Below are 144,179 nucleotides of genomic sequence, written 5' to 3' on the forward strand. Positions count from 1 at the left end.
ACAAAAGCAGTTTAAGCAATATTTTATCGATCATACAGATTTAACTACATATAGAGAGTCACAAGAGGGCGAGAATAACATTTTTAAAAGTAATGTGCTATGGCAATGCAGAGGGAACGTAATCTAAGTGGTAAGTAAAAGCAGAAACTACAGGCAGCTTGTATCGTGTAAGCAGGTTTCCTGGCTAAGTTGGTGGCTAAGCATGTACTGTTTAAGCTTCGTTTTAAAAGTATGAATACTTTGCAGGTTCCTCATTGGCGGTGGCACGTTATTCCAACATTTTGAGGCAGTATAGCGATAGCTGCCCCGGAAAGCTGCCGAAGCGTGGCGTGGCGTCAACAATTGAATCCCACATTTACGGCGGTCGCGGAGCGTGATGCAAGATAACTTGTTACAAAGATATGCAGGGGTTTTATACTTCAGAACTCCGAAGAGCAAACAAGCCAAATGAAGTTTACGACGGTGCTGCATTTTGAGGATCTTATGACTATTAAGAAACGGAGTGACGTGGGCTCTCAAAGGAATATCAAAACAGAAGCGAGCACAGGCATTTTGAACACGTTGTATGAGTCTTTTTGTTTTAGCAAGTAGCCTAGGCCCAGTTACAACATCCATATAATTAAGTTTTGATAGTACAAGTGACTCGATCAGTTGAATGCGCAAGGTTTCGCTTAGGTATGGCCGAATTTTATATAGCACCTTAAGCTTATAGAAGCAACTTCTTACAGCCTCTGCGGTATGCTTTTCATATCGAAGTCCACAATCCATTAAAAGGCCCAGATTTCGCGCTTCATACACCCTCTCAATTGGTTCATTCATTAACATAACATCTACTGAAGTACTGACACCAGCCAGTTGGTGCTTGCTGCCAAAGACAAGGTACTTTGTTTTATTTGGGTTAAGCAGTAGGCAATTTTCTGTAGCCCAGGTTGCTATACTCGTGAGGTCTTGATTGAGTTTCTCTATAGCAGTGTTAACTTCCGATGGCTTACATGATATGTAGACCTGTATGTCGTCTGCATATATGTGGTATTTGCAATGCTTAATGTGAGACACAATATCAGCAGAATAAAGTATAAAAAGGAGCGGGCCAAGTACCGATCCTTGAGGGACTCCTCTAGTAAGCTCTGCTTTTTCTGAAAAAAGGGAGGAACCATCACCAAGGCGCACTTTAACTATCTGTGACCGATTGCTGAGGTAACTTTGGAACCACTTTATAGTTTTCTGGTCAAAACCATAGTAGGTTAACTTAGATAATAGCAGATTTATATTTAAGCAATCGAAAGCCCTCGAGAAATCAAGGAGCACTAAAAGAGTGCACATGCCTTTATCCTGAGCATCCAAAATGTTGTCAGAAACATCAAGTAAAGCGGTTGTAGTGCTACGTCTTTTACGTATTTTATATTAATATTATTTTTAATGAACATATTAAATATATTAAAAACGGGTCACTCACGTATTTTAAGTCGAAAAACGCTCTACATGTTTCACTCCGTACCGAGGAGTGTCATCAGGAGCTTGCGTTTACGGTGACGGACCGGCGCAGACTGCGGGCCGCAGCTCTCCGCGCCCGATGACTCGGCGCAGGCGCCGGTGGCGGCAAGGGGGGCGAGAAACTACCCTCATTTATGGCATTATTGTCAAATGATGGGTTGCACACAACACTTACTACGTCATTCGCTAATGGTACGGAGTGAAACATGTAGAGCGTTTTTTTTTCGACTTAAAATACGTGAGTGACCCGTTTTTAATATATTTAATATGTCTGTGTCTCACGGAAGTTTTGTTAATATTTTTAATGAATATTATTTTTGTTTTAACTAACCTAATAACCTATCTAAAGGATAACCTTACGAAAATCCTAAATAGTAAAAGGTTTCAGTATTAGGACTAATGATAATATGACAAATAATACATTATGACTTAAAAGTTTATGTCAAACCAAGGAACCCACCTTTTCAAGCTTAAATGCTGAACCGATTTAGATAAATTTGTTATACAGATATTTGGAGGCCCACCAAAGGGCATAGGATAGTTTTTATCAAAAGGAGTGTACAGGTTTTTAAAGGGTCGGCAACGCGCATGTAACACCTCTGGAGTTGCACCATGCTTACCACCAAGCGCGCTGTATGCTTGTGTGAGGAAATCGCGAATAAAAGTTAATTTCAAGGAAATAAATACATGGCTTAAGTGACTGGCCCATAACCTGTTGTATTGTACTATTTTTTAGGGTTCCGTACCCAAAAGGTAAAACGGGACCCTATTACTAAGACTTCGCTGTCCGTCCGTCCGTCCGTCCGTCCGTCCGTCCGTCTGTCTGTCACCAGGCTGTATCTCACGAACCGTGATAGCTAGACAGTTGAAATTTTCACAGATGATGTATTTCTGTTGCCGCTATATCAACAAATACTAAAAACAGAATAAAATAAAGATTTAAATGGGGCTCACATACAACAAACGTGATTTTTGACCGCAGTTAAGCAACGTCGGGCGTGGTCAGTACTTGGATGGGTGACCGTTTTTTTTTGCATTTTTTTGCGTTTTTTTTTTCATTATGGTACGGAACCCTTCGTGCGCGAGTCCGACTCGCACTTGCCCGGTTTTTATGTAAAAAGAATACATTCATCAGTGACTTGTATATGCCTTAGTAGATAATGTAATACGCAATAATTATGAGAATTAGAAAATAAAGTTCACACGCAGGCCAAGTCAAAGGAATCTTATTATCTTTTGGCACGAATAACAACACATACAGTCAGCAGCAGAAGTTGCTAAGCGGGCGAGGTGTTCAAAATAACCTTGACACGTTCTTATTCACTCAACAATAAAGTCGCGTCAAGATCATTTTGAACACCTAGCCCGCTGAGCAACTTCTGCTGCTGACTGTACCTGGACATTGGTTTCTGACAGTTTCACATTATGATATATAGGTAATTGACATTTAGAAGTTTCGTGTCTTAAATATACATATATGTATGTGTATTATCAATACAAAGTTCGAAATTAAATTTTAAATTACCTAGTATGTATTCTAATAACTTTTAGCAACAACGGGATATAGTTCACAAACAGTTTAATATGACATAATTTTATGATCTTCATCTACAGAACCAAACATAACCAAATGATGCTTTATTATAGCAATTGCACGAAATTAATTATTTAAAAAAACACTAAAATCACTTAAGGGGCCCACTGATTAACAGTCCGCCGGACGGTATCGGCCTGTCAGTTGTTCGGAACTGTCAAAATTTTGTTCTTACTGACAGGCCGATACCGTCCGGCGGACTGTTAATCAGTGGGCCCCTAAGTATTCCCATAACATTTTAAGGTTTCCCTCGATTTGTCCCGATCCCATCATCAGATCCTGCGGGCTCAGCACGGTTCCATTTTTATCGACTATCACTATGCGCGTCCCTTTCGCACTTACATACTTGTTAGAACGTGACAGGCATGGTGACAAGGGATAAAAACGCGACCGTGCTAAGCCGCCTGATCACTCTAAGAACCGAAAATATACATAAAAATACTTGAATTCCGTCAGATTGAGACCTCCCGTCCCTAAAATGTTGAAAGTACGTTAACGTTACGTTACGTACGAACGTTAACTATAGTTCGTTTTTTTTAGCATTAGAAAAACTTGAAAGAAGGTAAGCGATTTTGGCATGTCTTTTAATTGAAAAACGCTGTTTAAAAATCAGTAACTATTAAGTACTTATGAAAGCAGAAGAATATAAATGATCGTATTAGATTCATAATTGTTACATATTTGCCGTAACTTATTTTTAAAATGTGTTTTTCAATTAAAAGACACATCAAGATTGTTTTACCTTATTTCTAATGCTAAAAAAACGAACTATAGATACGAGTACAAAACATTAATCTAGATTTCCCACTTGTAGGCAGATTAGACTTGTTTACTTGGCGAGCGCACTACCGTGCTTCCGCGGCTTCCTACTTTATCATTTAATCCATGATTATATTGATTATTTATGTACGTCACGAATGATTATTGCCAAATTAATTAATCCAATGTAATTAATTAATTGCCAAGATGAAATCGTGGGGAGTGTTAGTGTTTTTGGTGGCTGTTGCCGGAATACAGGTACCTATTATAATAAAATTGCCAATAATTATTAGAAAACAATTAAATTACTTGTGATTTTTTCCAATTATTTCTCAAATTTTGATAATTAAGGCTAGGTTTTTTTTCTATTTTTCTGCTGTACAAATATGAGTAGGTAGTTTTTTCACATAGGGGCTATTCATAAATTACGTCATTTAAAATTAGGGGGGGGGGGGGTCTGGACATCGGATGATGGTAGCATAACGTGGGAGGAAACGGGGTCATTCGAAGTATGATTTTTGGATGATTTTAGGGGGGGGGGGGTCAAAAATCGTCAAAAATAGATGACGTAATTTATGAACAGCCCCATAGGCTAATTCACATTTTTTTTTAAATATATTTATAGGTAAATGTTCGCTATCTCTTTGATAGCCAACAGATATTTTTGAAGTGAAAACTTCTTTAGCGGCGCTGTGCACTTTTTGTGACGGGGAAAAAATGTTAAACTCGCGACAGGTCACGTGACCGACAGATTCAACAGATTGAAAATTCGTAAGACGGACACGTGACCTGATCGAAAAAATTGTTACAATGTCATTGATTAACTTCTGCCGGCACTCCCGGAGTTCAACCCATTGTTTTTTATTTATTGAAAATAACATCGCTATATGCAAACGAAAAATAACTGGTTTAAAATATGTTTAAAACTTAAACGATACCTACATGCTCGCGTCAAAAAGGCAGCCGCCATTCGTGTGACTGTGACGTCATTAATTTAGGCCCCTTGTTGACGGGCTAAAATCATTGCAAATGATGAATGATGATGATAGAAGGGCTCATTTAGAACGATGTGAGAACTCGCATGCGAGTTTCATTAGATTGCGGGTTTTGATCGGTCGGTTGAATTGGTCGTAACCAACAGTCCGCAATGTAACTAAAATCGCATGCGAGTTCGCGCACTGGGTAAATCAGCCCTAACCCCTTTTAAGGAATATATCGAATTACCCTGTAGGTACTTAGTTGTGTAGCTACCAAGGGGTAAAAACAAATTATTTTCTCAAGAAGAAATTTATGATACGACGTACATATTGGGCATTAGCAAGTCGAGCATTGGGAAGTAACCTAATATGTACTACATATTAGGTTACTTCCCAATGCTCGACTTGCTAATGCCCAATAATTGACACCCAGCTGAGAATAAAGTAAAAAGTAAAAACTGGGACAGTGGCGAATATTCGGACATCTACGAGTACCTTTTATATTAGAGAGTAGGTAGATTTAGATAATTGATATTTATTGTAAATCCCATTTATTTCTAGTTATAGTATATACCTCGTTTTTTTAGCATTAGAAAAATGGTAAACAATTATGACGACACTTTGACGACATGTTTTTACTGAAAAACGCTTTAAAAAATAGTATCTATTAGTTATGAAACCAAAATATTGTAAATGAATATAGGTATTATGGTATATAATTGTTACATATTGCTGTGACTTATTTTTCAAAAGTGTTTTTCAATAAAAAGACCCATCAAGATTGTTTATCTTTTTTCTAATGCTAAAAAACGAATTACCTACAAAATCTAGCCTGTCAACGATTGATTTCAACCGGATTATCGTCACCGATAAGCTGGATTACATATGAATAATATCAGTAGTTATCTTGTCAATTAGGAAATAATACTGATAAGATTTGACGTTTTAGGTATTCGCCGAGGACCTCGCGTTCCCTGAGAATGCAAGAAGTAAGTAGATGAAATCCGCTTAACATTGGGGCCTTACTGATCCGTTGCAAAAGACTGAGTACAGTGGAGAAGGTTGGAGGAGGCCTATGCCAAAAGGCACACCGAACTGCGGGACATTTTTTGTTTTTGTTTACAAAACAAAAGAATAATATCAATTCAATAACCGTATGGATCGGAAATAAATGGCTATTTAGAATAGAAGTAACACAAATGTCCCAATGTTGGACACCTTTTATATTTCTATAGGATTTAATGATTCCCGCTATATAGTTCCTATGATTGAAATGCTTCCCAGTATTCGCAGGTCCCAAAATCTAAAAATATGAGAACAATTGAACGTATAGATAAGTACACATTTCGCTCGCACTTATTGGTGCGCGTGAGACGCACAGCGAGTCGTGTCAAAGTCGTATCTTAACAAGATCAAAACCTTAACCAATTGTTTAGTCAGAATTGGCTTCCATTTTGTAGTTACCTATCATCAAAGAGAATTTAAACTAAATAATGTAGTCAGTACATTTACTGCCATCATTCGACACAAATAAGTAACACTTTTAGAACGCCATTTGACTCTGATCCTTATTTTTTCACTGATATATATGTGTTAAATTTGTAAAATGTCAAAAAGTATCGCCATCTAGTCGAGGATAAGAAAAGGTATGGTGCCATCTTTTCGAGCAATTTCGAGTGATGGCGCCGTACCTTTGGCCTACTCTCTAAAGCAAAGTACAGTCGGCAATACCAACATTGTATTTACATTTTTTAGGTTCCTCCACTGCCCGTATTGTGTCCGGCTGGGAGGCCGCAGAGGGCCAGATCCCATGGCAGCTGTCCCTGCGAATGGTGGACCCGACTGGGGCTGTGTCTTCATGCGGAGGCTCAGTCATCCACCCTGAATGGGGTCTGACTGCCGCTCACTGCACTGCTACGTACGTATTATATATACCAAATATAAATAATATATGTACACTTCAAACTCTCGCGTTTTGTACACATATTTAATTACACAAACGGGTCTACCGCGATATAATTTCATTGTGTTTCCCTTAAATTCCGACGTTTCCGCTGAGTTGCACCAGCTGTGGTCACGGAAAGACTGACGTCCCAGCAAATGTCATCGATGCCGTCACCACATCTGTGGTCATGCCGTGACCACAGCTGGTGCAAGTGGTGCAACTCAGCTGAAACGTCGGAATTTAAGGTAAAAAGGAGCTGGCGAAACGTAGTGTGTTGGACCGGCAATCCTAAAATATAAGTTCAAATCTCACGCTGGCAGAGTTGATCACATTTCCTTATTTCATTGTGATACCTACACATCTGTATATACAAGTTACAAATAGAAGTCATCCATAACTCACAGTTCCCATATCTTCCAGCCGCGTAACCATGGTGCTCCGCTGCGGCGCAGTCAGCCTTTGGCGTCCGGAACTCATCTTTGAGACCTATGAGTACTTCAACCATCCTCTGTATATTGACGCCCTGCAGTCTGTCGTGCAGCCTCATGATATATCTCTTTTAAAGTTCCAACGTACCATCACCTTCTCTGGTAAGTTGTTGACTCTTCAATCATCATACCTCTTGTAAGCAACACCGAGTACTTCGATTATCCGTTGTACACCGACGGAACTGAAATTCCGACGTACCATCATGTTTGCATGCATTACGCAACCCTGCAGTGTCAGGGAGCCGACCGCGGAACCGCCGAAACTTAACACCCATCGGCCAATACTCCTCCTAGCTAGATGTTCAGTCGGAACGCTCACCACAAACGAATTAAAATTCGCATTGTGTTGAGATTCCAACTTCGCGACCCTCAGGATGAATCCTGTCTTCGCTGTCACATACTTTACTATGTCATTGACCTTCGATAAGGTAATTAGAGTAGAGACACAATCTTTTCAACCATGCACTCGCTGTACACAACTTTCAACATACCACCTTCTCTGTTAAGGGCCCCTCTGATTAACAGTCCGCCGGACGGTATCGGCCTGTCAGTTAGAACAAAATTTTGACAGTTCCGAACAACTGACAGGCCGATACCGTCCGGCGGACTGTTAATCAGTGGGCCCCTTTATGTATCCGATCTCTGTTAAGACATGTCTGTGATCGATGCGGCAAGAAATGCCGATGGGCTATTGGATTATACAGCCTTCGCAGAATACCTCCTTAGACGCTGCAATTGTCATCTGCATAAATACCCTGGCCAATGATGGTAAATTATGTAGTTTGGCAGACACTATGTGGTTTAAATACAATATTATTATATTCTAGAGGTAATTATGTGTTGCTTTTTCAGACCGTGTGCAGCCCATCCGTGTGCAGAACTCTCTCGATAGGAACCGCAACTACGATGGCGTAAGGCTTATCGCTTCTGGTTGGGGACGCACTTGGACCAACGGTAAGACACTGGGCGCTGTATGGTTGGCTATATCCACGTGATATAACCGTCACTATTTAACACTGCGCGATTGAAAGTGACACTGTCTTGATCACGTTGACGAGCAGACAACAACAACCATCATATCCGTAGGATGGTCTGAGGGGCCCACTGATTAACAGTCCGCCGGACGGTATCGGCCTGTCAGTTAGAACAAAATTTTGACAGTTCCGAACAACTGACAGGCCGATACCGTCCGGCGGACTGTTAATCAGTGGGCCCTTTGAGATGTACATTTTATCAAAGAGAATAGAGTGTATAGAGGCGGATTGTCAAAGTAAATTATGTAGCCACTGTAAATTTACCACCATCTTTCGACAGAAGATTAAAATTGTTAGAACGCCATTTGACTTTGATCCTTATTCTTTCACTGATATGTGTTAACTTGTTAAATATTAATATTAACGCCATCTACTCGACTGTAGGCCAAAGGTACGGTCATACGGTGCAATTAATCTTTTCGAGCGTTAGCGCCATAACCTTCAGCCTACTCTCGAGTAGATGGCGTTAATATTAATATTTAACAAATCAACACATATCAGTGAAAGAATAATGATCAAAGTCAAATGGTGTTCTAACAGTTTTAATCTTCTGTGGAAAGATGGTAGTAAATGTACTGTAGCTACATAATTTACCATGACAGTAACTCTCTATTTCAAATCCTCTTTGGTAGGATGGTCTAAGAGATGTACATTTTTAACCGACGAAAAAAACGGAGGAGGTTCTCAAGTCGACGCGTATACTGCAACAATCGTTCATTCATCCCCAAAAACTTTTGTAGATATATCTTTAATTTTACATGACCGTAAACGAACACGCACAAGTATCTATAAGTGGCCATATTCCGTTACTAAATTAATAAGGGGATGATGTGTAAATGACCATTGGTTGTTTTGTATGTTCTATCTTATAGTGGACTTGTGGGCTGAACCCCTTCTAACGTATATCTATCCGGTCTATCCTATAGACATCGCAAAGTTAAGTTAAGTAAATTTTTTGCGCTGTACCTTACAGGCGGGATAAATTTTTTTGTGGTTTACTTACACTCAGAAAATAATAAAAACGTGATACATATGTACTTATTTATTTTACTGTCCACGGAAAAGACCTTTTTCCAAAATGTATTTGACCATCCGCAGGAGCTACTCCCGAGAACCTGCAGTGGGTGTACCTGGCCGGAGACTCGAACCAACGCTGCTCCTCTGCCTTCGGCGGCAGCTCCATCATCGTCGACTCCACCATCTGCGCCAGTTCCTACAATGTCACCAGCCAGTCTACTTGTCAGGTAAACAATGTCATCATTCGCTTGCCCTTGTCCCATTCACTTGGGGTCGGCGCAGCATGTCTTTCTTTTCCATACCTCTCTCTCGTCATCTCATCGATCTATTCTGTTCGTTTCCTATCATCTCTCACACAGTCCATCCACCTTTTCCTGGGTTTTCCTTTCCTTGTACCTAGGGAGGTACAAGGTTAGTAAAAAAACTAAGTAAATAAGCGAGTACCTATAATTTCTTTCTAGTAATATACCTACATAATTACGAGTATGTACATTTTCGTACCTACTAAATAACAGTTTTAGGACTTTAAAAGTTAAGTACAGTCAGTGTTGTTATGGTTGATTTCAATATGCTTCGCGAAGGATTAAGAATTTTTAATCCATCATTGTAGTGCGAGCGAGAGGGAAAATGTGGTAGAAGGGATCGGCATACTGAGCTCGCACGGCCTGCCGTAGCGCGTAAAATACCTAAACTCGCTCAATGCCGAAATGTAGGTAATAGCGCTCTTAACCTTATATATCTCTACACCCAAGTGAAGCTTTCTTTAGAAAGAAAGTTAAGCTTTAGGTGGAGGGCCACCTCCACATTCATTCGTAGGTAATATTTCTCGTCACATGACTTTCATCCCTCCGCATCACATGCCCGTACCACGCTAGGCGATTTGCCCTTACTTTTTCTGTTATTGGTGTAACTTTCAGGCTATCCATTCTCGTCACGCCACACATCTATCTTAATATTCTCATCTCCGCTTAAACGTCTTTGTCGTGTAAACAATGTAAGTACCTGACCTAAAAAATATAAAGATAGACTTGCCTTGATGACCAACAATTATGCAACAGGAAGATACAATATAATAAGTCTGTACCGACAGCCGTGGCTCGCTCCGCGATTTCGTCGCTTTGCTACAGGTAGCTAGAAGTACATCCGTTCCACACCAATTTTGGGGAAAACCATAAGCCGCGCGTGGCGCTGTCGCCACCTAGCGGCCATATCGGTGCTGATCGTAACAGACGCGTTTTGTAGAGAGTGAGTCTTCTGTACCTAGTACTATTATTTATTCTGTGGTATCGATAATAAATTGTACTTATTAACTACAGGGTGATAGTGGCGGCCCTCTCGTCGATTTGGAAGAGGACGGCAAATACACGCTGGTCGGCGTCACGTCCTTCGTGTCAGCTCTAGGATGCCATGCTGGCATGCCTGCCGGTAAATACTTATTTTACCCGATAAGGCTCGATCGTGCTGCCGGCAATCTGCAGCACGATCGAGCTCGAGTGTGTAAACTATAAACATACTGCCTACCACTCGCTTCGCTTTCGAGTTTCGGCAATGGCAGACGTCTTCGGCTAGTTTGGTGAAAGGGTCTATTACATTTCTTACGGCTCGATTCGGGAAATGAATTAGAGATTAACTAGATACGATATAGTAAAGATATGTGACGTTCCACGGCAAAAGGTACCTTATGGCGGCTGGCGCCGCGATTCGGGAAATGAATTAGAGACTCCCTAGATATGAAATAGTAAAGATATTATCTTCCCGAATCGCGCCGTTAAGGTTGACTCACGCTAGACCGGGCCGTGAGCGGGCCGGAGCTTCCGGCGCGTCGTTTTCTATGGAAAGCACCACGTGATCACCGATCACCCGTCATAGAAAATGACATGTCGGACGCCCCGGTTCGGGCACGGCCCGGTCTAGCGTGAGTCATCCTTTAGGGCCACTGGCGCGTTCCAGGGTCCAACAGCTAACTATTAACTCGGAGTAAACAGTACAGTTTACCGTAGGGGTATTTTCTTAGTAATTGGTTTGGTTTTTGCAGGTAAGTATATTTTAGTTTGTATTTTAGGGTTCCGTACCCAAAGGGTAAAACGGGACCCTATTACTAAGACTCCGCTGTCCGTCCGTCCGTCCGTCCGTCTGTCTGTCACCAGGCTGTATCTCACGAACCGTGATAGCTAGACAGTTGAAATTTTCACAGATGATGTATTTCTGTTGCCGCTATAACAACAAATACTAAAAACAGAATAAAATAAAGATTTAAGTGGGGCTCCCATACAACAAACGTGATTTTTGACCGAAGTTAAGCAACGTCGGGCGGGGTCAGTATGTGGATGGGTGACCGTTTTTTTTTTGCCGTTTTTTGCATTATGGTACGGAACCCTTCGTGCGCGAGTCCGATTCGCACTTGCCCGGTTTTTTTTTCTAGGTTTAACGTTAGTAGTAATATTTGCCGTGTGGTGTCGGGCGAGAATAGCACCACCCCCTTTCTTCCCGTGGGTGTCGTAAGAGGCGACTAAGGGATTGAGACGCTGACAGCTAGGCTTAAAAAAAGAAGGAAAACTAATATTAAACCCGGATCTGGAGTCACCGTTTAGGCGCAAGCCAGGCACCTGCGGCCATACCGACACCACACGTACTGACTCGTCATTCCTGTGGAATATGTCGGGGAGGAGAGAGAGGGTGGTACGGGTCTGTCCCAGGCGCAGCAGCATCCGCGGAGAGGGCACTTCGCCCACCTGCCGTGCAGGGGGGAAACAACACGGGGAGTGGCAGTTACCGGTTATAAGTCCGCACGAATAGGCGTCGCATGTGCGGGCGCCAGGGGCCACTCCCGACAGTAGGAGGATCCATCGAAGATCCACTGATCAGTTACCGCCTGCTTTAAGTTGAGCAATCCTCGACCAATAAGGTACTGATCCGCCTCAGCGTTAACTTGTCTTGTCTGGGTGAACGGGACACAAGCTTTACAGCTGGACGTTGACGCTGTAATACCAACCACCTGCTCAGAATGCAAATAAAACTTTTAAAAGCGACAATAGTTCTTTCTACATGCGCTACGCGACATGGAATGTCCGAACAATGAGGACAGGTTTTCCGAACACCTGATGCGAAAACCTTGATTGTGCTCAAGATCTGCGCAAAACTTACAATATTGACGTGGAACTCAACAGGTTAAACATCGATATTGCAGCTTTACAGGAGACCAGGATTGAGGATGAGGGTTCTTTGCGCGAAGCTAATTACACTTTTTACTGGAAGGGCAAGAGTTCTTCGGAAACACGGGAGCATGGGGTAGGATTTGCGGTCCGTAACCATCTTCTTGGTGCAATAGAGACACCTGTAGGTGTATCTGAGCGCATCATGGTCTTGCGTCTTAATACTAAAAGCGGCTACGTCACTTTGATCTCCGCTTACGCACTGACGCTTAACTCCAAGCCCGAGGCCAAGGACCAATTCTATGACCAGCTCGATGAAGTAGTTCGCGGGGTGCGTCCATCCGATAGGCTTCATATTTTGGGCGACTTTAACGCTAGGGTTGGCCAGCTTAAAACTGACTGGCCCGATTGCCTAGGTGCGCATGGTGTCGGTAAGCTAAACGACAACGGACAACGATTGTTGGAGTTCTGCTCAAAATATCAACTGTGCGTCACCAATACATTTTTCAAAGGAAAATTGATGCGAAAAGTCTCTTGGATGCATCCCCGCTCAAAACACTGACATCAGTTAGACCTTGCCCTTACCAGAAGGAGGGACCTGCGGGAAACGCTCCATACACGGACGTTCCACAGCGCCGATTGTGACACTGACCATAGTCTTGTTTCCACCAAAGTTCGATTAATCCCAAAAAGGATTCATTCTTCCAAGCCTCTTGGTCGAAAGAAAATCAATCTTTTTAAGACCCGGGACTTGGAGGCATTGGAGTTGTTTGGGGCTATAGTCCGCGACGAAATATCGGCATGGGACGGTTCCCTATCAGCGCAAGTCGAGTGGGAAAAAGTAAAGTCCCTTCTCACAGACACCGCAGGAAAAGTTTTTGGGTACCAGAAAACAAAGTCTCACGACTGGTTACTTCAAAACGAGGAGCACTTACTGCCCCTTATAGACTTAAAACGGCAGGCTTTCCTAAACTTCCGCCTAAATCCTTGCGATGCTGCACGTGAAGAGCTCAAAAAGGCGAAAGCCTCACTCCAGCGTAGCTCTCGCTTCTACGCAAACGCATACTGGACAGTACTCTGTCAAGGAATTCAGGCATGCGCAGACGCAGGAAACATGGGCGGTGTTTACGAAGGCATTAAGCGAGCTCTTGGATCTATTATAAAAAAGACGGCCCCTGTAAAGGAAGCTGACGGCTCTGTCATTACAAACAGCAGTCGCCAGATGGCAAGATGGATGGAATATTACACCGGGCTCTATTCCTGTCCAGTTGACATTCAACCAGAAACTATGGGACTACTCCCGATCCTGGATACTTGGCACGAGTTGGACTCCACACCTACCGGAGAGGAACTATACCTGGCCGTGAAACAGCTTAAAAACGGTAAAAGTCCGGGCAAAGACGAAGTGTACACCGAAATCGTCAAGCTTAAGTGCATCCTTCCTGTCCTTCACAACAACCTGACCAAATTTTGGGAACAGGGCTGCGCGCCTCAAGACATGCGTGATGCTAATATCATCACTCTTTACAAAGGAAAAGGCGACCGCGGTCATTGCAATAATTACCGTGGAATATCTCTCCTTAGCATCGTCGGCAAAGCTTTTGCTAGGGCCACCTTGGCTAAACTACAAAAGCTAGCTGACCGCGTATATGGGTCAAACAGATCACTGTGTTATGTCTTTCCTGTAGACATACACAAGAGTTAAGGGCTATAAAGGTTAATTTTCTTATTTAACCCTTATCCACGTGAAAAGGTCCTCCTTTTATTTAGAGAACTATGATAAAATCATTGCTTACATGCCCACAAGCTGTTAACTATTGCCCACAGGAGAGAAAAATGTACTGTTCGCGATAACACACTAGTTTTCTCTCCTGTGTTTGACCCATATCCAGAGGCACAATGCGGCTTTCGGGCCCAACGGTCAACTGTCGATATGATATTTTCACTTGGACAGTTACAGGAAAAGTGTAGGGAGCAAAAGAGTCGACCTAAACAAGGCCTTTGACACTGTGAGCAGAGAGGGGCTATACTCGGTTCTTGTCAGTATTGGTTGCCCTCCAAAGCTCCTGAAGATAGTACAATCATTCCACGAGGGTATGGAAGCCACAATCCTCCACAATGGCGAAACATCTGCTCCCTTCGACGTACGCCGAGGCGTTCGACAAGGTTGTGTATTGGCACCTACGCTCTTTGGAATATTCTTTTCTGTACTCTTGAAGGTTGCTTTTGGAGACGACCTACAGGGCATATACCTGTACACAAGATCCGACGGTCAGATGTATAACTTAAGGAGGCTTAAGTCCAAACGCCATAGAGAGGACTTATTTGTAGACAGCCTTCTCTTTGCTGACGATGCCGCATTCGTCGCTCACAGTCAGCCTCAGTTGCAGACAATCATGGACCAATTTTCAAGAGCCTGCAACCTCTTTTCCATGTCCATCAACGCCAAGAAAACCGTCATACTAGCGCAAGGATGTTCAGTCCAGCCAAGGATCATACTTAACGGCGCACCTCTCGAGGTGGTCAGCAAGTTTTGTTACCTTGGCTGGCTTGTGTCGAGCAATCTCTCGCTTGACGCGGAGATCGACTCCCTCATCGGCAGAGCAGCCAGTACGTTCGGGAGGCTCCGTGCAAGGGCTTGGGACAACAAACATCTCACGGTAAAAACGAAAATGCTTATTTACCAAGCATGTGTCCTAAGTACACTTCTGTACGGAGCGGAATCCTGGACTACTTACGCAAAACAAGAACGCCGGCTGAACACCTTCCACATGCGCTGTTTGCGGAGCATACTTGGCATCACATGGAAGGATCGCGTGACAAACGAGTCTGTTCTAAACGATGCACAGCTCCCTAGTATCACAGCCATACTAAAGAGGAGACGACTGAGGTGGCTTGGGCATGTGTATCGAATGGAACGGACTCGTTTACCACGTCAAATCCTACTAGCTAGGAGAGATTGCAAATGCAAAAAGACCGGTCGGGCGACCAATGCTGCGCTACAAAGATTGTGTCAAGCGTAATATGGTTGCCTTTAATATCCCATGCAACCAATGGCAGAAACTGGCCGAAGATCGACCCATGTGGCGACGTGTTGTTCACGTTGGCCAATCTAAGCACGACGATGCCTGGTTTACCTCTTTAAAAGAAAAACGCTTGAGGCGCCACGAGCAGGCCTCTAACCCCCGCCCACCTGGGGGAGCATACACCTGCCGCGTGTGTGGACGAGGGATCCTCTCCCGCATAGGGCTATACAGCCACGAACGCAAGTGTCTTTACCGGGATGCTGCTTAAAACATCTGACACAGATGAAAAGACCTATTATTAATATTTAGGTACATTATGTATACATTTAATTAATAAAATAAAAGTTTAACCCTGTATAAACAATTAACTCCGAGTTAGTTGGCTAACCATGAAAAGCGCAAGTGGCTCTTACTATATTACTACTGTAATTCCAAAATTTAAACACCATTTAATGGCAAAAAAACTTTATTTTTCCAGGTTTCATTCGTCCCGGACACTACCACGATTGGATTACCGACGTGACCGGTATCAACTTCGACTGGGTCCCAGAACCGCCCACCGACTCCAGCGAGTCCAAATCCAGCGAGTCTAGTGAAAGCGAAGAAAAATCTAAGTCTGCTGAGTCCTCTGAGGAAACCTCTGAGGCCGAATCTAACGAAACTCCTGAGGCCGAATCGAATGAAACCCCTGACGCTGAATCTAACGAAACTCCTGAGGTTGAATCAAATGAAACCTCTGAGGCCGAATCGAATGAAACCCCTGAGGCCGAATCGGATGAAACCCCTGAGGCCGAATCTAACGAAACACCTGAGGCGGAATCAAATGAAACACCTGAGGCTGAATCTAACGAAACCCCTGAGGCGGAATCGAATGAAACCCCTGAGGCCGAATCAAATGAAACTCCCGAGGCCGAATCAAATGAAACACCTGAGGCTGAATCTAACGAAACCCCTGAGGCTGAATCGAATGAAACCCCTGAGGCCGAATCAAATGAAACATCTGAGGCTGAATCTGGCGAAACCCCTGAGGCCGAATCAAATGAAACACCTGAGGCCGAATCAAATGAAACACCTGAGGCTGAATCTAACGAAACCCCTGAGGCGGAATCAAATGAAACCCCTGAGGCCGAATCAAATGAGACTCCCGAGGCCGAATCAAATGAAACACCTGAGGCTGAATCTAACGAAACCCCTGAGGCCGAATCGAATGAGACCCCTGAGGCCGAATCAAATGAAACCCCTGAGGCCGAATCGGATGAAACACCTGAGGCTGAATCTAACGAAACCCCTGAGGCGGAATCGAATGAAACCCCTGAGGCCGAATCTGAGGAGACTAGCGAGGAGGAACAGTCTCGCCTTTTCTGGTCAGTCTTCCGCGGTGCCTCGTTGAGTGCCTTTGGCAAATATTAAATTAAAGAAGATAAGTAGAATTTAATAAAATAAAAGTTATTTTGAAATAAATCTTGTGTATTTTAGTTCTATATTTAATTCCCTTAAAATCATATACACCGTGTTTTTTTTTATTTCCGTTAATTTCAAGGGTGCATTTCTGAGCTTAAATCAAGTAACTTTCTCAAAGACACCGATATTCTAATTAACTCCATTTCGGAGATAATCAATAATTTATTTTTTTCCTATAAGGCCTCTACAAGCGTGTACACTTGCCTTAGGGCCGGTTTACATATTGATTAGTGTTTAGAATGAGTTCATAGATTTGCTACTAAACTTAAGTACAATCTTGGTCGATCGATGTTCGAAATGACATTGATATGTCACAGATTTCAATTGTTTGGTTGAGTTAAATGTAATGTCCGTGTTACAACAACGCTACATGCTACATTTAATTACTTTTTAAACTTAAATATTTTTTTTTAAAAGCAAAAAAAATATATTTTTTTTGAAAATTAACTATGCCATTTAGTTCTCTTAAACGTACTTAACCATACCCCGAAATTAACGGAATTCAATAAAAACACGGTGTACAGGGTGTTTGGTACATCGTTTGCCAAATTAAAACGGCAGATAGGTTGAGTCATTTACTATCTACTCATGCCTAGAAAAAAAAATTGGCCGTGGTTTTTTTTACAACTGCGCAAGTAAAAATTTTAAATTTACGAAAAACTGGCATAGAGCTGAAAAAAAAAACGTGCGCGAAATTAAAAATTTCTTGGCCTGGGAAGATAGCAAATGACTCAACCTATCTGCCGTTTTATTTTGGCAAACGATGTACCAAACACCCTGTATAAAGAGTTCGTATGTACAGTCACCTGCAATATGTTACACTGACGCAATCTTATTCGTAGAGCCACAACAGCGTGTGTCATGTAGGTTTAAATATAATTTCAACTCAGTACCTCCACGCGTTCCCGAGATAAAGGGTCTTGACAGACAGACGGATGGACGAACGGGTCGGACGGACAACAAAGTAATCCTACAAGGGTTCCGTTTTTTCCTTTTGAGGTACGGAACCCTAAAAAGTGGCGGATAATTTCGAAAAGGGACTCTTATCCCTTTTACAATTGAATATTAGAGATTACCCATTTTCCAAAATTACCCGAACACACTTAAATATGTATGTATGTACATAGAGGGTTAATTCGTTTATTTATTCAGATATAAATCTCTAAGATTGATGTTATTATCAGCAGACATCGTATCTAAATTTTATAGCATTGTTGGTGCAGCGGAGTGGTGTTAACGGAATTGGTAGGTACAGATAATTCCAACTGCTGCACCGAAAATGCTATTAAAATTTACGACGTCTGGTTATTATATTTAAAAAAAGCCAACATGTACTTTTTATTATATATCATCATGTTTTTACAATTTATAACGTAGTTTTTTAATCATTCATTAACCGGCGATAAGCTAATATTAGTTATTGATAGGAAGTAGTGATGTACCGACTATTGATTTGGCCGACTAGCCGACTAATCGGCGCTCGGATGACCGATTAGTCGGCCAGATCATTAGTTTCGTCTAGTCTAAGTGAGGTTCGGTTCAGATGCACTTTAAAAACAATCGTTGTATCCCTTATCCCTTAAAAATAAAGTATTAAGGCTATATTTCATAGGACAACCGAATCGGACATAAGAGAGCGACGACACGGTCAATAACTCGAACAAAAGGTTCCGTAAGTGCCCTAAATAGAAATTTGGTTAAAACAGGTGAAAAGCTTGTGGTAAATATTTGTTGTTTATTTCTTTTTGCCCTGTTTTTCTGTCACTTATAAAGTGCCGACTAATCGGCCATTTTTGCCGACTAGTCGCGGACTAATCGCCGACTACAAATGAGGCCGGATAGTCGGCTTTCCCGACTAGTCGGCGACTATATAGTCGGTAAGGTCACTGTGGGTAAGTCCGTCTACAAGGCAAGTCCGTCAACACGTTATAACTTTTGAATTTGAAGGCGTATGCGACTTTGGAGTCCAGTCGATTAACCAGTTTTTCGCGCTAGTTCCGTCTCTGTAAAACAGATGGCGCTGTGACAACCAAGTTCACAGCAATCCGCCTCAATAAGTCATTTCGTGTTTTGAACTCGAAGTCATAGTGCGACAGCCGTTCGAAAAAAATTTGTTAAAAATAGTTTTTGAAAAGATTGTGCATCAGAAAGTAACTACGTAGGTAGCATAAGAACCAGCTGTCTTTATTCTATTTTAAAAATATCAGAAATTAGCTTAGTTTTGTAATTACACGTTCCACAATTTATCATATTAAAATTTGACTAAGTTGGAAAGTCCGTCTATTATGTTCAAGGCAAGTCCGTCATATGCCGGAGTTTCGTTAAATCAGAGATCACGATTTGATAAGGTATCAAAAAATCCTCCAGACTTTGCGCATGATGTTACTTTATTAAATTTTGATCTCAGTATATTAAAATAAATGATTAAAATTCATTTTAAAATTACTATTGATCTTTTATTTCGGAAATCAAAAAATAATTATGTTTAATTATTTGCAAAAAAGGTTTAAGGTTTTGGTAGTATATGCCGGACTTGCCTTTGTTTTAGAAAAATGGTGTTTATTTCGAATCTGAACCGTATATTAACAAGTTTAAAATACACTTTTCATTGTCTTGATCCGTTCTTTTTAGGAATTTGACTACGAACATATACGCACCCATATATTGGCTGATATCATAACTAGACGGACTTCCCTTAAACTGCACGGGAAGTCCGTCTACTCGCCGAATTTTAAAAAATGCCATTTTGTTTTTGCTTAATTTGTGCTTGAAATGATCTGTCACTAAGGCTAAACTATTAATTATTAAATTCTTCATCGTATGCGTGCCTATGTTACAAGCAGTAACATAGGTGAATAATTAACGGAACTAGATCACTCCAAATTCAAAAAAAAATAAAGTATGCCGGACTTCGCCACATTGACCTTACATCCCTAATAGGAAGCATGAATGGATTATAGGATAAAAGATAGGTAATTAAAAAAACCCCAAAACTTATTTAAATATGGACTAACAAGAACTGATCGTTGTTAGATCTTAATAGTATTGAAATAAGAATCACCAATTATCAAATTAATACGGGTAAGTAATAGAACGTATACAAACCTATAATATATTGCTCAGAATATATAAATTCAATTAGTATAATTTTGAATGGCATAACGTGCAATAAGTATAACGTGCGATACGTATAACAATGAATTCTATCATTTTATAATGTATAATGAACTTTACATATATTATCGTTTATGATAAGTATAAAAAGGTATAACGTTGAAATAATATAATATACAAAACAAATACCACGCAATAAACCTAACCTTTTATTTTTCTGGGGGGTAACAGTTTTAACCTAACCTAATACTTTTCTGGTAGCAGTTTCTTTCTCTGAGGGGTCATAGTTCTAACCTAACCTAACCTACTTTTCTGGTAGCAGTTTTTTCTGGGGGTGGTCACAGTTCTAACCTAACCTAACCTATTTTTATGGTAGTAGTTTCTTTTTCTGTGGGGTAACAGTTCTAACCTAACCTAACCTATTTTTATGGTAGTAGGTAGTTTCTTTTTCTGTGGGGTCACAGTTCTAACCTAACCTACTTTTCTGACAGTAATTAGTTTCGATGACCTATGAAATACTGAGCTATCCAAATAATTTTACTGGTGTTTTGTTCAGATACTTATATGAGATGTTATTCATTATTTTAATGTATATGCATAATGAATGTTATATTAAATGTAATTAGTTTATTTGTATGTTATACCAAACAGCGGTATATATATTGTATGTTATATTATTTTTATGTTATACTTACGAGGGGCGTTCAATAAAAAGTGAGAATGAGTATCTTATATACAACTTTTATTAAATGTTATTTTATTTTTCGACATAGTCACCTTTTAGCATAATACACTTAGTATATCTTTTTTCTAAACTTAAAATTCCATTTCTAAAAAAGTTTTCATCTTGAGTACTTAAAAAATCTTGTACTGCAGCGACTACCGCGTCGTCGTCTTCAAATTTCTTGCCTCTTAGGTATTCCTTCAATCTCGGAAATAGGTAGAAATCACTAGGGGCGAGGTCTGGTGAATACGGAGGATGCTTAAGGATATCGAACCCAGCATCACGTGTTGCAGCCATTGCCACGGCGGACTTGTGTGCCGGTGCATTGTCCTGATGGAACAACACAATTTTCGAGAGTTTACCCATGGTCTAATAAAACATGGTCTTCTATTCCCAGAGTGACACGGGCCTACGTCACAATAACATTGCCACTTTATTTCAACATAACATGTTACATGGGTACATTATACCTATGGTTAATAAGTTAAAATATTTCTTTATAAGTTTATAATTTTCATTTATATGTATTTTATCTTAAATTTTACAATAACACGTCATTTTTAATTATTCGTTAGCAATATCTTCCGATTCACGAAAGAAATTTCAGACGTTCGGGTAATTCTGTTTACATTACTGGCAACACAGGATAGCGTTGTCACATTTGACAATTCGGATCTAGATAACTTCATGCCCTGACCGTCATCCTTGTCGAACGCGTATTAATTGTTATTTCCTTCTCGCTCAGTGTCAGCAGTCGCAGTGTTTTCCAAACTTTTCACGTCGTAAGCTTGGTAATTAATGTGTAACTGTGAATTAGTTTTTCAAACGTTTGTCATGTATAGATAAATAAAGTTTAATTTAATACATTAGATTTGTTTTATTTTACTATGTTTCTACATGAATAACTTAAAATGAATGCCGTTAAAATAATTTTCACCGTTGGTTAAAATTCTCCCACATTTCAAAGTTTGAGAACCTGTAAACAGCATGATGACGTAGGCCCGTGTCAGTTAGGTCATACGCGAATCTCGGAATAGAGTACCAGGCGGAGTATATTATTATACCATGAGTTTACCTCGCCGTTTTTCACGGATCTCATTGCGCAATGTTGCTATTTGTTTGGCATATAAAGTGCCCGTAATAGTGGCTCCATGCTCGAGATACTCAATCATTACGACCCCTTTACCATCCCAAAAAACAGAGCCCATGACCTTACCGGCAGATGGGCCCACCTTGAATTTCTTCGGAGTTGGAGATGAGGGCCTTTTCCATGTCATAGACTGCAGTTTCGTTTCAGGGTCGTAATGATGGAGCCATGTTTCGTCCATTGTTATAAATCGTGCCAAAAAAAGTTCCCGGTCTTGCTGTATCAGGTCCAAAGCTTCTTGACAAATCTCGACTCTAGTTTGTTTTTGCGTGTCAGTAAGCATTCTGGGTAGGTACCCAACGCGCTGATACCTTTTTCATACCCGAGCGTTCATGTAAAATATTATGCACGCAAATATTATTTTCTCCATTTTCGCTAACGTACTTAATAGCACCGCAAAGAAATCGCCGTATTTTTTCTTTTAAACAAAAAACAGTTAGTTTTTTTTTCATGGCAATCAGCTAGGTAGATTAGCTATATATCCTAATTTATCTTTTAAGCTATGATAAGTGACGAAGAGTATTATTTGATAGGGAAGTACTAAGTAAATAGGTAAGTATTATCGCAATCGACAAAATGAAGTCTTGGGAAGCTATTGTGTTCCTGGTGGTTGCCACAGGACAGGTGAGTGGGGGTCGTCCATTACGTGAGGTGTTCAGCACGATTATGATGGTCGTTCTTGTCTACGTCTTCTCCTTCGCGTTATCCCGGCATTTTGCCACGGCTCAATGGAAGTCTGGGGTCCGCTTGACAACTAATCCCATGTTTTGACGTAGGCACTAGTTTTTACGAAAGCGACTGCCATCTGACCTTCCAACCCAGAGGGGAAACTAGGCCTTAATGGGATTAGTCCGGTTTCCTCACGATGTTTTCCTTCACCGAAAAGCAACTGGTAAATATCAAATGATATTTCGTACATAAGTTCCGTAAAACTCACTGGTACGAGCCGGGGTTTGAACCCGCGACCTCGGGATTGAAAGCCGCACGCTTTTACCGCTAGACCACAAGCGTTTTTTTCTTCGTTCTTGTCTACGTGACAGCGTGATAAAACGGTATCCGTCACTTTCTATCAAGCGGCGTTAAAAAGTGACAGTTATTTTATCACGTGGATAAAGCCATCCATAATGCCTGCAGGGGTTCAAGACGCATATTTATTGCGATTCAGCGAAATGCTGCCAGCATTCTCGGCACTATGCCACAAGAAACAACTTTATAGAGTTTCTTTTTAGGGTTCCGTACTAAAAAGGTACAAAAGCAACCCTTATGGTGCGACTCTGTCCGTCCGTCCGTATGTCTGTCACATCGCTAAATATCTCGAGAACTAGGTACTGAAGCTAAGTATCTATTTGAAATTTGGAATGGTTATTAAAATTTATTTTTGCCTAAGCTAACAACGATAATTAGATATTGCTGTTTTGTAGGTATTCGCCGACCTGCCTGCGTTCCCTGAAAATGCACGTCGTAAGTACCTACACAGTATGGCCAGTATTTTCAGTTTTTTTTATTAGCCCGTTGTAGTGTCCCACTGCTAGGCAAAGGCCCCTTGATTTCCTCAACTCCCGTTGTTGTGCTTTTTCCGGTCAGTTACTGATGAAGGCGTCTAAGTCGTCCGCCATCTCCGTCTGGGCCTGCCGCCTGCCACGTCCGCGCTTATTATTTAATATACTTATACGCGCTTATACTTGAAAATTAAATATTTTCCAGAACCCGGTGCCCGTATCGTGTCCGGCTGGGAGGCACGGGAAGGCCAGATCCCGTGGCAACTGTCCCTGCGGATGGTGAACTCCATCGGCACCGTGAGCGCCTGCGGGGGCTCCATCATACACCCAGAGTGGGGCTTCACCGCCGCTCACTGCACCGCTAAGTAATAATTTACGGGTCTGCTCTCTCAAGTTTAAGTTTTAAGTTTATCATAATTCCTGTCTTATATATTTTGGATCGTCTGCATAAAGTATATGGATGTGACTGAAAGGTAGTTAAATCTTATTCTTTAATTCTTCCACAGCCGCGTAACCATGGTGATAAGAGCTGGAGCAGTCAGTCTATGGCGTCCCGAGCTGATCTTCGAGACGTACGAATATTACAATCACCCTCTGTACATTGAGGCCTTGCAAGGCACCGTGCAACCACATGACATAGCTATATTGAAGTTCCAACGTAGTATCACCTTCTCTGGTAAGTATCGTGCCATCTTTGTCTAACTGAAACAATTTGAGACGTACGAATACTACGACCACCCGCTATACATTGACGCCTTGCAAGGCACTGTGCATACATACATAGCCACCAGTGATATATATGTAAAGCTACCAATTTTTATCAAAATAAGACAAAAAAATGGCCATTGATTCAATCAAATTATCGTTTTTCAGATCGCGTGCAACCCATCCGAGTGCAGCGCTCAGCGGAGAAAGACCGGAACTATGACGGAGTCAGGCTCAAAGCATCCGGCTGGGGTCGCACGTGGACTGACGGTAATACCATGGTATAGACGTGTGCGCCGATTAAAAAACGATCGGCGGCGGCGTTTGCGGAAAAATCGGCGGCGGCGGCGTGTTTTCGGCGTGAAATCGGCGTGACCTTGACTTTCAGGTTTCTAAAGAAAAATCATTAATTTGTCGTTTGTTCTTTATAATTCAGGTTGCTGGTACTGAACTACGTAATCTACGTATAGTTAGTATAATCTACGTATAGGTTTTGAGTAAAATAGGGTTTGTAAATGAATATATGATACACGGCGGCCACATACAAAGAAGAGGAAAAGACCATGTCGTCAATATAGCACTGAACCTTCCGGAACAACCGAGAGGAAGAGGAAGACCAAAATCCACATGGTGATCCAATATTAGAGCCGATCTAAAGAACCTGAACATAACAGAAGAGACAACCCAGAATCGACTACTCTGGCGCAAAATGACAAGGAGACCCGACCCCACGTAGGTGGGATAAGGGAAGGAGGAAGAAGAAGAGAAATGAATATATGATAGGTATAACTCGATTATCCTAGTAACTGGCTTGTAGTAAGGGATTACCTGGTCCCAATGACTCAATCCGATCTGATCCATTTTGTCATGCTGTAAACGGCTTATCTTCAAATGTCCTTGAAATATCCTAGATATAGTGGACTGCTCTGGCTTCCCGTTAATGGTTTTCTTGTCGTATAAGCACTAGGCTGGCTGAGAAGTATCTTCTTCTTTCTCGTTTTCTCATTGCTGAGGATTGTGACCACATGTAATTTGTCTCAATTTCGTGCAGTCATAAGCCGTGTGGACTGCCGCCAGCCATCGACCATCTCACACATGCTCCACTCTGAGCACGTTTGCCATTCATTGGGCCTAAATTCATATTATGTTTCGCCACATCATGCGTTGGAAACCGCATAACGTGTCCGAAGAAAGATGTTGTGGAAACCCGAGTGGCGATATTGAGCTATTTGAAAATTAAGGGGTTTGTTCTTCTAGCTGTATGCAGCAGTCTTTGCCAACACTAAATCTCTAAAGTGCCAACCTTTGCACGTTACCCTTTTTGAGACTCGCGGTTCAGCACCATACTGGAATATAGGAAAGACGAGAACTCGTACCACCAAGATATACAAACTTGCTCGCTTTTTTGTAATCGCCGAGTGCGTCGGTAACTCGGAGTAGGTACGTTTGCCCTGTCTACAACCATTATTTTGCTCTTGGAATGGTTCATCTTAAGACCACTCTAGAACTTTCAACTTCCATTTTCTTCAGAAGAGCCGCCTTTTCGATGTATTTCTTGTTGTTATTCCCGTAAGACTGTCGACAATAGTACTAGCAAGGATGATGATCGCAACGACACATTAGCTAGTTAGTTTTCCTTTTCTGTTGCTCTTTGAGGTTCCATGGTACATGAGCCCTGTGTTTTCGATGCGAATTGCAATGTAGTTAAGTATTTTCATGATATAGCATTCTGACTTCGTATGTGAGGTGAGGGCATAAAAATTCTAATTAATAGTTGAATGTGAATACACAATTTATAGGAAAAAATCTTACTGCATATAATGCTCCCTCATCTTTCTTGACGCTGAACACTAAGGATTACTCAGTCTCTTTAATGGGTGTGTCAAATAGTTTGTGCAACTGGCTATTCTCTTTATATATAATATAAAAAAATCCAAATAGTAATCCAAATATCAAGTTAAAATAGCTGATTAACAACACTCAAGGTCACGCCGATTTCACGCCGATCATTCATCGGCGGCGGCGGCGTGGCAAAAAAGCCCGGCGGCGGCGGCGCGCCGGCGCGGCGCACACGTCTACCATGGTATAATAATATACTCCGCCTGGTACTCCATTCCGAGATTCGCGTATGACCTAACTGACACGCGCCTACGTCATCATGCTGTTTACAGGTTCTCAAACTTTGAAATGTGGGAGAATTTTAACCAACGGTGAAAATTATTTTAACGGCATTAATTTTAAGTTATTCATGTAGAAACATAGTAAAATACATAGATTTATAAGGCGTTATTAGTTTAAGGTAAAATAAAACAAATCTAATGTATTAAATTAAACTTTATTTATCTATACAAGACAAACGTTTAAAAAACTAATTCACAGTTACACATTAATTACCAAGCTTACGACGTGAAAAGTTTGGAAAACACTGCGACTGCTGACACTGAGCGAGAAGGAAATAACAATTAAGGCCAAGCGTGCACCACGATTTTAATTTTTGCGACACGATTTTAGAATCGCGCTGTAATATATCGCAGAAAATTCACTGCGCGCACTGCGATGAAAAAGTCGACGATTTGTTCATTCTCAACATTGATTTCGTACCAGTCGTTTGTCATGAAACGTGTCTTTAATATGCGTTCGCCGTATAACTTTGAGTATTTATACCACAAAGGTGATCTCCTTCTATTTCCATAATTAAATGGTCAACATCTAGCGTCTCATCTTGAGACTCCATCGTAGAAGCAGTTTCCGACATGATGAGGCTTGGAGAGCGAAGTGCCGACTGAGGTCCGGGGTGCGATTTTATTATCGCAGTGCGCGCAGGGCCATACAACTCCGTATGCTGCAATTCACTTTGCGACAATCGCGTCGCGAGCAGTCGCGGAAAAATGTGACAAATCACAATTTTAAAATCGCTGCGATTTTTTTGTCGCATATGCGCGCACTGCCATATAAACACATACGTTACATTTTTGCGACTAAATTATCGCGCGACAAAAAGTCGTGGTGCGCGCTTGGCCTAACACGCGTTCGACAAGGATGACGGTCAGGGCATGAAGTTATCTAGATCCGAATTGTCAAATGTGCCCAGCGCTATCCTGTGTTGCCAGTAGTATAAACAGAATTACCGGAAAGTCTGAAATTTCTTTCGTGAATCGGAAGATATTGCTAACGAGTAATTAAAAATGACGTGTTATTGTAAAATTTAAGCTAAAATACATATAAATGAAAATTATAAAATTATAAAGAAATATTTTAACTTATTAACCATAGGTATAATGTACCCATGTAACATGTTATGTTGAAATAAAGTGGCAATGTTATTGTGACGTAATCGCGTGTCACTCTGGGAATGGAAGACCATGTTTTATTAGACCATGGGTAATACCACCTTCTCCTTAAAGGCGTATCAAGATTAGTCAATTTCTTCACCAATCTGATTAAATTGCCCGATCGAATCAGGAGGTGCGGACGCAAATGGCAATTTGGCTCGCTGATTCGATTGCCCGATCAAATCAGGAGGTGCGGACACAAAAATGCCAATTTTCAAAGCTAGTGTCTATGGAATGCTAGGATCTGTACGTGCGTTTGTTTATGGTTCTAAAATTGGTGATTAAATTGTATACGTGTGGACGCTAGATGAGATTGGCGCCAATCATTTTCCTGATCAAATCGACCCATTTTGATCAGGCCCGTCTGGATACCATTTATGGGTCCCACCCAATACCAGTCCGCCAGTCTTTGGTGCCATTGGGCGGCCTGCCGTCCCAGGCCAATAACGTCTACCTACACGCATAAGCGAATTAAGCGATTATTGCCCGTTGTGAGTTTCTCCAGAAACATCCTACCTCGCACAAAATAAACTGTGAATGAACTTTCTTTTTTAATTATCACTGTTGGTAGTAGGGCTTCCAATACCGGGATCCCGGGATCCCGAAATACCGGGATCCCGTCTGTTTAAACAGATTTTTCAATACCGGTATTTTTTAATGAAATACCGGGATCCCGGTATTTTCAAAAACAAGGAAAATGCGCCTATTATAACGTTTAAAATCTATTAAAATTGTCAAATTCGGCTGTATCAAAAGATAACTTGCCAATTTAATTAAAGAAGATCATTTAATTGAAACAAGATCTGTGCATATGCGTTAGATAAATATTTGGTGATGAATTCTGATGTTCTGGATATATTAAGGGGCCACCCCACGCGAATGACCTTCGATCTGAATCCCTTAGTTTTCTAATGTTTTTTGTAGCTTATTATATTAACAACAACAGCTTGAAGCAATATATACTGCAAAACGTAATTCAAGACCAAAAAAAGTAAGAAAATGTTGCCACTTTTTACTAGCGCGTCTTGTATTAATGCAAAAATAAGTATATAAAAATACTTTTTTAACTCGCAGGAGTAAAATTACTAATAAATAAATTATCTTAGCGTGATTATTTATCAAAAGGAATTTACTATTTTACAAACAAATTATTACAGTGGCAACATTGTCTTACCTTTTTGGTCTTGAATTACGTTTTGCAGTTTAGTATCCTATATTTACTTCAAAGTTCATTGCCTTCGAGATATTTGGCATCAAAGTTGAACAATTTTAGGCTTTAAACTGGTTTTCTGGCCATAACTTTTGTGTTAATAAGTTTAAAATGAAAACCCTGGACACGTTTCTCGAGACGTCAAAGACGAACCCAAATATATAGATTTCGTACATGTAATTGTAAGATTGTTCACTGCAAACTAGATACGATAAAAGTGATTTTTTTCTATAATTTTATAATAATTAAATATAATTAGTTCTTAAAATTTTATCAAAAAGTAGAAAGACATTAATTGTAATGGCATGCGAATTTTTGGTGCCAAAGAATATTTATTGGCTGATTATTAGGTTGAACTAAAAATGTGACTTGTGAAGTCAACAAGGCGGATAAAATTATTGCCAACCTGGAGGGTGCACATAATTATTGCAGATGGCGATTATTGTTTAATATCCTAAGCTAAGGACATACATATCTGGTGTAAAAGTGAGCCTTTAAAAAAAAACTCAAATTTTTTAAGCTACTTATAGTCAATACCGGGATCCCGGGATCCCGGTATTGATGAAGACAGTTTCGGTATTAATACCGGTATTGAAAGAAGTCCGGTATTTGGAAGCCCTAGTTGGTAGTAACAACAGCCCTCGCTTCAGATACTGTGAATGAACTGTCGCCTGTGGTATTTGTAATTCTTTATTTCCTCTGGCAGGAGCTTCTCCAGAGAACCTGCAGTGGGTCTACCTGCGAGGAGACACAAACGAGCGTTGTCGGGACGCCTATGTCGGCTTCGACATAGTAGTGGATTCCACGATCTGCGCCAGCGGTTACAACCTCACTAGCCAATCTACTTGCTCGGTAAGACTATGAATACTATGATGGATAGTTATTTGACCATTCCACAGATGTTGAAAGTGTATCGACAGGGGCCCAATTAAAAACTAACATATCCTCTTGATTTGACATGGAGATCCATAGGAAAGAGCCTTAAGTAGAATTTATTATATGTATACTAATTATATGCAAAAGCTATTTCAAAGTGACTTTAAATGATTCGATTCCATTTCTTTCATGAAGATAACATTGATCTCATATTCTCATTATTGTTAGTAGGTACATTCTTAAAAATAATGTTAGTAAGTAGGTAGGTATAATAATAATAGCAATCATCTTTCGGATGCTGTTCAGGCTGTCCCTCGTTCTGCTCAGAAGAGACGCAAGTTTTTTGCGCAAAATTGCTGCAAATTAATCCATCGGTGCGTGACTCCGCGAACATGGTAGATGCGCTGCAGAATTTAAAGCCGTAACAGACTACCGCACCGTACCAAGGTCGCGGTGTGGTGCGGTAGTCTGTTACGGCTTTTAGGCAGGCCAATCAGCATCCTAAAGGCATTGTTGCACCTACTGCACCCTAATAGCCGAACTGACTAGGAGTCGAAGTGGTCGCCACGATCGAAATCGGCCGGAAGGATTATTATCATTATATTTAGAGGTAAATGCGGTGTGTCTTATCCTCAGGGTGATAGCGGAGGTCCGCTCGTGGAGTTGGAAGAAGACGGCAAATACACGCTGGTCGGAGTCACCTCCTTCGTGTCCGTTGAAGGTTGCCATGTCGACGCGCCCGCTGGTATAAAACTATTAAAACTTGAATATAAAATTAAACTAATGCCTTTGTAAGCTGTAGAAGTCAAATCTTACTAAAACTTGCGCTGTCAAGAAAAAAATAAATACATAACTTTCCTATTCTACAGGATTCATCCGTCCCGGCCATTACCACGATTGGGTCACTCAGGTAACCGGAATCAACTTCGACAACTGGGAGCTGGAACCATCAAAAAGCTCCAGCGAGTCAAGCTCCAGCGAGTCCAAATCCAGCGAGTCAAAATCCAGCGAATCCAAATCTAGCGAGTCGAAATCCAGTGAGTCCAAATCTATTGAATCTAGCGAGTCTAGTGAAGAAAAATCAGAATCGAAGGACTCTTCTGAATCTAAGGAAAGTAAGGAAATCTCTGAGAGCGAGTCTAAGGAGGCGTCCGAGTCAGAGTCTAAGGAATCATCCGAGAGCAAGTCTAAGGAGACGTCCGAGTCTGAATCTAAGGAAACCGTTGAGTCTGAATCCAAGGAAACAGCTGAAGCTGAATCCCAGGAAACCACAGAAACTGAATCAAAAGAGACCACTGAGGCTGAATCTAATGAAACCCCTGAAGCCGAATCGAATGAAACTCCTGAGGCCGAATCGAATGAAACCTCTGAGGCCGAATCTAACGAAACTCCTGAAGTTGAATCTAATGAAAGCCCTGAGGCCGTATCCCAAGAAACCACTGAGACCGAATCAAATGAAACGCCTGAAGCCGAGTCCAAGGAGACCGCTGAGGCTGAATCGAATGAAACCCCTGAGTCCGAATCTAATGAAACCCCTGAGGCCGAATCTATTGAAACTCCTGAGGCCGAATCTAATGAAACACGTGAGGCTGAATCGAATGAAATCCCTGAGGCTGAATCTAACGAAACCCCTGAAGCCGAATCGAATGAAACTCCTGAGGCCGAATCGAATGAAACTCCTGAGGCCGAATCGAATGAAACTCCCGAGGCTGAATCTAACGAAACCCCTGAAGCCGAATCGAATGAAACTCCTGAGGCCGAATCGAATGAAACTCCTGAGGCCGAATCGAATGAAACTCCTGAGGCCGAATCTAATGAAACTCCTGAGGCCGAATCTAATGAAACACCTGAGGCTGAATCGAATGAAACCCCTGAGGCCGAATCGAATGAAACTCCCGAGGCTGAATCTAACGAAACCCCTGAAGCCGAATCGAATGAAACTCCTGAGGCCGAATCGAATGAAACTCCTGAGGCCGAATCGAATGAAACTCCTGAGGCCGAATCTAATGAAACTCCTGAGGCCGAATCTAATGAAACACCTGAGGCTGAATCGAATGAAACCCCTGAGGCTGAATCTAACGAAACCCCTGAGGCCGAATCGAATGAAACTCCTGAGGCCGAATTTAATGAAATCCCTGAGGCTGAATCTAATGAAAGCCCTGAGGTCGAATCGAATGAAATTCCTGAGGCCGAATCGACTGAAACCCCTGAGGTCGAATCGAATGAAAGCCCTGAGGCTGAATCTAACGAAACCCCTGAGGCCGTATCCCAAGAAACCACTGAGGCCGAATCGAATGAAACACCTGAAGCCGAATCCAAGGAGTCCACTGAGGCCGCATCTATTGAAACCCCTGAGGCCGAATCAGAGGAAACAACTGAAGAGACTAGCGAGGAGGTCCAGTCTCGTCTTTTCTGGTCGGTCTTCCGCGGTGCTTTTGCAGGATTCTAAGTTAAAAATTTGGATTAAATAAAGTGAAAGTTTTTTAATGTTTGAAGTTTGTTTCCTTTCTTAGTTGGCAATCTAATTGACAACTTGATCATAAATGTAATTGGCAATAAGATTGTCAATCCCATTCTAGCGTCCACAGCAAGTCTACAGCAAATTGTCAACTTCCATAAAAAAATTACATTTCGCGCCTTTTTCTACTGACAAATTGTTTTTGAAGTGAAAACTTCTTTAGCGGCGCTGAGCACTTTTTGAGGTGAGGAAAAAATGATAAACTCGAGACAGCGTAACGCGTAACGCGTAAGGCGTCTCTCCTCTCTTTCTACCGCACGGCGAAAATGTATGCCTGAGCCTGCTGTTTCATGTAGGCGGCGCATGGCGCTTGCGTGTGTGATGGACAATGTTATTCACCAAAGAACTTTAGTCATAACGTATCATAATCAGGTCAATTATTTAAAACTGGACTTTTATATTAAGCAATAAAGCTCAATGTTCTAATCTTGTACGGCCTGAAATACGAGGATCTCACAGTTACATTCCAACTTTCTATCACTCCAATATAATTCAATAAAGCTACATCTTGATGAAATCGCTAATAAAAGTGAACTTACTAGAGTTGGTGGTTAGTGAATAAAACTCAAAGTATCATGACCAAATATCTTCGAGCAACACCGGCTTCCGACACATCGGAAGGGAGGGGCCCAAGCGATATCTCACCGTACAAATCTTTCTGCCATTTTTCGCGGGGGGAAAGGTGCACACAGTCGCACTTCTCACACACTTACATACAAAATCCAATCTGTAATGACGACACAAATACATAGAAAATGACACACGTCAAAGACAAATCTTGCAAACCTCGATCTCTTTTTGTGTACGGACGAGTGACAAGTGTCACAACACGCACACTAACACATTTTCGTTGAAGTATGTTATTGTATTCTGAGAGACGAGAAGTCGGATTTGTCGCTCGACCGATCCGCAGTTTGTACTGAGCGAGCAAAATCGATAAATCCAACAATTACATGAGACTAAAATATAATAATTGTGTTCGAATGTAATTAAACGTATGATATGTAAAAAAAAAATATTACATGTGAAATGTAACACTTTCTTTTTGTAAATTTGATGTCCCCGACCTCTTTTTATAACAAAAAACCGAGCAAACAGGCATTTTTGTGCAGCAGTGTTCACGCGCGCGACTGGACTCGGTCTAGTGAAAAATCCAAGTGCAACTAGTTTTATTACCCGCGCTAGATTAGATTGACGCGCTAATCTTGTACCTCGGCAGAGGGGAAATAGTGCGAATGCCGCCTCCCTTCCGTGTTGCTCGAAGCCAAATATATTTAGATGCGAGGTTTGCAACTTTACAATTTCTATTCGAATTTTAAACAATTAACGCTACAAATTTAAATTCACTGGCCAGCAATTTCGGAACTAAAGTTTTTCAATAGAAAGGAGGATGGGTCAATTATACATAGTGCTGCAAACATTTTGGACTAGTTATTGAGTTTTCACTTCTGTCGGCACTCCCGGAGTGCAACCCGTTGTTTTTTTTTTCTCTTTATTTTTTAGAGCTTGTCACCGAGGTGAACATGTCGCTCCATAAGGCCCCCCATTCACACTCCTACCTTGTAGTCCGCCTCGTTGGGTTTGGGGGTTGCGGACTACGACTACTACGAGCCGTCCTACCGTTTAGCCGTTTGTAGGACGGCTCGTAGTCCGCACATCAAATGTATAGGTACGTCATGTCAGATAAACGTCAGTCCATACATATGGTTGACATGTGGTTGACCATTGGCCGCCTATTTTCGACAGAGGGGAACGCCTGTTAATGGCGGCTCCATTGTTAATTACTCCGAGTATTTTACAACTATAGGTGTCAAAGGACTGTCTAATTTCAAACATAGATAGAGAGAATCATACTATCTTTGTCTTACACTAGTACTGGCACCCAAAAGAAAAGGATGAGTATAGTTTTTTTGTTCCTATTTACTGACAAATTGGATTGACCAGCTATAACTTGTTCTATTTTACATAATAAAACAAATTGGTTACTTAGGCTACTTTATCAGCCGTATATTCAGTGACTGGAACAGCTCAGCTTAATTTCAAGCTTTTTTCAAGTGTAGCAACACCACTTCTCATTTGTCATCTTTCTTTATTTCATTTTCATCATAGAAGGTAGGATCGCATAGAAGTGGTATACGCGTGCCTCCGTGAGGGACAAAACATACGCAAATGCGACACTGTGATTGGTCGAATTCATTTGTTGCCCACCATTCTCCATACTAATAAAAAGGTGGGGAACAAACAAAAAGTGAGACTGTGACAAGGACAAGCAATAATACCGCTTTCTCTGCTACTCCTACTGAAAGATACATAAGACTATCCCGTTCTGTCAGTTACCCCCACCACTCATGCCAGATCCAGGTATATCCTAGATTCATGATTTTCATGTTCATGTCATTTTCATGTCATTTTCAGTTTGCTAACAAGACGTGGTGTGTTTAAATCAAAATTTCATATAAAATTTCTAAAGAACATCTTCCTTAGTGATCAATATACAAAATGGGAGTTTGGCCAGAGGTAACAACTGTAAAAAATGAGAACAGACATGAAATCAAGCTGTCTGGCGCGTCAATATCAAAACGAATATCCGAGGAAGGTTTAGACAACAGTTTGTTCCAATTAACCAATTTAAACCTGCTAAATATTAGTGACACGTGCCTCACGATTATTCCCGATGATATAAATAGGTTAGTTAACCTACAATCGCTGTTATTATTCGGAAACAAACTGCAAGACTTTAACGAAAATATAACCTCTCTGCCGAAATTAAAAGTGCTGGATTTGTCCAGAAACGAGATTAAAAGTATCCCAGACGGTCTGAATAAGATGAAAGAATTGACAAGCATCAATTTAAGTTCGAACCAAATCGAAACTATGCCGAAATTCGTCGATTTTCCCAACTTAATTATAGTTGATGTGTCTAATAACAAATTAACCGAGTTTATAGACCTGGAAGGCGCTCATTTGCCACATTTGACGGATCTGAAACTGAACGGCAACGCTATTGAGGCAATCCCTAGCTATTTAGCACAAAGTTTGCCATCGCTGAAGAACTATGATATGGGTGATAACAAAATCAAAGTTGTACCGGGGGAACTTGCCAATCTGCAAAAACTAAAAGGTAAAAATATTATTTATTACTTAAGGTTTGAACAGGAAGCAAAAAAATGCAATATTGCGAAACATTATTAGTAAATTACATAAATATTGCACAACATTTGATTTAATGTCATGTTATTATATACTGCTAACTTAGGGTCGGTTGCACCAAACTGTTTGTATCGTTAAAGAGTTCGCAAAATTTTCTGTATGGAAAGTTTCATAGTAAAGTGCCTGCTGACGTTGATAAGTCTGTCAAATGTGGTTGGTGCAACTGGCCCTTAGTATCTTAAAAAACATGATATTTCCTTTTCATACATTAGTTGTGGTACTTTACCTAACATACATACATACACATAATCATACCTATTTCCCGGAGGGGTAGCATGGATTTCCACTTGCTAGGATCCTGATGTACCTCTTTCACTTTCATAGCATTCCTCATACACGCTCTCCTATCCTAACAACACATACACCTAACATATCATATGTAAATATTTAATTTTAAAATAAGTTATTTGGTCAATAAAGGCTATTCTTATCTTATCTTAAGTCCTCCAAAAAATATTTGATTATTTTTATATTTTTTATTTACTAAAATTGCATCATATTCTTCAGAACTAAACCTCAAAGGCAACAAACTCGCTGACAAGCGTCTCATGAAACTAGTTGACCAGTGCCGCACCAAGCAAGTCCTAGATTACGTCAGGGAACACTGCCCGAGGAGCGATTCTCAAGCGCAGACAAAAGGAAAAGGGAAAAAGGGCTCCAAAAAACAAGAAGACACACCTATCGAAGAAGCTGTCTGTGATCTATGCCATTCAATGAAGATTCTATATGTCGAAGATAATATCCCTAATGTACAAATCATAGAGTCTCATGTTAGCTCTGTCCGTCCGTTCATAGTGTGTTGTATCGTTACTGATTTGAACTTTACGGAGGCGTCTTTTAAGAAGTTCATTCAAATGCAGACGAAGCTGCATGACACGGTGTGTGAGAAGAGGAACGTTGCAACTATAGCCACACATGACTTGAAGAAAATTGCACCTGGTGAGTTAGTTTAGAAATAAGTTAAAAAAAAAATTACTGTTTCATACATTTTGGCTGTCTGACCATGACAGTTTTCTATAGGAGAGTACATTTTTTTTTCACGATTTCGGGGTTGGTCCCATAGTAAAAGTTGCTCAGTATGACTTATATATTCAGCCCGTAAATTATTGCAGGTGACTAATATAAACAACCTGTATCTTAGATACAGAAATGACCTAATATCTTCTTATCGAACAATAAAAAGAGATGTATATATGTAGCTTAATTAAACTGTTGCAGATAACCAGACATAGAAGTTTTTGTGGCAAAAACGAGTGTTTGAGAAAATGAAACATCGATAAATCTGTTATCGATAACTCATAAATTAATATTTAAATGTAACTTCTACTTGCTGTAGGTGAGTTACTTAGAAATTTCAATAATGCAAATCAATTACAAAGCGATACATAATTTCTTTATTACATATATTTAGTACTTAAAAATTAAAACGTAAAATGTAGTATAAAGTGCCAAAAGAATAGAAAACTACCAGTATATCAAAAGAGAAGAAGATATCGAACGTGTTGTGTATTTCGCGGTAGCGATCTTCTTATAAAATGTAATAAATATCTAAGTATAACGTTAACGTATATAACATCGATAACAGAAATGTCGATATTTCATTTTGTCTTTATTTTGCCACAAAAACATCTATGTTTGCAGATAACACTTACCATTTTGTCATCATACTTGTAATTTACGATTCTAATTATTTCCTCACAGGAAACCTAACCTACACAGCGAAGCCCCCGAACGTCCTGAAACTGGTGCCACTCGGGCGCTCCAAGCCTTTCACGGGTGAACAGCTGTTCCAACAGCTGGTGGCGGAGGCCGACGCACTGAGGAAGGAGAAGAAAAGAAATGTCTACTCGGGGATACATAAGTAAGGAAGTTTAGCTACATTCAGCAGCAGAAGCTGCTAAGCGGGCGAGATGTTCAAAATTACCTTGACACATTCCTATTCTCTTAACAATAAAGTCGCGTCAAGATCATTTTGAACACCTGGCCCGCTTAGCAACTTATGAAATGATTAATTCATTCCTTTTGTAGATATTGTAAGCGCTTTCTCAAAAGCCTCCACTGCTTATCCCAACTCCTCCTAAGGAATCAATAGGAATTTATTTTTGATTTTCTTCAAACGAAAAACAAATAAAAACAGAATAGGTCAATTTAGAATTGAATTTTGACTTGAAATAGCAAGGGCGTAAAAGGACATAGTTTTGCAAACGGGAACCAACCCAATACGAGCCCCGATGTTTTCGTCTAAAGACCATTTTTTGAGGTTCTCGCGTTTGTACAAAAATAATACCGAATATTCGCCGATGGGCAAGCCGATCATTCGGTATCCGGTATCCGGCCAAACAGCTATCCGTTGCAACTCTATAAAAGACTCCTAAAGAACTTTATTTTGTATTCCAGGTATTTGTACCTGCTGGAGGGCAAGCCGAAGTACCCGTGCCTGCAGGACTCCAACAGGCAGGTGATCAGCTTCCCGCCAATCACCAACTCGGAAGTCACTAAGGTAAATATAAGGCCAATTCAAATGCACTCTAAATGTCTGCAAAGTAAAGTTGATCAGTCTGACCTAGACTAACTCGAGTATGAGTATGAAATTATATAGTTCGTTTTTTTAGCATTAGAAATAAAGTAAACAATCTTGATGTGTCCTTTAATTAAAAAACACATTTTAAAAATAGCTTACGGCAAATATCACAAATATGTAACAATATCACAAATATGTGGTTGGCCGGTGGAAGTTTTTAGCAGATGGCGCCATCATAGCTTGCCCTGTCAATCCCTAGAATTGTGTCAATTTTTTGTTTTTTTAATACCCTGGATGCCCCCTTTAAGCCAAATCTCATAGAAAAAGGGGCAAGCTATGATGGCGCCATCTATGCAAGCCTTTGACAGTTGCCAACCCCATTATGAATCTAATACGATCATTTATATTCTTCTGCTTTCATAAGTAATAGCTACTGATTTTTAAAAAGCGTTTTTCAATTAAAAGACCTGTGAAGATCGCTTACCTTCTTTTAAGTTCTTCTAATGCTAAAAAAATGAACTATAGTAGGCCATGTATTATATACCGGAATCCCGAAATACCGGAATATCGGGCCAATTTTAAAGACATCAAATTTGAAATTCCGGTATTGAATTTTTTTAGTTTCATATTACATGTATTAAGAAATATGAAAATATGACGAAAACGGTAATAAGAAATAGGAGACGGCTGTTGGTACAGAAAATGTATAGATTATATATATTAATAAATTGTATAAGGGGCTTTTATATTTTTGTTCTATGATTACTCCCACTACTATTGTAAACTTACTTCCCCAGATGTCGCACGAGAGCACAAGCATGTTCGTGGAGGTGACCTCCCACGCGTCCCTCGGCGCCTGCAAGACTGTCCTCGACAAGTTCCTGCTGGAGACGCTGCTGCTTGGGCAGGCTGGTCAGGACCAGGGCTACCACACGCTGAACGTGCAGCAGGTAGAGTAGTCAAGTTCTGCAAGACCTGGAACACCTGGAGGGCTGCTGAATGCAACGGTTCAGGGCTAACGGTGCTAGTGTTAGGCGCTTAGCATACTGGATCCGATTCGCACGTATTAGTCCCACCACCCCCTCATCCCTTGTTACACTTTTTCATAGGAAAAGGATCGACGTTAATACGTACTGTCACACTTGGCATGACCCCTTCCCCCCCTTGTTGCTGTGATGCCTTGATGAGCAAACCGCATCATTGTACCCCGCGAATTCGTCGCTCGGCACTTCGCAACGACATGCGACGGCAGTGTAATAATCGCCTTAATTAATACATAATCTACCCACATTTTCGGTAGGCATTTCCCTTTTTAATTATCTAATTTTAAAACTGTAATTCAATATTTGTGTCTCTTTCTGATGATTATTACTGTTCTTTTTCTGAGGCTGGCTCTTTATCCTAAAAGTTTGAAGATATCCTAGCAAATACCTGCAAACCATAGAGGTACAATTGTTATACAGATGAAATGGTAGAGCCGGGAGATAACCGAACGAGACACTCTTATGGAACTTTCAGTAGGAGTAGCAGAGAAAACGTTATTATAATTTGTCTTTGTCACAGTCTCACATTTGTTCTTAATCCCCATCGTAAGTTTGGTATGGTTTATGGTGGGTAACAAATAACCCGACCAAATTAAGTATGTAGGTTGTTTTTGGTATAGCATCAGGAATGTTAAAACGTGTTTTTAATTTTGTCGCTTTGCATATGTTTTGTCCCTCACGGGCGCACGCATATAGCACATCTATAGAAAATATACTAGATCTATGCTGCAAACGAAATAATTAAGAAAATGTATTTCCAGGTGAAGATAGTGGACACAGAAGGCAACCTGAAGAGCGTGTACCCGTCGCGAACGGACTGCGTGTACGAGGACGCATCCAACGTCAAAGTGTTCCGGCTGCCCAAGAAATAAGCTGTGGCAAAAACACACGTTGATTTTTTATTCTTTTTTTTTATTGAAAGTTTGAATAAAAATGTGATTTGTTCTTTTATGAAATGGGGTCCTGAATGTCGCTTACAAACTCTGCTCTTTTGATTTTTCTAAGAAACCCAGCATTCTCAGTATTTTTTTTTTGTTAGACTTAATTATTTAAATCAAGTCTTAGAATATCATCTGAATATTACCTTATCATCTTTCGTAAGCGAAGCTCTGGCAGAAGAATTCATTATCCGAATATTGTGCAAAAAATCGGTAACAGTACACCGTGTTTTTTTTTTATTTCCGTTAATTTCAAGGGTGCATACCTGAGCTTAAATCAAGTAACTTTCCCAAAGACACCGATATTCTAATTAACTCCATTTCGAAGATAATAAATATTTTATTTTTTTCCTATAAGGCCTCTACAAGCTTGTACACTTGCCTTAAGGCCGGTTTACATATTGATTAGTGTTTAGAATGAGTTCATACATTTGCTACTAAACTTAAGTAAAATCTCGGTCGATCGATGTTCGAATTGACATTGATATGTCACAGATTTCAATTGTTTGGTTTAGTTAAATGTAATGCCCGTGTTACAACAACGCTATATGCTACATTTAATTACTTTTTAATATTAATTTTTCTGAAAAAAAAAGCAAAAAAATTTTATTTTTTTCAAAATTAACTATGCCATTTAGTTTTCTTAAACGTACTTAACCATACCCCGAAGTTAACGGAATTCAATAAAAACACGGTGTATAATAGAAATTTACTTGTTATCTTGACTAAATTTAGTTGTAAAATGATTAGATCTAATTTTCAAATACTGATTTAAAAAGCGGATGTATTGTAAGTTCTTTTATTAATGGTCAATATCAAAAGGTGTTGATTTCACACAGTATTTTGTTATTGTAGATTTTTGTGCTAGACAATGGAATGAATACCTTCCTTGATTATTTTCAAAGAAAATAGTAGGAAATTGCAGTGTTTAGTGTGCCCATTTTTTTTCTTATTTGTCATTTCCTTTCTGAGAGATGGTGATTGGTGATGTTTCATTTTTTTTTTGTTTTTTAAGTTGTTATGTTTCCGAGGTGATTGTCCTCATTAAACTCGTGTTTATTGATTATATGTGAAAACAACTGAAAAAATTGTTTATTTCTTTGCAGTTTAAAATGTACCTGATGTATGTACAGTCGCCATCAGATATATCGGAGCGGCCAAGGTGTTCACAATATCTGAACACGCGCTCTAACGCCCTGACAATAGAGGCGTGTTCCGATATTTGTGAGCACCTTGGCCGCTCCGATATATCTGATGGCGACTGTACGTACCAGTAGGTATAACGTAGATTCAAGATTGTTACTCCTAAATCTTCCCAGTAATTTTTGAAAAGAACCTACGCTAAATTATATCAAACGCCATATTACTGTTATCAATTGAAAGTAACAAGTGTGCTAGCTTTAAGGTTGTTTCTTAAAATTCTCTGTGATGAAACTACCAATGTCTCGATGTTAAACATCATAAACCTAATGTTATGAATAAGTGTCGACGCTTGTTTTTCTAATAAATATTTTTTCATTGTATCTATATTTTGATTCATTAGAAACCTTAAATTCTTGTCACCTTAACCTAATTTTAAGAGATAAGAGATAAGAGATCTTTATTTGCATACCATAGTACAGATGTTATATACATGGACCCTAGAAAGGGTGTAGCAAAAATTTATGGTTCACAATTTCACAGTTTTGGTTATTATTACTACTGACTTATACTTAGGTTTCGATATTATATAATACTTATACATTTTCTAAATTGCACTTTTAAGTTGTAACAGCCTCTTCTAACGAATACTTGAATCTTATTACCTATAAACAAGGACTACTACATTACGTTTTAAGTACTTATTACTGTTTGTATTAATATAAAATATGTTATAATATAATACAATTATATTTATATTATATGTACAAGTTACTATTTATTTATTTACATAGTATCATCCTCCATAAATTCGGCTATTGAGTAGTAACATTTATCCATCAGCATAGTTTTAAGGCGGTTTATGAAGTTTGAGTCTGTTTTTAAATATGTGGGGATTTTATTATAAACATTTATGGCTCTGTAGTATGGTCCGTTTTTGTATATTTCTAGTTTAGGCTCCGGGAGTTCTATATAGTGTTGACGTCGAGGGTTTTGACAAAATTGGAATAAATGTAAGTTTTTTCGGACAAATGTAGCTACTTCCAAAATGTACAGAGAGGGGAGGGTCAGTAAGTTAAGATTTTTGAAGTGTGGTCTACTGCTGTGGGGTGGATGTATATTTACTAGGATCCTGATACATTTTTTCTGCATGATGAAAACGTTTTGAATGTCGGTGCTGTGGCCCCACAAAAGAAGCCCGTAGCGTAGCCATGCGACTGCTTGCGAGTGATACGCCGCCAGCGCACACTCTAAGGTAGTGCTACACTTCAATACGCTAAGTGCATACACAAATCGGGCAAGTTTATTTTTAATTTTTTCTACATGTTTTTTCCATGTCAAATGGCTGTCCAGTGTAAGGCCCAATAAGGTGCAGTCGGGTACTTCTTCAATATTTAGGTTGTTTATTACAGTGTTGAGGTTTAGCGGTTGCTTTTGTCTTGGTCTGAATTGGATTAATTTTGATTTATCATTATTTATTATGAGGTTGTGATCGTTGAGCCAATGAGTTATTGAGTTAAAAGTTTGTTGTATGTAGGAACTGCTGCTATTGTTATCTGGGCATTGGAATAAGATCGATATGTCATCGGCAAACATAACAACTTTGTGTTCAGTGGATTTTGGAAGGTCATTTATGTAAATGAGGAATAGGATGCACCCTATGACACTTCCTTGTGGGATTGAGTTCTCGATATATCGTATATTGGATTGGATATTGTGTAATGTTCTGGTTTGGTTTTCAAGGTGTTCTATTTCTACATATTGTTGTCGTGACGTGAGATATGACTTCATCCAATCTAGCGCTTTACCGCGTATGCCTATTGCGTTTAATTTTTGTAACAGTATGGGGTGTGACACTCTGTCATATGCTTTGGACATATCTAACAATAGTCCCACTGCGTAATGCTTATTTCTTAAGTAGTCAACTATTGTTTGCACGTAGTTAAAAGCTGCGAGGGTGGTAGAACGTTTTTTACGGAATGCGAACTGATTATCATTTAACAAATTGTATTTTTCTAAGAAACTGTAGATGCGGTTTGTCATACATTTTTCAAAAACTTTTGAAATAACGGGTAGCAGCGCGATCGGTCTATAGTGAGAGGGATTGTCTGTTTTACCACCTTTCTTTAAGACAGGTTTTATTTTGGCTATTTTTAATTTTTCCGGGAAGCTACATTCACTAAATGATTGGTTGACTAGTTTGGTGATGGGCGAAGTTAGCTCGTTTACACATGCTTTTATTAAGATAGAGGGGATTTCATCAATGCCGCAGCTGATTTTATTGGGTAAGTGGTTTATTACATTACGTATTTCCTTATCTGTTACTGGATATAGGTACATGGAGTTGAGGGAGGTTTGTATCGCAGGGCGACCGGCTGCAGACGTATTGTCGCTGCTGCCATCTATCGGGGTGTTGCCTACTGATGCATAAAAATCATTAAAAGTATTTGAAATCATCTTAGGACATTTTATGATATTGTTATCTTTTTTTATTGTCATATTTTTGTGGTTTTGTGTAGTATTTTTGTTTGTAGCCTGTTTAACAATATTCCACATTGTCTTATTTTTATTTTTCGAGTTGTACATTTGATGCGCAAAGGTAAGTTTTTTAGATTTATTGACACATTTTTTAAGGATGTACGTGTATGTGGCAACATGGTTTTTAAATTCTTTACTGTTTGTTTGGTTTGCAAGAGCTTTTAAGGATCTTTTGTTTTTACAGGCTATTTTTAATCCGGTTGTGAGCCAACTTTTCCGAACTTTATTTATGAGTTTTGTATTTTTTAGTGGAATGTAGGTATTTAATAACTTTGTCAGTACTGAATCAAAGGAATTGTAGTTACTATCAAGGTTATTTGTATCAACCAGAATATTTTTCCAGTCTACTTCACACAGTGCAGATTTAAATGACATAATATTAGATGTATTAAAATATCTTTTCTGTTTATGAATTGGGTTATTTGAAGGACTATTTTGTTTAAACGAATACAATATGCTTTTATGATCGGAAATGCCTAAATCTTCTACTTTTATGTCAAACAATTTGTTGTTAGTGAAGATAAAATCTATACAAGTCGAACTTAAATTGGTTTCTCTGGTGGGCTGGTCTACTATCTGATGGAGGTTATATTCTAGCATAATATTCTTTAATTTACAATAAGTATTACAGCTTTCATTTTTATTTATGTTAAAGTCGCCTGCTATTATAATATGCTTTTTATTTTTTGACTTTATTTTATTTAATATCTTACTCAATATTTCAAAAAAGGTTTCGATATCTCTGTCCGGTCTATAAATAGCTATTAGTACTATATCGGGTTTTATTTCAATGGCACAACACTCTAGAGGTCCGCTATGTCCTGCCACGCGCTGTACTGCACCCCGTCCCGCACCAGGATCGCAGCGCCGCCGCCGCGGTGGTTAACACGATTGAAGCTGGCGGCAATGGTGTGGTTATCCATTTGTATATAGTCCTTTTGTTCTTGAGTGATCCATTTATAATTTCTTGTCCGAATATTTTTTCAAAGGTATAGTATACCGGTTTATTCGTTTTTAGGGTTCCGTACCCAAAGGGTAAAACGGGACCCTATTACTAAGACTCCGCTGTCCGTCCGTCCTTCTGTCACCAGGCTGTATCTCGTAACAAATACTAAAAAGTACGGAACCCTCGGTGGGCGAGTCCGACTCGCACTTGTCCGGTTTTTAAAAGACTATACCCAAAGATAATGAAATCACTACGTTTTGAATAAAACCGGGCAAGTGCGAGTCGGACTCGCACACGAAGGGTTCCGTACCATTATCTATAAAAACAGTCACCCATCCAAGTACTGTTTCCGCCCGACGTTGCTTAACTTCGGTCAAAAATCACGTTTGTTGTATGGGAGCCCCACTTAAATCTTTATTTTATTCTGTTTTTAGTATTTGTTATAGGGGCAACAGAAATACATCATCGGTCACACGGTTCGTGAGATACCTGTGGCCTATTTTATAAAGCTACAAGTTACAATTTACAAGCGGAAGTCTCGTTCTAATAGATAGGGTTAGAAAGAGACTTCCGCTTGTAAATTGTAACTTGTAGCTTTATAAAATAGGCCACTGGTGACAGACGGACTGTTTGAGCTACATTCTTTCACACTGACATTTATACTTTCGAAGACTACAGCAACACTGTCAGTTAAACGTCAAACAAGTCTTGATTTGTTTTGTTTTATATTGGTTCTTTTCCCTCATAAATAGTTTATTTTCAAGATTTTACCTTTTATTACGCTATGGTGAACTGAAAAAGACATTCCAAAATGCGGCGCAGTCTAGCGCCGAGCCAACTCGGCTCCGGGGACAGTGTATTTAAAAGCCCTCTGCTAAATTCGACCAAACGCAAGAAGCGGGAATGCACAAAGACGGTCGCACCTCGAACCCTCACTCAATCCATGTCTACATCAGACCACGAGAATTTAATCAAGGAGATATTGAGCAAGCCGTTCAAAGTGCCCATTCCGAACTACGTTTCGTCGTATTGCAGCAAAAGTTTGGGGTTAAAACGGACACAAGTCAGACGAGCGTTACACGACCCTGATGAGCCGAATGCTTTAGTCCTGTATCGTCCTCCACACATACCGGAGCATGAAAAGATGAAAATGAATCCGAAAGACATTAGAGTAGCTGTTGTGGTCGATCCCGTACTAGGAAATATACTAAGGCCGCATCAGCGTGACGGAGTAAAATTCATGTATGACTGCGTCACTGGAAAGCAGATAGAAAACGCTTTTGGCTGTATTATGGCTGACGAAATGGGTCTCGGGAAGACTCTCCAATGCATAACTTTACTATGGACATTGTTAAGACAGAGCCCAGATTGTAAACCAACCATTTGCAAGGCAATCATTGTGTGCCCGAGCAGTTTGGTCAAGAACTGGTATAATGAGATACAGAAATGGCTTGCGTCGAGGATTAATGCTTTAGCTATGGATGGAGGTTCTAAAGCAGACATAACCTTGAAGCTACAGCAATTCATGAACACATACTCTGCTACCAGGGTTGCTACTCCAGTCTTGATAATCTCCTATGAGACATTCAGGATATACTCAAACATACTGCATTCATCAGAGGTTGGCTTGGTCCTCTGTGATGAAGGTCACAGATTAAAGAACAGCGAGAATCAGACGTACCAAGCACTGATGGGTTTGAAAGCTAAAAGGAGGATTCTGATCTCAGGCACACCTATTCAGAATGACTTGACTGAATATTTCAGTTTAGTACACTTTGTCAATGAGGGGATCTTAGGAACAGCACAAGAGTTTAAGAAGAAATATGAAAATGCTATTTTAAGAGGCCAGGATGCATTAGCAACGGAGCTAGAGAGAGAAAAGGCGCAGGAATGCCTAGCTACTCTCACTGGAATAGTCAACAAATGCATGATCCGAAGGACAAGCAGTCTGCTCACAAAATACTTGCCGGTCAAGTTTGAACAGGTCATTTGCGTGAAAATGACTCAACTTCAGGCTCAGATCTACAAGAACTTCATCAATTCTGACGCAATCCGGAATAAATTCTCCGGCAATGGGGAGAAGAATACTTTGAGTGCCTTGTCGAGCATCACAACACTGAAAAAGCTCTGTAACCATCCTGACCTAATCTATGACAAGATCCTTGAAAGATCAGAAGGTTTTGAAAAGGCGATAGACTTGCTACCAAGCAACTATGACATTAAAGATGTGAAGCCCGAATACTCCGGAAAACTCATGATTCTAGACTGCATTCTTGCTAATCTGAAAACGAACACAGATGACAAGATAGTCCTTGTATCAAACTACACACAAACATTAGATCTGTTTGAAAAGCTTTGCCGTAAACGATGCTACCAATACGTAAGACTGGATGGCTCTATGACGATCAAAAAACGAGCTAAAGTTGTTGAGAGCTTCAACAATAAAGAATCTAAAGAATGGATCTTCATGTTAAGTTCGAAAGCGGGAGGATGCGGATTGAATCTCATCGGAGCAAACCGTTTGATCATGTTCGATCCTGATTGGAACCCGGCTAACGATGACCAAGCCATGGCTCGAGTGTGGCGCGACGGACAGAAGAAACCTTGCTACATCTACCGACTCCTCGCCACAGGGACAATAGAAGAGAAGATATTCCAACGACAAGCCCACAAGAAAGCCCTAAGCGACACTGTTGTTGACCAAAATGAGGAATCTCTAAGGCATTTCACTTCAGAAGACCTGAAAGACCTGTTTAGACTGGAAGAGAACACATTGTCAGATACTCATACCAAGTTTAAATGCCGAAGATGTGTAAATAACATCCAAGTTAAATTACCTCCGGAGAATTCTGATTGTACATCAGACTTGTCAAACTGGTATCACTGTGCCGACAAGAAGAACTTGGCAGATCTTGTTCTCAAGCAATGCTGGGACCTTGCAAAGAGTATTTCCTTCGTTTTCCATCACCGCTCAGCTAAGACTGAAGCGCAGAACGAGATAGAGGATAAGGAAAATGTACAGGAAAAGAAGAGAAGGAAGATTGAGATAGATGAAGATTATTCGGAGCCTGATGACAGTGCTGATGAAGATTATGCTTAGTTTAAATCATGTTATTACTTTTTTCTCAGAAACTTTTTTGATTAGAGCATGCGACTCGAGTCGCAGTCGAGAGCATCGCCCGAGGCATTGGGACCGCGAGTGCATTTGCTCCGCCCCGAGGCACGTCCACACGACCGAGTTGCCTCGCGCGGCAATTTCCTCTCGAGGCGGATCGTTCTGTGTGGACCCGCCTCTTGTCATATTGGCACCCAACATAGTCTAATAAAACATGGTCTTCTCTTCCCAGAGTGATACAGGCCTACGTCACAATAACATGGCCGCTATATATAGCGCTATCGCATATTATCATATAGCGCTGTCGCATGATGACGTAGGCTTGTGTCAGTTAGGTGACCTAGAAAAGACGGGGAGAGAGTACCAGGCGGAGTATATTATTATACCATGGCACCCAATATGTTTTACTCGGATATGTGTCAAAATGTCAGTGACCTTTTTAGTTTAAAGTTTTTAGTTTGTTTTTTTTTTACGATAGAAGAATAATTATGTTACCATTTAAATATTGAAGAACATGTTGTTGCGCTTGCAAGTTCTGCTAAAATAATTGGTATGTACCTTACAAAAGAAAATTACTAGGCATATAGGGGAGTTTTCAAGCGCACCAACGATTTCTATTATTTTATTTCAGGTTGTTTTTTACTTTATACTGTAAGGTTGGTTCTGTTGAAGAAATGTATAAAAAGCCCCCCAAAAGATTTGTGCCCCAAAATCTTAGTAAATTTTTGTTTATAACTGTACCAAAATGAGAGATTATTGTTTTTTATGACATTGAAATGTAAATACTTAATTCTGTTTTGAGGAGTGATTATATTTTCCAAATATGCATATAATTTTGCATTTTATTTTTCTAGAACATGTGACTCATTACTTTAAGTCAAGTTTCACCTTCTAGCCTACACAGGCTAAATTCTAACGTACACTGACATGAGAATGATCCGTAACTGACGTCATTCAGTTATCGTGCATTTCGTACATGTCCTTACATGTATTAGCGCGGGCAAGACGCACGATATTTAACAACTAAATAACATCATTCTGATGTCAGAGTCGTTCGAATTGGCCTGTAAGGCCGCGGACTGCACGCACGCGACCGACGGCGCGGCCAAAAAACTGCCGAATCTTTTGACCGCACCGAAACCTAATAGTCCGACCTAAGTTTCGGTTTCGACATAAAAATCATTTTTTCAGCCGAAACTAGAGCAAAACCTAACCTTAGGTATACTCATAGTATATATATTATCTTTTAAAAGTTTTGCAATTATGTTGCACCTTCAATCAAAATAATCTAGTCTCGAGTATCCGTTATTAATCATTGATAAATAATTAATTATCCCATATAATCCAAGCATTATCTCAATGACTATGATTATTAATTATTATATCTTAATTTAAGTATTAATGTCTATAAATAATTAATAGCCTGTAAGTACATAAGTAAGGACCCACTGTTCAAACAACAATGGTGGCAAAAAAGCGTATGGCTCGCTTGATGGCAAGCGGACACTATATCTAACCTGTTTACACCAGGGGGCCTAGCCAAAGATGCCTATCGTTTGCGCCGTAGCGAACGTAACGCTAATTATATTGTCTCTCTATCTCACAGAGTGATAGACGGCGCAAACGATTGGCTACTTGGCTAAGCCTACATCGGTTGGATAGCAAACTTCGATTTTCGCGGTAGATCCTCCTTCCTTCCTCCTCCTCCTTTCCTTCCTTCCCTTCCCTTTCCTCCTGGTTTCCTTTTGGAATTGGCATTAGTCTACACGTCAGGCAACGCCGCGGGTAAACACTAATATGTGATAAGTCTGTGTTAATGAGAGATTAGCGCTACTCAACGGTTCAATCACTTTCGCGAGTTGATCGAAAGATGGCGGCCGCGTACCTTCTAGTTTTGTTTATCTTTGGGGTGGTTCAGGTAATTATACAATCCTTAACTAATAATATTAATCAATTTTGGGATTCACGGGCCTACAAATCCCGGTCTTTTGATAGGCTTGATATTAATCAATAATTATTATCTGCCACCATTTTAAAACTTTCGCGTCTTTCGATCCCGGACATACACTGATGGGCGTAGGTACCTACATAGCAGCTACGTTGGATATAAAACCAATAAAAGAAAGATCATGATTCTCTCTTCAAAAGTTTTATAATTTTTATTTTCTTTATTCATATCTTATCATATTATTTATCATACTTACTTTTTATCGTCATATAATGCGCTACATCGTGGTTTAATCTCTGCCAATAATTAGTGATGAGAAATTAAGCTTTCCGGGTCCACACAGAGCGAGCATACGCGCGAGGTAATTTCCTCGATGTGCCTCGCGCGCGCCGCCTCTACCGAGGCAAGTCTACACTACACTACACTGACCGTTTTGTGCGCGAAGAAATTGCATTGCGCGTATTCTCGCTCTGTGTGGACCCGGTTATTTACATGCCTTAAAATTTACAGAGTGAACCTCTCCAAAGAGATAATGATCCCGCTATCATCGAGGACTTGCGAATGGGTAAGAATTGAGTTATATATTCCATAATTTCCCAATATAGGTACCTACTTATCGAGATATGTTCAAAACCATTTTACGAGGTCTTAGCTCACTTGGTTTCCTTTATTACAAGCTTTTAGATAGTGCTATTTGGTAAAATGGAACCATGAAGACCACAATGGAACTTCTTTATGACAATGGTTATTTGTTTCACTCGGGGGCAAAGTTGTTGTTTAACCGCTCGTGCTAATATTGATACCCGAGCAAGCGAAAGATTCCAAAATTGAAAGGTGGAATCTTGAGCGTTGCGAGGGTTTCAAAGCACGAGGGTTAAACAAAATTTGCCCCCGAGTGAAACACAAAATTTTTCACCACACCAACCCGAAGCAAAAGTTAAATGTAAAATATCAAACAAAATCGAACCAAATCATACCCAAATGAATGTTATTAAATATTTATCATCCAAAATCATCATTTAAAAGTCAAATCTACCAGCAAACATAAGAAAACAACTCAAAATTTGCATTTGATTACTTTGCCTCACATGTGAACAAAATGCAACTTAGCTATCAGTTTTAGAAGTGCAAAGTAAGCCTTTCCGAGCAGGTGTGGTGAAAAAGTTTTTTCTAAGTCTTGGGGTTGGGGCTAATTGAAATTAATAATAATTAGCCATTCGTGACATTCATAATAATTGTGGTTGTAAATAATTAAAACGGCATTTCAAACTGTTTTGAAATGAGATGTCGGTTTTTTTTTATTACCTACCTAAAGATTATTTTTATCCTTTAGTTGCCTTTAGGTACCTACTTGTGTCTTGTTGTGTGTGACGCTAAATACTTTTTTTTAGGTAACGGTGGCCGTGTCGTGGCCGGCTGGGAAGCCAAAGACGGCCAGATCCCTCACCAGATCAGCCTCCGCATGGTCAGCCACCTCGGCGCGGTGTCCTCCTGTGGAGGTTCCATCATCCACCACGACTGGGTCATCACTGCCGCCCACTGCGTGGCCAAGTAAGTAGATTTAAAAAGAAACAACAAAGAAAGTTAAACATAAAATAAATAAATAGTTTACCACGAAATGGTCCCGCCTCAGCATAAATGCTAACCCAAAAGTCAGCGCTGATCTTCCGGTGAGACCATTTTGTCCAATGTATATTTGCGTCTCACATTTTGCTTAGTGATCTCTCGTCATTACGACACTGAGACGCAATGCACATTGGACCAAGAAATTGGACAGGGTGGAATCAGGGCCTTCTTAAACTATGCTGGGGCCCTTGGGCACATAAGAATTTGGGGCCCTTTTGGAAAGTAAAGAAAGCTAATTAAACTAAAAAAATTCTACTATGATCTTCTATTTATAATGGATAATCAAATATACTGTTACTGTCTGTCCTTCGGGGCCCCCTGAGGATGGGGGCCCTGGGCACAGGCCCTGTGTGCCCTTATGGTAAAAACGGTACTGGGTGGAATACCAACCTTAGATACTTATAAGTTTCTAACATCAGCTTTGGTTGAGGCTTCATGACATCGCTGCATCTATATATATTCTATAGTCACCTGCACTCTGCTCAGTGCGTTGATCAGGGGCGTATTTACCCTAGGGCCATCCGGGCCATGGCCCGGGGCGCCAACCTCCAGGGGCGGCATATGCCAACCCCCAGGGGCGGCATGCCGGATTGCATTTTGTTTTTCTTCCTTGACTTCTGGGGCCGCAAAACGTATTAGCCCGGGGCGCCAAATTTCAAAATACGCCCCTGGCGTTGATTAGGGTAGGTACCTATCTGGCTACAATCTTAAATAATTGAATATTAATCTTTATCGTCGTATAGGAAGATAAGTACCCAATTATTTTGCAGAAGGAACTTCTCTATTAGCTATAGCCTCCTAAGGCCCAAGGTCCTACCTATGGTACCTCTCCAGTTCGATGAAATTTAAATTCTATTCAATTGGAACAGAGTCGCTTTTGCTTTGTTTCGTTCAATTTTCCAACAAGCCAAAATGAACTCTATTTCCTACACTATAGGTTCTAATTTCAATGGCAATATTTGGATATTTCATTTGTATGGCTGGGCCTTAGGAGTATAGGTGTATTTTGTATCACACTACCTTCCTTTAGATTAGTAATTTAATTTTCACATCACCTATTCGGAAAGGGCTTTTTCTTCCCCGCTAGGAGGGATCAAAGTGGCACTTTTCCTCCCTGCTAAGGGGGATCAAAGTGGCACTTTTCTGTTCTAGGACACTGTTTTTGTTATTTTTTGCATTCTTTTTTTAGCTTGAATAATATTTTGAAACATTATAATTGTGTCAACACTAAGTTTTTTTTTTATTTTCCTCATAGTTGATGTGAAAAGTAGTATGTGTCACACGGTATCAAAATTATTTCGTTTTGGGCGTTAACACTTGAATCCCTCATTACGCTCAGGATTCTACTTTAGAAACACTCACTACGTTCGGGATTCTATTGTAGAATCCATCGCTTCATTCAGGATTCAATGTACGCCCTTGACGGAAACATATCATTTTGATCCCTTGTAACACAAACTACTATTGAAGTTTTGGTTAGTACAGTCAACGGTAAAAATATGGGTGTAGACAACTTACTCAAAAATATGTCCCATAGTTCTTAATTCACTGACATAAAAGTTACGGGACATATTTTTGAAATGATTTGTACACCCATATTTTTACCGTTGACTGTACATTACTTTTTAGGGTTCCGTACCCAAAGGGTAAACGGGACCCTATTACTAAGACTCCGCTGTCCGTCCGTCCGTCCGTCTGTCTGTCACCAGGCTGTATCTCACGAACCGTTATAGCTAGACAGTTGAAATTTTCACAGATGATGTATTTCTGTTGCCGCTATAACAACAAATACTAAAAACAGAATAAAATAAAAATTTAAGTGGGGCTCCCATACAACAAACGTGATTTTTGACCGAAGTTAAGCAACGTCGGGCGGGGTCAGCACTTACGGGGTGACCGTTTTTTTTTGCCGTTTTTTGCATTATGGTACGGAACCCTTCGTGCGCGAGTCCGAATCGCACTTGCCCGGTTTTTTAATAAGTTTACTTTTTACTGACTGACTGAAATAGCAAGACACATTAAGGTGTCTTGCTATTTCAGTCAGTCTCGGTACAAAAAGTAGGTACTGAGGTTGACTGAAGTAGCATGACAAATACGAACGTTTCCGAGAAAATACGATGGAAAACAATTATGCACTACATCACCTGTAAGGACACACAGGACGAGTCGCCTCGCGAGATAATTGCCGCGCGAAGCAGCTTGGTCTGTATAGACTTGCCTTTTGCCTGGCGCATTGCCTCGCGCGTGGTAATACAATTACAATTTATAAGTATTTTTCGTCTGAGTATTGCTGACTGCCCCTTCATTTTATTTTTAAACGTATTCTTGATATTCCTACTTACCCCCACAGCCGGCCAACCTTCGTGATCCGCCTTGGCCTGACCAACCTCACCCGCCCAGAGTACCTCGTGGAGACTTCCCGCAAATTCATCCACCCCAAATACATCGAAGTGTGGGCGGGCGTGCAGACTGATGATATCGCGCTACTGGGGCTTGAACAGAGCATCCCTTACGGAGGTGAGTCAAGACGGTATCACGACACTTAGTTTGCGTACCTACCTACTGACGCGATCTTTTGGATACTAAACTATTGCACAATACCGATGTACACAACATTGTTCCCTAATGTGCATTCAGATTACGATTTGACCCTCGCACCTTTGGCGTTCAGTCGGCATCAGATCACGATAGGTAGGTATATACCTACACAAGACACAACACAACACAAGCCTTCTTGAGCTTACCGTGGGGCTTAGTCGATTTGTGTAAAAATGTCCTATAATATTTATTTATTTATTTTATTTTTATATTTATACCTAGGAGCGACCAAGGTGGTCAAAAGTATCCAAACACGTCTTGATAAAAGAGGCTTTTTTCTGATATTTGTATAACTGATAAGTTGATGACGATAGTAACGCTTACGCACTATCTATACGTATGCTGCACGAAATCTCAAAATCTGGATGCACCTTGTGACAAGTTAAGATTTAAGAGTCATGTAAATTAATCACAAACTAAATAAAAGTTCTTTTTACTTTTTCTGATCAAGGGCACACACTAATAATTCCTCATTAACAGAGTTCATCCAGCCCTGCCGCCTGCAGAACAGCGAGAAGAAGAACAAGGTCTACACCGGAGTAGTCCTCACCGTCAGCGGCTACGGCAGGACTGATGATCCCATCAACGGTTAGTTGCAATCTTGTTGCTATTTCACATGAGCTCCAAGAAATAGTAAGGAAAGGAACCCAATTGCCCCCCATCTTCTGCATCCATCCAGCTTTGGTCACCTACAGTTTCATAATCCAATTAGGTAGTGCTTTTCCGTATACATAAGTATAACAATGAAGAATACCTATGAAGGAAGTATTTATTACTCTCCACGGACTTGTATGTTTTTAAGTACCCATAATTATCGTTCGAGACGAGTAAGTAAATTATACATTTTTTTTCTAAGAACAGTCATGGGACTCATGGGCGTAGGCAGGTAGGAGCACTCTTTCATATGAATGGCCTGTTTTATAATAATGACGATGTTACAGTTGGTCCTATAAATTTCCGGTAACCAGGTGGAGTGGCCTCTGAGATCCTCCGCTGGGTGCACCTGCGAGGCATATCCAACGAGGAGTGCAAGCAGTGGTACAGCACCAGCACCGTCGTCCAGGACGAGACCATCTGCGCTGAATACTATAACGATACCGCACAGTCCTCCTGCTCGGTTAGTGTTCCTATAGGTATAACTCTAAATATGTCATTCATGGAATAAACACTGCACTTGAAATTTAGATCCTCAGCAGAACCGTATACTGAGTTAAATACAATATAATAAAGCCCGGGTAAATTCGATCTCACAACGCTGGAACACAGGCAAATCGCTCGTATACGCAGATTCAGATTCAGATTCAGATTTTTATTGGTAAAAAGATATACAGATTTTACACGTCATAATATAACATAATTTAAGATTTAACTTAAATTTACAATAGATAATATATTATAATAATACAATTTCAAAATGTCAATTATATGTGATACATGTCAGAATGAATAGTCAAGGAATTATATTATAGAAAAAAAATATTTAGCATTCTATATAAAATGTCAAGATGTTGTCGATTCATTTAAATTACAAACAATTAATGCAGACAACATATCCACTACTACTAGTTATCACTACTCGGTATATCGAATTCATTTATATCGTAACAGGCAATTTGAATCAGTAAAGCTTTTAATTTGTTTTTAAAAATTGTGTCACTTTCTAAATTCTAAATTCAGAACCACCTCATTCAGAGTGACCTCGCCCTGAAATTGCTGCGAAGTTATTTTAGCACGAGTGTAACGCGGCAGTATCTCGCGCGCGAGATTGACTAGTTGACTACCCGTCTATCGTCTATTCCTAACTGTATTAATTACAGAGGGACGAGAAGTCTACATGCTGTGGCGGCTACTGTGAAGACAAGCACGTTACGTCTTTACCATAGGCTTGTATTTCGGCCGAGGGAAGTCTACACAAACCTGCCTCGCACCGCAATTTCCTCGTGAGGCAGCCCGTTCAGTGTAGTGCCTATGGCAAATGACGTTGAAAATTTTGTTTCTCAATTTCATGATTAAAATTGAAATTGTTTTTATTCTACAGGGTGACAGCGGCGGTCCTCTGACGGAAGTGGACTTGGACGGCAAGCCGACCATGGTGGGCATCGTCAGCTTCGGTTCCTCGGCCGGCTGCAACAGTCCCTTCCCCTCTGGTAAGTATACTTACTTACTAACCATTATCCTCATCTTAAACTAACAAATTCCTATTCCAGCCTTTTAACCGCCATACGAAGTTACACGAAGGTTTGTCTTATTTATCAGACCGCGGCGAAATGAGCCCGATTTTGTGTCAGTCTACGGCGATTAAAAGGTTAAATGCCGAATCCCCTGCTAGTATAATACCTACTGATTTTATACGAGTTAGGTACCTGTAACCTAACTCGTATAAAACCAGTATATACTGGCATACCATACCATTTCGATTTCGGCGATTCGTACTCAAGTAAGGACGTACATTGACTCGGCATTGTGCGAGTAGGCGGGTCCACATAGAGCGAGCAGGCTCGCGAGGAACTTGCCGCGCGAAGCAGCTCAGTCGGTGGAGACGTGCCACGCCCGAGGCACGTCTATACAGACCGAGCTGCTTCGCGCGGCAATTGTCTCGCGAGGCGGCTCGCTCTGTGTGTGGACCAGCCTATTGAACGAAAATGTTCGTGCTTATACACCGTGTTTTTATTGAACTTCGGGGTATGGTTAAGTACATTTAAGAGAACTAAATGGCATAGTTAATTTTCTTTTTTTTTGCTTTAAAGAAAAATAAGTTTATAATGTAAATAAATTTAGCATATAGCGTTGTTGTAACACGGGCATTACATTTAACTCAACCAAACAATTCAAATCTGTGACAAATCAATGTCATTTCGAACATCGATCGACCGAGATTGTACTTAAGTCTAGTAGCAAATGTATGAACTCGTTCTAAACACTAATCAATATGTAAACCGACCCTAAGGCAAGTGTACACGCTTGTTATATGAAAAAAAAATATTGATTATCTCCGAGGAGTTAATTAGAATATAATAGGTGTCTTTGTCAACCAGTCTGGCCTAGTGGGTAGTGACCCTGCCTGTGAAGCCGATGGTCCTGGGTTCGAATCCTGGTAAGGGCATTTATTTGTGTGATGACACAGATATGTGTTCCTGAGTCATGGTTGTGTTCTATGTATTTAAGTATTTATATATTATATATATCGTTGTCTGAGTACCCACAACACAAGCCTTCTTGAGCTTACCGTGGGACTTAGTCAATCTATATAAGAATGTCCTATATATAATATTTATTTATTTATTTATTTTTCTTTGAGAAAGTTACTTGATTTAAGCTCAGAAATGCACCCTTGAAATTAACGGAAATCAAAAAAAACACGGTGTATAGTAGCGTCCTTTATGCCTCGCCACTAATGCTTTACTTCGTTTTCAGCGTACGTCCGTCCCGGCCACTACCACGACTGGTTCCTCGAGATAACTGGCATCAACTTCGACTGGGCCACCGCAGACCTGGAGCCTTCATACAAACCCATACAACTGCCTGTTGAAGGCCTTGAAGTCTAGATATTTTTGACATGACCTTTGCAATAAATGTTTACTTTTTAAGATAGTATTTCATTTTTGTTTAGACCCTGTAGGTACCCCTGAAAACGTAGGTCAAGACCTGGAGCCTTCATACAAAGCCATATCAAAGTTTGTACCTAATCTAAGAATTGTAGTTTCTAGGTCTATTGATGATCACCTAGGTGTACTTAGATTGCTCCAGCAAATAAAAGCATAGCAGTGGCACTTCAACAAAAAAAAACCAGCAATATAAAAAACCATTATATTAGATCTTAAAACTCCTCTCTCGTACATACAAATAAATTAAGTCAATTTTTAACACCTTGTATTTATACACTAGGGACCGTGCGCGATGCTCTGCCATCTTGTGGCCTAATGAAACAACTTTAACTCGACATTGATACTGCTCACGAATAAAATGGGGTTGGCCGGTGGAAGTTTTTAGCAGATGGCGCCATCAAAGCTTGCTCTGTCAATCCCTAGAATTGTGTCAAATTTTAGTTTTTTTAATATCCTGGATGCCAGCCCTTTAAGCCAAATCTCATAGAAAAAGGGGCAAGCTAGGATGGCGCCATCTATGTAAACCTTTGACAGTTGCCAACCCTTAATTATCTCACATGTTTTTAACATATTTGATATGCATAAAGCTAAAAAAAACCCTAACGTAGCGAGAACCTCATCCTAAGAGTCGGTGAAACCTATCTCCTATCTGTCGGCCTCCTCATTGGCTGGCACCACGTCTGGCCTGTTGAGGAACACCTTGCAGAGGATCTCCTGGCAGTACTCCACTTCCTCTCTGAACGTGTCGTCTTTCAGGTCGGGGTGTTTTAGGTGCCTTTCTAGGATACCTGAGGAAAAATAGAATAAATTTAGAATGTGGAAGAAAATTCATACTTTGTTGGAGTTGAATTGATGTTGAAAGGCTTATTACAGAGTCGAGGACTACTTGACAGACAAACATGCATGGTCCAAACCAGAAACTGTAAAATAAACAAGTTGCAATTAAAATCATTGTATCATGACACAGCTCAGGTAATTAAGCACATCAAATATTTTATGTAGGTATTTCATAATATGTATTCACATTTCTATTATTAACTTTTTTTTCCTTTTGTGAGAATTTGATACGTTTTCTGAAAGAGCTTCGTATTTGTATGATTTGATGTACATATTGGATTAGGCCACAGAATAAATAATAGTACCTAATACTACCGTACAGAAAGGAAACTTCCTACAAAACCGAAGTTTGACAGCGGTTCAGGGTCGAATCGTGCTGTCCCTTTCTAATATATGACACTATCCCTTTCGGCTATTTAGGGTTGTCAAAATTCAAGCCATTATCTTATCTGTCGTCCTGCACGCAAAGGGACGTCAAGTTGGGTCAACCCTAACAATTGCTCGGAGCAATGCTAAGCCGAACGGAGCCGGGTTTGTCCGAAGGAAGGAGTTTCGCACCCCTGATTAGGTTGTCATTATAAAATCCTGTTGTAAACTTTACAACAATATAATTGAGTGTAAAGTATTGTTTAACGTGACGAAAATAAATATTATTAGCCGACACGTTATCGTTGCCTACGTCAATTCTTGGGATTAGTTGTCAAGCGGACTCCAGGCTCTCATGAGCCGTGACAAAATGCCGGGATAACGCGAAGAAGAAGATAATTATGACCATACCTTTAAGCCCTAAGCCAGGGTCCCGGAACTGAGCTAGAACTCTCTCATCCAAGTCAGCCAGAAGAGTGAGTAATGTGTTCAGAAGGTGTTCTGATGATGCATCTCTGCCCGCTGACAGCTGTTCTGCTAATGTCTTTACTAGGTTCAGCTGCACGAATTTTTCTGGAAAGGTTATTTTACTTGGGTTATTTTTCTTAGGAAAAAATAAAATCATGCATTTTTTAACAAAATTAGGTATTTAGACGATTTCAAAAAGTGCCCCTCCAGAGTCACAAACAAACAAACAAACAAACAAACAAAATTTACTTTATTCATGTAGGCCTAGCAACAAGCTCTTATGAATCGTAATTAATCTTAATCTAATTATCAGAGCAATTTATTGATGTTAATATTATTCCATAATAAAATTGGATTATTATACATATCAAATTTAACACTAAAAATTTCACAAAAGGATCGTCAAACATTAAAAAGATTGTATAAAAAAATACTAGTCTAGAATTTCTAGAATAAAATCTAAATGTCAAAAAAAAGCATAAGTGACAAAAGAAGTAATAGTATTACATCGGAATATCCATTTCCTCATCAATAATCAAATATACCTAATAAATAAATAATCATTTCGAATAACAATTAATCCCACGTTGTAATATCATTCATGTAGTCTTGTGTGGTATAATAAGCTTTAGAAATAAGTTTACGCTTTACATAATTCTTAAATTTATTAATAGATAATTCAGTAATATGGTTTGGAAGTTTATTATAAAATCTTACACAATTACCCATGAATGATTTTTTAATTTTATGGAGCCGAGTGAAGGGCACTGCGAGCTTATGTTTATTTCTAGTATTAATATTATGAATTTCACAATTTTTCCTAATATTTACAATATTTTTATGTACGTACAGAATATTCTCGTAAATGTATTGACAGTGCACTGTCATTATGTCAATTTCCTTAAATTTATCTCTAAGTGAGTCTCTATGGTTCATTTTGTATATTGCTCGAATAGCCCTCTTCTGCAGAACAAAAATGGTATTTATCTCTGAAGCACCGCCCCACAGTAAAATACCATATGCCATAATGCTATGGAAGTAACTAAAATATACTAATCGAGCTGTTTTCACATCAGTTAACTGACGGATTTTGCTCACTGCAAAAGCTGCAGAGCTCAGTCTATTCGAAAGAGTAGCAATATGGGGACCCCACTGGAGTTTAGAATCTAAAGTTATACCAAGAAAAACTGTCTTTTAATACACTCTGTTTTGGATTAAGGTTTCTAGAAATTAAGTTTAAACAAAACTACAAATATAATCTTAAAATAAAAATTTTCATATTGAATATCTTGGGCTTGCAAATGTTCTGATACCCCTCGACAAGGGAGAGTATTGTTATTCCACTGCTTTAACATACAACTTAACGAAAGTATTTGTTTCTAAAGTCCAGCCTTACGTGTCTTATCAAGTTATCATGTAAACAAACATGACGTAAAGTGTCATTCCAACAATACGATTCATAGACAATCAATGTAGACATCGTAATGTCAGATGTTTTTGAGGTGATCCGTTCGTTACTGCGACTATTGATGAAAATCTTATTAGAAATGATTTCAATACTTTGTGAATTTCTTTAAGTATACAACAACATTTTAAGTGATGATTATTTTGTAATTCCAGAGAAAAGTGTGATAATGTCTTGAAGAAGTGTTTGTTTACATGATAGGACAAGTAATGATGAGTACACTTTAGGTCTACTTGAACAAAGAATCTTGAATCTAACCTCTGGCCTCAGGGTAGTGGTCGCACAGGTGTCGGGCCAGCAGCGCGGCCTTCGTTCTCGCACGGACGTCCGTGGCCCCGCACACGGTGGTTATGGTCTCACAACCCCCTTGGGACTGTAGTTCTCGACAGGAGGGTATAGTATACAACACACTAACCTCTGGCCTCAGGGTCGTGGTCGCACAGGTGTCGGGCCAGCAGCGCGGCCTTCGTTCTCGCACGGACGTCCGTGGCCCCGCACACGGTGGTTATAGTCTCACAACCCCCTTGGGACAGTAGTTCTCGACAGGAGGGTATAGTATACAACACACTAACCTCTGGCCTCAGGGTAGTGGTCGCACAGGTGTCGGGCCAGCAGCGCGGCCTTCGTTCTCGCACGGACGTCCGTGGCCCCGCACACGGTGGTTATAGTCTCACAACCCCCTTGGGACAGTAGTTCTCGACAGGAGGGTACAGTATATAACACACTAACCTCTGGCCTCAGGGTAGTGGTCGCACAGGTGTCGGGCCAGCAGCGCGGCCTTCGTTCTCGCACGGACGTCCGTGGCCCCGCACACGGTGGTTATGGTCTCACAACCCCCTTGGGACAGTAGTTCTCGACAGGAGGGCGCATATTCGCGACATGCACCTGGTAACAAAATCAAATACATAATTTGTATAATTTGTGAAGTTTTGTCGTTTTTAGTTATATTGACTGGTATTTACGAAATCTACAAAAGAGCCAACATTAAAAAGGCCACACTCTACTATAGGCTGACAAAACTATAAACAGTAGTCCGGGGTCGTAAATCCGCATGGTAAATTAATTAGAATACCTAAAAAAACTACTCTTTAGAATATTTCAGCTTAGAAGTACCTGTGCCATCAATCCATATGGTACAGTTGCCATCAAATATATCGGAGCGGTCAATGCGCTCACAAATATCTGAACACGCCTCTATTTTCAAGGCATTAGAGTGCGTGATCTGATATTGTGAACCATACTTACAAGAAATAGCAGACACACACTTCGCCAACGCTTCACCCCGCTCTGTCGTCGCTAAAGCCAACAACACATTGAGTAGACCACTCTCCAACGCTCGGGACTGGCAGAAGGGGTTATTCTGACACAGTTCTGACACACAGTGAACCAGGATAGCACACAGTCAACCATACTTACAAGATATAGCAGCCACACACTTTGCCAGCGCTTACCCGCGCTCTGTCCTCGCTAAAGCCAGCAACACATTGAGTAGACCACTCTCCAACGCTCTCGATTGGCAGAAAGGGCTGTTCTGACACACAGTGTACCAGAATAGCACACAGTTAACCATACTTACAAGATATAGCAGACACACACTTCGCCAAATCTTCCCCGTGCTCTGTCCATGCTAAAGCCAGTAACACATTGAGTAGACCACTCTCAAGTGCTTGCGACTGGCAGAAGGGGTTATTCTCACAAAGTTCTGCTTATAAAACACACAGTGAACCAGGATAGCACACAGTCAACCATACTTACAAGATATAGCAGACACACACTTCGCCAACGCTTCCCCGCGCTCTGTCCTAGCTAAAGCCAGTAACACATTGAGTAGACCACTCTCCAACGCTCGCGACTGGCAGAAGGGGTTGTTCTGGCACAGTTCTGCCAGTATGCCGCTGGCTCGCGCGCGGATTTCTTCGTTCTCGCTGCCGTAGCAGACGGGGAAGATGGAGAAACCGCCTAGCTTGTAGAAATCTGGAAAGATGGTTGTGGGTGTAATTGGAAAATAGTTATTTGTACAACAAGAGATCAAAGTTTGATATTTCTTCGAGTGCTTATTTTGAGTCCCGTGCAAGCGAAAGATTCTATAATAGATTCACGAGCGTAGCGAGTGAATCTAATTTAGAATCTTGAGCGTAGTAAGGGATTCAAAAGCGCACGAGATGTAAATAACTTTGATCTCGTGTAGTACACAAAATTTTTCACCCTAAGCAGTGAGAACATACCTAGAGGGACAGAGATAATAGAACCCAAGTATATCGAACTTGTATTGAGTGAGACAAAACGACTTAGTGAGCAAAATCGCATTTTGCTCACTGTTTTTAAGAAGCAAAGTACCCTTGTTCGAGCTGCTGAGGTGAAAAATGTATTTTTAGTGAATAGCCGGGTCCACACAGAGCGAGCATACGCGCGAGGCAATTTGGTCGCGCGTATGCTCGCTCTGTGTGGACCCGGCTAATGTAACAAGCAGCCTCATTCTGTACTCATATGTTTCTTTTCTCTTAATGAATGTGTTAATTATACAGGATTTTGACTCTTGGAGACCCTATACATCTCTAAGGATATTTTGATTAACTATATAATCTTTTAGTTCTGACACTTAGAGACATTTACACACCTAAATATTTTTTTATTTTTTGTGTCTGTATCTGTATTTTTTTTATATTATTATTATAGTTTTTTTTTTAAGTAATTCGACATTAAGAGACCATATGTGACGTTCCACTGGTAAAGGTACCTTATGACAGTTTGCGCTTAGGCTATTATTAAAGACGCTCCAATACTAATGCGGCGGTACGCGACGTAAGTGCCGAACGCCATAAGGTACCTTTACCCGTGGAACTGCACATATACATCCTAACCTAGTTTGAATTGATAGTTGCAGTTAGTTGTATTTAAAAAAATTGTTGATGTATTGTTATTATTTTTGCTTGTATGTAAATGTAAATTGAAGTTTTGCAGCTTTCAGAGAAAGGGTATGGCAGTAAGGCCAATTGCTTACGAAACAGGATGTTTATGGAACCTACCACAAGCAATCTAGGGATCATTCTCTTTTAATCCTACTAGGCAAAGAAAATGTCCTAAATGTCCATGTATTATTATTTTTCTACATATACACATCGCAAATGAACAGTACAAAAAATTTAAGTTTGGGGATACTATTTTTTATAAGTAATTGAAAAAGACAGGATCTGTATTCTGATTCCTCATGAAAGAATATTGGAAAATAATATTTACCAGTCATATTGAGAGTACATTTTATGTATTAAATATAAGAATGGGTCACATGCAACGGGGGAAAGCTCCTGATGACACTCCTTGGTACGGAATGAAACATGTCGAGCGTTTTTCGGCTTAAAATATGTGAGTGACTTATTCTTAATATAGGTATTTAATATGTCTGTGCCTCACGGAAGTTTTGTTATTAAAATACATTTTATGTACACTGAAACTAACCATTGGCAGTATCAATGTCATCAATGAAGTCCATGACGCTTGTGAAGGCCTGATTGATCCCATCGGGCAGCGACTGCCCCAGTTGAACACTGTGTATCTTGTCCGCATCTGACAGCACGGCTATGGCATCTTGTAGCACCTTTGCTACGTCCACTGTGAGGCTTTTGAGGGCTTCTTCTAAGAATCGTTTGCGCTGAAATAATAAAACATTTATTTAAAAACATTTGAATATTTCATTAAAATGCTAATCCAGAAAAAGGGACTTACATTATTGTAGTATTGTAACTGCCAATTCTTTAACACATTCAAAGCCAAGAACCCGACTGTCGGGTACACTGTTCGTAGCGACTACGCACTCCATACGGCGAAGACGTGGCTATGTGCTACGAGCGTAACCCGTAGCACTTAGTGGCAATGAGTCTCCCGATGGTAAACAATTACAGCTTATTTTTGAGTACCCTAAGGGTCACATTACCATCTCTTAAAGTCTGACCCTTAAAAAATCTTTGAGGAATAAAAATAACTTACCTCTTCATCCATAGGACCTAACTCTGAATTGCCTGGCGCATCTTCAGCCTTCGTTGCTTCCATAGCAAATCTGAGGAGACCCTGAAATAAGCATTAAACATTATATTAATTTTTAATTTAGTTGTTATGTTGTATCTTCTTGCTGTGTAACTTTATTCTTATTTAACTATTTACTGTACATTATTTTTATGTCTGTTTCTTCTTGTCTGTTACCTTCCGTGATTCTTCTCACTTGATGGTCTCATCGGAAGATCAGTGCTGGAAGCCACCAGCAACATGCTGAGATGGGGCCATTTCGTGGAATTTTGTTTTCTTTTAATTATGTATTGTCTCGATTATTTGTGCTTACGAATAAATAATATTCTATTCTATATTATAACACGACCACAAACATGACCACACTCTGGTGTTTAAAACGGGCTTAAAAACTGGTATTCAAACATAACTTAAATACTTGCCTGTAAATTCCGTGGCTGCCGAGGTTGTTCCGCCATACGCTGGACATCCTCACGCCTGCTGGGGAACGTCAGGGCACCAGCAATAGGGTTGTTACCGCCAGGATTACTCGAAGCCATGTTTTCAATTAATATAACTTATTTGAGGTTAACCAAACGTATAGTATTGTGACACTGGTTGAATATGGATTATAGCGTGGGTATATATCGTTTGGAATGATTCACAAAAGCTGATGTAAATTCTAGAAATTGTTGTGTTCTTTGAAGTTCTCGAAGCAACACCGAAACACCGTGCTCTATTTTATTTATAATTGTCAAAGTCAAAACTGAGCTGTCAACATGACAAATAATATTTGGTCCAAATTAAGCTAACTTTTAAATAGTGCTATTAACTTATTACGTTAAAGTCTTAAATACTAAAAGATGTAAACAAGAAAACAAAACAAAATTATAGTTACACAATTTTGACTTAAATTTAATGCAAATCAGTGACATGATTGTTCAAATGTACAAAGAGTTACGCTCAGAGTTTAATTGGTTAACATAGTTTGGACACCAGATTCACCAGATTTCTAGGACTAAAGGCCAGTCTAGACGTGACAATTTTTCAGCCAATCTGATTAAATTGTCAATTCATTCAGGTGATGTGGAAACAGAAATAAAATTGAAGGACAATGACCAACTAAATAACTATAAAATTATTAACTATTCTATACGTGTGGAGATTGACGGCATTTTTTCTGATGAAATTGTCAACTTGATCATCCCATATGGACGGGCCTTAAAGACATAGGTACACTATTATTGTATTGCATTTCTATCTTTCTGTTTAGAACTAAATTTTTATTTCAATACAAATTAAATTTGTATTTTAAGTTAGTTGCGTTGCTTTTTTGATCCATTACGTCTAAAGGCCTGTGCAAACAGGCTCGCGTGTGCTATAATGTTGGAACCGCACACGCACACGTCACGCAAGCGGTGTGCCGTCTCTCATAAGGATCTGTACACAACGAAGCCGCACGCGCACGTGCACGTCACGCACACACAGCCGGTGTGCACAGGCCTTTATTATGAACATTCATTTCGTAACACTATTATTCCCGATATTTTTGAAACTTTGGCCGCTCCGATATATCATAGAGACCGTTCTACTGCACACAAGCAGACGCATATTCCTTACATAAATTATCATACCTATTATCTGCTATTATACACTGTGACAATAACAATTAAATTACCGTTCTATGCTGATAACTTTTAATTTAGGTCACTCCTCTTTGCTTGAAATAGTTCAACAGGACTTAACTACTTGAAATAGTACGAGACATACGCTCTTATGGATTTGACTAACAGGCGCACTGTATTTGTTAGAAAATGACACAAATTGTATGAACTTCCCATGCAGTTATGGCCCTTATCAATAATTAATAAGCTGTAATTACGGTAATGGCGGTTTTTATCGCTTCTCATCTAAGTAAATGACGCGCGACTCAATTACACATTCGTTTTAATTTTGGAACGATTTCAAATTACGGTTAAAATGTTTAATTAATCAGTTTTATAACACATTGCGTGGCTAGCACAAGTTACCTTGCAGTCGGGCTAGCATAACGCGGTTTTGACTTCGTTCGAGACTAACATTTGTCACGGAAGGAAAACTACCCTCATTCCTTTTTAGGGTTCCGTACCCAAGGGTAAAAACTAGGGATTGCAGAACCGGTATTGTTTAAAAGAACCGGGATTTTCGGTACTAGGCAAAAATGGAACCGGGATTTTCCGGTATTTTCGGTACTTTCGGGTCTGCCTTCAAAGTCATATTGACCTTAACTTTCAGTAAAAAAAAGCGTAAAATGACCATGAATCTTTCTCTAAATATTGGTACGATATAAAAAGTACCATAGTGAAGGTACACACACTTCTTCATATGTGACTTTAATACCCACACAATCATTGCCTACATTAAACTGTGATATGGACTGCCTCTGCGTACTATAGGTACTATACTTACTAACTACTAAATAATATAATTTGGTTTAATCCTAAACTAGGTACATGTCATATTTTTACTATCTGCAAAATCATCCCTATTTTTTGCTCGTCTTTCGTATGTATTTAATTATTCGTATAAAATAATTTATCGTAGAACTAGAAACACTTATGCCTTTAAAGTTTCAAATTACGCAATTTTATATTGTCGGCATTGTCAAACCCATTGACTATTTTTGTTTTGATTTTAATATTGTGGTCAGCCGTAAAAGTATTGGCATCAGCCTTAGATTGATAAAATATATTTCTTTAAAAACATGATATTTCTTTCTAAGTAGGTAACAGAAAACAGTCTAATATTTTACCGGAAATGTTAGTCCCGAAAATCCCGAAAATACCGGGATTTGTAAACCCGGTTCTTTGCTTGGCTCTAAATCCCTGGAATTCCCGGTACTTTCGGTTCCGGTATTTCCCGGGAGCAAACCCTAGTAAAAACGGGACCCTATTACTAAGACTCCAGTGTCCGTCTGTTCGTCTGTCTGTCTGTCACCAGGCTGTATGTCATGAATCGTGATAGCTAAACAATAAAATTGAAATTTGCACAGAAAGAAGAAAATTTGTGCGGAACCCTTAGTGGGCGAGTCCGACTCGCACTTGTCCGGTTTTTAGTAGTATGGTAACGGCACCAATCATGAGACTTTAGAGAACATTTGGCGTAAGTGATTTTCTGTAGGTATATTGTAATATTTCAATGATACCTGTTAAATTTCTATCGCTTTAAAAATAAACTGAAACTAAGTAGGTATAGTAAGATTAGTAAGGGTAAAAAATCTAGTGAAACGTTAATGTATTTGCATTATGCATTAAGTATTATTCTGTTATCTAGAGATTAGATTGGGATCTTTTGCATAGGTTGATACATGGACCCTGGTAAGGATTGTACATATATAAAACCTATCTAGATTGCAAAAATCACGTTCGCTTATAAAACACATCTATAACTATAATACCTACCTATACATCTGTAATATTTATCACAATCTAATCCCGAGATAGCGATAACATATCTCCAGCTCTTGCCACGTTCAAAACAACAATCAACGTGGCTACCGTCACTCTGATACATAACAACGCTTAAATATATTCATTTTAGTCTTAAAATACTTGGAGTTTGAAAGATTAAACTGGTAAGTGATATTATTATTGAAGTAATTTTATGTTTGGATGATTCGGTTTTGCGTGTAGTGTAAATTATCAACTTTAAATTAAATCTATTTGTAAAATAAAACTAAATCTAGATTGTTTCCAATGCCTTTTAATAAAGTAAAATTATACATTTTGCGTTTGCTTCATATCCGCAAAAATCTGAACTACCTGATTTTTTGCAGACTTGTTTATGATGTTGGCCCAATGAATAATCCAAGTTTGTGACCTCGAGCGTCGAACGCAACTTTGTCAAAAATAGAATAAACAGCATTTTTTTTAGATTTGGGCGATTATAACCCTAAAGTACTAGTTTTTGTTAGTAACTTCCTAGGGCGTTTTTAAAGTAGACTAAATTTGCTACAATAAGACACTAGAATTGTCTCTGTACAACTAATATTTTCCGAGATAAAGCCTTTCAAAATGTATAATTTTTTCGAACTTGTATTCGTAGGCTAAGTAAGTGCAGTGAGTATACACTTTTGTCTCAGGCGATGCCGGTTGGCACAATTGTTTCTAAGGTCAATCAAAGCTGATTTGGCCCGGTAGCCACAAGATCGTACCGCCCCCCCCCCCCCCCCCCCAAACAGGGTTGACAAAGTTGCGTTCTGCGCTCGAAGTCACAAACTTGGATTATTCATTGGGCCAACATCATAAACAAGTCTGCAAAAAATCAGAACTACCGGATTTGACGCAAAAGAGCCAGGTTACAAAATTCGACAAAGTTACTGGATTATTTAGTTCGAGGCAACTTATATCATTGTCAGGTTTTGAGTAGGTTACTCATTACTCAATACTTTATACTAGTTTATACAGTCAATATCAGCGTGTTAAAAGTATTCTAAGGTACCATTTTCTAATAGCTTTAGATATAAATATGAATATATTTCTGTACTAGTAAAACAATAATAAGAACGTTTGTTGTTGGCAATTCGTTTGGCAAATACTACGTAATTTCTATCGAGCCTAAAATAGTGTAATAAAATTGAGAATATCAGATTAATTTTAAATTAAAAACATACCAAAACTGTCCAAAACATGTTTCTACACTAAAATATACCAAAATCTACACAATTCTTCTACTTACATATTAAATTCCATTCTGACTGGTGTAAAAAGATTCGGTCCCCGTCTACGTCGTCTTTACTACTCTAAAAATAAATAAAGCAAATTGTGTTTTGTTAAATAAATCAAATGCATTAATACTCACAATACAACCTTTGAAAGATGTCACGTGAGATTGGTGGAGAGGGGGTCGAGAAAAATCTCACGACATCTCACCAGAGGGGAGGGGAGAACAATAAACCCCCAATAACCCCTTACGTAATTAATGGACGCCCCCAAGGTCTCAGTAGTCAGATCAGAAGCCTCGTTAGATTTATCTCCCCCGAAAACCCCCGTATAGCAAATTTCATCGAAATCGTTAGAGCAGTTTCCTAGATCCCCGAAATATATATAATTAAATAAACAAGAATTGCTCGTTTAAAGGTATTAGATAGATAGATAGATACCAAAACAACTTTTTCACCACACCGGCTCGGAAAAACTTACTTTGCACTTCAAAAACTGATAGCAAAGTTGCATTTTATTCACATGTGAGGCAAAGTAAACAAATGCAAATTTTGAGTTTTTTTCTTATGTTTGCTGGTAGAATTGACTTTTAAATGATGATTTTGGATGATAAATATTTAATAACATTCATTTGGATTTGATTTGATTTTACATTTAATATTTGCTTCGGGGTGTGGTGAAAAATTTTGTGTTTCACTCGGGGGCAAATTTTGTTTAACCCTCGTGCTTTGAAACCCTCGCAACGCTCAAGATTCCATTTTTCGAACCACTCGCTACGCTCGTGGTTCAATTTTGGAATCTTTCGCTTGCTCGGGTATCAATATTAGCACGAGCGGTTAAACAACAACTTTGCCCCCTTGTAAAACAAATAACTATATCCCACTTGTAAATCTTGTAATTTCAGCAATGGCGCCGCGGGAAGAGATCATATCACCGCCACCAGAGCGGGCCCCAGTACAAGCGGCCCCCCGACCCCCGGCCCCCGGACGACTGCAGCGCCCCCCGCACGACCACCCCGCCGTCTACATACGACCAGCTACCGTCAGGCCTAACGTCGCTATCCGACGCTAGGTGGCGTTGTTATCAAACTTGATTTTAAATTTTAACTGTACTGTACGGTCAGTGTTACTGTAAAAAGTCGGGTTACAACACTCATATCCAGTATTAGAAAGGTAAAGTGTATTAAATGACAGTAGGTAGGTTGAAATAATGTTTCTGATTCATAAATGTTATGAACAAATATGATGTAGAAAGCGTGATATCATGTAACGTTAAACAAAACTATCTAATTCTGGATATGAGACTAAAAAGTAAAAATATCATTTCACCATGAACTCTATCATTGTCATTAGCAAATTTAGCAATGTCATATTAATAATTTAGTCTCTAAGGTATCTGTATTATGTATAAATATAAGTCTAGTCTGATATAAATGTTTTTAATTTTGTGTTTATCAAATCTAACATACATGTAGTCAATTCAATATCATGTCGGACATCTATAGTTTCTATAGGGACCGTGCGCGTTGGATGGTCTGCTATATTGTGGCCTGAATCGGAAACATATGTACACGTGTAAATTGCCAAAGCAAGTGCTACCATCTACCGTTCATGTAGGTACATTTCCTTGTACATAGTCGGTTCTGCCATCTTGTGGGCTACATCGGAAGCATAAACGTCGCATTTACGCCTCGCGCCAAAAATCTCACGGCTCCTATACTGCCCCCTATAGTTCATGCCCGCCCCCTATAATCCGAGATACTGAGACATTTTTTTCTTTCGCTATTTTAGTTATACCTACTATTAGGTAATGAGTAATGAGCGATCTAAAAACTGAAGAACAACAAGCTCAAAATATCAGTTTAACATTTAATTTAGGTAGGTACATCTTTGATCATCTTAAGATTAATGTTAAGGTTATTAATTATTTTACAATGAACAACCTAATTTTTTTCAACTGTTTTAGTAGACGTACTCATGTATCCACCTCCTCTAAAAAATAATATTAGAAATTAAAGACACACAACCGATTAGAAATAAAATTACACATTTATCATTGCACGAACAAAAGTTATTTAACTGTACCTACAATAAATAAAATAAAAATAAAACTTTTAAAACAATTTTCGGTTACATACAGTTGTAGTTTGACGTCACAAAATGTGGGACTTCCCCCTCCCCTTTGTCATAACTTGTCACATTTTCTTGACCCTCCCTCCCCCTATTAAACGTGTGACGTAATTAATGAATGACCCCTTATTATACTTTTCGAACATTTTGTAAATTTAAATTATACCAAAAGTGCGTATTATACCAATATTATGAGATTTATGAGACGCGTCCGACCCTAACGAGAAAATGCCGTACCAAATAGGTACAATGTGCGGATAAAACTGAGAAAAAATAAATATTGGTAGGATGTTCACGTAATAAGATACTAGATGGCGTTAAGAACGACATTTTTTTCCAGTCATCGCAATGGCACTTTTTATTTAGGGTAACCAAATAAGATAATACGAAATTATAATTCGTAATTATACCTTTGTAGCATTATAATTCTGTAATAACGAAAATAGAGATACACCAAGAAAAGTCTGCTCCGATTTTGATAGCCCACGCAGTGCAAGTGTTATTTTAAACGTCAAACTTCTATGAAATTATGACGTATAAAATTATAAATAATATTAAAAATAAAATTATAATAGACTTTTCTTGGTCACTCTACCAAGATCTAAAGACAGGTGGTTAAGGTTAAAATATATCTTATAGATGTCTTATAGTTAGACCGTAAAAAGTCTGCAGCGTTTTTGATAGCCCACGCAGTGCAAGTGTAATTTTAAACGTCAAACTTCTATGAAATTATGACGTATAAATAACACTTCCATTGCGTGGGCTATCAAATCCGCTGCAGACTTTTATTGGTGCGACTATATCACTTTTTAACCTAACCCGGATGTCATGGTTTAAAAACCTAAAGCACAACCCTAAGGTCTCAACTGACATGTAAAAACAAATGTTAACAGCTCGGCAGGTGTCATTATTCCCTCATCACAATTGATTGGCAACAAATAATAAAAATAAACACGCACGGAGCGGCAACGTCGCGTATCGATCGGCGAAAGCGGCCCGGCCTGCGCTGGCTACGTAAGAAGGGAGTAAGCGCCGTGGTCTTTTCGTGGACATAAAACCTATTTTACAAAGAGACTCGTGTAGTTTCTTTGCCTAGCTAGGTTATAACTATAAAAATAGGTTTGTTACTACGCTTTTTGCTTTACAACTCAGTTGCAATTTGTAATGGGATATATAATGTGTTGGTACACGACTTCAGGTAGGTACCTACGTGTAAGCGGTAGGTAAAATATATTTTGAATTTTTGAGGGTAAATACGTGAACGGAATTTGAATTGTGAAGACACAAGGCACAGGTGCGGGCACTATGCAGGTGATGTTAGAAAAACGGACAGACTATACCTACTTGTATTGTTTATTTTTTACAATTCGATACGATTAGATTCGTTTTGCCTTGTTTCTGTGTAAAAATATTTTTAGATAGAAATCAGGATGATATTGACTTAAATTTCCATATAAACATTTTTGCCTGGCGTCCGTTGGCTCGTTGGGTGGATGACGTTCGGAAGATCGCGGGGCACTTTTGGATGAGACTGGCCTAGGACCGGGATAAGGATAAGTGGCGTACACGAAGAGAGGCCTATGCTCAGCATCAGTGGGCGACTGAAGGCTAGAATGATGATGATGATGAAAAACATTTTTGTAATTTTACTTTCTGACCAGTGACCACTGCAACCTCCTATTTAGGTTAAGATTTTATGAATCGTATGATTCGAACCGGACTAAAAAAGGGAACGTTTAATTTATCCCAGCAATTCCATTCTAATTACTCCAGTGTCAAATACCTATTCAAATTTGTATAATATATTAATAATCAATGTATTGAACAGAATGAATTTATTGTGATAAGGCACATAATATATTCCGGTTTGTCACGGCTCACGATTCAAACATACAAAATCCAATATTTCGTACCTACTGACTTCTGCTAAGAAATAAAGTTGTAATTGTAATTTAAATACATAAGTATAGTGCTTAATGGATAAACTTCGATTAAATAGGTAGTTAGCAAAATTAATAATGTCATCCTCTGTTTCCAACATTCTACATCCGCATTAAGATAATGAAATGATGAATTGGAAAGTGCAGTAAAAAGACGCCTGGTGAGACGAGCTTCCTACGCATTATGTATGTTTGTATGACAGGTTTTTTATAATGGAAACTGTATTAATTTCACATAATCACATATATGCACATAGATGGAAGATGGATTATTAGCATATTAGGTTTTGATGGTTTTTTATCGTAGAGTACAATATTATTTTCTGTTTTTCCCAAGGGTTAAAAAGGGACCCTATTACCAAGACTCCGCTGTCCGTCTGCCTGTCTGGCCGTCTGTCTGTCACCAGGCTGTATTTCATGAACCGTGATAGCTAGACATCAGTTGAAATTTTCACAGATGATGTATTTCTGTTGCCGCTATAACAACAAATACTAAAAACAGAATAAAATAAATATTGAATTGGGGCTCCCATACAACAAACGTGATTTTTTGCCGTTTTTTATAGTTGCTGTAAAAGATATCGAATACCATGCAGGTACCTAAATATAGGCAACTCTATAAGGAAAACTTTAATTATCATGTTGTGTATTGTATTTTTATGATAAAGCAAACGCAAACTACGATATAAGTGAAATTGGTCGAAAACGTAATTATTGAATTAATGTTCCTCAATTAATATCGGCTAATTTAGTTAATTTACGAGTTTCACTCCCGTCCCGTTGGAATAGTTCGTTTCCGTCGTAGCCGTAAAATTAATGATTGTGACATGCTAAATGACCGTAACATTACTCGTATATTATTTAGTATTGTATTTATTAAATACGTACGTCTAGCGTCTGTCTGTCTGTTTGGTTTAAAAAAATGCAGCGTATTAACCGTGGATTTCCAGGCACTAATCAAATTTTGTTTTAATACACAAACAAAATTTGGTAAAACTACACGTTAAGGGCATTGTTTAATTTTCTTATTAAATTTTAACCCTGCTAGCTAGCACCCGAATTATGCACCCTTTTCCATTCAATGCTCATCTTCTTGCTGGCTAGTAGGTAACTAAAATGTATGCATGCAGGTAGACCAGGTAGCAATAATAACACCTTTTTTTCGTATCAAAACTCAGGGTCATCCTAACTAAATTTGCGTGAGCATAGACTTCGTAAAAGATAAATAAAATTGAAAGCAGCATGGCAAATAACTATGGTACTATGGTATAGCTATTTATACAGGCGACGTTGCCACTCCGTGCACGCCTTTCCAAGAGAACCACAAGTATCTTGACCGCATGTAGGCGTCTTATTTGAATTTAAATTATTATAAGAGACCACTCGATCAATTTTTAAATGCATATAAAAATACAGTTTTTTCTATATAGGTGTTCTAATCACGAAGATTAGTATATTGTAAATTTTTTAATTGAGGCTTGTAGTGCTTTTATGAATAAAGTCGGACCAAAAAAGTCTGCAGCGGATTTGATAGCCCACGCAGTTCAAGTGTCATTTATACGTCATAATTTCATAGAAGCTTGACGTTTAAAATAACACTTTCACTGCGTGGGCTATCAAATCCGATGCAGACTATTCTTGGTCTGACTCTAACGTCATTATACCTCGTTTTTTAGGGTTCTGTACCTCAAAAGGAAAATACGGAACCCTTATAGGATCACTCGTGCGTCTGTCTGTCCGTCTGTCACAGCCTATTTTCTCGGAAACTACTGGACCAATTAAGTTGTAATTTTGGTATACAATATGTAAATTAGTGACCTAAAGATGGACATGTTTTTTTTTATAATTTTAAAATACATAGGTTCGAAGTTATTTACGAAAATAGCCAAAAAATGACCATTCCCCCCCCCCCCTTTATCTCCGAAACTACTGGGACTAAAATTTTGAAAAAAATACACAATAGTTCTTTACCTATAGATGATAGGAAAACCTATTAGAAATGTGCAGTCAAGCGTGAGTCGGACTTATGTACGGAACCCTAGAAACGCGAGTCCGACTCGCACTTGGCCGGTTTTTTTTTGCATTAGAAAGATCTTGACGGTTTTTTTTTCTTGTAAAACGCTTTTAAAAACGAAGTATACGTAATCCATTCCCTAAACTTTTCAAATGGCAATAGTTACATATAAAACCTACATAAAATCTAAAAGTAATTTAGCAGCAATCGCTATGGAGGCTGGAGCCAATTTTTAAATGTGTTGCAAAAAACCTGCGTTGGCAAGAAGCTTTTTAAAGCTTTTGAAATATGCATAAAGCTTTCCAGTTGGGGCAAAAGTTTTCGTTTATAACTTTGGGAGTTTTTTACGGGAAAGCCATAAAACAACTATTGATTAATATGCTGTACGGTAGGATCGTAATGTACAAAAGTTCCTTTAGTTTAGGTTCTTTATAGACCTTGACTATATGAAAGAAATAAAGAAAAGAAAGAAAGTCATTTATTGTAAAAACCTTCTACATACAGCGCCACTTCAGTTACAAAAAAAGAGAGAAGAACTTACTCACTAAAACACTTAAAGGGTAATTGTTAAAGTAAATGTTACACAAAAATAGACAAGTCCACCAGCAAACTGAAAAATAAAAGAAAAAGGAGTAAGATAACTACTAAAAAATAAGTAGGTACTTAAGTTAGTTTCAGTGTTTAAGGTTGGTATTCCACCTGTCCAATGTGTATTTTGTCTCATATTTTGCTTTATGAGAGAGAGACGCAATGACATTGGACCAAGATATTGGACAGATGGAATACCACCCTAAGGGGCTGTCCATAAATTACACGTCATCGTTTTCTGTCCCTGACCCCCCCCCCCCCCCTAAAATCTTCCAAAAATCATGCTTCGCATGACCCCGTTTCCTCCTTTCCTCCTACGTCATGCTATCATAATCCGATGTCCAGACCTCCCCCCTTGAAATGACATAATTTATGAATAGCCCCTAAGTTTAATTTAAAAAGTAAAATAAAACTTGATAGGTAGGTACCTAATGTGTGTTCCGTGTGTCTCCCGATACCAAATAATATTAATAAAAATATAGTTCAATGCCAAGACCGTATGACTAGGTACATAAACAAACTAAAAAAATAAACTTAGGCATTGTATTCAGAAAACCTAGACTAGCGCCAAGAAAAAAATCACAAACAACTTTTTTCGGCAGAGATATTGAAAAAGTTCCAGCTGTCAACTATTTTCTTTGGATTACTTCCAGAGTCGTATTAGCGTAGTTTCCATTAAAGTCTGATGAGTTTACCTATAGTTATCACTCAAAATAAATATGCATGACTCAAGTCAAGAGCGATATGGCAGAGTAAACGAAATTTCGATTTTCAAAGATCGCACCCTAAGCAGACCCTCAAAAGTTTTATCTATTTGATTTGTCTGTAAATCGTGTGGAAGCCTCGAAATCTACCTAGAGTTAGACCAAGAAAAGTCTGCAGAGATTTTGATAACACTCGCAGTGCAGGTGTCAAACTTTTATGAAATTATGACGTATAATAAATAACACTTGCACTGCGTGTGGTGTCAAAATCTCTGCAGACTTTTCTTGGTCTAACTCTACATCTACATGCGTATACATTATCCATTCTGAAAACTCGCACATACGCAGAGCCCCCCTGCCCCTAAAGGAGGGTGGGGGTGGGGGTGGGGGGCACCCTCGGGGAGAGGGGGCGACCTTCGTGGACGCGACACATAATTACTGCCCTACCCTGTCAGGTAGGGATTCCACGATTTGTTGGGACGAGGATATTTGGGAATATTTTTGTAACTACGCTGGCTCAGGGACCCAAAAGGTTTGGCCTTCGACATTAGAGAACGCCCCTCTTTCCTATCTGAATTAGTGAATTATCAAAATCAGAGATGCTGACCTGCAGTGAATGTGGCCGTACATTTGCTGCTAAAATGGTTATGTTAGCCACCTGAGAGCTCATAAACGTCGCTCTCTATAATCAGTAAGTGTACTAAAAAGTCGCCGTGGTCGCAACCGGCCAGGACAATAGGTATATGATGATCAAACGGTTTCCGAAAAAAGAACGCCGATCTTCAAAACCAAAGTGATCCCATAAGTGCTCAGTGAACAAAGTTTTATACGGAGCACTAAAAAAGTAAAAACACAAACGAGACTGTCCTACAAAGCCCCAGAGCGTGCGCTCCGTATTCCGGACCCGACCTCCGCTCCGTACGCGTCGATCACTCCGTAGTGAAATTGTCATTTTTGTCATTCAAACGTGTCACGTCATTAATGTTTGTTCCCGAACAGCTTGACATGAGCGATTTTCAAACGTTTTGTCCAAAAAAAATATAATAATTAAAAATAAAGGGTTTTCTCGCTTAAAATCATTTAGAGTTAGACCAAGAAAAGTCTGCAGCTATTTTGATAGCCCACGCAGTGACAGTGTTATTTTAAACGTCAAACTTCTATGAAATTATGACGTATAAATAACACTTGCACTGCGTGGGCTATCAAAATCGCTGCAGACTTTTCTTGGTATAACTCTATCTCTACTAGTAATAAGTACCATACTTATTGTATTTTCCGGTTCGTCACGTTTCGATTATGATTTTTTAAATAATTTGTATGTGCGTGATGCACAGCACAGGGGCACTTTTCCCCGTACAAAAATGTTACAATTATTTTATAGCCTATTTTATTAAGAAGAATCGTTTAATCTGATTTTGAGAAAAAAAAATGTTCTAATCTGAACCTAAAACTATTTATTTGGTACCTATCGAAAGTATCGGTGTAAGTTTCGTCAGAACCCCAAAACCATCAACAACTCACAGTCACTCTTTATTAATACATTTGGGCGCTTTCCAAAATTTTTCTTCATCGCAATCGTTTTCCCTAATTAGAATGTTTATCTACAAAGCAAAATAAAAACATATGTAGGGCACTTTTTACTCCTGGGTGCATTGAAAACCAGTGGCATCCTAATTGTATTACGCCAAATTTTAAATATTTTCTATTTCTATAGCAAAATTGAGTTCCCGGTGCGTCACACATACTTCTAAACGAGGTGTGATTAAATTACACGTGCTGACTCCGATGTTTTGATGCAGGACGGCTTATAGTGCGACAAAAAATATTAGAAATTAAATAAAATTAATAAAAAAAAATCCATACTAAATTGTTGCCATGTTTAAGCATTTTACGTCAAAAATGTGACAGTTACGTAGGAAGTGGTGCCCTCAATAATTTCTACAATTTCTTGTCGGACTAGGTATAATAAAAAGTTCAAACCTACTAAAACGTGACATTCCGGAAATTACACTTCGGGACATCCAGTCTTTTTATTGACTGAATTTTGGATCGATGCTAACGAACGAAACTATACATTAAAAAAAATTGTTCTGAGATAAATATTGTAAGTAGGTAGGTACTGTGTCCACGTACGGTCAGCACCAGCAGGGGCGTGCCCTCCGCATACCATAATACTCGTCATAGTAATACCTCCCTACATTTTCCCGTCCGTCGCGTACTGGACTATATTTTTACGTAGTAATAGGTATTTCCTGCAATTTAGTCCCCTTCGCAACCCTCTGCAGAACCCTACTTTGAAGGGTTTCATCCCTTTTAATGAATGTGCTGTAGCGTCTCTGATTATTCGTGATATTTTACGAGTTTTTTTACAGATAGGTACCTATATCGGAGCTGCCAAGGTGCCATACATATCTGAGCATGCACTTTAACGCCTTGATAAAAGAGGCTTATCTAATACCTTTACACGAGCCATTCTTGTTTATATATATTTATTTCGGGGATCTCGGAAACGGCTCTAACTATTTCAATGAAATTTGCTATATGGGGGTTTTCCGGGGCGAAAAATCGATCTAGTTAGGTCTTATCTCTGGGAAAACGCGCATTTTTGAATTTTTATGTTTTCCGAGCAAAGCTCGGTCTCCCCTCCCAGATATTGTTGTGTTATATTATAATAATATGAACACCTTGGCCACTCAGACTCAGATAAAGATACCTATATCTGGTAGCGACTGTACATACTAGGTCCTTGAGTTTTTGCTATATCAATGAGTATAGGAAGCGTTAGTCAACTTGTTTTTAGGGTTCCGTACCCAAAGGGTAAAAACGGGACCCTTTACTAAGACTCCGCTGTCCGTCTGTCCGTCACCAGGCTGTATAAGTGCTGTAACTCATGAACCGTGATAGCTTGATAGTTGAAATTTTCACAGATGATCTATTTTTTTTATTATGTAGGCCATTAGCCAAAGTAACCACAACTACCTAGAGTTAGACCAAGACAAGTCTGCAACTATTTTGATAGCAGACGCAGTGCAAGTGTTATTTTAAACGTCAAACTTCTATCAAATTATGACGTATAAATAACACTTGCACTGCGTATGCTAACAAAATCGTTGCCGACTTTTCTTGGTCTAACAAGCATAAACCTCCCATTCTACGTTACGTCCTGTAGTGTATGAGTATAGGATTTCCGTAGCTTGCCAAGTTTTAAGACTCATTTTAATTTGAAATGCGGCCGATTGTGATTGTGCGGTATGTCAGGAACGTAGCAAGTGGAAATCCGTGGTCTCTGCCTACCCCTCCGGGAAATAGGCGTGATTAGGTATATGTATGTATGTATGTAGGTATGTGATCGTAAAGGCAATTTCTTAATTTCGTGCCAAACTGCCAACGCACGGAATACCTACCTACATTTACCTACCTACGCTGCGCTGGGTGCAACTAAGGTGCAAAACAGGTTTCCTACAAGTCCTACCTACAACTGGGGTCCGAGGGTACAGAGTACAGACCACCTGGCATTGCAAATAACAGTGTATATCGGTATGTAGGTATACCTATACCTACCTAAAATAATAGGTACATTTTAGTTTGAATTGTTGCAACAGAGTTTCCTTATGAAGTATTTTTATTGTCATGTCAAACCCCCTCAACGATACAAATAAGTCGGTACCTATGTATGTGTAGCTAATGGATTTATGCTCTGCCAGGCATTTTGTAATTCTGTCTCAAAATGTAATTTTTCTTAAAAATTCCACGCGTAAAATGAAAACGACACCGTTGGGAAGGCCGGATTCGTACGCCACACGATTTTAGCATAGTTCACGATCCTGCCAGCAACTATGTGGGTTAGGGCAATGCGCATATATGTCTAGATAGCTAGGATCTCTATATCTATACCAGAGTCAGGTATCAAAAGGCCCACGAGGGATTTCGCCCGTCCCAGCACTTTCGTAATCCGTGGAACGTGGTACCGAATGCCTGGGCGAGCTGGCAACGTCGCGCGTCGACCTCGCTATCGCCACCCGCGGTGACGCGATCTGAAAGGTCACCAGCCGCGGCGTCCACCGTCCGCTAATGTCTTCGTTTGGCTAAACAATCGCAGTTTTATAAAATTTTATTTTATCCCATAACTAAAAAAATAATCTTACGACGTGGCGTCTTGTGTGTCTTCTGTCCCACTCGCTTCCGTCTCGCTCGGCCCCTCCCCCCGACGGCCGCGCCGCCTGGCGGTCGCGCCGCGCAACACGATCGTCTCTACGGCGTTGCCACTCCGTATAATTTCGCTCGACGTAAATTTCATACTAAACAGTTCAATGGACTTTCTGAAAACTAAAAACGTGTCAGTATACGTAAAACGGCATGTGTTAACTAGGAAATCGTCGTAAGTGTTGTTTAAAGCGTTCATTTGCGTTATTTTGTGTGTTTTCTAAGTGCGAAGTTCCGTTGTCGTGTCTTGTGTGGTGTCGCGATCTGCTTGGAGCCACCACGTTGGATTACAGCTAAAAAGGTACGTTTTAAACGGTCTTCCTCCGTCCAAAACCCATTTAGACTGTTAGAAAAGTGATTATAATTAGTGCCACCAGTGGAAAATGTACTTAGCATTTCTCTAAACTTTTACTATTTCGTCATAGTTTTCTAGTTCATTTTGCTGCGCATATAACGGTTTAGGCATCGCGTGGAGCAGGGTAACAGACCTGTAGCCTATGTGGTAGTAGACCACGTGTTTTTAACCATTACATAAGGCATACGATAAGCTTATCTAGTGGCTAGAGACATTGTTATTTTAGTCCTCTCGCCCTTTGGCTTTGCAGAAATAGCACGGCGCTTTGCACATCCGTCAATTAACTAACACGGAAATATATAAGCTAATTCATAATTACTAGTTACCTATAATTGCCTATAATATAACCCATGTGTAACTTAACGATATGCTTACGTGGACGACCATGTAGCGGGCCATGACAGGCCCATGTGGAAAAGAAAGAAAATATTTTTTTTCTAATCTAAACAGTGATGTTACCAATCGATTCTACACTAAAATCGGTTTATTTTGACACCCTATATGCCAGGTCTAAAAATATTATAAGCCGAAAAACAGATTTTTTCTAAAAAACCTCAAAATTAAGTCGCGTGAAAGCAAGCCGTGTGAGAGCGGAGTTCCGATGATAAATTCGTGTGGATTGCTTCTAAAGATAAAACCTAAGATGAAATATCGCCAAAAGGTGTATTTTAGGGGGTTTTGAAAAATAATGCCGTCTCGTCAATGTTCGTGATCTGATGATCTCAGTGTTCGGTACATTAAAAAAAATAACTGCTTAAAATTGTTGCGTGCATAACTCTATTTAGGGTTCCGTACCCAAAGGGTAAAAACGGGACCTTATTACTGAGACTCCACTGTCCATCTGTCTGTCTGTCTGTCCGTCTGCCTGTCACCAGGCGGTATCTCATGAACCGTGATAGCTAGTTAAAATTTTCACAGAGGATGTACCTATTTCTGTTGCCGCTATAACAACAAATACTAAAATAAATATTTAAGTGGGGCTCCCATACAACAAAAGTGATTTTTTGCCGTTTTTTGCGTAAATGGTACGGAACCCTTCGTGCGCGAGTCCGACTCGCTCTTGGCCGGTTTTTGTTATTTCAAAAATATTGTGTACGTAGATATACCTAGCCTAGCAGTGGCGGCGCGTCTAGATTGTTCGTAGGAAAACCGTTACCTTTATCTTTATTATGGTGGTGGTTCTCCAGTAGCAGTAGCACTTTATACATATATGCATATGTACAAACTTATTCATCATAAACGCGCTACAATAAACCTCAATTAGCTAATAGGTAATCGGTTGTCTTTATCTGTCATTTTGACTTATGTATTTGTAAGAAAGGGATAAAACATAATTTAACTAAAGGTTCTGTCACACAGGCGCGTTTTCCGGGCGGGGCGTGAGCGTTTTATATGTAAAAGCGGCGCGCCCAGCTCACGCGCCGCCCGAAAAACGCGCCTGTGTGACGGAGGCTTAAATCAGGCCTGTAAAGTTTTATGAATGAGGAGGTTAGTGTGTACAAGTGCCTCAAAATGGCAAGCTTAAGTGTCGTTAAGCTTACCTCCGTTGAAAACCTTTAAAAAAATAATAAAAACTACCATTCCATTTAAAATAATCAATTATCAGTATTCTAGGTCTCTTTCAAAAATAAATACTTACTACTATGCTAACCTTAGTCTGTCAGTGCTATGCTGAGATGTGACAATTTCGTGCCTTTTAATACCTACCTAAGTTTAGTAGATACTGTGTCATGAAACTAAGCACTAAAAATACCAGTTCAGTAATAACCGTTATAACATACCTACCTACCTATAAGTTACCTTAAAAGTCTAAATCCTCCTACCTAACTTACTATCCATGGTATAATAATATACTCCGCCTGGTACTCCATTCCCGTCTTTTCTAGGTCACCTAACTGACACGGGCCTACGTCATCATGCGACAGCGCTATATGATAATATGCGATAGCGCTATATATAGCGGCCATGTTGTTGTGACGTAGGCCCGTGTCACTCTGGGAATGGAAGACCATGTTTTATTAGACTATGTTACTATCTACATTTTTTACTACTTACCTAGAAGTAAATTTTAATTTATACTTAGTAGGTATGCATTACCTAAAATTTAACGCTCGCTCATGTAACAGTATCACGCATGTAACCTTCACGTAACACCCCAGTTGTAGGCGTCCATAGGTTACGGTGGCCGCTTACCAGCAGGCGGGCCGTTACTTATTTGCCAACGACGTGGTTAACCAATTAAATCAACGTGGCTGATTATTAGACTTTGTATCAGGCCACGCCATGTAAAAAAAAATAAACAAGTTTTTTTCTAACCGAATAGTGATGGCACCAATCGATTCTACACAAAAAACTATTCATTTTGACACCCTATATGTCATATCCCAAATTCGTAAACACTTAAAAACAGATTTTATTCGAAAAGCCTCGAAAAATATTATTGGAGATGGATGGATGGAAATGGAAAGCAAGAAAGCATAAGCTCATGCTTTTCATTATGTTGGGGCCCCTTGGGGCGGGGGCCCTGGGCACGGGCCCCGTGTGCCCTTATGGTAGAGACGGTACTATTTTTAAAGGTGTACATTTTTTTATGTCGCAAGCTTGTAGGTAGGTAGGTATATTGCAATAACGTTATGTTGCATCCTACATGCTCGTGACCGTTTTTAGGGATCCGTACCCAAAGGGTAAAAACGGGACCCTATTACTAAGACTCCACTGTCCGTCTGTCTGTCTGTCACCAGGCTGTATCTCATGAACCGTGATAGTGATATTTCTGTTGCCGCTATAACAACAAATACCAAAAACAATAAAATAAATATTCAAGTGGGGCTCCCATACGACAAAGTGATTTTTTTGCCGTTTTTGCGTAATGGTACGGAACCCTTCGTGCGCGAGTCCGACTCGCACTTGGCCGGTTTTTATGAGATTCAGCAAGTATAACAAAGCATGACATTCCAATGGTGTATGTTACTTAGGTGTATTGTGTCTATAAAGTCCAGGGGTAACCAACTATCGGTTCGCTTGCTACTGTCACGTGGCAAATTAGGTAGGTACCTCAAATAGGTATTTCACATCGAAAATTCATAAATAATACCTATCAACTTAAGCAGGCCACTGACGAGCCTCCCAAATGGATGCCATTACAATGGATTCACCCAAATGGACGGCATCCTAATATTAAACATTGTACGTTTTTGACATTCACGGACCGATTTTGGAGTGCAGCCACGCTATTTGGACTGTTGGAAGGCTCGTCAGTGGCCACCTTTTAGATTCGTTCTAGGCACGCCATCGCCATATTATATTTTTTCTTAGATACCTATTTCATGTTCATATATCCGGTATTTATAAAATACCTTGGAGCTATTGGAGCATATAGCTATTTTTTGATTAAGTGGAGCATTCCATTTTATCAGATCAGAATGCTCTTCTATGTTTTTTAGCATTTTATAATCGTAGGAAGGTTTGTTTCGGATTTGCCCAACCCATCTGTTAAATATTTGACTCAAACTATGGGTAATTGAAGACCGGTCTGGCCTAGTGGGTAGTGACTAGGATTGCCAGACATACTATAATATATAGTATTTTACTATATTTGGCCTCCGTATACTTTATTAAATACGAAACACATAAAGTATGCTAAAAGTAAAAGACTCCGATGCTAAAATACTTTATTTAAAACTGGAACTAGAACAAGCAAAAAATATGTAAAAATTAAAGAAATACTTTATTTTTTCTGCGTATAGGTACTTTATTTTTTGATCCTTTAAACCGCCAAATACTATATATCTGTAAAAAAAATCTGGCAACCCTAGTAGTGACCCACTTTGACCCATTCAGTGACAAGCTTTGCATAGTTTGGGGCTAGGTTAATCTGTGTAAGATGTCCACTAATAAAAAAAATTGCTATTAATCTCAAAAACTATCTGTACAAAAAGTTATTTAGCATCCGTTACCCATACTGGTACGACATGGGGTTCTTCAAGAAGCGAGTATCCAGCGTTCTCAAGGGTCGGAAGCGCTTAAGTGGCTCCTCCAAACTCCAATGTTGCTTATGTCCATAGGCAAAGGTGACCGGCTTCCCATTAGGCGGCTCGTCTGCTCGTTTACTATCACATAAAAATTCTGATATAATACTTGATCTACGGGCAATGTAGACACATTGTCCGTAGAACCGATGGCCGTTGGGGCGGAAAGGTTCTCGAGTGGCGACCACGTACCGGAAGGCGCAGCGTGGGTAGGTACAAGGTGGACTGACGACCTGGTAAAGGTCGTGGGAGTCCGCTGGATGCGGGTAGCGCAGGACCGGTCATTATGGCACTCTTTGGGGGAGGCCTATGTCCAGCAGTGGACGTCCTCTGGCTGATATGATGATGATGATGATGATGACTTGATCAAAGGTTTGTCACTCCTGGTATAGTCCATAACACAGATATCTGATCACTTTAACAATATTAAATATCGAGTTACGTTCTCAAAATTCGCTACTGTCGAGAGTGTCAGCAAAAAACAAGCAAACACATGTAGGTTGTCCAGTCACTGGCAATAATATATAATATGTAGTGTCCGACCGAAGGTTCGGTTTCGGTTTCGGCCAGTTTCGGCCAAAAAATCATGTTTCGGCTGTAGTTTCGGTTTCGGCCAAAAAACGGCCGAACCTTTCGGCCGGGCCGAAACTTACGAAATGGCACTTCGGACAAAGACCAAAAGTTGGGGAATAAGTAGGACAACAATAGTAATAACCTACATTTACTGATTCATGTATAGGTATATTATAAAACACAATTGCACCAATGAGGGCGCCACTGGACGGTCGACGCAGTCTTATGAGGCTGTCAATACCTATAACGCGCACACTGTCTATCGCACACATTGTATCGGAGTGAATGAGATAGCACTATCGCACGTAGCCGTTGGCCGAGTATCAGCTCGGCCCGAGTCGAACGATGTCTTTTTCGCTCTTATTCAGTCACTTTCCTATCTACCTCTAATGGCAAATTTTAAGCGAGGCTAAAGGCTACGCTCAAGTAGTACTGCAAAGTTGATTTTCTGACTATTGATTAAAACGAAGATAAAACCCTTAAATGTGTCCCCAGTGCAGTTTTTCATACGAATGCTCAACCTTAGCCTCACTTTTTACCTCAATTTACCATTTGGTTTGTGTTCCACATGTCCTCTACTTCAACTTAGCCGTTCGCCTCGCTGCGCCATGCTCGGCCTGCGCGTCTCGCTTTTTAATACAATGGACATTGGTTGGAGTCTGTGCTCAACTACTTATCCTGAAGCCTGAAGCACGGCTTTTACTTCACATGGAAGTTCGCCTCACTGGGGCACTTCGGACTTTTAGGCCCAGGTGAAGATCGGTACCCGGCCTTACGATTATCATCATTCACTTGCCCTTATCCCATTCATTTGGGGTCGGCGCAGCATGTCTTTTTCTTCCATACCTCTCTCTCGCCCGTCATCTCATCATTCACTTGCGTTCGTTTCATATCATCTCTCACACAGTCCATCCACCTTTTTCTCGGTTTTCCACTCCCGTTACTTCCCTTGCGATATTGTTAACAAAAAATTTCGCGCTCGCTGCGCTCGCGTTTTCGGTTGGTTTTTGGTTGACCCTGTATCTGATCTACATGTTAGCTTGACTGGTGAATGAATAGAGTTAGACCAAGAAAATTCTGCAATGATTTTGATAGCATACGCAGTGATACTAGTGCAAATGTTATTTATACGTCATAATTTCATAGAAATTTTGACGTTTAAATAACACTCGCACTGCGTGTGTTATCAAAATCGTTGCAGAATTATCTTGGTCTAACTCTAGTAATTTTCTTAAAAAACTGCGTAAGTAACATCAATTTCAAGGACATTGGGTGTTGACAGCCCCATAATATTTGTGTAAAAGCGGTTTTATGACATTTTTTCAACGATTTTATCAAGTCTACAAAAGGTTCGGTTTCGGTTTCGGTTTCGGCCGAAACTAGAGCCAAAGCCGAACATTCGGTTTCGGTTTCGGTTTCGGCAAAAAAACATGTTTCGGTCGGACGCTAAATAATATGTTACTAATGTTACTCTTCGAAGGCCGCAAAAATATGTGACACGCTCTTATGGCTCAAATAAGATCGTGTCAGATATTTTTGCGGCCTTCGTTGTGTAACATATTATTGCAGGTGAGTGTACAGTGATATCTCACAGACGAAGCGCAAAAAATTAAAGTCTCCTTGTGTTTTTTACAAGCTTTTTATTAACTTGCAATGTATGTAGTACCTATGTATGTTTGTACGGGTCGAATCTTGAAAGATTCAAAGAATTTATTTGTATAGAACACATGAAAAGGATTGCAAGTTAAATTTGACCCACTTCCCGGTTTCCGATGAAGCTGTCAATTTACATGTTCATATAAAGTCGGGTGACCATGGACGTACGCAGGATTTTTTAAGGGGTGGGGCAGAAGTAGGGGAAGCTGGGTACGTTGTAACAGGGTACGGTTAAAACAGAAATTCTTAGCTTATGGTCAGAGACCAGGGTGGGGCAACTGCCCCACCTTGCCCCACCGTGGGTACGTCTATGCGGGTGACAATGCATATTATTTAGGTAAAGTTAATATTTTTGAAATATTGGTCCCAAAATTCAAAAAGCTAATGTTTCTTGTTTGTGTTATGTTTAGTTTGGCTGTAATTTTATTTATTTATTTTAATCTTTATTGCACAATACATAAAGGTACAAATGGCGGATTTAATGCCTTAAGGCATACTCTACCAGTCAACCATAGGGGGCTGTCCATAAATTACGTCATCGATTTTTGACTCCCCCTCCCCCAAATCATCCAAAATCATGCTTCGAATGACCCCGTTTCCTCCTATGTCATGCTACCATCATCCGATGTCCAGACCCCCCCCCCCCCTAATTTGAAATGACGTAATTTATGAATAGCCCCTAGGGCAAAACAGAAATTCTCGAATGTGGATGAGAAAAATATTTCGGAAAACGTAACAACTACCTATAAGCAATCGATATTAAACTTTCGTGAGACATATTTTAAAATGTTTATACGACAACGGTTGAACGGGTGAGTGAAACCGTGTCGTATAAACATTTTACCTATAAGCAATTTTGGACATTGACAACATTATTTTACTCATTGATTTGACTCACTCATTGAGTAACAAAATTTACATATCTGGGAAGTGTTATGAACCCCCTGGGAGGTGCAGAAGCGGATGTTGAAGCTCGCATCAATAAAGCCCGCGCCGCATATGCGCAGTTGAAACCCGTATGGACTTCCACAGTCATCACTCGCCGCACCAAGCTTAGGGGTTTTCAACTCGAACGTAAAGTCGGTCCTCCTATATGGATGCGAGACATGGCCCGTCAAGCAAGACATAACCAGTAGACTCCAGGTGTTTGTAAACAAGTGTTTGCGGCGAATCGTAGGAGTCTACTGGCCACGGACCATCTCCAATGTTAAACTATGGGAACTGACTGGCCAAAACCCTTTAGCTAAGGAGATACTTCTGCGGAAATGGCGCTGGATAGGACATGTTTTACGAAGGCCGAACAATCACCTATCCAAGCAAGGGCTGACCTGGAAAATTCCCGGAAAAAGAGGGCAAGGTCGCCCACGTACCACCTGGAGGCGCACAGTGGAAAAAGAGGCGGCATCAGTTGGCCTCGGCTGGGCGGAGCTGGAAGAGGCCGCGCTGGACCGCGAAGAATGGAAATCCCTTCTGAGAGCCCTATGTCCCTGATGAGGGATAACAGGATATCATCATCATCATCATCATTGATTTGACTATAGTTTCTTCATATGTCGTTTTCAGGCAAAACAAATAACATTATCGGTTTTCGATAAGAATGATTTTCAATAGCACCGTTATTGCAATATCGCCCTAGGCTGTCAAGTATTTTGCTTGAGCGCGTCGCAAATGATGATTTCATTCAGCGCATTCCTTAGCAAAGTAAATTGTTTTCACTATATTATCGCCATTATCGGTGACCGATCGCATTACGACAATCAGCGTTTGTAATTAGTAATTAATGGTAAAAGGTATTTGCGGAGTTTACGGTCATATGAACCTAGGGGCTGTCCATAAATTACGTCATCGATTTTTGACGATTTTGGACCCCCCCCCCCCCCCTATAATCATCCAAAAATCATGCTTCAAATGACCCCATTTCCTCCTACTCCATGCTACCGTCATCCGATGTCCAGACCCCCCCCCCCTAATTTGAAATGACGTAATTTATGAATAGCCCCCTACTTACCAGTTGCAATACGTAGTCACTAATTATTACTAATACCACAGAATAAGTAATAGTATCAGCATTGCGATACAGCGAGGAAATGCCGCCAGCATCCTTGGTACAATGCCTCAAGGGCCTATTTTAGATTTAAGCTAGTTATTAATTTCTTTTAGTAGTACCACTGTATATATATATAGTAATAGTTCTAATAGTAAAATTTACGACATTTTTGAAAGTTATAAAAATTATAATTTTTCTAAAAACTTTGTCAACTCGTGGACTACTTCTAGGAATGTCTAAATTAAATGACATAACGCATAACATAACGTAGGCAGAATTTACATAAAACTAATACATTTAAATCTCTATGAAATAATTACACGTAAATAACGTAAATAAGAGTTATTATAGTACCGGTAGTTCCATACAATGTAACAGCCATTTCAATTTGGTATTTCACGATCTTTTCATACATTGTAGGTCACTATGTATGCTGTGGACTTATTCACGAAATCACGACTTTTCGCTTATCATAAATATGAAGTAATCTGTTTTGCTGTCACCACTGATTTCACTACAGTGTAGGTATACAAATAGCTGATTTACATTCGCGTGCGAGCTGCGAGCCGAGACGCGAGTGTAATCGGTGGGCTCGTGGCTCGGCCAGTGGGGAGACACTTCTGACTTCGGGCAAATTCGGCTCCGGTCGGCTCAGCATTGCTCCGAGCAATTATTAGGGTTGGCACCACTTGACGCCCTTTTGCGTGCACGACCACAGATAAGATAATCACTTGAATTTTGACCACCCTAAATAGCCGAAAGGGATAGTGCGATACATTAGAAAGGGACAACATGATTCGACCCTGAATCGCTGTCAAACTTCGGTTTTGTAGGAAGTGTCCTTTCTGTACGGTAGTACTTGTACCTATTCCAGTGCTGCAAACTGCAACCTGAACGAAACAGGAGACATAGACAAAAAAAATCGGGAGACCAAAAAAAAACAGAAGCAGCAACATAAATATACCTTTTTATGAAAAATAAGGTGTATGAAGGTTAAGCTATGAAAAATGTTAGTACCTATGTGAAAAAACCGGGCAAGTGCGAGTCGGACTCGCGCACGAAGGGTTCCGTACCATAATGCAAAAAAAAAAAACGAAATGAAAGCAAAAAAAAAACGGTCACCCATCCAAGTACTGACCACTCCCGACGTTGCTTAACTTTGGTAAAAAATCACGTTTGTTGTATGGGAGCCCCATTTAAATCTTTATTTTATTCTGTTTTTAGTATTTGTTGTTATAGCGGCAACAGAAATACATCATCTGTGAAAATTTCAACTGTCTAGCTATCACGGTTCGTGAGATACAGCCTGGTGACAGACGGACGGACGGACGGACGGACGGACAGCGAAGTCTTAGTAATAGGGTCCCGTTTTACCCTTTGGGTACGGAACCCTAAAAAGAAGGTGAATAATTTAAAAAAAAAATGGAATACTAAAAACTTGCTAAAAACAATCAAGAACCCGATTCTGACACTTTTGACAGTGACATTTCTAGACCAGAAATGTCACTTGATAGCAGCTGGCAGATAATATTCAGTTCAAATATGGTTCAAATGCACGGCAAACCAAACGGCCAAACACTCACTACTGTACGTGTGAACGGGACGTCGCTATATACATTCATAGTGCTGTCTCGCTTGCACCTGTCATTCCGTACGAAAAACGGAATGAAAATTCCGTATGGCTGCGGCCAGGGACAGATAACAAATAGTCAAGTCCCCGAGCCGGCCGAATGAAAACGTTCCGTTCCATTCCTTTCGCTCTATTGCATAGAAATTTCAATAAAAACAACCTCTGCCAACCTAACAAATCTACAAAGAATGAAGTAATAGTTTAGCTGCTTGTAAAAAATCAGGAGATTTTACACTATTATACAAATAAATCAGTAGATCAGGAGACATCATCAAAAATCTGGAAATCTCCTGATAAATCAGGAAAGTTAGCAGCACTGACCTATTCTGCGGCTCGGCTCGCGCTATCCGGGCTGGCATGGAGGAGCGATTTTTTGGACACGAGTCAAAGGGGCTCGCGAGCCGCGAATGTAAACGGCTAAAATCAGGTAGGCGCAGGATTCACTGCGACACGAAAAAAAGGTTACATATCAGAATACCGAAAATCGATTTACCTAATGTCACCTATGCTCGTTTCACCTATTTTTTAAAATACCTAATGACCAATTAACCTAAGCTCATAACACCTAATGAACGAATTACCTATTGCACGTTTCACCTACAATTGGTTTACCTAAGCTCAGAATACCTATGCTCGATTTACCTAAAGTTGAAACACCTAATACTCGAAATACCTAAAGCTAATATACCTAATACATGAAACACCTAATGTTGATATACCTAATGCACGAAATACCTAAACTCGGTATTCCTAATGATCGAATTGCCTAAAGTTAACATACCTACTGCACGAATTACCTAAAGTCGGTATACCTAATGATCAAATTACCTAAAGTTAACATACCTAATGAGCGAAATACCTAAATTCGATACACCTAATGCACGAAATGCCTGAACTCGATGCACTTAGTGAACAAGATATGTACCTAAAATCAAAAATATAATTATTGTTTAGTAGAATATTATTAGGACATACTTACAACATTTGGTATAAATTTTTTAGCCAAATCATTCAATTGACTTACTATTTTTTATTATAATATAACTAATATAAGGTCTAGTCATTTGCCAGAGTCGAGATAGGTGCGACGACGAGCAAAGCGAGGAGGAGCGTGTTAGGTTAACTGCGACCAAACAGTGCCAAAACCGACTTTTATTTCATCGTCATGATGCTAACTTACAAAAATTACGTTTTTGATAAGATAAAATAACTAATTTTGTATTAGACTTCAGAAATCATTCTACTACCTAAAAAGAAGCGTTTCAAAAAGTGTATTTTTAAGTTGTTATCCAAACAAACAGTTTCTACTGTAAGGTTGGGAAATCATACGATTTATTGGGTTGCGACTTGATCATTCGGCAAAATGATATGAATTTTGTACTAGGTATATAGACTTTAGGTATTCCGTGCATTAGGCATATCGACATTAGGTAATGCGTGCAGGAAGTATATCAACTTTAGGTATTTCGTGCGATAGGTTTAACAGTTTTAGGTATTTCGTCCATTAGATAAATCAAATTTAGGTACATCGTTCATTAGGTATATCAGCTTTAGGTGTATCGTCCATTAGGTATATCAGCTATAGGTGATTCGTGCATTAGGTACAATAGCTTTAGGTGAAACGTGCAGTAGGTAAAACGTGCATTAGGTATATCGTGCATTAGGTATTTCGTCCATTAGGTTATTTAAGCTTAGGTATTATAAACTTAGGTCAGTCAATGTTTAGGTAAAATGATTGATAGGTAATTTAAAAATAGGTGAATCAAACATAGGTGATTCAACATTAGGTAAATCAGTTTTCGGTATTCTGATATGTAACCGCGATTTTTTGGACACGAGTCAAAGGGGCTCGCGAGCCGCGAATGTAAACGGCTAAAATCAGGTAGGCGCAGGATTCACTGCGACACGAAAAAAAGTTGGTAGTTTTTTGTTTTTTTTAGGCCTCTTGCGCCTAGTATTGTTGATGTTTGATGTATTAGAGTCGCCTGCTTGCGCCTTCTGGAAACACTGGGATGATGTAGGTACCATCACGCTCCGCGATTGTTGCGCCATTTACGTTATAGAATTTCCAATTTAGCATGAACCCTAAATTGCATAACAATCCCGTGTGGTGACTGTACATATGGGATCCAGAGGCTTAGAAAAGGAATAGAATAGATTATTGAATTGAATTTCGCTATATTAAATATATTGAATTCATATCAGTTTTCGTGTATTTTGTACAAAATAAATATTTATTTCATGTTTTGAGGTCATTTCATCATCAGCCAACATGAGCAAACAACTTAATATTACTATCAAATTACTTTGTCACCCTTGTGGGTAAAATGCAACTATCTCATCAGTTTTTGAAGAATAAAACGTTTAAGAACGTTTACGAGTTTCTGTGGTGAAAAATATTTGCTCCTGTTACGGGTCCCACCATCCTGCCATTGCGAATGTTATTATTAGTTTCATAACAAACAAACCCATTTCTCAGGCCCATCTGTCATCTTGGAGCCGTGTTAAACCAAAACGGTTTTCCTTAATAGGAATCACAAGCGACTAAAGCCCTTTTGGACATAAGCTTATACCAGGTAAGGTATCAGGTACAGATTCATAAATATCAGACAAGCCAACATTCCAAAAATATATTAACACGACCTTATTGTTTAGAGTCTTAGAGGTGTTAAAATTAGAGATGCCACGAATATTCGGCAACTATTCGGTATTCGGCCACTTTGCCGAATATTCGGTATTCGGCCGAATAGTAGGAAACATTCGGCCGAATACCGAATATTCAGTGTAGTTACAGTGTACAAGTTATAAGTCATTTTTTTTCCCTTCTGTGTATGTATTGTATAACTGTGTACTTATACTGAAATAAATGGTATTCTATTCTATTCTATTCTATATCTGTTGCACCTACCTAAAATTAAAAATTACACGAGAGGAATAACCAAAAACTAGGTATAATATATTTCAAATGTGTTCTTGGAAAGTTGTTAAATACGAAGAGCCTTTTTTGAGCATTTGTTGATTACAATATATTTAATTTTATCATGATGGGTCTGATTTGATTGACTCTAACTACATTTATTAATTCTGTTCAACAAAAAATATATCTTAGCAAACGATCGATGTGATTTGTTGGCTAACAGTTTTCATAATACATAATTGTGACTCAAAATGTTCGCATGTCATGCCGAATATTCGGCGCTTTGGCCGAAACAGAGGCCGCATATTCGGTATTCGGCCAAAACCACTATTCGGGGCATCTCTAGTTAAAATATTTTTTTAGGAACGTTAGCTAGTAAAGATTGTAAACTCGACCGTAGGTACCATACATTCTTAACTGATCATTAATAGGTAATCCTTATGCCTTTGGAATAAGGTTTAGATTTGTCAGTTACGTGTGAGGTAAAAGGCCCTTTGTGACGACACAAAGGTTTTAAATGAAAGGGCTGGCCCCAATTTTGATGTTATCGATGACACTGCAACTGCAGTGAGTGCAGTCGGCGTGAATGCAAAATCGAGACTGCTCATTGTATGTACGGTCAGCAGCAGAAGTTGCTAAGCGGGCGAGGTGTTCAAAATTACCTTGACACGCTCTTATTCTCTTGACAATAAAGTCGCGTCAAGATCATTTTGAACACCTGGCCCGGTTAGCAACTTCTGCTGCTGACTGTATTCATACCAACACCTTAGGTTATTTTTGCAACATGAGCAAACCCCGTTATCAATGTTGCAATTCATTGAAATTCGGGTTTGGTAAGGCGTAGGGAACCCTGGGCCTTATTGGACATGCCACTTTTGACGTCGCATGTTGAACTTCCGATGAATCGAATCATTACTTTTCAGAATTTGACATTAACAATCAACAGTTAGGTGACAAGTAGTGACAACCAGACCAAACCATTATAAACCTTAAAGTAGTAATTAAACAAAGTTGTTTTTTGTTAAATTATTGGTTGTACCAAATGAACTTCCGCACTTGATGAACTTCAAATGAACTTCAACAGTTGAATTTCAATTGACGTGAAATCTGACAGTTGTACATGTCGAATTTAGCCCCCTAACTTCGCCGTTGGTGCCCAACTTCGCCCAAGTAAAATATTAAACTAATAATTGTACCATAATCTGTTTTCTATCTCTCAATTCAATTTTGTGGCACCTTAGAACTGATTTTCCCTTAATGCCCTGTCTAAGTCACACCTTGTACTCGTATGCTACTCTGTATCTTTAGGTATTTAAATAAAAGTAAACAATTTGTACATTTTCGGGTAGTCATAACATTTATTGGTTAACCAACCAAATACAAAATCGCCTGGATCTGACACTGAACGACCTGACTTTAACCTACATTATTTGATCGTGTAATTTTCATCTACCCTCAACTGGCTTAAGGAGCCATTTGAGGGTAGATTTTGTTTACTTTTATTTAAATACCTAAAGATACAGAGTATAAGTACTCACGGTTAGATCCTAATGGCAAGGCTACTAGGAGTGTACATACATGTACAAGGTGTCCGAAAACATCTCGGAATGTTTTTCAAACTTGTCATAATCATTAATATTTATTACTTTTATTAGCATCTAAAAGCATAGTATAATTAGTAATTACTATTTATCTAAAATTATAAGTTATAATGTATAACATGACGTAGTCATAGAAGCATGACTGCCCTTCTCCGGTCCAACCAAGGTCTTTAAATCGCTATTAAGATATAGTAGTACCTATTAAGACCTCAAGGTCCCTCTCAAACGACGTTAAATCATAGTGCAATTATTAGTATATTACTGGGGAATATTTGAATTATTTAATCTTGAATACGCTGTAATTAAAAGGATATAAAATCTAATACCTTCAAACGAGCAATTCTTGTTTAATAATTTCGGGGATCTCGGAAACGGCTCTAACGATTTCGATGATATTTGCTATATGGGGGTTTTCGGGGCGATAAATCGATCTAGCTAGGTCTTATCTCTGGGAAAACGCGCGTTTTTGAGCTTTTATATGTTTTCCGAACAAATCTCGGTCTCCCAGATAATAATAATAATATAAACTCTCCAGTAGCCACACCATGAGTTGACAGTTTACGTTCGCAGTCCATCTCGCTATTATATAGATTGGGTGGCTAAAAAATAACTGCATTCCCGTTGCGAGGGAGGTTTTGGGATTATACTGAGCTAATCCTAAAACCTCCCTGGCAACGGGAATGCAGTTAATTTTTAGCGACCGTGTATACCTATTAGATTATTCGCTAGGATATGGCAAATTTCATTTATTTACATACAAGATATACAATATACAATGCCGCTAGGAATGTATGTAGGAATGTATTTTGTATTCTAATGATCATTGATTATCTAATTATGATTTATTGTCACAAATTATGAATTATACATAAAATACGTTTGAGGAAACTGCTAGCGGTTCATATTTCTGGGTTTTTCCGCTGTGGTTTTGTACCGTTATGTATAGTAGAAGAGCCGGCCGCAAAATTTCTAACCGACTTGATACCACGATGAAATGCACAATGGTTTCCCAGAAAAGTTATGCTAAGTCCGAATTCGATAGTCTGCCACGGCGGAACTTGCCGAAAGTACGAAAAAGAAGGCCACTTCCGGTGCGAAAAAAGGGGCTGATTTAACCCATCTGATACCGAGATAGTAGTTATGGCAGCAGTTAGAAATTTACATGTAGACACAGAAAAGCGAAGTCTGCCACTATTTTTTTTGCCGGAAGTGCTTGGCAGACGCTCTCAAAGGTGACCATCGGGACCCCTAAATTAACCCATCTGATACCACCATGAAACCAATGCCAGTCGGTAGGTATGAACTCTCATGTCAGGAATATATAAGTCTGCCAAGGCTTTTCCTGCCGAAACACCATGGCAGACGAGATTATGTAAGCAAGGTCGCCATCGGTTACCCTACACTAACCCATCTGATACCACCATGAAACCAATTCCATTCGGTAGGTATGAACCCCCATTTTAGGAATATATAAGTCTGCCAAGGTTTTTCCTGCCGAAACACCTTGGCAGACGAGATTATAAGCAAGATGACCATCGGTTACCGTACACTAACCCATCTGATACCGCCATGAAACCAATTCCAGTCGGTAGGTATGAACCCTCATTTCATGAATATATAAGTCTGCCAAGGCCTTTCCTGCCGAAACTCCTTGACAGACGAGATTATGTAAGCAACATCCGCATCCGTGGGACCGGTATACGTGATTACTGTAGGCTTATTTATTACTTTATGCTTTTACATATTTGTATATTATTATGTTATTAATGAAATATATTTATAATTTATTAAACCTATACCTAATACATTGGGAATTCATTACCTGCTTACGGCAGTAGTAGGGAGTAGTGGGTGAGTTCTGGCTCACTTAGCCAGGCCAACAGTCCCTCCCCCTTTTTTTCCCTTGTTGAGGCCCTGCAACCTTACCTTGAACCCAACCTAATGTCATTGTAGCTCGAATCTAACCTAATCTATTTTTATTGCTTTTAGAAAATATTCTAATAACAATTATCTACTTTTGCAAAGTTAAATGTTGAATTCTTTATTTCGCAAAATGGAATTTTAATGTGACTATAATGTATGTGCAATCTACTTAGAAACTGGGTTTAGAAATATAAAAACACACATTTTATATAGGATAATAAGTTTATTCAAGTAATATTCTGAACATATGAGATATAGTAACATCATTACTTATTCTGTGTACAGTGGAGAAAACATGCAAGTTGACATTTTTCGTTTTAAAATAAAGATAAACTAAACAGTATTTGCCACAAACCGATGTTAAAAAACTTTGCAGTTGTTGGTTGGCATAATACCATCTCTTACAATTTCTCTTCATTCACATTTTATGATACCTTCCTGTTTTTATTTACTTAATTTAATTTTTTACTTTTTATGTGATCGGTACTTCATTTATTTTAGATTTTGGGCTAATATTAGTTTGTTTACCGACTTCCAAATCTCAAAGAAGGAGGTTATCAATTCGGTTGTACGTTTTTTTTATTTTTTATTTTTTTTATGTTTGTTACTCTATATCTCCGTCATTCCTGGACCGATTTTGAAAATTAGTTTTTTGATTGTATGTATATGCATACAGATTACTTCCGTTTTTGTCAAAACCCAGTTCTGATGATGAGATCCATGAGGAATCGAGGGAACTCCTCAAATTTTAAACGCATACATATAGTGATTTTTGGGTTTTTATCATCAAATTAAGCATACACATTCAAAAAAGTGACATTTGATGAAGTGCAACTGCTGATGATGATCAGAACGGAACTCTTCAACGACGCATAGTTCACGTTTGGCGATTTGTCGTCTTCGTTATGTTTGTTAAGCAAGTCAAGTTTTTAAGCCACATTTTTGTCAAGCTCGAGTTCTGATGATGGGATCCATGAGGAATCGAGGGATCTCCTCAAATCTTAAAGGCATGCGTATAGACATTTTTGTATTTTCATCAGAAAATCAAGGATTTTCATTAAAAACTGGCGCATTTGATGAAGTGGAACTGCTGATGATGACCAGAACAGAACTCTTCAACCACGCATAGTTCACGTTTGGCGATTTTTCCTCTTCGTTATGTTTGTTAAGCAAGTCAAGTTTTAAAGCCACATTTTTGTCAAGCTCGAGTTCTAATGATGGGATCCATAAGGAATCCAGGGAACTCCTCAAATATTAAAGGCATAAGTATAGATTTGTTTTCAGCGTTTTAATAACAACACCGAATCTTACATCAAGCGCTCTCCTAAATTCTTTTGGAAATATGTCAAATCTAAACGGGGAGGCTCTAATTACCCTAATTGTTTCAATTTAGGTAGTAATCACTACAACAGTAACATGGATATCTGTAATGCGTTTAATACATTTTTTGAGAGTGTTTTTGATACCTCAAACTCCTCTTATAACCTTAACAATAGTTCTATGAGCAGCAATCAGTGCGATGCAATGTCCGGAATCGATGTAACTTGCGAGATCGTGTTAAGTTTCTTAAAGCGACTAGATAAAACTAAGGGACCTGGTTGTGACGGCGTTCCACCTATCTTTTTATCTTCTTGTGCTGAGAGCCTTGCATGCCCACTAACCATTCTATTTCAACGATCTTTAAAGGACTGTATTTTCCCCTCCATCTGGAAAAGGGCCCACATTATTCCTATATATAAAAAAGGTTCAAAGTCCAATATCGAGAATTATCGACCTATCTCTATCCTCAATACCATAGGAAAGCTTTTTGAATCCATAATTTTTAAACAAATTTACCCCCTTGTCTCTTGTGGGATCTCAGATAAACAGCACGGTTTTCTAAAGGGACGTTCTACAGTTTCCAACCTAGCTTGCTTCACGAATCATGTTTTAACAGAAATGGAAGGAGGCGGTCAAGTCGACGTGATATACACAGACTTTGAAAAAGCGTTCGATCGTGTCAACTAGGGCTTCCAATACCGAGATCCCGGGATCCCGAAATACCGGGATCCCGTCTGTGAAAACGCATTTTTCAATACCGGTATTTTTTAATGCAATACCGGGATCCCGGTATTTTCAAAAACAATGAAATGTGCCGATTATACGGTTTAAATTCCATTAAAATGACTAAATTCGGCTGTATCAAGAATATTACTTGCCCATTTCAAAGTATAATAAATATTAGGGGACATCTTACACAGATCAACCTAGCCCCAAACTAAGCAAAGCTTGTACTATGGGTGCTAGGCGATATACATACTTATAGAGATAAATACATACCTATGTACATAGATTACAACCATGACTCAGGAACAAATATCTGTGTTATCACACAAATAAATGCCCTTACCGGGATTCGAACCCAGGACCATCGGCTTCGCAGGCAGGGTCACTATCCACTAGGCCAGACCGGTCGTCATAATAAATAAAGAAGATCATTTAATTGAAACAAAATCGGTGCATATGCATAGATAAATATTTGGTGATGAATTCTGATGTTCAGGATTTGATATTAGTATAGTTCTTAAAATTATATCAAAGAGTGGAAAGAAATGAGCAAGGAATTGTATTATATAGCAAACGAATTTTTGGTGGCAAATTTGAATATTTATCAGGCTGGTTTATCAGGTTGAACTAAAAATGCGACTAGTGAAAGTGGTAAAGTCAACAAGGCGGATAAAATGATTGCCAACCTGGAGGGTGAAATTATAATAGGGAGTATTACTGCATTGTTCTGCCGCCAGAGTGCAGCACTAATTTGTTTAGTAAACCATAGAGTATATAACTTATACATACTACGCCTTAACCAGTGTTTTGACAAGTTTTACTATGACATTGATGCCTCAAGGCGGTTTGTTTACAGGTGGCCTACCGCGAAACACGAAAATCGAAATTTTGTGATCTGTTTCTCTATCGATCGAATAAGCAAGAGTGATAGAGAGGTTGAAACCGAACTTCCAACTGTCGTGTTTCACGATAGGCCATGTGATTGAGTTAGTGACGCCCTCTATGCAGAGTTTTGCGTAATATTCCGTATTATTGCAGATGGCGATTATTGTTTAATATCCTAAGCTAAGGACATACATATCTGATGTTACAGTGAGTCTTTTTTTAATAAAACTCAAAAATTTAAAGTCAATACCGGGATCCCGGGATCCCGGTATTGATGAAGACAGTTTCGGTATTAATACCGGTATTGAAAGAAGTCCGGTATTTGGAAGCCCTAGTGTCAACCATGCTATACTTCTCATGAAGCTTGAAGCACTCGGAATTCATGGCGACTTGCTCAGATGGGTCAAATCATACCTCACTAATCGTTCCCAAGCTGTAGTTCTTGGCGGCTATAGGTCTGATTACATTAATATTCCCTCCGGCGTGCTCCAAGGCTCCCATCTCGGTCCTCTCTTTTATAATGCTTATATATACGATATTAATACATGTTTTGTAACCGCACGCCATTTATTATATGCAGATGATAAAAAAGTATTCATGCGTGTTAAATCTTTAGCAGACTGCGAACTCCTGCAAAATGATCTTAACAACCTAGTCGAGTATTACTTCCGTAATAAGATAACAATAAGTGTTAATAAGTGTCAGTGTATAAGTTTTACTCGAAGTCTTAAGCCATTTAATTACTCATACCACTTTAATGGCGTAGCGGTGAACAGAGTCGATGTTGTGCGTGACCTGGGTGTAATTCTAGATTCTAAAATGACAATGAGAAATCACGTTGACTCCATTATTAACAGATCATACCGCAGTTTAGGCTTCGTCATGAGGACCTGTAAACCTTTTCATAGCTTGTCATGTCTAAAAGTCGTATATTACGCATATGTGAGATCCATCCTTGAATATGCATCACCTATCTGGTCAGTTTGTTACGCTGTTCATAAAGACCGCATCGAAAAAATTAAAAAAAAATTTGTAGCTCATTTAAATTTTAAATTTAAGAAACCATCTGCTGGGTACAAAGGTAATTGCCGGGAATATAACCTACTTTCACTTGAAGCTAGGCGCAAATTAGCTGATATGAGTCTACTTTTCGATATAACTAGAAATCGTTTAGACTGCGCTGAATTATTATCTGGTCTAACGTTTCGAGTTCCAAGACGTCGAACTCGACATACAACTCTATTTCATGTTCCCTTCCACTCCACTAACTATGGTTCTAACGCCGTGTTATCACGGATCCCTCACTTGTATAACACTGAATTCTGCACTGCCGATCCTTTTGTAGGTTTATTTTATTTTATTTTATTTTCTAAAAATAAATTCAAAAAATATATATATTCCATTTTGTTCAAAGAAAATTAACATAAAATCAGTTTCTGTTTTTATTACTATTGTGTTTCTACATTTAACTTCAGTACTGGTACTAATTGCTCCTTAAATAAATACATACATTTTATTACAACATCTCTTTATATCATAAGATCATAATTTTTTCAAGCTATGTGTTCCTGGTTGCCAGGGAAATGCAGTTAGTTGTACGTTCAGGTAGGTGTACTTTTTAGATTCTAACTCCTATAATAATTCTATGAACAATAAACTTTCAGTTTGAATAACTACTACATTATGATGTTTATCTTGATATTTTTGTGAACGTCTGCTGGTGTCTAATTTTCAACTAATGCAATGTCATGGTTTTGTTTTGTATTAGAAGTAGGTATTTTTAACTAGATTACTTATACATTTTACAACCGGTTTATACATTTTACAACCGGTTTATAGTATTTCTAGCGTATCGAGCATTTGTGTGTATTGTACATTCTCATTGTTTTCTTATCTTTGTTATTTTTAATCGTTATATAATGTAACTCAATGGATGACTGTTACTGGCCTTATTTTTATGTAAGCATTAATATGTCTTAGTTATATTTACGGCTGTTGTTATCCTGAATAACAATAAATAAAAAATAAAATAATTTTTTTTTTGTATTTTAATCATAAAATCAAGCATTTACATTAAAAACTGTCGCATTTGATGAAGTGGAACTGCTGATGATGACCAGAACAAAACTCTTCAACGACGCATAGTACACGTTTGGTGATTTCTAATTTCGATTTTGACTTGGACTGCGACCCGGACTCGGACCCAGAACCGGACTCATACCCGGATCCGGTTCGGACCCGGACTCGGACCCGGACTTGGAATCGAACTCGGACCCGGACTCGGACTCGGACACGGACTCGGACTAGGACCCGGACTCGGACTCGGACCCGGACTCGGAACCGGACTCGGAACCGGACTCGGACTCGGACCCGGACACGGACTCGGACACGGATTCGGACCCGGACTCGGACTCAGACTCGGATCCGGACTCGGACCCGGACCTTGACCCGGAAAACCACTATTATATATATTATATTATAATTATTATTATTACACGTAAATTTGTTCACGAAGAAACCGTGTACCGACTCTTCATGCCATTATATTTTTAATTTGCTGTTATTCTCTACAAATCGACACTAAAAGTATCAAAATATCAAAATATGGAGTTCCGTTTGAGAAAGAAGCAAAACAATTTTGTCTTTGACAGTAATTGAATTATTGTGTGATTTTGAAAGCTAGACAATTCAAGATTTATATTTTTACTCACAAAGACAACACAGAAATTCAATCTCAAATGTAAACCTTCGAACAATTTCCATACATTGACGACATCACTCAAAATTCTTCTTCAAGTCAGATGCCCGCTGGGGCTGCACCGGAGCACACGTATAATTCTTCAAATAAAAATGACAGCTTGATTTGACATTAAATCATATACGCACACGAGAAAGTATACCAGTAGATAAATTGTATTTCAAAAAATAGGGTACATAAATATCAGCTCGCGTCTCCTTTAAATTTGATTTGCTGTTATTTACGGGTCATAATGGTTGTAAACCTCAGTAAACTATCTTAAAACAATACGATTACAGTCGAATTTAAGTATTATGTTCCTTCAAATCAAAACTCGCTTAAAATGAAAAAAGTTTAAAGACTCATCCTTTACTGATTGGGATTAATTTTCATTTTGCGTCATTTTAAAAACGTATTTGACTTCTGTACGTCAATTAATTTTGATGACAATTGTAATCTTGTAATATATTATAGAACTTTTATCTTAAAATATTGCCTATTAACAGGAAGCGTTATGTAATTCGTATAAGTAATACCTGAAAGTATTGTACCTAGATCTGTAATACCATGGATTGCGACGAATAAATGATTATGATTATGCCGTTCGTTCCGTCTATATGTATAATGCGTGTACGTGCTGTTCTCTGAAAATCTTCAAGAAAAAATAACGGCTAGACCAGCACGAAGTACTAGCGAGTTTTTGCGGCTTTGGAGACCGAGATAAAGCTTACAGGCCAATACCGCTGTGGCCTGGTTATTGTTATGTATACCTATGTATCGAATGTTTTAAAAAAAATTTACTATAAAAAGCAATGTTTTATTTCGATTAGGTCTACATTTTGTGCATATTGTATATCTGAAGTATTTTCGTACTAAACTTGAAACTTTCGTTGAAACTAAATAAAATAATTATTCCTAATATACAGTCACCTGCAATTTATGTTACACAACACACAACGAAGGCCGCAAAAATATCTGACACGATCTTATTTGTAGAACCATAAGAGCATGTCATATATTTTTGTGGCCTTCGAAGAGTAGGTACCGGTCATTATCACCAACTTTGCCCGCATTTAAAAAAAAACACGAATTTCTCAAAAAAAAAAACAAATCGTAATTACTTTTTTTGCTCAGCACGTCCATTGTGATCAAACGCATCAGTTTATTTGAAGAAAAAATATTTTTATCGTGTTTTTACCCATTTTTTTGCGTTTTAGAGGGTGGGCAAAGATATCCGGAGTTTTCGCCAACATTGCCCACGTCAATTTGGTATTCAAATACAGCTCGTATGATGATGATGTCTAAGGATCACTGGTTTTGGGCAATCCTACCATTCCCTGTTAATAACTTAGCGATAAGTGTAAAAACTTTTAAATAAATTTGCTGGGCAATGTTGCCTACCCGTTTTTGCTCATTTCCATATAAGGCTCGCCTAAGCATTTTACAAAGGCTAGGGTTGTCACTTTTGAGAAAATCTGTTACAATAGTTTAATGGCCAAAAATATGATTTTTCTGTGTTTTTCATTAGTTAACGGGATAAAACATCTAAGTAAAGGATAATAAGACAAATTAAATACAGTATATATTTATAAACTTACTTTAGTGTACAAACATAACCTTATTTTACATGCGAAGTTGGGTAAATTAGATGAAAGTGACAACCCTAATCCGTTTTTGGTGGTGGGCAATGTTGGTATGGATGCCAAATCACCGGATTACTTTGCCCACCGCTAAAACTCGCTAAAAATTACAAATTAAAGATATCTTATTGATACTGTTTTAACACCCCCTGGCACTGATTAAAATAACCGACTTGGTTTCACATTACATCTCAAAACTTTTTGAAGTGAAAATTTCTTTAGCGGCGTGTAATAGTGCCCTTGCGGCCTATTTGCTGAATAAATGTTGAAGTTTGAAGTTTGCATGCCAAGTTTCGTGCTTTCTGCCGGATGGGACAGGATTTAGGATGGGTCAGACCAGGACCGCATTTTTGCAGGTTCATCTTTTATTAGCCAGACTCTACCTCCATACTAAATCGAGCTAAGGAGTCGCACTATAAAGAAATATTGAACATTTTCTTTCAAGTTGATATACAGGGTGTCCATGCATTAGGGTATTTATATTCAATATTCAATAATTTATTCATAAAATCAATACAATTTTACACGTCAATGGTATTTAGAACCAGTATACAAAGTATCATAACAAATTACGATTTTTTTACTTTGGAGCAACCTGTATGTGTTAGTAGCTCCTGAGGTAATAAATAGTATGACTAGATTTTGCCCTGTGCGCGGGGCCCGAGGGCCCCGCGGTCTTCTTGTAGTTTGTTGTTGGTGCTGTTGTTTTTGTTGTTGTAGTAGTAGTAGTAGTTTGTTTTCCAAAGGGAAAAAGAAATAAAGTTGTACTTTTGCTAGGACGAAAAGATCCGCGTGAAAGCACTACATTCCCGCAGCTCGGCCTGGCCTCGCGTGCTTGGGAACTCGTAAGGGACGCTCCGGGCCTTCGGCCCTACGCGGAGCTCGGCCTTCGTCCTTCGCTGGGTTTCGAAGCTCAGCGTCGGGCCTTCGGCCCGCCGCTTCGCTTATTAAAACAGTTGGGAGGGTTGGTTTTGCTTCGGGGCTTAAGCGGGAAGTTGGAGCTTAAACACGACCCAATAGGAAAAGTGTCTTAGACAAGCGAAACGGCGGGCCGAAGGCCGAAGGCCGTAGGCCAACTTCCCCCTCTCGTGTGACGCTTCGGGCCTTCGGCCCTACGCGGAGCTCGGCCTTCGGCCTTCGCGAGCCTCGACGCTTCGCCGTCGGGCCTTCGGCCCGCCGGCTTCGCTTATCAAGACAGTTGACTTTGTAGAACGCTTGGGGGAACTGCATTCACGCAGCTCGGCTTTCGGCCTCGCGTTTTGGGAGTCGGGGTGGAGGCTCCGGGCCTTCGGCCCTCCGCCAGGGTCGGCCTTCGGCCTCCCGGCCTGAAGCTCGCCCTTCGGGCTCGCATAACACACTTTTTGTATAGGATTTTGCTTTGTTCGTCATTCCCGCAGCGCGGCCTTCGGCCTCGCCCAAAATTACTGGGGGTGGGGCACGCTTGGATATTCGGGGTGAAGCTCCGGGCCTGACGGCCCTACGCGGGGTTGGCCTTCGGCCTCCCGGCCTGAAGCTCGCCCTTCGGGCTCGCTTAACCTACTTGGAAATTTGAATTTTGCCCTTGTCGCCCGCCATTTTGGATTTTTCCAAAAATTTTTTTTACATGGTAATGCTGGGCTTCCTAGCTCGCCGCATGCCAAATCTCAGCGCACTCGGACCAACTTGAAAAATTAAAAAAAAAAGTCGGCCATTTTGAATTTTTTTAAATGCAGTTTGCTTTGTTTCGAGGCCCTCTATGACATTTGGTCGAGCACCCCCCACCTACCTCGCACCGTTTGAAAGTTGCCATACAAAATTAAAATGACCATTATTTCCGCCATCTTGGATTTTTTCCAAAAATTTTTTTTTTCATAGGAATCTAGAGGCTTCTATCTCTCGCCATGCCAAATCTCAGCGCGCTCGGACCAACTTGAAAAAATAAAATAAAAAAAGTCGGCCCGTTTGAAATTTTTTAAATGCAGTTTATTTTGTCTCGGGGCCCTCTATGACATTCGGTCGAGCACCCCCCACCTATCTCGCACCGTTTAAAAGTTGCCATACAAAATAAAAGGGGCTATTTTTTCCGCCATCTTGGATTTTTTCGAAATTTTTTTTTCCCATACGAATCTAGAGGACTCCGAGATTCCGTGACCAAAATTTCAGCGCGCTAGGACAAACTTGAAAAAATTAAAAAAAAAAGTCAGCCATTTTGAAAAAAAATGGCGGCGTCAAAAACTGCCAGGGTCCTCTATGACATTTGGTCGAGTACCTCCCACCTACCTCCCACCGTTTAAAAGTTGCCATACAAAATTAAAATGACCATTATTTCCGCCATCGTGGATTTTTTCCGAAATTTTTTTTTTCATAGGAATCTAGAGGCCTCTATCTCTCGCCATGCAAAATCTCAGCGCGCTCGGACCAACTTGAAAAAATTAAAAAAAAAAAGTCGGCCCGTTTGAATTTTTTTAAATGCAGTTTGTTTTGTCTCGGGGCCCTCTATGACATTCGGTCGAGCACCCCCCACCTATCTCGCACCGTTTAAAAGTTGCCATACAAAATAAAAGTGGCCATTTTTTCCGCCATCTTGGATTTTTTCGAAAAAATTTTTTTCCATACGAATCTAGAGGACCCCGAGATTCCGTGCCCAAAATTTCAGCGCGCTAGGACAAACTTGAAAAAAAAAAAAAAAAAAAGTCGGCCATTTTGAAAAAAAAATGGCGGCGTCAAAAACTGCCAGGGTTCCTCTATGACATTTGGTCGAGCACCCCCCACCTAGGTTTCACCGTTACGCCAGGCCGTTGAACATTTTTCTGACCGGAAGCGGTAGACCAAAAGTCGGAATTTTCTGGAGGTCACGAGACCGCCCTCTATACGACCGTACCAAAGTCAAATACCCCACGAACCCCCTTCTGGGAGAACAATCGTGTCAATTAATCAGTCGTGTTGCAGCTTTAAATAAGATTAATTATTAAATTATTACATTAAATTAAATTAATTAAAACTTTCTTCGACCGTTTTGATTATCTTTTTTATTTATGACATTAATAAGATTCTGACTTTTGACAAATGTCATCATTGCCGCACATTTTCAAACAAATTGTCAAAAGCACTGCCAATGATTAATACAGTATGTTTCTTTTTGTTGTCGATTATTGGAATTAACTTTTGTTTGATAATTTAATGTTTTATCTTTTGTTCTAATTAAAAAGAAATTACCGTTAGAGCATTTCTGAGAAGTAACCCTATGTGGGATTTCAGGGTTTGTCCAATGGCTAAGGTCACCCTGTATTTAAAAACGTAAACGTTAAAGTTTTTGGGATATATGTATAGTAGACTATTTATACTCCACATTGATACCATAAGAAATTAATAAAACTGCCTGAAAGTTAGAGAGGACTATGGAGGAGATTACTGTTTACTAGCTTTTGACTTAACTCCTGGCCCCTGTTTCACCAACGTGACAGGTGCGACGAATTGTAAAATCACTGTTGCTGACGTCACAGGCATCCATGAACTACGGTTACCGCTTACCATCGGGCGGGCCGTATTCCTGTTTGCCACCATCATTGTATTATTAAAAAAAAACTTTATGATATCGGAAAAAAAACAGATATTTCTCTTGCTAAGTTTATGACAATTGTCACAGAAACACTGCAATTGTCACGAAATTCCGACATAACTCATTACCTGTCAAGAATTACCTACAATTCTTCTAGATCTTTGACAATTGTCAGAAACTTCACAGGAGAAATATCTGTTTTTTCCGATATAATAAAGTTTTTTTTAAATAATACAATGATGGTGGCAAACAGGAATACGGCCCGCCCGATGGTAAGTGGTAATCGTAGCCCATGGATGCCTGTGACGTCAGCGATAGTGATTTTACAATTCGTCGCACCTGTCACCGATGTGAAATTGGGGCCTGGCCTCTATTTCACTACGGTGGCAGGTGCGACACTTGTCGACATCACAGTTGGTACTGACGTTACAGGCCTCCATAGGCTACGGTAACCGCTTACCATCAGACGGGCGGTGTGCTTGTTTGCCACCAACATGTTAATAAAATAAAAACTCCATTATATCGCCAAATACTAAGTACTTATTTTGCGAAGCTAATGACAATTGTCACAAGAAACACGACAATTGTCGGTAATTCTTGACAGCAAATGAGTTCTGTGTAACACTATATGAGTAAAATGAATATAGGCGTGGAATCGAATGTATTTGCAGCCAACAAAATGCCAATGTTTGTTCAGCTACCTGTTCACCTGTTTAAATTGCTTATTATCAATTTAGATCCGGATTTTAAACCTGGCTGACATCGGATAGCCATTTATATTGATGTCAATGGTGTTGGTGAATATTTTAATTCATTCGGGCGAAAACCGGAAGGTTGGTTGGGTATCATAAAATGTTCATGGAGAGAAATTGTAAAGGCCCCAGTACACAATGGGCCATTGCCGGCCACTCCAAGGGACGCAGCCATGCGGTAGAATGAGATAGCAATATTATTTGCTCCCTCTAACGCATAAATGCGTCCCTTGGAATGGCCGGCGATGGCCCATTGTGTACTGGGGCCTTAAGATATGGTATTGTAATCAACAACTGCAAAGTTTTTTTTACATCGGTTTGTGGCAAATACTGTTTAGTTTATCTTTATTTTAAAACGAAAAATGTCAACTTGCATGTTTTCTCCACTGTACACACAATAAGTAATGATGTTACTATATCTCATATGTTCAGAATATTACTTGAATAAACTTATTATCCTATATAAAATGTGTGTTTTTATATTTCTAAACCCAGTTTCTAAGTAGATTGCACATACATTATAGTCACATTAAAATTCCATTTTGCGAAATAAAGAATTCAACATTTAACTTTGCAAAAGTAGATAATTGTTATTAGAATATTTTCTAAAAGCAATAAAAAATAGATTAGGTTAGATTCGAGCTACAATGACATTAGGTTGGGTTCAAGGTAAGGTTGCAGGGCCTCAACAAGGGAAAAAAAGGGGAGGGACTGTTGGCCTGGCTAAGTGAGCCAGAACTCACCCACTACTCCCTACTACTGCCGTAAGCAGGTAATGAATTCCCAATGTATTAGGTATAGGTTTAATAAATTATAAATATATTTCATTAATAACATAATAATATACAAATATGTAAAAGCATAAAGTAATAAATAAGCCTACAGTAATCACGTATACCGGTCCCACGGATGCGGATGTTGCTTACATAATCTCGTCTGTCAAGGAGTTTCGGCAGGAAAGGCCTTGGCAGACTTAAAAATTTCCGAAATGAGGGTTCATACTTACCGACTGGAATTGGTTTCATGGAGGTATCAGATGGGTTAATGTAGGGTAACTGATGTACACCTTGCTAACATAATCTCGTCTGCCAAGGTGTTTCGGCAGGAAAAGCCTTGGCAGACTTATATATTCATGAAATGAGGGTTCATACCTACCGACTGGAATTGGTTTCATGGCGGTATCAGATGGGTTAGTGTACGGTAACCGATGGTCATCTTGCTTATAATCTCGTCTGCCAAGGTGTTTCGGCAGGAAAAACCTTGGCAGACTTATATATTCCTAAAATGGGGGTTCATACCTACCGAATGGAATTGGTTTCATGGTGGTATCAGATGGGTTAGTGTAGGGTAACCGATGGCGACCTTGCTTACATAATCTCGTCTGCCATGGTGTTTCGGCAGGAAAAGCCTTGGCAGACTTATATATTCCTGACATGAGAGTTCATACCTACCGACTGGCATTGGTTTCATGGTGGTATCAGATGGGTTAATTTAGGGGTCCCGATGGTCACCTTTGAGAGCGTCTGCCAAGCACTTCCGGCAAAAAAAATAGTGGCAGACTTCGCTTTTCTGTGTCTACATGTAAATTTCTAACTGCTGCCATAACTACTATCTCGGTATCAGATGGGTTAAATCAGCCCCTTTTTTCGCACCGGAAGTGGCCTTCTTTTTCGTACTTTCGGCAAGTTCCGCCGTGGCAGACTATCGAATTCGGACTTAGCATAACTTTTCTGGGAAACCATTGTGCATTTCATCGTGGTATCAAGTCGGTTAGAAATTTTGCGGCCGGCTCTTCTACCAGTAAGAATGCGGCGAGGAATTGTGCAGGTTGTGAGACTGCACGTGTGGCGATGTCATAGTGCGTTAGGGTCCGTCACACAAGCGCGTTTTCCGGGCGGGGCGTGAGCGTTTTATATGTAAAAGCGGCTCGCCCCGCTCACGCCGTGCCCTGGCTGACGTTCACTAAGTTTTTGCTGAAAGAAATGCTTTCTTATTGATGGTGAGGAAATCTGTATACATCCACAAAGATACCCATGGGTGTATGTAAAGTTTTTAACCCGCTTTTGATCAGCACGTGGCCTACAGCTACAGCCCAATCCGTATTGTGCCCAGAAGTGGCTTTTTTTTAACTGCACATGTGTGACCAGTGTTTATTGCCCACAGGTGCAGTGTGTGTGCAGTGATAGTGCGTTATGTGCGGAGTGTCGCAAACCAGCAGCTAGCGTCAGCCTGCCCCGGCATGCGCTACTAGCCATGCCAGCGTCCGGGTCATGGCGCAGTATACACAGAGGACACAGCCGATGCACAGGTAAAACCATTGATTAAAGAGTAGACTAATGATACATTCTTCTTTGTCGTCACACTCTTGTCAGAGTGGTCGTGGTCGTCATATCAGGGATAGCAAGCTTCACAATCCGTCGCCATTCCTCCCGTACTGTAGCCCTTCTTGTACATTCATGGAGTGGTTCATTGAATGCATTTTTGACTAGGTCTGATTAACGCATTGGTGAACTACCGCGCCTTGTATGATACGTTATACACGCGCTAGTTGTGACGATTGTAACAATTCGTTTAGTCGCGCCCGCGCACAGGCACTGAGGACACAAGCAAAGGGAAGAGCAAGAGGCGCAGTGCTCTAGCAGGTAGCGTCAGCTGCATGCTTTTTCTGGGCATTTTCACTTAACCCCTTACTGCATGTAATAAAAAATATTTGTTTAAATTTGAACTTTAATAGCTGTCAATAGAGTTAATTGAATATTACAACCGTCATATATGGCATTGTTTTATGCGGTAAGGGGTAAAAAGTGTATCAAAACTTCCGTGAGACACAAGACATATTAAATATATTAAAAACGGGTCTACGGGTAATACGTGAGTGACCAGTTTTTAATATATTTAAAAGTGTATCATTTACTTTTTTTCGAAAATTCATCAACTTTTGGGTTATTTCTACTCAGAATCACAAGGCCTATCGATTTAAAAAGAAAAAAAAGTGTCAAAAAAAAAAGGCAGTATTGTACCGCATTTTCACGTACATTTTGTATCCTGGACCGTTACAATACTGACACCCAAAATTTGTATGAAAAACTGGGGACACTTTTTTCTTTGCCTCATTCAATTGTACTCGTGATTCTGAGTCTACAACCCAAAAGTTGATGGTTTTCGAAAAAAAAGTATATGGTACCATTTTTTCTGAAAACCGGATCTATGGCAGCTCAGGTCGTGTTGTAGTTCAGCTAGCGTCAGTCTGCTAAATCATGTTCTATCCTATCCATAGCTGTGGTAAGAAATTTGTGAAATTTCGCTCTGATTCGATAGTATTGGCAAAGTATTGGCGATATCCTTTCTGGTCATTTTTATTATGTTAAAGTTATTTTTGGTGCAAGTGGTTTTCAATCTAGATTTTTTTATGAAGTTGTTAGGAAAATCTGCTGGTATCATTATTCATTTTCACTTGACAATTTACAGCAACCATCATAAAAATTTAATAAATCTTCCGTAATTAGATAAACGCCACCATACCTAAATCTCCCCTTTACCCTCCCCTTTAACCTGTTCCAACCTTTTCAGAATCCCTATCCACGAAGATCCCGAAACCATGCAGAATCCAAGAATCCCGAAGACCATTTTATGAAATAACTAGCGACCCGCCCCGGCTTTGCACGGGTTAACAAATTATACACCTTAACCTTCCTCAAGAATCACTCTATTGATATGTGAAAACGGCATGAAAATCCGTTCAATAGTTTTCGAGTTTATCGCGAACATACATACACACAAACAGACGCCGGCGGAGGACTTTGTTTTATAAGGTGTAGTGAAGAGGAAGGTTGAGTAAGAGGAATACCGGGGCAAAAGGAACACATGGAGAAATTGGAGAATGTATAGTTACTCGTTACTCGTAGCCCAGGAAATAAACTATGTTCCTTTTAGCCTTACAGCATTTAGTAACTGGAGACGCCTTGTCTGTCATTTTGTACACAACTGATTTTTGCGGGGGAGGGGCACGTTAAATGTATGGCTATTTGTACGTAACCTGCAAATAGCCATGTCAGATAAACGTTAATCCATACAAAAGTATGCACAATTGTGCAAGGTTTTCGGCAGAGAGGTGAGCTTTTAAAGGCGTCTCCGGTTATTAAATGCTCTAAGAAGAAGAAGAAGAAAGCATTTATTAGCACAATAACATAACCTTAAAACTAAGAATAATTACACAAAATGAAAGTTGCGCTAAATGGTCCTCACTCAGCTAGGTGTCACGGTATGAGCCACATTATGGCACATACCGCGACGCTAATTTTCAGTAAGCTCTGACCCTATCTGACGGGGACTTAGTTCTTAAGCAAGTGAGAAACGTTCGTTATCGAAACTTGAATAATTTATGGAAATAACCACGTTACTTTTCGTTCCTATTATTCGTCCCGATACCTGCAATTTTCCTTTTCGATAGTCATTTGGTGCAAAACGATTGTCACCTTGTCTTCGCTTTAACTTCGTTTCGTCTGAATATCATTTTTTTACCAAAATATAACTCAGTAAATCCAATGTTAACAAGCTTTATTATCTTAACGAGCAAAAATTTTCCATACGACTGACATGATTTCGTCGTATTCTGTTCATTCCTCGAGGCACATATAATACCGTCTACTAGGTTGGATTACATGCTAATATTATATTTTGATGGAAAGGAATGTTTTTGTATTTTTTTGCCCGGAGCTCGTCGCATGGAATTAATTAACGTGACACTGCGAATTATATCAGACTTTTGGGTAAAAAATCTTATGTGAAAATGTTTTTAGAATTTGCAAATTTAAAAATATTTCATTTGTAATGTTTCTATAAATTAGGGGTCTTCAAAAAGCGGAAAAAATATACTACAGTTTGGGATTCAACAACTTAGTTTTCGGCGATTTTTATGGTCATCCAGTAATTGTGTGAAGAGATATGAGGTAAAAAAAATATATTTGCGAGAATTAATTAAATTACTGAGGTGAGGTTCTGTGAGGCGATGGATTAGATAAACGCGAATCTTCTGTTATCTACTATATTTGTGATTTTTTGTATTTCGTAGGAGTTGTACTTTGTTTATTTTGTTGTGTATATTAGTTTTAATGAATTTCACAGTGCATATGTCAGAACATTACACGGCATCAGAATGCTGTGTAATTTTTGGAATAAATACAATATGTCATAAATCCGCAAAATTGAAGTCCGCCATTAGGGGCTGTCCATAAATTACGTCATCGATTTTTGCCCCCCCCCCCCCCCCCCTAAAATCATCCAAAAATCATGCTTCGAATGACGCTGCTTCCTCCTTCGTCATGCTACCATCATCCGATGTCCAGACCCCCCCCCCCCTAATTTGAAATGACGTAATTTATGAATAGCCCCTTAGTACCTTTTTTGATGTGCAATAAAGTTTAAAATAAATAATAATTAATAATTATTTATGATCTTGTTTTCGTAAAACTAGTTAGATATTAGTTCGTTTTTCAGTTCAGTTAATGGCTTTATTTGTGATATGACACGAGTTTCCTTTTTACACTCGTAAACACTCCTAGGAGCTGATTAGCATACATGGGGGTTTTCGGTGCGGGAATGTTTTACACTAGCCAAATAACAGGTAAAAACTGTAAAAACCGATACTAATTTAACATTTCTAAGCACATTTGGACCTTACTACCTACGTTTAATTCATAGTTTGGTAATTATTTTACAATAAACAAAGTTATAAATAACGAAATTATTCCCGCACCGAAAACCCCGATGTATGCTGATTAGCGTTAAAAATGGCGCCAACAGACGTCATTCCATAGAGAACTGCCAAATTGTTCATACAAGCAAATACTAGCAAAGTTGTACAGTATAACAGTAGCCATCAGATATATTTGAGCTAGGTGCTCAAACATATCTAAACACGCACTCTACAGTCGTGCTCAGATATTTGTGAGCACCTTGACTGGTCCGATATATCTGATGGCGACTGTATAAGTACAGTCACCTGCAATAATATGTTACACAAAGAAGGCCGCAATAATATCTGACACGAAGTTATTTGTAGAGCCATAAGAGCGTGTCACATATTTTTGCGGCCTTCGAAGAGTAATATATTATTGCAGGTGACTGTACGACCGGCTTCTTTTCGGCAAGATTGGCACAGAATAAATAATAGGTACAGATATGGCCGCTAGGTGGCGACAGCGCCACGCGCGGCTTATGGCTAGCCACCAAAATTGATGTGGAACGGATGTACTTGTAGCTACCTGTTGCAAAGCGACGAAATCGCGGAGTGAGCCACGCCTGACAATGGCGACGTCTGTACGAGTATGCATTTGTAATAAAGTGCAATTACGCTTATTACGACGTGACAGTGACATGACAATTTTATATTTGTCATGGCGGACCGTGGGTGTGACTAAGTATTTGCATGTATTTGCCAGTGAAATCTTAACCACGACGAGAATGATGTAAGGAAAATAACAAGATTTTTGCTCATAGCTTGGAAATGTAAAATTTGAGTGTGTGCAGAATATTGGTGCCCGCTTGGCGGTTATGGGACACATTTGTTTTTCACAATTGTCAGAATTTACGGTTACATATATGAAAATTTGAGACCCAGAAAGTTTACATTTTTGCCGATAAAGCGTTTGGATTATCATTTTTACTTCTCTCACCATTTAGTGACTGCCCGATTCGAACTTTAAGATACGTCAATTAATAGATCTAGAAACGATATGGATTAGATGTGTCAGTGTCAAAAGTGACGGTTTTGTTTGAAGAAACGTCACATTTGACACTGACATATCTAATCCATATCGTTTCTAGATCTATTAATTGGCGTATCTTAAAGTTCTAATCTGGCCGTGAGACACCATCATGACTACCATGAGATTTTTAAGAAAAATCGGCATAAATATAACATTTTTATACGTGCTTGGGAAAGTCGACGGGTTTTCTACCTAATAATACTCACTGAATCTCCAAACACAGAATAAATAATGGTACTACCGTACAGAAAGGACACTTCCTACAAAACCGAAGTTTGACAACGGTTCAGGGTCGAATCATCCTGTCCATTTCTAACTTATGGCACTATCCCTTTCGACTATATAGGGTTGTCTAAATTCAAGTCATTATCTTATCTGTGGTCGTGCACGCAAAGGACGTCAAGTGGTGCCAACCCTAATAATTCCTCGGAGCAATGCTGAGCCGAGTTTGCCCGAAGGGGCTGTCCATAACATACGTCATCGATTTTTGACCCCCCTCCCCCCTAAAATCATCCAAAAATCATGCTTCGAATGACCCCGTTTCCTCCTACGTCATGCTACCATCATCCGATGTCCAGACCCCCCCCCCCCCCCCCTAATTTGAAATTACGTAATTTATGAATAGCCCCGAAGTCAGGAGTGTCTCCCCACTGACCCCAACGTGTCCGAGTCAACAAGATCCCCACATCCTGTTTATAGTGTTATGTCAAAGACCTCATAGCCTTGAGACTAGCTAACAGGGACGAAACGGTCTAAATTTGATAATGAACAAGTAATTAGGGTCATTGAACCCTTATCTCTACGCGTAAAGTTTTCGGGTCATTCGAGGACGTAGGTATAAACAATATGAATTGCAAATATGATAATATTTGCGATGAAATTTACTAAAAATCTGATTAGAGATAAGTACAAGTGTTTGACCGCTGTTTTCATATCTAAAAATGCCACGCACACGCCAACGTCATTGGCAAATAAATATAAATCTTACTTGACATCGTGGAACTGTACAGTTAAACTTTTATGCCGGGGTTGTCTAATATCAGCTGACTGGACGGCGAACAGTCAGCAGCAGAAGTTGCTAGAGTCGGACCAAAAGAAGTCTGCAGCGGATTTGATAGCCCACGCAGTGCAAGTGTCATTTATACGTCATAATTTCATAGAAGTTTGACGTTTAAAAAAATTACCACGCTCTTATTTTCTTAACAATAAAGTCGCGTCAAGATAATTTTGAACACCTGGCCCGCTTAGAAACTTCAGCTGCTGATTGTACTTGACGCTGTAGGCGCAAGAACTTTGGGTACGTTTTGGTGCTCAAAGGGTTAAATGGTTATACACCTAGAAAGAGTAAGTCTGCAAAGATTGTGATAGCATACGCAGTGCAAGTGTTATTTATAAGTACGTCATAATTTCATTGAAGTTTGACGTTTAAAATAACACTTGCACTGCGCGTGCTATCAAGATCGTTGCAGACTTATCTTGGTCTAACTCTAAACAGTCAATTCTGAAACTTTCGTATCACGTAACGAACGTGACAAAGCACATTGAGTGGTTAAAATATAAATAAAACCAGAGGGTCTACCGCGAACCACGTTCCACGTGTTGCTTCCCTGTCACACTTACGTACGAATTTACAAGTGCGACAGAGAGGCAACACGTCGAACGTCGTTCGCGGTAGGTCAGTTTGCCGCCATTTGGAAGTGTCACGTTGTCAAAAGCGCAGATGTTTCATATTCGTGTCCCGCAACGTGATGCAATCGAAACAACAAATCGTCGCTATACTTACTCAACCTCATATCTGCAACAATAATTTGATGGAAATGTCGCTTTTCTTTCATTCGGAATACGGTTGTTTTTGTCATCAAATGAGTGTTGCAGATACGAGGTTGAGTAAGTATAGCGGCGAAATATTCTAGACGATGCTTTTCGTCAATTTAAATGTATTATTGACAATTCTAGCCAATTATACAAAATGGGTTTTTGATGTCATCTTTTCTTTCAACGGTCAGCGACTATTGAAACGACGACGTACAAGATGTAGTGCATAATTATTTTCCTTCGTATTTTCACGGAAACGTACGAACGTGTCTTGCTATTTCAACCTCGGCACAAAAAATACCGAGGTTGATTGAAGTAGCATGACAAATATACGAACGTTTCCGAGAAAATACGAAGGAAAACAATTATGCACGATATCCACACATCTGTACAAATTCATCGACGTAGGACAAAAACATTGCATACTAAATCACTGACTACTATAATCATCATCATCATCATATATTTAAGAGTATGACTCTTGTCGGTGGAGCAATTTCCATGTTTGACGGTCCTCTAGGTAGGTACTAATATAGGTAATAAATTATACATATACAGGTAGGTACTTAAACCAATTTTTAAACAAGCAGATATGTCTGCGAGCCATATTCCATATACCTAAAGGAAAAAATTGAAAAATTTACGCACACAAAACGCACGAATTGCGGAGGTTGCGGGTTCAAGTCCTGCCGGAAGCGTAAATTTTTCCATTTTTTCCTTTAATATAAAATTAGGTTGGTACTTATACGATCTAGACCGGGCGAACAAGCGAACGCTAATTGAGTAGGTAATTGCGTTTCGTTACAACATCGGTCGAGTCGGCCATGACTCTGCCAAGGGGCTGTCCATAAATTACGTCATCGATTTTTGACCCCCCCCCCCCCTATAATCATCCAAAAATCATGCTTCAAATGGCCCCATTTCCTCCTACTTCATGCTACCGTCATCCGATGTCCAGACCCCCCCCCCTAATTTGAAATGACGTAATTTATGAATAGCCCCCAAGGCGAAAAGAAACCAGCGTCGAACTCAATGTTATTGTACAAAAACTCATTAAACGCTCTTCAATGGGGTTTGCGTATTTCCGTAACATGACGACATTTTATTTTTGTTTTCCGAGAGGTAGGTGTCTGACTGAAAACAAAACACAATCATTCACTTTTTAAATAGATAAGGTACGATAACCTTACACCTTAATACCTGACATACGTTAGAAAAGATTTACACTCTGTCAAGCCATTTCCGTCAGTAGAAAAGAGCGGCAAATTTTAAAATTTAGGCGCGAGGGGTTATTGATGTGAGTCGGACCAAGAAAAGTCTGCAGCGGATTTGATAGCCCACGCAGTGCAAGTGTTATTTATACGTCATAATTTCATAGAACTTTAACGTTTAAAATAACACTTGCACTGCGTGGGCTATCAAATCCGCTGCAGACTTTTCTTGGTCTGACTCTAGAACATTTGAGGTTCTTGCCTTTTTCTACGAACAAATTTGTTTGACAGAGTATACTTATGAAACTCATAGCAAAGTCTCGAGCACCTTCGAATACGCATTGCAGTGAAGATAAAGTTTACTACAAAAATATTATTTTTTATTACAAAAATAGTTAACCAATATTCACAAAAAAATAGTTTTCCTCTAGTTCGCCCAATGGAGCGGATATTTTAACTCGAAATCAATATGAGGCTGTGCTGGCCTAGGAATAGCGGTGACCTCTATGTCTAGACCGTCTATATTAACTAGTTTTTACCTCCCAGTTTGCCTATGTGACCGCAAAGTTAAAATAAACCCGTTGCCAGCGCTTCGCGAAATGAAAATAGACCGAGGTAAAGTCTGCAACGATTTTGATAGCACACGCAGTGCAAGTGTTATTATATACGTCATAATTACGTGGAAGTTTGACCTTTTAAATAACACTTGCACTGCATGTGCTTATGTGCTATTAAAATCGTTGCAGCCTTACCTCGGTCTGACTCTCTAAAGTCCGGTTTCCTATGATAGCGGTGCCGTCATATTTAGCGGCTGTCTGAGCTGTCTCCATACAAAATATTACTTACTCAATCTAAATTTAGCCGTATTATTTTGTATGGATACGGCCGGAAACCAGAGCTTGAGGCAAATGACTCAAAGCTGATTTTTTTCAGAAATATAACGCCTAAATGTCTATGTTCACTTAGAGTCCGTTTAAGTTAACTATGCGCCGATGTGAAGACAACATAGTGAGCTAGTGTCATAACATAAACGTCATATTTTCATAGAAATTTGACATTAATTAGGTGACATGACATGGCCACACTTTGTCATTGCAGATGCCATGAAGAGTTTGGTCCGACTCCAATTATTTAGGAAAAGGACCCATTCCACAAATAGTTATTTGTACAACAAGAGATCAAAGTTTGATATTTCTTCGAGTGCTTATTTTGAGTCCCGTGCAAGCGAAAGATTCTATAATAGATTCACGAGCGTAGCGAGTGAATCTAATTTAGAATCTTGAGCGTAGTAAGGGATTCAAAAGCGCACGAGATGTAAATAACTTTGATCTCGTGTAGTACACAAAATTTTTCACCCTAAGCAGTGAGAACATACCTAGAGGGACAGAGATAATAGAACCCACATATCGAACTTGTTGAAATGACATTTGACTATAAAGGTCACTTGAATGTCATTTTGTCTCACTCCGTGAGCAAAATGCGATTTTGCTCACGGAGTGAGACACACTTAGTGAGCAAAATGCGATTTTGCTCACTGAGTGAGACAAAATTACTCAGTGAGCAAAATCGCATTTTGCTCACTGTTTTAAGAAGCAAAGTACCCTTGTTCGAGCTGCTGAGGTGAAAAATAAATTTTGATCTTTCTGTCAAATTTTTGATGATCCTTAAACTACGTCCAAGTGTACACTTGATATAGGATACGATACGAGATTTAGGTATAATGGGTATAAGCCAAATGTGCGTAGAAAATTGTTTTCATTATCGTAAAAATATAATTTAAGTGTTTTCCCGTCCTGAGCTTTTACTGTCAAATAGAATCGTATTTTATTTTTATTATGGTCGCTAAAGAAAATGGATTTCCTGCCAATCGCAAGTCGCTACCAGAGTGCTGGAGGTACATGGTAGGTATTGTTGGAATTTCACATGACATAACGGATGGTGTGACTGGTGTGAGTTTGAGTTGTTCTAAATACAAATATCGTCAGGTTGGACTTGTTACAAAAATGTCCCCATTTTCAACGACAAAATATTCATGTGGCGCTCTATTCACTAACACTCCGGTGTCTCCGGTACAAAAGCAGCTGATCTTGTTCGTACGACGCGACGTTGCCGGGCCGCGCGGAACGTGCCGCGTTGCCGCTCCGTGCGCGCTTTGAGTAAATATTCGAATTTCGAACTTGTTTGGCAATGCGAATCGGCAAGTTCTCGAGCGGGTATCGTGGAAGTGATAGATGGGAATGAATTTACGTATTTCCATCTCTGCTGATGCTGAGCGACAAATGGAGATGCGAATTTATTGACTTAATAATATTACACATGTCTCAGTTTTAACCTACATATGCTACATATGTAAGGCGTCCTTGCTCGTAAGAAAGGGCTTTAAAAAAATAGGCTTTTTCGAATTATCTTATCTGGGCTCACCCATTTATATGTAACTTAATGGCTTTAATTAATTTGAAATAGGAACATAATATGTTCAAGTTCAAAGTTCATGTATAGGCCTAGCAACAAGCACTTACAATTATTCATGTTAATATTATTCCATAATAATATTGGATTAGTAACTTTGGCAGCCCTACCGAGGCCCTATATACCTTATTAATAATAAGTAGAATTTATTATTTATTTATTTATTTATATTGAAAAAATCCCACGTAGACGAGACAGACGCCCTTAGGTATAGGTTTTTTTCTGAATCTTCACTTCTAACTGGTTAGTTAGTGTAAAAAAACAGTCTCAAAAAAATCACATGGCTTCGGGGCAAGTTCAAGGTTTTACCAATATCGATTTAAACAAATAGCACAGTTTTATTATATATCAATGATATAATATCATATATAATTTAGGCTAAATAGGAACTGCGTTCAATCTAGCCGATCTAGCGTTAAGTTTTAATGCGAATTCCTTTATGATTCGTGTGTAGATCATTTAACGGTACACAGCAATAATTTAAACCAGTACCTTAATTTTGGCTCTGTGGTTAATTAGCCGAACTTGAAGACAGGTTTTTACTCTGTGGTAATAATTGGTTGGACCATAGGGATGTGAAAAGGTTAACTGAACGAATGTTTTTGAAGTGAAAACTTCTTTTTCTCAAAAATGGACGGCAAAGTCGACTTTGCCGTTTAAAAAATAGGTCGCGAAGCGCGTAGTTTATGGTCAGTCAAAAATTAAAAAGTTAAAAACATTGCAGTCTCGATTTTGGGACTGCAATGTTGCATACAAATTCCATTATTTGTCGAGTTCCAAACTTTTTAAAAGTTAAAATGGCCATATCAAATGAAGGCACAGGCCCATTAAACAGCCAAACAGATAATTAGTACCGCGACTATTTAGCTGTCTCAAATAGGTTGGCGTATTTTCGGCAGAAAAATACACTTCTATTTTTTTATTAAAAAAATAAAAAGGCGGCATAGCTAATTTTTTCAATTGTTTCTACTTTTTTCTGTGAAAATATATACGTAAGAACGTTGCTTTTGTAAAATATTTCTATGATATTTATATTTCTTGCACCATTTTTGAGAAAAGCACTATATATGACTCGGCTGGAAGGCTACTTGCTGCTTCGGATTCAATTAAACGGACTCCCAAGGTCGTCCGTTTAAAACGAATCCTCAGCCTGCAAGTAGCTACTTCCGAGCCTCGACAATAATGTACTATATCGATACGGAACGTCAATTTAGTATGTTTTTTAAATATAAACCGCACGATATTTGATCTTGAGTGACATGATAATATGGACTTCATTCTTTTGTCTAGGAATTAAAAAAAACTACGGATGTGTGACATGCGTGAAAAAAGTTTACATTCACCGCCATTTGCCGTACAGTTTATTTTTTAGTTATAGCTGGTCAAGCAAATATTGTCAGTAAAAAAAGGCGCGAAATTCAAATTTTCTATGGGAAGATCTCCCTTCGCGCCTACATTTTTCAAATTTGCCGCCTTTTTCTACTGACAAGATCTGCTTGACCAAGTATAGTTTTAAGTATGTGTTTAGATAGAGTAGTGTATGTAACTGTACATAATTAGGCATTAAAACACTCGTGTGATCCTATTAAGACGAAACAGGAGCTGAGTTTTAAATATTTTAGGTAAATATACCCGTCTCGCTAACGGAAGCGGCACCTAAAAGTAGTGCGATAAGGACAAGGCGAAAAATCTCAAAAATCGAGGTTTCGTACTCCTCTGTTTCCTCCTCCAAAACTTAACCAATCGTAACCAAATTTGGAAATCTAAATGATTATGAAATTATCTGTGTCGGACCGTTTTGCTTTTTTGTCTAATTGATATCAGTTTTGAATGCCACGCCTCTCATTGCGGCATAGTCAATTAGGCCATTTTGGCCATTTTTGAAGGGCTCTAGCGCCTTAAAAAACAATAATATCAAAAAAAGCAAAACGGTCCGACACAGATATTGACAATATTAATCTGTGTTGAAAAAATCATTGCTCTAGCTTCAAAAACCACGGAGGAAAACGAGGAGTACGTTTGTATGGAGAAATGACCACTCCCGTTGGCTCTTAAGAAACTCACTAACGTTCGTTTCTTAAACCCACACTCGTATCTTAATGCCTCTCATTATGTAGCAGTCACATAAACTACTATAGTAGCGCTGTGCACTTTTTGTGATGGGGACAAAATGATAAACTCGCGACAGGTCACGTGACCGACAGATTCGACAGATTGAATATTCGTAAGACGGACACGTGACCTGATCGAAAAACTGTTATTTTTTTATTAAATACTTTCTGTATCTTTTGAGCTTCCGAGGATTTTTTGTCCATTGCAGGAAACTTAAGGAATATGCAAATTTTTGCAAAGTAATACAAAATTGTAAACGACTCAAAATTATTTATTATAAAATTCATTAGTACCTAAATATTTTGACTTGTGGCACAATAGTTTCCTAATAACAACCTTTACTTTCTTATATATTGAGATTTGCGAATTATAGTTGGTCAAACCAATTTGTCAGTCAGTAAGAAAAGAACCAGGAAAACTATACTCATCCTTTTCTTTTGGATGCTAGTACTCGTGTAAGACAAAGATAGTATGATTGTCTCTGACTATGATTGAAATGAGACAGTCCTTTGACAAACTATATTTTAGCAACTACCGATCTATAGTCTGACAAAAAAGAGTAGAAATTAAAAAGTGGCAATACTGTAGTGTCGTCCCTTTCAAATCAATCTATATAAGAAAACGGGACGACACTAGTGTTGCCACTTTTTAATTTCTACTCTTTTTTGTCAGACTGAGAAATATCACAATCAGTAAATACAAAACAATAGTTCTGTTTACATTTTGATTCTCTTAAAACTATCCTGGTTTACTTCTCTTTTCTTTGATGTTAACATTATCGTCAATATCGATATCATCATCATCAAGCTCACGTTTGATGCTGGTTTCTGATGTTGTGGCGTCTTCTACACAGAAATATGGCAAACTCATCTTAACTTTAAACGTTATTTTACGTCCATCCATAGGTGATTCTGAATGCTGGCCATTTCTTTGACGTTCTGACAAAGCCATTACAATATCATCCAGCACTAGTGCATTCTCTTCTGTTTTTATTACTGTCTTATCTGTATCACTGACTCTGTCACATGATTGTATATTTGGAAATTGACTTATTGCTACAGGTTTATCCGTTTGCAGTTTTTGAACAGCTATCGTAGGCAATGTGGGAATATTCTTTCTAAAATTCCTTAGTTTAGCAGCTTGAGTTTCAACGGGCTTTGGAGTTTTAAAAATGTCGCCTGCTGGAGCTATGTAGCCGGTTCGAGGCGTATTAGTTGAAACAATCGGTTTTGGTTTGTTTAAGGGTTTAGAAGCAACATTATGCTGTGTAGGGCCGTAGTAAGCTGTAGGCTGTATGTCAATTATATCTATAGACGTTCTACTTAGTTTACGCATCGTCAGATCTCTTGTCGATGTACCTTTGCTAGGATTCTCAACCAGATCTTCCGTTGAAGTGCCTTTCTCCTTAGTGTTAATGTTTTGGTCCGTACATGTCCCTTTGCTCACAATGTGAAGGACAGGGATACCTGTGTCCTTGTTACGCTTGGAGATGTGAGCTTCGCAGACGTAGTAGAAATCTAGCAGGTTGCGTCTGTCTTCGTTGAGGTCGGCGAGGATGTCTGGCCGATTTATTGCTCGTAGCCAATCTCTCGCTCTATATATAAAAAAAACTGTTTTATTTTTCCATATAAACTCAATTTACACAATTAAGGTGACGTTGCGTTTCCAACGACAGCTGCACTGCAATGGCGACTCGTTGGTGTTACTGTCAATTTGCATAGTAAAATGAATGACAATCCCAATTGACAGTAACGTCAATGTTCCTGATATAATGATCCTGCAACGATTTTGATAGCACACACAGTGCAAGTGTTATTTTAAACGTCAAACTTCTATGAAATTATGACGTATAAATAACACTTGCACTGCGTGTGCTATCAAAATTGTTGCAGACTTATCGTGGTCTAACTCTAGAATTCTACACATGAGCACAAGGTGAATCTTACCGTTGCTTACACGCCGGGAAATTGAAGAATTTGGTTCCGGGACCGCTTTTTGCTTTGCAACCGTACGCGCAGCAACGTTTCATTATTTTATGTTAATTTTTGTAATATTTTATTGCGTGCGAACTTATTATACGTCCGCTCGCGGAGGGAGCAGGGCGCGGAATGGCGTTCAAATTCACACGCAACGTTCCAACCAATACGAATCGCCGTGTGATAAAAGAGTACTAACTACCAACTCAATTTCACAAGAATGTCGACTTTATATCAACGTTATAAGGTTCAAATTGAAACGAACGGCATGCAGTTGTAGATCATTCCGTAAATAAACGGCCAGGCCACAGTGCTGGTAGAAGTAAGACGCTCAATACAACTTGATACTTGAACGGTGCTTCAATCTTACAATTAGATTGTAATTTAACTTTGAATGAGGGAATGTTACAAAAACATTGAAAATACTGATTTACTACTTACCTACTATTAGAAGTATTAGAACAAATTAAATTATTTACAGAAAATATTTTAATTTGTTTTTATTTCAAGTAGAAACACTACTATATAAATTATAAACTGAAATAAATGTCATATACTAAGAAAAAGTGACCAAGGCCTCCAGTGCCCCAGGCTGGAATCGAACCAGCGTCCTCTTCTATCGCGGCAGGTGCCTGTGCCATTCGACCACCGGGCCACAGCGGCATAGGTCGAATTTTTCCAAGTATATGCACTTCTTACTGAAGGCTTATGGCCCCCCCCTACTAATTAATTGGTTATTCGAATTAATCCAACCTCCTTATGTAGTATTAATCCTTATATTTTAAATCAATTAGGGTTTATTTTATTTACCAGGCCCCTTGCCGTCTCAAATGTCTCAATTATATTTTTACAGAAAAATATAGTTTATTATGTAAATCTGTGAAGTTCAATTACATAGGCAAAACAACATTAGAATTAAGTAATTTAAAAAAAATTACATACTATATCAACTATTTTAGATATGAGTTTATTCAGAATGTAGTAAGTACCAGGTACTTACGAAATCTCCTACATGTCAATTGGGGATGATTTTTTTTTTTCGCCATTAATACCTATATGGTTTGGGGTGTCGTTGGGTGGATAGATCTTTTAAAACTAATAGGGGTCTTTAACGATTATTAGGAAAAAACGGAACCCTTATAGCAGCGGTCGGAAACTTTTTAGCAGCCAAGGGCCACATAGTAGTTAAGGAAATAGACGCGGGCCACACTTTTTTTAATATGTGTGACATTATTAGACATTGATGTTTGACAATATTACATACAAAATAGCCAAGGGGGCTCGCGGGCCGCATGTGAGAGGTTCGCGGGCCGCTTGTTGCCGACCGCTGTCTTATAGGATCACTCGTGCGTCTGTCTGTCTGTCCGACCCCCCCCCCCCCATTTATCTCCGAAAATACTGAATCTAAAATTTTGAAAAAAATACACAATATTCTTTACCTATAGATGACAGGAAACCCTATTATAAATATGTGGTCAAGCGTGAGTCAGACGTAATTACTTAGTTTTTGATCCGATCCCTACGGGTTTTTTAAAGACATTTCATTCACGTTCCACATTAAAAAAAAATACATTGTTAAAAATTGGGTAATGTACGGAACCCTTGGAACGCGAGTCCGACTCACACTTGACCGGTGCTTTTTGATAAAGTAAATAATTTCGGATATAAAACATTAAAAGAAAAAAATCCCCCCCAGTCTTCCTTTTGAACCATGGGTCCAAAAATATGAAAAAAAAAAATCGTGAAAGCTAACCCCCTTGTTCAGGGCAGACTATATTATGACAAAATGTTCTATAAATAATGCTAACAAACGTATCATTTAGGTATTTTATTTGTAAACAAACTTTTCGACTTTTCAAAGATCAAATTCTGTCGGCCGTACTACACAGTCTACACGGATAGCGAAGTGCTGTGTTTAAATTTAAACCTTACGGCGTTAGATATAAATGTGAATTTTGTAACAAAATTGTAGTTGCTTCTACACGACGAGTTGCATACCATGTTCTTTTTTTAATACCACGTCCGACGTCCGTGGCAAACAAACGTACAGCCCACCAAATTTAAAGTTAAGCTTTTACCTATGGTTGCTTGTGATATTGACGGCTGATTGTGATCACGTGGTGCTTTCCATAGAAAACGAAGCTCCGGCCCGGCCCCTGCCTGGTCTAGCGTGAGTCATCCTTTACTGGGTGTACCGGACCATCGAAGTGCCGGATTAACGAGATTTCACTGTCATTCTAACACGTCAGACCAGCCACACTTTACCCGTACCTTATAAAAATTGATACGTGGCCATACTGAAAGTTTCTGGATTCTGATATATGAGACGACTTATTTTTTCCAAGTGGCCAGTTCCAGGAATTTTCTGTATGCCCTAAATAGAAGACGTAATCTCATTTCACACAATGACTTTGACAAATAGGTACAATAGTAACTCATTCACATAACAAATACACCTATAAATACCTACTACTCCATCGCAAAACGTAGCTAGTTATACGTATACCCGCCTACCCGGCGTTATCACTAATGTTATCAACTTATCAGTATCACAGCACGTCTGGATCGATCGGCGCGACGTTGCCGCTCCGTGCGTATTATTATTTTGTTGGCAGTTGCGTCACCATTTTTTAACCATTGTCTGTTCTGTTCATCAATCAGTGTTGGCGCATTGTTTTTGAGTCTGGTTATTTTGTTAGTTAATTTAAACTCGTTTTTTCTTGTTTTTAGGATGTTTGACGATCATAAGTAAAAATATCAAAAACTCCAAGGTTACATAGTTAAAATTAAAAGCAACATGAACATACATATGGCCAAAATTTATTTTCTCTCTACTTAGGTACGTATCAAAATTTCCGATGTCCTTTTTAACGGACTCAATTTTATACTCTGCATTGAATGTCCTTAATAACGAACACTTTTTGCTAATTAGTTTGCTTCAACAACTTGGCGTTTCCACTTAGTTTTAAACTTTTCCTAGACTGCTATCAGTCTTTAAGCCCCAGGCTTTTATGATTTAGGTACCTATACCTACTTATAAAGGTAGATATAGCTAAATAAATGTTGGGTCTGTCTTTAGCCCCTATTCCATCCCCTTTTGTGCCGTTATCTGCAGATAGCTTGATATTTTCCCAAGATATCTGTTAGATAACGCTGCTGGCCGCCTTTACTGTGCACATTGTCTTTTATGGCCACCACTCTAATTTTCGTTCTCTTTTATTTATACAGACTTGTTTATCCTTGGCATCATAAATGTTCCATTCTTCTTAAGTAATTTTATGATTATGCACGAATCACGATATTTTCTCCCGTTGGCTTGACGGTAAGTGGTCACCGTAGCCTATCGCTGACTTAAAAACCCGTAGTTACACTCCTTTTTTGAACAATCCCGTACTGTATCGGTGTATCCCCTCGATATGTTTTGCGCAGCGCAGTTATCTGCCATCAGGCAAAAACGTAGATGCATATTTTAAAACGGCACCTACCTCCTACCTACCTGGCATTCTAAGGTGCGGCTTATGCACGAAACTTGAATTCTGTTAAGCCATTTAGTGAGCCATTTAATTTATTTCTAAATGTCACACAAAACGGGTATTTGTTTTATTGACTATATCAGTATAAAAGATTATTGTATCAGCGTGGCACTTCTAACATATTTATGGTGAATTGGTGAACTAGTAAATGTTGTAAATGATTTTAAAGCCATCAAATATTCATAGGTATTTAAGGGTTAATCTCTAAACTTTGTTATCATAACCCTTTTAATAATTATTAACACGCAGACAAAGTTTATAAATTACCTGGTCCAAGGTCATCGTTCCTGCGCGATTCGACGAATAAATAAAATAGAGAAATAGCTCCTCGTACCACGATGCTGCGAGCCGTTCTATCGATCGCCACTTTCGCGCGGCGTTGCCAGCTCGCACGGGCCGCCACGGACTATTTAGAAAGATTATGACAAGTGTCAATATGTAGTGAATGCTCTAGGATGCCTGACAGTAGCTAGCGTTTTTGTTTTGGTGCCAAAAAGGCATACAAATCATACAATAAAAGTTAGACGTTTTAAAATGTGAAAGTAGGTACTGATGTTGAAAGCGTTTTAGTGATCCGTTGAATACACTTACCAAACTCTACTTATATTCTTATGTACTGACAATGTTAGTGAGAATTGGCGATGTGAAAAATATTATGAGTGACAGTAAATTCTACATAGTACCTATAAACATAAACTTGATCTCTTAGACAGCGTCAGGATGATGAAACTTGATAATTTCTCTGAAATGCGCATCAGTCAAGAATTCCATTTTTTTGTGCGTAGTTTTTTTGCGATATACGAGGATGAGTCAATCGCGGATGTGGATTTGTGGAAGAGCGTTTGTTGCTACACCTTTAATGCCACGATTGTATTATCTGAACTGACTCATTATAGGAATTCTTTATAGTATTCTTACGTGTAGTAAGTTATTCATACGTCAGGCACACGAGATCTTTATAGTTTTGTAAGAATTGCAAAATAGGTTTAGATGCTGCATTGTATAGGTGCTAAGGGACAAATACATTTCAAGTATTCGTCCAGTTTTATCTATGACGTAGGTTACGATGAACTCTGAATCCTGTTTCATTTAGACGGTGGTAAACAACAAACATAATTATGACACATAGTGGGTGAAACGGTAGAATGGATTGGATTTATGTGATCTTGATGGATGTTTCCTGTACGAGTTTGTCACCGTCATGTAGGATGACATTTAAACTGTCACTGTGGAGTGCAATTATGCAAAAATTGTCCAAGCACTCATTTGGTATACCGATTATGTTTACGTTTGTTAATATTTCGAGATTAAGAGGAATCTTAGAATAGTTTTAATTGCTATTTATCCAAAGCTAAGATGGTCGGCTCTTTATCATTTGTCACCATGGCTGTCACGTTCTAATAAATATGTAAGTGCGAAAGTGATGCATGACATGACAGGTGATAAAAATGCGACCATGATACCGCTTCTGGATATAAGTTAGTTTGGATACATGTTACTCTTAGCTTAGCTTTATATGCGCTTGCATATATTTTGTTTCTCCATTTTGGATTTCACGGGCCTATAAATTCCGGTCTTTTGATAGGCTTGCGTGCCGTGGGGATATACTTAGATACATTTATTATTTAGCTAGTTATACAGTAAAAGTTTTCTGTAAATCCGGCACAATGTTTTTTGTTTCCATTATTTAGAAGAAAATCGTGATGATTTAGTTGGTTAATGTCTATAAGTTTTCTCAGTTCGAAGCATAAGGAAAACGAATATTTTTAGAATCTTAACTTTATTGGAATGAGACAAAACTATAAATATTTACATTACAAAAACTATAGTGATAGTAAATGTATCAATGTATGTGTATGTAATGTATCTCTCGCATAGTACAGTACAGCCACGAACGCAAGTGCTTAAAACATCTGACACAGATGAAAAGGCCTATTATATAAATGTATCAATCAGTAATCCTATGTAAGTGGCATGCCACTTAGATAGAATGAGCTGCAGCTCATGCCAATCTGAAGTAGTCCGTTACCAACACTAGCTAGTCGACTTCTGTGCTTGTGCAGTTGTTCTTATGTTTTTAATTAAAGTAATAACTTGACTTCGGAACTCTAATTTTTGATCCAGATCGAATCCCCTAACCGCTGGTAGTAGCGACTCGAAAAATGACCTATCCTCATCCTCCGCAGGTACGGTAAAGGTCTCTGCGAACGGCGTCATCGGAGGCGGAGTATCCACGAATTCTAAAGTGGGCTCACACTTGACGTTTGAGATGCGTTTCCTTTTTAAATTGTCTATGGTTGAAGGTGGGTCGTCGTCGGCGTCGCTCCAGTTGCAATCGTTCAAAACTTGGAAGCGTCGTCTCTTGTTTTTACTTTTTCGGTCATCGTCAGCGTCGCTCTCCCACAACTGGTTTGAATTCGAATCGTTCTCTTCGGCTTCGCTCCCCGATCCTTTGTAAACTGCGTTCAGAAACGATAGGTGTTTAGCGTACATGTAACCCTTCTTCCCATCGGGTTTTTTCATGTTCCTCACGAAGGAGTCTCGTATGTTGCGCCATTTGCCGTGTAGTTTTCTGTCTGAAAACAATAAAATGTTTAGTGCCCGTGAGCGGATGTGGTTCTTGGAATTTGGGTTTTTGTTCTTCTTATTTCGCTTGGGATAAGTGTTTGAAGTTCTGTAGCCCTGTTATTCCCAACAACGTTGTAACATAGCCAAGAGGCATTAAAATATCTTAAATTGCCTGACTGATAATTTTAAACCGATTTAATATCTCATTAGTCTTTACATTTCCTAATGTTTTCCTGCAAGCTGGCAATGTCTCATATTTTAAAAGATTTCGTAAGTTGCAGAAGCAATCGGAACGCAAGGTATAAACCGGTTTGAGTGTTTACGCGCGTAGGTGCTACAAGTCGTTCTGTTTACGAACCAACCACGTTCCTGTCTAAATACGACACCCTTTGTACAATCAGACATATACTATCACGGAATTCAATAGCGAATTATATGGCAAAATACCTACAGTTAATGGAATTTGTTTAAGCCGTCAGTAGATTACGTATGTACCTATATCTAAAAATACCTGCTCTACACGTGACGAGATTCCTACCTATAAGTATAAATAAGTACATAAGTTGAATTGAGCATGACCTATAACAACAATCACATTGTTGTACCTACAATTTAATCATGAAATACTCAAGTTTGAAGTCATAATAATATCACTACTTGTCCTTCTTGCAGGACAATGTGCGCATAAAGTGTGACCGCGGACATAAAATCCAAGCGTAACGTATTCTAGTAGAAAATAAGAGCCTGTAAATCGCAAATTCAACTGTAACTTATTGTAAACAACGTTTTGTATCCTACTTTTTTTTCCTTAAGAGACAGTCATGCTAAGATTTGTAAACTGAAATTGTATAGTGAATTCGTGACGACTTAAAAATAAAACGACACTCACAAACATCGTTTTTGTCTATCTCCGGCATCTCATCAAACTCCTCAATAAACAATCGGGCGACTTCGCCCCACGCTCGGTTCTTCCGTGTCTTATGGCGGTTGTCTTCGTGCGATAGGTCCCATATCTCCGGGTGTTTCTTCACTTCGTTTATGAACGACTCGACGTCGAGGCAATACGACATGGCGGTTGCGCTGCGTGGCCTGCGTACCGCGCGCGTCTCGCGACTGGCCCGCTGCGCGGCCGCGGCGGACTGAGCCGGCGAGCTGGCAACGTCGCGAAAATAGGGTTTTGAATGAAATTGATAAGTTCGTGTTTATACTGCACTTTGTTGTCGGTATGAATAGTTGGGGAAGTATTGTGACGGAATTGGAAAATGCAGTGGCGTGTGGCACACATTTTTATACTCGTATACTATACTTAAATAGACGATTACTCGTAGAATAGACAAGATGTTTCTGTCTTACAATTGACTGATTTCTAATTAATTGAAGACATTTATTACAGTAGATACCTACATACCTATAACACTACTTAATTACGCTATAGGTACTCTAGCTATAGCCTGAAACCTAGCTTAAAGGATTCTAGAATCTTACAGTGCGAGTAAATAACCTATCGACTTTTTCCAAGTTCAACCGTATTTTACAAGGTTCTTAAAGGATTACTAGGTATCGCAATGTTTTTAAGTTTGCATTTAGAAGGCACCTACATATTATCATAGTTTATGTACATACTTCCCCAAAAAACGTATTTTCATAATAGGTATGGCCCAAATTCTAAAAATGATTCATAGCGTGCATTGAATTGCGCAACTTGGAGACGGCGCCAAGTAAAAATTCCTCGACACTTTTACCGAAGTTCGCTCCGAGCTTGCCAAGAACGGGAAGTGAGAATTTTGAGAATAAATCTCTACCTAAACCTTGTACTTTAGTAATATTTTCTGAAAGGATTTTAATAAATCTCCGTTATTTCTTTGGAGCTTTAAAATAATTTGAATTTACGGCTTGTCATCACTATTAAAAGTGATGTATGTACGTTATAACGGACATTTTTTATTCTCTTACTAGGCATTGGCAGTGAACGTGTTATTTTGTGAATATAATAAAAATACATTTTAAGAGATAATTCAATTAAAATAAACATTATAAACAAAATATCATTTAATTTTCTGTCATAACAATGTCAACTTATATTAATAATAAGTAATTGATTGATAATGATAAATAATGACTATTCGTCGCTCTCACTTCGCATCAACTTTATATCTGATTCTGCTTGTGAACTGACACCTGGTTCGTTGTACTGGCTTGTAACGGCTTCCTGTAAAACAACATTTCTTATGATTCTTATGAATACTAAAGTAACTATGCCATTGAGTAACTTACCACTTTATTTTGTAAAAATAACAAATATTAAGTAGTTCATCAGTAAATCAAATTGCGATATGCACGCGATCGTGTGGGATTATAATTATTGTAAAATTATGTATAGGTTTATTCATTGGCATAATAATAAAAATACTAGCACGCTAAAGTATAAAGTATGTGAGCATTGTAAAGTGAAGATGTGCCTTTAGTGAGTAAATCGTTGAGCTAGCGCTGGCAAGTAAATCGCTCAGGCGGATCGTGTTCTCCGAATATACCTTAAGTTCGGATCAATAGTTAGAAAACTAAACTGGCTTGATCGTCTTCGTCCCACGTACGTCTCACTAATACACGGCCGAGACAGGTCAGTCACAAGTGTCACAACTAACAGCAACATTACATGATTATAGGGTATTTGACTGTATTTAAAATAAATTACTTTATACCATGCATGAAATAACGCATCAGAAGATTAATAGAGAAACGTGGACAGCAATTATTTTAAGACACAATTTCTATTTTAAAACCCGTATAAAACTATAAAGAGTAGGTAATTTGATCGTGACGTCACATGCCAGTGCCAGTGTTTCATATAAATTCCATAGTAGCAGAATCGTTTTGACAGTTCGAAAAAAGTGACTGATTTGACTAGTAGTCAAATACCCTATTGGCTTTTTTGAACATGGAACTGTAGCGTTTCTAACCTGCATAATCCTCGCGATCCGCGCTCTAGCCCACATCTTAATCTTCGGTGGCAACTGCCGCATCTCCGGCAAGAATGACAGCAGGAACAATCTATCGCTGTCCTCCCCTGTCTCCAAGGGAGGGAAGACGGGTAACGGCATCTCGAACTCTTCAGCAGGCCCCTCGTTCTCTGACGAGGATTCTTTGGCTTTACGTTTCTTGGTGCGGGGCTTCTTGACCTTGACTGGTAGAGGGTCGTCTTCTTCGACGTCGTCTCTGTAAAAGAAGGTATAATTAGAAATATTTCAAATGTCCGTTTAAACGGACATTTGTGGAAATTCTTTGTTTAACTACAAAGTACGGTATTTCACTTTGGATGTTACTTTCTGATAATTATCTTTAAAGTTCTAACCTAATGAGTATTTTTATAGTCCTTTAACATGTTGCTTTTAAATACACAAGGTAGGACTAGACGGAATTTAGTTTTACGTAACTTCACACTGATACTAAAATGTCATATAACCCGAAGGTTGAGTCATGCATGTATAACCTGCAATAATATGTTACTTCACTTCGACACGCTCTTATGGCAGTACAAATAAGATCGTGTCAGATATTTTTGCGGCCTTCGTTGTGTAACATATTATTGCAGGTGACTGTATGTAGTACACTTACTAGTGTCTACAACTTACTCTTCGCTGAGCTCGCCCTCGTATCCCCCGAGAAAGCTCATTCGTTTGAAGTGCATGTACACTCTCGCGTTGATCCGCACACCTGTCTTCCGAGCCCTCAGCTCGCGGTTGTACGCGTCGCGCAACGACCGCCATTTTTTCTGAAGCTGCAACACTGCAACAAATAGTAATAGTTAGTACATACTATATATAGGACAATAACAGTCACAATGTTGGCATGAATAATACAAGACGTCTTGCCGCTCCTTTTTATATCCAGTTCTACTTTTTTACTGCAACTCTAACCTACCATTCTTCAACGGCCATTAATGCAGTTTTTCTATCGCATGATTAACCAAATAATTACACATTCATTTACGCCTACACGAGCGTTTTAACCATAATTTTACTTCATGCTGATTTCTACATGTTTTCCTTAACGAAGGCAAGAAATTAACCTCTAAGTATTTTTATTATTATCGTTAGGGGTTGTTTAGCAGCCCCGGGCCGGTTCTGAAGCCGGTTTTAAATTGAGTTTCCGTTGGCCCGTATTGTAATCGCAGGAATACTTTAGCATTTCATTATGACTCGTCTGGTCAGTGGCAATCAAAATGATAAAAGGGCTATCTTAGGAGGTATCTTATCTTCTATATTTACAACGACATGTTAAAATTATAGTGCATAGCAAAAACAATAATTTGTTATGCAAAATGCTGTCTCAAAGAGAGGATAAATTATATATTTAAAGTTATCAAGAGACTCTCTTTATTTATTTTATGATAAAAACTTTTTTTGCCCACTGTACTTTTCTTGACATATTTATCTAGTGCTTATCAAAACGATTTTAACAAATACAAATTCAATGAGGCTGCTCTGTTTTATTATATTACATTTACATGGTATTTTCACCGAAGCTTAAAGTTACATAGGTATGCTTTTCAGGTCAATGGAAAATCTTGCTTACAAGAGTTGACTTAACCTAACCTAACAAACAATGTAAATTAAATAAAGTTTGTATTTTAGGTGAATTTAGTGCCTTTAGATTTTATGTAGACATTAAACAGACAATTCAATTATTAGTAGGCAGTTGCTTCCGTGATACACTTTGTGCCAACGATTCATTTATCGTTTCACATCGATTTAGGCCTGAAACAACTTTTTTAAATAATATGTACTTTCATTTATAAACAATATGGGAAATAAGAATAATGTTTATGAGAAAAATGTGAGCAGAACAAAATAAGCAAAGTTCCAAGTTCGTACAGCTGTTATCGTCCGCGGGTATGCGTCACCGATATCAATCAAAATCGTTCCCATACTTGTGATAAACAAAAACCGGGTCACCGCCGCACGTGCTCTTTGTCACTTTCATCGTTCTGCCCCACTAATGCATAACCACCGTATGTTACAGTCAACATCGATAGCGGATAGAAAAAGCGCCAAAAGTATCTGTTTTACAAACGTTCGCGTTCAAAAGTATCTTGCACAATTGCACACTATATAATTTTACTAGAAGCATTCCATTCTTACACCTATTAGAGAATGATACTTTTGACGTGTAATCTCATCCACTACTGTTGATTTGATTCTGACTGTACATTTATTTATTTTATTTGTTTATACGAGCCTAGAGTATCCCACTGCTGGGCACGGGCAAAGAGAATAGAGTGTTATGTATGGTATGTAGTGGTATATATATTTTGGCAAAGGCCTCCCTCCTCCCTTTGCCACGTATCCCGGTCTTGAACCGTCTCCCAACAGTTTCTATCAACTGTACATTAGAAAACTAATTTTAAACCTGCAACTTAATGCTCTAAAATAAGATACCTACGCAGTTGAATGACTTTCCTAAAACATACGTACTTATAAGTACGTTTATAACGAAATTACCTGTAAAGCAAAAACCATTTGTTATTTCTCGCTCAGTGACTGCCTAATGGAATGGTTGTTACGGAATCCTTGTGCCCATTCCGTAAATTACTTTTACGGGCTGTCCTTTCTAACGGACATTGAACTTTGTGAGGGTTACGTCTATTTCAATAGGCTTTTATTTTCATTCGAATGTATTTTTTTCTCAAGTCTCGTTAATTGCTTACCTTGGTAAGGAATACCTTCTCTAATGATATTTGTAACCTAGAGGAATAGTTAGTTTGACTCCTGAATTAGGGATGACTCGCGTTAGACCGGGCCGTGTCCGAACCGGAGCTTCCGGCGCATCGTTTTCTATGCAAAGTGAACGTGATCGCCCGTCACGTCATAGAAAAGCCGGAAGCTCCGGCCCGGCCACGGTCCGGTCTAACGTGAATAGTCCTTTAGGCAGGTATGTGCCTATGTAGAAGTTAGGACTGGCATTATACCTAATGAATGTGATCTAATTATTACAAATTGTAAGAAATTCCGAGCCAAACTTGAGTTTAAAGTTTTGACTAGGTAGGTACGAATATTTATCACCAGTACGGCTACCACCAGTTTTGACAATGACAGATTAGCTCGCGTCTACGTAAATTACTTTCTATACATCTCGCTTGCACTAATATGCGAGTACGAGCGAGATGCATAGAAAGTAAGTTACTTAAACGTGAGTGAATATGTCAATTTTAAAACTGGTGGTAGTGCTTCTTGGCTCGGAACCGGTTTTTTTTTGAAAAACGCGAAATAGACCAATATTTTTAATTATTTTATGCTCTTTACGTATTACGTAGGGCTGACTCATGTAATTAGGTAACAACTTCGTATTATTAAATTCCCAACAAACAAAAATTCCTCTTGTATTGGCTTATATTGCCAAAAATAATATTCTTATATGAGCCATATTATCGCTAATAAGGGTGCATTTGGGCACAAATTATAAGGACGATTACCTTATATCCCCCTTGTAGTTGCTTTATTGTGAGCTTTCTTAATCTTGTACGTGCTTTATTATGACACGCAACAAGGAAATCAAACTTACAATGGCAAAGAAAGTGCTCTTAAAAAGCTAATATACTTATAAGAATCATATTGAAAGCATTAATAAGGGCATAAGCCCTTTTACACGTTTTGTTATCGTCAGATTTAAGGGAGTGAAACTCATAACGGCAAAACAGAGGCTCTTAAAAAGTCTTTGGGATTTATAACTGTGTGTTTATGACTCTGCAATAGGTCTTTTTTCTTAGTGATTTACTTTTTTGTAACAGTTTGACAATAAATTAACAAGTGTCATCCATTTTGCTGAAATGAAATTGAATTTTTATAAGTACCTATATTACCCGAATATTTGCATATTTACTATGAAAACTGTGTGGGAATTCAATTTCATGATAAAATGTGATATGCAGTGTGTTGTATTATCAACGCGCCCTTGTATTTATGCGGTTTTGTGCTAAAAATGTGGTTAATTATTTTGTCATGTTTTGAGCAAAGCCATTATAAGAGCAAAAGGAATTAGCACATCGTCTACAAATACTCTATGAGAGTTAAAACTTTATAATAGCAACAGGTGTTGCTTGTGATTCGCCATTTTACATATAGTTAGGGTTCCTTTCTCACAAGTGAAATCCCATGCCTATCTATGTACTCATATAAATTTTCCATGTCTGCAGATTATACAATGGTAGTATTTCGCGGATGTTGTCAAATTTTTAAAATCAAAAGATCTCAATTTACATAACATGAGATGGCCATGGAACTGGACACATTTTATACTAAAAAAAAATGTTATAATTGTAGACATCCGACTCATCCAAATTTACCATTACACGTTGTGATTGGTCGTGAATACATAAAAATTTAGCAACAATTGCAACAAGACGACCGGTCTTTCCTAGTGGGTAGTGACCCTGCCTGCGAAGCCAATGGTCCGGGTTCGAATCCCGCTAAGGGCATTTATTTGTGTGAAGAACACAGATATTTGTTTCTGAGTCATGGTTGTTTTCTATGTATAAGTATGTTTATATCGTCGCCTAGTATCCATAGCTAGCTATGGGTATGGGTATAAGCTATGCTTAGTTTGGGGCTAGGTTAATCTGTGTAAAATGTCCCTAATATATTTATATTTAACTAACTTTCATATTCTGTCAAAATCGTAAAGAGAAACAAAATACTCATTTTTCATAAAATGATCCTCTACGGAACCACTGCTGATAATTTGGTATCAGATTGTTCTTGAATATTTTTTTTGTCGGATAGGTATCTAATAACATGCTCCTATGAGTCAAAAAGCGTCATAGTTATCTTGTGCATTATCTTTATAAGAATAATTGGCCACATTAAAAGCCTTTACACTGCTTTGAATATTATACAGCTAAAAAGCAATGTAACTAGCCTCTATAAGAACAAAACATTTTGAACCCTTATTGTAGCCATATTAATTGGATTTATTAACGTGTACATGGCCAAATTATAAGAATAAAAGTAATATTAGCCAAATCTTCTTATAATGAGCCTCTAAAAGAACAAAATATTTTGAACCCTTATTGTAGCCATATTAATTGGATTTATTAACGTGTACATGGCCAAATTATAAGAATAAAGGTAATATTAGCCAAATCTTCTTATAATGAGCCTCTATAAGAACAAAACATTTTGAACCCTTATTGTAGCCATATTAATTGGATTTATTAACGTGTACATGGCCAAGTTATAAGAATAAAGGTAATATTAGCCAAATCTTCTTATAATGAGCCGTTAAAAGGTACCTTGACATAATGAATGCTATTTTAAAACAACTATGAGTGTTTAGCCCTTATAGATTTAATTTTATAAGGATATTTTGTTTGTTGGGTTATCCCATTAAAAATGAAATAATAAATCAAACAACGAAAAAGAACGTAATATTCGTAATAATACCGGTATTTTTTTTATGAAGAAAAATCCGAATCCGAGCCTTGTTTCTTACAATCTTGCGTGTTCTAAATGTTTTCACACACCTCTATCATAAGCCATGGCTTTGCTGTAACTTTCCCAGTCTTGAAACAGTGCGGCCCCCACTTGCTTCCATAGCGCTAACTTTTCTTCCCTATCCGCCGGTTGGTCCGACTTGTACAAAGCCGGCCTAGCCTTCACTTCTTCTATCAATCGAGTCGGATTCAAATGTTCGAACTCGTACATCTTAGTCCTTATAAACAAATTTATTATGTGAATTTACATTTAATCGCTTCTAGAATACATAGATTACTTATTCAGTATGGAAATGAACGCCTATTGATTATAAAAGTTAGGTTATTTTGACCTTGAAAGCAAAATGAATCCTCACTACATAAAATTAAGGTTCAAAACAAGATATCCATCACTTTCTAAATCGTGGGATGTCAATGTCAACGACAATCAGCATGTTTTTTATCGTGCGTTTTTGTGACGCGACAATCGCGTCCGCGGCCGGGCGTGCGACTGACGCGCGACTGCGCTCTGCGCATGGCCACGATAATCGCAGCGGAGCGGAGTCGAATTGATTTCGGTGCGTTTAGTCGGAGATTGCAGTAGTTCTAGTTTTTCTTGTTTACACAAAAAGTTCTTGTTACTTTGTCAGTCCAGGGAATATCAATATACTAAATACTACAATATCTTATACTAAAGTTATGCGTAGTCGAAATTTTAGTTGCAGTCGCGTGATTACTAAAATCGGGCCAAAGGGTTTTCATTCCTGTCTTTCAAGTGTTTATCTGGCTAAGCCGTTAACTATTCACATCCTAATAAATAAGTAGGACGGTCCTATAACTAATACATAGTAGTATGACAATAATTCTTATTTTATTTTTTAGTTCCTATTTCCTAAACGTTTTCAAGTAACGCGAGTCGTTATTTTCCGTTTCCACGAAGCAGTAATGGCGTCCGGTTCGAATTACAAATTCCGAACGATCGCTTTTTTTATTAGTGTTGCTATCTTTCCAAACGCTTAGATTTGTTTGTTACGAGTTTATTTCAAGTTTATAAGTAAGAAACACAAAGGCGATGTTGTTGTTAGAAATGCAGAGATATTGTAAATCGGATTACTGTTACGATTCGCGAGTTATCTCGTGAATTCTTAGTCACTTGGGCTTGAAGTCTTAGGTCTACGGATAACCTAACGAACGGACCTAATATTATTGAAATGAAAACTTCTTTAGCGGCGCTGTGCACTTTTTGTGATGGGGAAAAAATGTTAAACTCGAGACAGTGTAAGACGTAAGACGGACACGTGACCTGATCGAAAAACTGTTACAATGTCATTGAGTTTTCACTTCTGCCGGCACTCCCGGAGTGCAACCCGTTGTTTTTTTTTTACATTTGTGTCTATGCCCATCAGGTTTTTTAAAGATATGATATGATGATTATGACTTGGGCTATGATTAAACTCTAGATGACTTTGCATTGTGCAACTACATAATTTTGGTGTCGTAGGTCAGGTACATGCATTCCGCATAGCAAATTACCTAGGGACTATCGCATGAAGCGTTCAAGGCCTTATCCATTAAAGTAGGTACGGTATTGTATAAAACTATAAATAAACCACCTTTTTAATGTGTTAGTTAGGTAGAAGAAGTTATCATAATAGTCTTAGCAATAATTGATCCTCCTGAGACTCGGAAGCATTTTTCCTTTTTCGTTTGGAACCCTTAGTTACTAAAAGTTCAAATTTGATTGTGGAATATGTACCAAAACTTGTACCTACGTAGGGTCTTAGGCGGTTATATGTAGTGGAAAATTGGAATCTCCATTGATCATAAAAGTCAAAATTGAGCTACATCTTCACCTATTACTATACGTAAATCCTAAATGATGGGTTTAAAGATTGATATCGGTCTAGAAAAAGTTGAAAACTAACTAGAAACGGCCAGTTGATAAAGTAACTAAATATTAATAGCAAAAAATGCCCGTTATAAAGGACATTAAGTATTAAGGAGTAAAAAGTTTAGTTCGTTTTAAAGGACGTCGGTAATTTTTAATCTAACTACCGTCCGTATGTTATTATACAGAAAATAAATATATACGTGTTTTGATAGATAGATTTGCTCATATAGGTAGGTACCTATAATATACCTGGGTAAGGTACTATTCTGCTTTCATCTTCTACTTAACTTAACTCTTACTACTTAACTTCTACTCAGGCAAAATATTCATAACATTAGGTATGTTTTCGTTTTTTACATAATGAATTTTTTACATAACGTTTTTTACAGTATGTATTTAATTTTTATTTTTTTAGCTTCTGTTATTTCATTTTGATTTGTAGGTTGGTATTCCATCCACGAACAACTTGAAGTTTTCCAAGATTTCCAGATTCCAATTTAATAAGTAGGTAAGGTGTATTCGGGTAATACCGAATGTCGGATAATTCCGAAATTCAGATGAAAATCACCCTTAATTCCATCATAATAAAAGTCTCTTTTCGGAATTATCTGACAGTTTTCGACATTCGGAATTAGCCGAGTAAACCTTAGGTAAGTATGTAACGAAAAATGTCTTATGATAATGACCAGACCAGACCAGATGTAATTTAAGGTAAGCAAGAATAACCACAAAACCATTCACTGTACAGTCGCCATCAGATATATCGGAGCGGCCAAGGGCCAAGGTGTTCACAATATCTGAACACGCACTCTAACGCCCTGACAATAGAGGCGTGTTCAGATATTTGTGAGCACCTTAACGCTCCGATATATCTGATGACGACTGTACATTTACATCTTGCTTGGCAAATTACCTACAGTCTACAAAATAAACATCTTAGTCATAGCGTCGAGATACCGACTTCTTTGTTTTATGACTTCACAACACATACATTATCTGCATTAACTAACAATCGTCAAAATAAAGCATTCGCCGTCTGATCTACAAATACACCGGCATTAAGAGCCAACAGGAGTGGTCATTCCTCCATACAAACGTACTCCTCGTTTTCCTCCGTGGTTTTTGAAGCTAGAGCAATTATTTTTTCAACACAGATTAATATTGTCAATATCTGTGTCGGACCGTTTTGCTTTTTTTGATATTTTTGTTTTTTAAGGCGCTAGAGCCCTTCAAAAACGGCCAAAATGGCCTAATAGACTATGCCGCAATGAGAGGCGTGGTATTCAAAACTGATATCAATTAGCCAAAAAAGCAAAACGGTCCGACACAGATAATTTCATAATCATTTAGATTTCCAAATTTGGTTACGATTGGTTAAGTTTTGGGGGAGGAAAAAGAGGACTACGAAACCTCGATTTTTGTCATTTTTACGCAGGATTTTTCGCCTCAGCTGCAGTTGTCCCTATCGCACTAATTTTAGGGGCGGAGTCAAGTTTCTAAATACGTACACAGCCAGAAAAGTGATGGGCAATAGTCGACATTTAATGTCGATAATCTAGTGATGTAAGAAGTTATCGATAAACCGTCTTGTGTGAAAATATCTAGATCCTAAGATACAAGGGGTTTTGGGTTGAGAGTAGGGAACACATTTTTGTAGTTATGATATACAATCTATTATGAACTTTTTGATTCTAATATTTCAAATTAGAAATCAAAATCAAAAATATTTTATTGCATGGTTAAAATGGGTTAACAAAATTTTTAGGTACCTACAGGCACGCTTCGTAATTGTCGAGCAATTTAGGGTCCTAGCTGAATTGGTTGTTCCATACTTACTCGTGCTCTATGGAATGTCCAATTTAGCTAGAACCCTAAATGGCTCAACAATCACGGAGCGTGACAGTACAAATGATTCATGTTCTGTATATCCTGCCCTACAATGGCGTTAATATTTGGTTGTCATGTCTATACTTCGTTTTTAAGCATTATTGAAAAAAAAAATAGTAAATACTAATATTAACCACTAAGTACATAACTATGGCTGCTATTTAACTGATCACCAGATTTAGTAAAATTTAATACCAAAAAAATCTATTTTACCACCCTAAAATCATGAATGATCACCAAAATTATAACACCATTTTAATGTGAAATGATTACCAATTTTATTACATTTTACTATCCTTTTAAAGGAAATGACACCAAACTAATCATTATTAACCCAAAAATAGTCAATGATTACCAAATTTCAAACCCCATTTTAATGTGAAATGATAACCCAATTTTTACATCCTGCTATCCTATTAAAGAAAATGACACCAAAATAATCATT

The 144,179-nt window shown here is 38.9% G+C and overlaps 9 protein-coding genes and 1 long non-coding RNA gene across 11 annotated transcripts; 5 read left to right on the plus strand and 5 right to left on the minus strand.

Moving 5' to 3' along the window:
* Nucleotides 1-4,879: 4,879 nt before the first annotated feature.
* Nucleotides 4,880-16,896, plus strand: LOC134800304 (retinitis pigmentosa 1-like 1 protein). The gene is made up of 7 exons (XM_063772805.1): nucleotides 4,880-4,916; nucleotides 6,580-6,742; nucleotides 7,190-7,359; nucleotides 8,110-8,211; nucleotides 9,390-9,535; nucleotides 10,625-10,733; nucleotides 15,965-16,896. Exons 1-7 carry the CDS (start codon nucleotides 4,880-4,882, stop codon nucleotides 16,894-16,896), a joined length of 1,659 nt encoding a protein of 552 aa, XP_063628875.1.
* A 5,612-nt stretch (nucleotides 16,897-22,508) lies between these two features.
* Nucleotides 22,509-32,003, plus strand: LOC134800305 (retinitis pigmentosa 1-like 1 protein). Its single transcript, XM_063772806.1, has 8 exons — nucleotides 22,509-22,556; nucleotides 23,354-23,393; nucleotides 23,637-23,796; nucleotides 23,938-24,107; nucleotides 24,305-24,406; nucleotides 29,385-29,530; nucleotides 30,191-30,299; nucleotides 30,424-32,003. The coding sequence occupies exons 1-8, from the start codon at nucleotides 22,509-22,511 to the stop codon at nucleotides 32,001-32,003; spliced, it is 2,355 nt and encodes a 784-aa protein (XP_063628876.1).
* A 2,471-nt stretch (nucleotides 32,004-34,474) lies between these two features.
* Nucleotides 34,475-41,307, plus strand: LOC134799838 (leucine-rich repeat-containing protein 47-like). 2 transcript variants are annotated; one of them, XM_063772238.1, is made up of 8 exons: nucleotides 34,475-35,193; nucleotides 35,790-36,221; nucleotides 36,984-37,143; nucleotides 37,680-37,782; nucleotides 38,601-38,753; nucleotides 39,608-40,012; nucleotides 40,490-40,916; nucleotides 41,059-41,307. In XM_063772238.1, the coding sequence occupies exons 1-6, from the start codon at nucleotides 34,572-34,574 to the stop codon at nucleotides 39,716-39,718; spliced, it is 1,581 nt and encodes a 526-aa protein (XP_063628308.1). In that variant the 5' UTR covers nucleotides 34,475-34,571; the 3' UTR covers nucleotides 39,719-40,012; nucleotides 40,490-40,916; nucleotides 41,059-41,307. The 2 variants fall into 2 exon arrangements, with proteins under 2 accessions (XP_063628308.1, XP_063628306.1); XM_063772236.1 differs by having other exon boundaries at nucleotides 39,608-40,916.
* Nucleotides 41,308-45,106: 3,799 nt separating this feature from the next.
* On the plus strand, nucleotides 45,107-48,353 carry LOC134799839 (DNA repair and recombination protein RAD54-like). Its single transcript, XM_063772239.1, has one exon. The coding sequence runs from the start codon at nucleotides 45,220-45,222 to the stop codon at nucleotides 47,506-47,508; it is 2,289 nt and encodes a 762-aa protein (XP_063628309.1). The 5' UTR covers nucleotides 45,107-45,219; the 3' UTR covers nucleotides 47,509-48,353.
* Nucleotides 48,354-49,286: 933 nt separating this feature from the next.
* Nucleotides 49,287-57,248, plus strand: LOC134800403 (trypsin 5G1-like). The gene is made up of 8 exons (XM_063772902.1): nucleotides 49,287-49,441; nucleotides 49,982-50,036; nucleotides 50,863-51,022; nucleotides 53,448-53,614; nucleotides 54,176-54,283; nucleotides 54,664-54,812; nucleotides 55,734-55,842; nucleotides 57,110-57,248. Exons 1-8 carry the CDS (start codon nucleotides 49,394-49,396, stop codon nucleotides 57,238-57,240), a joined length of 927 nt encoding a protein of 308 aa, XP_063628972.1. The 5' UTR covers nucleotides 49,287-49,393; the 3' UTR covers nucleotides 57,241-57,248.
* Nucleotides 57,249-57,486: 238 nt separating this feature from the next.
* LOC134799840 (hsp70-binding protein 1-like) lies at nucleotides 57,487-65,193 on the minus strand. Its single transcript, XM_063772240.1, has 7 exons — nucleotides 64,879-65,193; nucleotides 64,421-64,501; nucleotides 63,893-64,085; nucleotides 62,192-62,410; nucleotides 61,166-61,321; nucleotides 58,915-59,076; nucleotides 57,487-58,088 (listed from the first exon to the last, which is right to left on the minus strand). Exons 1-7 carry the CDS (start codon nucleotides 64,993-64,995, stop codon nucleotides 57,946-57,948), a joined length of 1,071 nt encoding a protein of 356 aa, XP_063628310.1. The 5' UTR covers nucleotides 64,996-65,193; the 3' UTR covers nucleotides 57,487-57,945.
* Nucleotides 65,194-80,608: 15,415 nt separating this feature from the next.
* On the minus strand, nucleotides 80,609-81,376 carry LOC134799943 (uncharacterized). The gene is made up of 2 exons (XR_010145485.1): nucleotides 81,202-81,376; nucleotides 80,609-80,829 (listed from the first exon to the last, which is right to left on the minus strand). It is a non-coding gene; the product is annotated as an uncharacterized LOC134799943 (long non-coding RNA).
* Nucleotides 81,377-124,120: 42,744 nt separating this feature from the next.
* Nucleotides 124,121-125,510, minus strand: LOC134800404 (uncharacterized). The gene is made up of 2 exons (XM_063772903.1): nucleotides 125,362-125,510; nucleotides 124,121-125,009 (listed from the first exon to the last, which is right to left on the minus strand). Exons 1-2 carry the CDS (start codon nucleotides 125,442-125,444, stop codon nucleotides 124,154-124,156), a joined length of 939 nt encoding a protein of 312 aa, XP_063628973.1. The 5' UTR covers nucleotides 125,445-125,510; the 3' UTR covers nucleotides 124,121-124,153.
* Nucleotides 125,511-130,698: 5,188 nt separating this feature from the next.
* Nucleotides 130,699-132,641, minus strand: LOC134800405 (uncharacterized). The gene is made up of 2 exons (XM_063772904.1): nucleotides 132,382-132,641; nucleotides 130,699-131,500 (listed from the first exon to the last, which is right to left on the minus strand). The coding sequence occupies exons 1-2, from the start codon at nucleotides 132,560-132,562 to the stop codon at nucleotides 130,959-130,961; spliced, it is 723 nt and encodes a 240-aa protein (XP_063628974.1). The 5' UTR covers nucleotides 132,563-132,641; the 3' UTR covers nucleotides 130,699-130,958.
* Nucleotides 132,642-133,600: 959 nt separating this feature from the next.
* Nucleotides 133,601-140,557, minus strand: LOC134799910 (uncharacterized). Its single transcript, XM_063772347.1, has 4 exons — nucleotides 140,008-140,557; nucleotides 135,122-135,275; nucleotides 134,450-134,705; nucleotides 133,601-133,701 (listed from the first exon to the last, which is right to left on the minus strand). The coding sequence occupies exons 1-4, from the start codon at nucleotides 140,186-140,188 to the stop codon at nucleotides 133,612-133,614; spliced, it is 681 nt and encodes a 226-aa protein (XP_063628417.1). The 5' UTR covers nucleotides 140,189-140,557; the 3' UTR covers nucleotides 133,601-133,611.
* Between the last annotated feature and the right edge of the window lie 3,622 nt (nucleotides 140,558-144,179).

Source organism: Cydia splendana, chromosome 19, assembly GCF_910591565.1.
Source record: "Cydia splendana chromosome 19, ilCydSple1.2, whole genome shotgun sequence".
Lineage (NCBI taxonomy): Eukaryota > Metazoa > Arthropoda > Insecta > Lepidoptera > Tortricidae > Cydia > Cydia splendana.

What these genes read in the sequence shown, in the direction of transcription:
- LOC134800304 (XM_063772805.1), top strand. Translation starts at nt 4,880, where the DNA reads ATGAATGATGATGATAGAAGGGCTCATTTAGAACGAT. An exon ending in ACGTACCATCACCTTCTCTG is followed by an intron (nt 7,360 to 8,109) that starts GTAAGTTGTTGA and finishes TTGCTTTTTCAG; the next exon opens with ACCGTGTGCAGCCCATCCGT. An exon ending in CCATGCTGGCATGCCTGCCG is followed by an intron (nt 10,734 to 15,964) that starts GTAAATACTTAT and finishes TTATTTTTCCAG; the next exon opens with GTTTCATTCGTCCCGGACAC.
- LOC134800305 (XM_063772806.1), top strand. Translation starts at nt 22,509, where the DNA reads ATGAAGTCTTGGGAAGCTATTGTGTTCCTGGTGGTTGCCACAGGACAG. An exon ending in TGGTGGTTGCCACAGGACAG is followed by an intron (nt 22,557 to 23,353) that starts GTGAGTGGGGGT and finishes GCTGTTTTGTAG; the next exon opens with GTATTCGCCGACCTGCCTGC. An exon ending in ACGTAGTATCACCTTCTCTG is followed by an intron (nt 24,108 to 24,304) that starts GTAAGTATCGTG and finishes ATCGTTTTTCAG; the next exon opens with ATCGCGTGCAACCCATCCGA.
- LOC134799838 (XM_063772236.1), top strand. Translation starts at nt 34,572, where the DNA reads ATGGGAGTTTGGCCAGAGGTAACAACTGTAAAAAATGAGAACAGACAT. An exon ending in CAATCTGCAAAAACTAAAAG is followed by an intron (nt 35,194 to 35,789) that starts GTAAAAATATTA and finishes CATATTCTTCAG; the next exon opens with AACTAAACCTCAAAGGCAAC. An exon ending in CCAACTCGGAAGTCACTAAG is followed by an intron (nt 37,783 to 38,600) that starts GTAAATATAAGG and finishes TTACTTCCCCAG; the next exon opens with ATGTCGCACGAGAGCACAAG.
- LOC134799839 (XM_063772239.1), top strand. Translation starts at nt 45,220, where the DNA reads ATGCGGCGCAGTCTAGCGCCGAGCCAACTCGGCTCCGGGGACAGTGTA.
- LOC134800403 (XM_063772902.1), top strand. Translation starts at nt 49,394, where the DNA reads ATGGCGGCCGCGTACCTTCTAGTTTTGTTTATCTTTGGGGTGGTTCAG. An exon ending in ACAGAGCATCCCTTACGGAG is followed by an intron (nt 53,615 to 54,175) that starts GTGAGTCAAGAC and finishes CCTCATTAACAG; the next exon opens with AGTTCATCCAGCCCTGCCGC. An exon ending in CAACAGTCCCTTCCCCTCTG is followed by an intron (nt 55,843 to 57,109) that starts GTAAGTATACTT and finishes CTTCGTTTTCAG; the next exon opens with CGTACGTCCGTCCCGGCCAC.
- LOC134799840 (XM_063772240.1), bottom strand. Translation starts at nt 64,995, where the DNA reads ATGGCTTCGAGTAATCCTGGCGGTAACAACCCTATTGCTGGTGCCCTG. An exon ending in GGCAGCCACGGAATTTACAG is followed by an intron (nt 64,502 to 64,878) that starts GCAAGTATTTAA and finishes TGCTTATTTCAG; the next exon opens with GGTCTCCTCAGATTTGCTAT. An exon ending in TAGGTCCTATGGATGAAGAG is followed by an intron (nt 64,086 to 64,420) that starts GTAAGTTATTTT and finishes TTATTATTTCAG; the next exon opens with CGCAAACGATTCTTAGAAGA.
- LOC134800404 (XM_063772903.1), bottom strand. Translation starts at nt 125,444, where the DNA reads ATGAAACGTTGCTGCGCGTACGGTTGCAAAGCAAAAAGCGGTCCCGGA. An exon ending in TTCCCGGCGTGTAAGCAACG is followed by an intron (nt 125,010 to 125,361) that starts GTAAGATTCACC and finishes TTTTATATATAG; the next exon opens with AGCGAGAGATTGGCTACGAG.
- LOC134800405 (XM_063772904.1), bottom strand. Translation starts at nt 132,562, where the DNA reads ATGTCGTATTGCCTCGACGTCGAGTCGTTCATAAACGAAGTGAAGAAA. An exon ending in GATAGACAAAAACGATGTTT is followed by an intron (nt 131,501 to 132,381) that starts GTGAGTGTCGTT and finishes TATTGTTTTCAG; the next exon opens with ACAGAAAACTACACGGCAAA.
- LOC134799910 (XM_063772347.1), bottom strand. Translation starts at nt 140,188, where the DNA reads ATGTACGAGTTCGAACATTTGAATCCGACTCGATTGATAGAAGAAGTG. An exon ending in GAGGGCGAGCTCAGCGAAGA is followed by an intron (nt 134,706 to 135,121) that starts GTAAGTTGTAGA and finishes CTTCTTTTACAG; the next exon opens with AGACGACGTCGAAGAAGACG. An exon ending in GGATCGCGAGGATTATGCAG is followed by an intron (nt 133,702 to 134,449) that starts GTTAGAAACGCT and finishes GTTGTTTTACAG; the next exon opens with GAAGCCGTTACAAGCCAGTA.